Source organism: Cherax quadricarinatus, chromosome 32 (assembly GCF_038502225.1).
Source record: "Cherax quadricarinatus isolate ZL_2023a chromosome 32, ASM3850222v1, whole genome shotgun sequence".
Lineage (NCBI taxonomy): Eukaryota > Metazoa > Arthropoda > Malacostraca > Decapoda > Parastacidae > Cherax > Cherax quadricarinatus.
The window spans coordinates 30,613,802-30,757,980 of NC_091323.1; the positions used below are offsets into that span (position 1 = coordinate 30,613,802).

Here is a 144,179-nt window from a genome sequence, read left to right on the forward strand (position 1 = left end):
TTATGTAATAAAATATTCCTATTGGTAAAAAAAAAATAGTTTAAAAGATGGGGTGGTAGGGGAAGTGGAATATTCAAACGGTTTCAGGAAGAAATCCAAATATTCTTCCTTGAAGCCTTTTTATCCACTTCTCCGAGGCTATGGGTCCCACAATTTACACCAGAGGTGGACCCCATCCGTTATATATATATATATATATATATATATATATATATATATATATATATATATATATATATATATATATATATATATATATATATATATATATATATATGTCGTGCCGAATAGGCAGAACTTGCGATCTTGGCTTAAATAGCAACGTTCATCTTGCCATATAAGACAAGTGAAAATTTGTGTATGCAATAATTTCGCCAAAATCATTCTGAACCTAACAAAAAAAAAATATATTTCACTGTGTTTGTTTAGTATTAAATTTTTGTAAACAAATCTAAAATATATTTAGTTGGGTTAGGCTAAAATAAATTGTTCTTGTTATAATTAGGTTAGGTAAGTTTTCTAAGACTCTTTTGGAGAAAAATTAAATATATTTTAGATTTGTTTACAATAATTTAATACTAAACAAACACAGTGAAATATATTTTTTTCGTTAGGTTCAGAATGATTTTTGCGAAATTATTACATACACAAATTTTCACTTGTCCTATATAGCAAGATGAGCGTTGCTATTTAAGCCAGATGTCTATACCATTCCTGGTGTCAATTTCACAAATGGTTATAAATGACCATAATTTTTAAAGGGGTGGACCGGTAAGCCAGCGGAAGGCCTCGGTCAGATGACCAAAAGCTCCAAAGGCGGGTCATCATCTGACTAAGACCCGCGTCAGGAAACATTTGTCCTGTTTCCTGACGAACCTTACCTAACCTAACCTAACCATTCCTGGTTACACAGCCATACACAACTGTAGGCCAGACCAACAAGGGGGTGGCACAGCTATATACTACTCAGACCAACTTGAATGTATCACTAATACTTGCACAAGGGATGAACATGGGGAATATATAATAGCTAAATTCAAATCCAAATACCTACAAAAACCTCTCACAGTGATAAACATCTACAGAGTTCCACAATCAAACATTAGCCAATTTAGTCAAAACCTAGGAAGTATGATAACTGATGCACGCATGAACAAAGATCACTTACTACTCTCAGGTGACTTCAATATAAATCTCCTGCAAGACCAGGACCCACACGTTACTGAATTCACAAACACAATGAGTAACTGCATGTTGCTACCAACAGTAACAAAACCTACAAGAGTTACGGAGACTAGTGTTTCCCTACTTGACCACATCTGGACCAACACCATATCCCCTTTAAAATCAGGCATAATTACAGATAATACCACAGACCACTACCCTACTTTCCTCATAACAACTCTTGGTAAAATACCCCAAGACACTACTAAAGTCACCTTCAGACTTCACAATGAGTCAGCCATTAATAACTTCACAACAGCAGTAACAAACATTGACTGGCACACTGAGCTAGAAATCTATACAGATATTGACGAATGTTTTAATAATTATCTAAAAAAAGACCCAATATCTCTATAACAAGCACTGCCCTAAAAAAAACTAAACAGATGACAGCTAAGAGACTGAACAGTCCCTGGCTAACACCCAGCATTCTCAAATCCATAAATACAAAACACCGATATGAAAAACAGTACAGAATGGGTCACATAACCAGAGACCAAACAAAACGTTACTCGTCAATCCTAACCAGCCTGATAAGAAGGGCAAAAAAATTGTATTATGAGAACAGATTATCCAACTTACGAGGTGATATAAAAAAGACCTGGAAGACCCTATAAGAAATTCTGGGAACAAAAAAGATATCACGAAATAGCGAAATAAAATTAGCAAAATCAGATGAACCCCAACTCCCACCAACAGAAACAGCAGACTCAATGATTTCTTCTCCACTATAGGACAAAACCTTGCCAATAAAATCCCAAGCTCAGATACCCCACCAAATGACTACCTCACTGGCAACTACCCGAACACACTGTTCCTAGCTCCGACTAACCCATACGAAGTCTCCCTTATTATCAACGCACTAAAAAACAAGGCAGGAGATTTAAATACCTTACCACCCTTTATATACAAAAAAGTGTCACAAGTACTATCACCAATCATTGCAACACTCTTTAACAAATCAATTGAATCCTCCACCTTCCCTACAGCTCTCAAAATAGCAAGGGTCACCCCGATCCATAAAGGAGGAGACCACACAGAGTTGAATAACTATAGGCCAATATCCAATTTACACCCTCTCTCAAAAATCTTCGAAAAATTATTTCATAAACGAATCTACTCCTACCTCATCTCCCAAAACATTCTCAACCCCTGCCAATTTGGATTCAGGCCTAATAAAAATACTAATGATGCTATTATACACATGCTAGAACATATATACACTGCAATAGAGAAAAAAGAAGTCCCACTGGGGATCTTCATTGACTTACGTAAAGCTTTTGATACAGTTGACCATGACTTGCTCCACGTAAAATTGTCACACTATGGTATTAGAGGGCACTCCCTCAACTACCTCAAGTCATACCTCAGCTACAGAAGCCAATATGTGTACGCAAATGGGGCAAGCTCTTCCGCTCAACCAATTACAGTTGGTGTCCCACAGGGAAGTGTCCTTGGCCCTCTTCTCTTTCTCCTATACATAAATGACCTACCAAATGCTTCGCAATTACTCAAACCCACACTTTTTGCAGATGACACTACATACGTCTTCTCTCACCCGAGCCCAGTCACGCTAGCCAATACTGTTAACACCGAATTACAGAAAATATCTACCTGGATGAGGACTAACAAACTTACACTAAACATTGACAAAACCTACTTCATTCAGTTTGGTAACAGAGCTACAGATGTACCTCTTAACATAACGATAAACAGATCACCTATCACAAAGCTAACATAGGGAAAATTCTTAGGAATCCACCTTGATAATAGACTCAAATTTCATACACATATACAACAAATTTCTAAGAAAATTTCCAAGACTGTAGGCATACTATCGAAGATACGGTACTAGGTTCCACAGTCAGCCCTCCTGGCCCTTTATCACTCTCTTATTTACCCCTATCTCACCTATGGAATTTGTGCATGGGGCTCAACAACAATTAACCATCTCAGATCACTAATTACCCAACAAAAGGCTGCAGTTAGAATGATAACAAATTCTCACTACAGGCAGCACACTCCACCAATATTCAAAACACTCAACCTACTCACCATACAAAACATCCATACTTATTACTGCACCTATTACATACATAGAACACTTAACTCTGATATTAACCCTCCCCTCAAACATCTCCTTGCCAACCTCAACAGAACACATGACCATAACACAAGGCACAGATCACTCTTTGATGTTCCTCGTGTCCATCTCACGCTATGCAAAAACTCAATGCACATAAAAGGCCCTAAAATCTGGAGTTCATTACCTGTAAATATAAAAGAAACACTACCTGTTTATAAATTCAAGTCTCTTCTCAAAGATCACTTACTCACTCAAAACCAAATAAATACTGAATAACTGAACCTTATAAATTGTATATCCTATATGTTACTCACAATTATATCACACAAATGTTAAACCTAGGACCCAATCTAACTTTATTATTTTTTTAAATACACTACCTAACAGAATACTCCATTCGACTGAATGTACAGCAATGCATGCAACCATATGACCTGTCTTTGTAATACTCATTTGTGCTTTATAGTTATCTGTTTACAATAATGTTTTATCACTGATTTCATCATTGCTTAGTTAATCTTAAGTTAATTTTAAGCCAGCCCGTAATGCTATGCATATAAGTGGCTTTGGCATGCTGCTCTTACCTGTATTTTTTGTACCTCTGTATGTATGCTAAAATTACTAAATAAATAAATAAATAAACAAGATGGCAAGTTCTGCCTATTCGGCTCGACATATATATATATACATATATATATATATATATATATATATATATATATACATACATATATATATACATATATATTATATATATATATATATATATATATATTATGTCTCATAAACACGCTAAGATAACAGGGATATCTTGCTACTCCTACTTACACTTTGGTCACACTTCACAGACACGCACATGCATATATATATATACATACATCTAGGTTTTTCTCCTTTTTCTAAATAGCTCTTGTTCTTTTTTATTTCTTCTATTGTCCATGGGGAAGTGGAAAGGAATCTTTCCTCCGTAAGCCATGCGTGTCGTATGAGGCGACTAAAATGCCGGGAGCAATGGGCTAGTAACCCCTTCTCCTGTATACATTTACTAAAAAAGAGAAGAAGAAAAACTTTATAAAACTGGGTTGCTTAAATGTGCGTGGATGTAGTGCGGATGACAAGAAACAGATGATTGCTGATGTTATGAATGAAAAGAAGTTGGATGTCCTGGCCCTAAGCGAAACAAAGCTGAAGGGGGTAGGAGAGTTTCAGTGGGGGGAAATAAATGGGATTAAATCTGGAGTATCTGAGAGAGTTAGAGCAAAGGAAGGGGTAGCAGTAATGTTAAATGATCAGTTATGGAAGGAGAAAAGAGAATATGAATGTGTAAATTCAAGAATTATGTGGATTAAAGTAAAGGTTGGATGCGAGAAGTGGGTCATAATAAGCGTGTATGCACCTGGAGAAGAGAGAAATGCAGAGGAGAGAGAGAGATTTTGGGAGATGTTAAGTGAATGTATAGGAGCCTTTGAACCAAATGAGAGAGTAATTGTGGTAGGGGACCTGAATGCTAAAGTAGGAGAAACCTTTAGAGAGGGTGTGGTAGGTAAGTTTGGGGTGCCAGGTGTAAATGATAATGGGAGCCCTTTGATTGAACTTTGTATAGAAAGGGGTTTAGTTATAGGTAATACATATTTTAAGAAAAAGAGGATAAATAAGTATACACGATATGATGTAGGGCGAAATGACAGTAGTTTGTTGGATTATGTATTGGTAGATAAAAGACTGTTGAGTAGACTTCAGGATGTACATGTTTATAGAGGGGCCACAGATATATCAGATCACTTTCTAGTTGTAGCTACACTGAGAGTAAAAGGTAGATGGGATACAAGGAGAATAGAAGCATCAGGGAAGAGAGAGGTGAAGGTTTATAAACTAAAAGAGGAGGCAGTTAGGGTAAGATATAAACAGCTATTGGAGGATAGATGGGCTAATGAGAGCATAGGCAATGGGGTCGAAGAGGTATGGGCTAGGTTTAAAAATGTAGTGTTAGAGTGTTCAGCAGAAGTTTGTGGTTACAGGAAAGTGGGTGCAGGAGGGAAGAGGAGCGATTGGTGGAATGATGATGTAAAGAGAGTAGTAAGGGAGAAAAAGTTAGCATATGAGAAGTTTTTACAAAGTAGAAGTGATGCAAGGAGGGAAGAGTATATGGAGAAAAAGAGAGAAGTTAAGAGAGTGATGAAGCAATGTAAAAAGAGAGCAAATGAGAGAGTGGGTGAGATGTTATCAACAAATTTTGTTGAAAATAAGAAAAAGTTTTGGAGTGAGATTAACAAGTTAAGAAAGCCTAGAGAACAAATGGATTTGTCAGTTAAAAATAGGAGAGGAGAGTTATTAAATGGACAGTTAGAGGTATTGGGAAGATGGAGGGAATATTTTGAGGAATTGTTAAATGTTGATGAAGATAGGGAAGCTGTGATTTCGTGTATAGGGCAAGGAGGAATAACATCTTGTAGGAGTGAGGAAGAGCCAGTTGTGAGTGTGGGGAAAGTTCGTGAGGCAGTAGGTAAAATGAAAGGGGGTAAGGCAGCCGGGATTGATGGGATAAAGATAGAAATGTTAAAAGCAGGTGGGGATATAGTTTTGGAGTGGTTGGTGCAATTATTTAATAAATGTATGGAAGAGGGTAAGGTACCTAGGGATTGGCAGAGAGCATGCATAGTTCCTTTGTATAAAGGCAAAGGGGATAAAAGAGAGTGCAAAAATTATAGGGGGATAAGTCTGTTGAGTGTACCTGGTAAGGTGTATGGTAGAGTTATAATTGAAAGAATTAAGAGTAAGACGGAGAATAGGATAGCAGATGAACAAGGAGGCTTTAGGAAAGGTAGGGGGTGTGCGGACCAGGTGTTTACAGTGAAACATATAAGTGAACAGTATTTAGATAAGGCTAAAGAGGTCTTTGTGGCATTTATGGATTTGGAAAAGGCGTATGACAGGGTGGATAGGGGGGCAATGTGGCAGATGTTGCAAGTGTATGGTGTAGGAGGTAGGTTACTGAAAGCAGTGAAGAGTTTTTACGAGGATAGTGAGGCTCAAGTTAGAGTATGTAGGAAAGAGGGAAATTTTTTCCCAGTAAAGGTAGGCCTTAGACAAGGATGTGTGATGTCACCGTGGTTGTTTAATATATTTATAGATGGGGTTGTAAGAGAAGTAAATGCGAGGGTCTTGGCAAGAGGCGTGGAGTTAAAAGATAAAGAATCACACACAAAATGGGAGTTGTCACAGCTGCTCTTTGCTGATGACACTGTGCTCTTGGGAGATTCTGAAGAGAAGTTGCAGAGATTGGTGGATGAATTTGGTAGGGTGTGCAAAAGAAGAAAATTAAAGGTGAATACAGGAAAGAGTAAGGTTATGAGGATAACAAAAAGATTAGGTGATGAAAGATTGAATATCAGATTGGAGGGAGAGAGTATGGAGGAGGTGAACGTATTCAGATATTTGGGAGTGGACGTGTCAGCGGATGGGTCTATGAAAGATGAGGTGAATCATAGAATTGATGAGGGAAAAAGAGTGAGTGGTGCACTTAGGAGTCTGTGGAGACAAAGAACTTTGTCCTTGGAGGCAAAGAGGGGAATGTATGAGAGTATAGTTTTACCAACGCTCTTATATGGGTGTGAAGCGTGGGTGATGAATGTTGCAGCGAGGAGAAGGCTGGAGGCAGTGGAGATGTCATGTCTGAGGGCTATGTGTGGTGTGAATATAATGCAGAGAATTCGTAGTTTGGAAGTTAGGAGGAGGTGCGGGATTACCAAAACTGTTGTCCAGAGGGCTGAGGAAGGGTTGTTGAGGTGGTTCGGACATGTAGAGAGAATGGAGCGAAACAGAATGACTTCAAGAGTGTATCAGTCTGTAGTGGAAGGAAGGCGGGGTAGGGGTCGGCCTAGGAAGGGTTGGAGGGAGGGGGTAAAGGAGGTTTTGTGTGCGAGGGGCTTGGACTTCCAGCAGGCATGCGTGAGCGTGTTTGATAGGAGTGAATGGAGACAAATGGTTTTTAATACTTGACGTGCTGTTGGAGTGTGAGCAAAGTAACATTTATGAAGGGATTCAGGGAAACCGGCAGGCCGGACTTGAGTCCTGGAGATGGGAAGTACAGTGCCTGCACTCTGAAGGAGGGGTGTTAATGTTGCAGTTTAAAAACTGTAGTGTAAAGCACCCTTCTGGCAAGACAGTGATGGAGTGAATGATGGTGAAAGTTTTTCTTTTTCGGGCCACCCTGCCTTGGTGGGAATCGGCCAGTGTGATAATAAAATAAAATAAAATATATATATATATATATATATATATATATATACATATATATATATATATACATATATATATATATATATATATATATATATATATATATACACGAAGAAAGCAAGACAATGGGAGCAATGCATATCAGAATAATGACAAGTGACGACACAATTGCTCCCCGAGATGATGCCACACTAGAAGCACTGAGATACAAGCTCCTACCCAGGGAAGCCTGAAGTATACCTGGAGGGTGTTTCGAGAGTCAACGCTCCTGCGGCCTGGGCCACGACGAGGCCTGATCAACCAGGCTGTTACTGTTGGCCGCATGCAAACCGATGTACGAACCACATCCCGGCTGGTCAGGTACTGGAGAGTTTACCTGGAGAGAGTTTCGGGGGTCAACGCCCCCGCGGCCCGGTCTGTGACCAGGCCTCCTGGTGGATCAGCCCCTGATCAACCAGGCTGTTGCTGCTGGCTGCACGCAAACCAACGTACGAGCCACAGCCCGGCTGATCAGGAACTGACTTTAGGTGCTTGTCCAGTGCCAGCTTGAAGACTGCCAGGGGTCTGTTGGTAATCCCCCTTATGTGTGCTCGGAGGCAGTTGAACAGTCTCGGGCCCCTGACACTTATTGTATGGTCTCTTAACGTGCTAGTGACACCCCTGCTTTTCATTGGGGGGATGGTGCATCGTCTGCCAAGTCTTTTGCTTTCGTAGTGAGTGATTTTCGTGTGCAAGTTCGGTACTAGTCCCTCTAGGATTTTCCAGGTGTATATAATCATGTATCTCTCCCTCCTGCGTTCCAGGGAATACAGGTTTAGAAACCTCAAGCGCTCCCAGTAATTGAGGTGTTTTATCTCCGTTATGCGCGCCGTGAAGGTTTTCTGTACATTTTCTAGGTCGGCAATTTCACCTGCCTTGAAAGGTGCTGTTAGAGTGCAGCAATATTCCAGCCTAGATAGAACAAGTGACCTGAAGAGTGTCATCATGGGCTTGGCCTCCCTAGTTTTGAAGGTTCTCATTATCCATCCTGTCATTTTTCTAGCAGATGCGATTGATACAATGTTATGGTCCTTGAAGGTGAGATCCTCCGACAGCTCCTTCTTGAAGACAGCCAGGAGTCTATTGATAATCCCCTTTATGTATGCTGGGAGGAAGTTAAACATTCTTGGGCCCCTGACATTTATTGTGCTGTCTCCTAGCCTCCTAGCGCACTCATAGCGCCGCTGATTGTCACTGATGTGATGTTACAAGGTCTGACGAGTTTATTACCAACAACAGCCCTACTAATTACCTCATCACTGGACCTGTAACTTTGCCACAATGTGAACATTAAAAAAAATTATTTTCCAACAGGGTCTGCAGAGTTACACTAAAATACTACAAAGAGCTGGTGAATCCAGTGCTTTACACAGCTGCAGTGATCCTCCTTGAGGGTTAATAACTTTCGCCAACAACTTGTCTTGTAGGGCGGATTCCTGAAGAAAACCTTTTTTATCGGGGCCTCTTTTTGAGCAATGATAAAGACGGTTGGGGGAATTAGGCCCATCGTTGTTGGTAACACTCTTAGCCGTCTCAATACCCAAGCAGCAGTGAGAAGCCCTCAGCTTATTTCAGCCAAATCAACTTGGCTCTGGAGTCTCAAGGAAGTGAAGTAGCAGCTCATGAAACAAGGTGGCCTGGTGGCTAAAGCTCCCGCTTCACACTCGGAGGGCCCGGGTTCGATTCCCGGCGGGTGGAAACATTTCGACACGTTTCCTTACACCTGTTGTCCTGTTCACCTAGCAGCAAATAGATACCTGGGTGTTAGTCGACTGGTGTGGTTCACATCCTGGGGGACAAGATTTGAGGACCCCAAAGGAAATAAGAGACAGTCCTCGATGACGCACTGACTTTCTTGGGTTATCCTGGGTGGCTAACCCTCTGGGGTTAAAAATCCGGACGAAATCTTATCTTATGTTACCAGAGGATAAGGTCTTAGTCAAACTAGACTTCAGCAAAGCTTTTAACCATGTGAAAAGAGATACGGTCTTGGCAGCCGTCCGAAAGAAATTCCCTAGTCTTTTTCTTTTTATTACAGCTGGTTACAGCAAAAATTCAATTCTTTTATTCGGCGAGCATGAAATTACCTCATCAGAGTAAGTTCAGCAGGGAGACCCACTTGATCTATTTCTCCTCTGTATAGCGGTAACAAAAATCACATAAAGCTGACCCTGTGCCTTCACCTTCGACAGCTGAAGCCGCTTCCTTTGGTTATAATAATAATAATAATAATAATAATAATAATAATAATAATAATAATAATAATAATAATAATAATAATAATAATAATAATAAACAATTTAATAAATATTAGTATACCTTGAGTTCTTTTGAAAAACATTATAATATCATGTGTACAATACTAGAACGTAGGGAACACAGTATTGCTGGAACACAATTCATTGTGATGGACAATGGATTTGACAATTCCTCTTTGTACTGTTCTGCTTCCTTCAAGCTCGCCTGCTAGTTCTTCTATGACATTGTTTCGTAAGCTTACGTTTGAAAAAAAAAATTATCACCGACATTTTAACAACAATCCCCATATACCGTGAGAAACATTTCACAGACTTCATCAACAGTTACCACAGCGTCGGTAGCTCGACAACACTTTGAGAAACACATATTAATACTGTTAACCACATTACATTTACCTTCAGATCAACAGCAGTTGATCTGAAGGTAAATGTTGCATGTCACTTATGTCAACCAACAAAGGAACGTTTGCATTTTCTCGACGCCGGTGAAGGCCTCTTGATCTCCCGTTCCTTGGATCGAACCTGGTAGGCTGCTATTACCCATAATCGCTGTGTGATTCCTACTGGTTTTAGCGTGTCCCCATTAACGTGATAATTGCAGTCCAAATATCAAAATGAAGCCGAAGCTAAGTTTTTATGTTTACATTATTTGTAGGATTCGACGAGTGAGTTTTATGACTCTAAATAACAAAAAAAAAAAAAAGGCACAATACCGTGACTGGAGCGATACACAAATAACCCGTACATAGAAGAGAGGAGCTTACGACGACGTTTCGGTCCGACTTGGACCATTTGCAAAGTCACACTAACAAGAAGTAGAGCAGGACGGGTATATATAGGCTCTACTTCAACGTAGAGCCTATATATACCCTTCTCTTTAGTGTGACTGTAAATGGTCCAAGTTGGACCGAAACGTCGTCGTAAGCTCCCCTCTTCTATGTGCGGGTTATTTGTGTTTATGATTCTCTGATCGCGGGTTCTAACCCCACCCGTAGTGTGGTTTGGCTCTAATTTAGAGACAAGTCAAGAGCGTCAGTCAAAGCCAAAGTGTGAAGAATGGAGATCTGAGCGGGTTTAAGTGTAGCAAACCATTTAGCTTGGGGAGTGGAAGCCCAATTATTTATGCGGGCGTCACTGGGTGGTGTTAGGTCATTGCTCATTACGTAGTCATCACAGCCTGACCACAGAAGCAGACGTGCCGTTACACTCGTCTCCCTTCAAGATAGGTGCCTTGTTCCTGGTGAAAGGCTCCCATTCCTCGGATCAGACCTGATTATACGTTTACCCTTCCATTCCTCAGGCGCCGTATGATCGTAACAGATTTCCCATGGATACTTGTAATGCCCTCACCAGCCTCACCACACTCAAGAGGAAGTGGAAATAAGTCACTGACTTTTATGGATTATCCTAGGTAATTTACACATAAGTTACTATGTATGATAATGTGTGTAACTGTATTTATGTGCACTTGTACCTAAATAAACTAGTTACTTTTCGTTTATTTAACCCAGGTTAATTCATTTGGATAACCAATTAAAATAAATTGGTGTAGCTTATTTCCATTTGGTCCTCCCCAGGATGCGATCAACACCATCCCACTAACTTTTACTTACCTATTTACTGCTAAGGTGAATATAGAGAACAAGTATAAGGAGACTTGCCCATTAATCTTAACCGTCTGGGAATCGAACCCAGGACCTTATGGTTGTATGAGATATGCTCTACCACAGAGATATAAGTCACCCATGGAAGTCCCATGGATGAAAAAAACTATCCGCCAGAGAGATTTAAAAACAATCTAAGTGGCCACCACCTTATGAAAATATGTCTAATATAATGATGAAAACTCGTACTTATCTAGTGCTTCAGTTGGCCTCCAGGATCATGACAAAGTTTATAAATTAGCTCCCTTGTCGGTTTAGCGCTTTCTTTGATTATAATAGTAACATGAATTTGCTAAACAAGCATTAAATGAAGAGATTAGATTTTGCCACCGAAGTGGCTAGTTTATTGTGCACCCCATATCCATCCTGTGGACGGTAGCGCGAGAGCATGTGGATACACAAAAGGCCTAGGAACTAGGCCCCAAAGGGTTAACAGGAATACATATGGATTTATATCTACATATCTATAGTTCACTTATCTGTTACAAGCAAATTTAGGAAATTTGCTTAGTATATCTGGTATCTTATTTTCATTAATAAGATATCTTGACATGTCACATAGGTTATTATACTGTCTGTCTCTGTATTCCTCAATAAGTGGACAATTAAGCACATAGTGTTCAAGACAGTGACCATATGCCTGTTCACATAATTTACATTTAGTTTGATCATCATCTGTGTGTCTCCCAAACTGCCAGAAGTACTTGTAACCAAGCCTAAGTCTGGCCACTACAACATCAGTCAGTCTGTTCACATTGCAAGTTGCTCCATAAACATACTTATCTACGTTCATGTTATCATAGTGGGTTATAGATCTACTCAGGCTTCTAACTGCATTCCTATAACAATCATCTTCATTATTTACTTCTCTCCTAATATTATTCCTAATGCTAGACACAGTTATACCAAAGTTATATTCTACGTTCTCCTTCTGGATACTCTTCTTGGCTAACATATCAACTTTATCATGAAGGAGTAATCCAATGTGTGATGGGATCCATAGCAATTGTACATTAATTCCTTTGTCCCTAATTTTTGAGTATCTATACCTGGCTTCCCCAATGAGCATGTTGTTGGAGTCATTATATGAGCCAAGAGCCTTCAATGATGACATAGAATCAGTAATGATGATTGAGTCAAGCTCAGTGTCATAGGTTAGCTTTAGCGCCATTAGGATTGCAAACAATTCAGTTTGCAGTGTAGACGCCCAGTTGTTAATTCTTATGCCTAACTCAACAATTTTATTATCGTTCTTAACTAGGGAGGTGGCAACAAGAGCAGATGCAGCCCTGCCAGAAGACTCCTGTTTAGATCCATCAGTGTATATAACTTGTGATAACTTATTACTACCAGCTAGGCGAAAAATTTCTTCTTGAGCAGTTGCTCTAACAAGAGATTTAAGGAAGGGATTACTAGCAATGAGCTTCTTGGGAGGGACTTGTAGGTATGTGATATTAAATGAACACATCTTCCATGGAGGGGTGAAATGCTCTTGTTGCCTACAGTGATACAGTTCATGCAGGTTATAAAACTTAATGCAATTGCACGTTTTCACAATCCATTTAGATCTGTGTGTATTTACCTCTAGACACTTGGTAAGATTCACTGTGACAGTGTCTGGTTCGTTTCTCAACATTCTAATACCGAGTACAGTGTTAATTTCAACAATCCTATCACTGATACTAGAAATACCAAGCTCCTTCCTCATGTTAAGAACTTTTGTAGATCTGGGACAGCCAAGAATAGTCCTGAGAGCTTCATTTTGCATTAACTCCAAGGGTCGGAGGGAACTTTCTCTAGCTAATATCAACATGGGAGCAGCATAATCAATTAAGGACCTAACATAGGCTATGTACATCATTCTCACGATTCTCACATTAGCACCATAGTTGGGATTGTAACCAGCAACAGCTTTGAGAGCATTTAGCCTAGCTTTACATTTCTTGTTTAGTTGTGGTTAGGTATAGTTGATTTGTTAAAGGGTACATCTACACCAAGATATCTGTAAGTTTTAACGTAGCTAATGATTTCACCCTGCAAATAGATGGGTGGGGGATGTCGTTTGCTTGTTAATATCTTTGTTTTAGAGGAAGATATTATGAGGCCTAGTCGATTACAAATTGCTTGAACTTCATTAAGAATGGTATTCATCTTCTTATGCCCTGTTGTATGGATCATGATATCATCAGCATAGCTTATAGCTATATGTTTAGGTGAGGCAAGTAGAGCATTTAGGAGAGCATTAATCAGAATATTAAATAGCATGGGACTAAGAACTCCTCCCTGCGGTGTACCTAAAGACATTTCTTTAGAATCACTTCTGAAGCCTTGGTAAAGGACAGAGGATACTCTATTTGACAGGTATCCTATTATCCAGCAGAGTAAGCTACCACCAATATTCATTTTGACTAGTTCATGTAGTATAATGGTTCTGTTTGCAATATCAAATGCAGATTTTAGATCAAGAAAAGTGGTAAAACTAGTAGAGGTGTGTGCAGTGAGAAAGGTGGAAATACAGTTCTGCACACTTTTACCTTTCATGAACCCATAGAGGTAGGGGGAAAGTTGATGTCTGATTCTGTAGTACAATCTGTTAAGCATCATTCTTTCAAAAGTTTTGCAAAGACAACTAGTTAAGGAGATCGGCCTAAATGTATCAGGCTGTTGGGGCTTAGGGATAGGCACAATGAGACTATTGGTCCAGGAAGTAGGAAGAACGCCCTCAATGTAACTGAGATTATACAGTGCCAACAAAGGGTTATCAGGCACGTGCCTTAGAGTTCTGAGAATATCATAGGTTATACCATCCTCTCCAGGAGCAGTTGATCGACCTTTGGTTAATGCATTATCTAATTCATACTCGGTAAAGAGGCAATCACTCTCATCAATATTTTGGCTCATAAAATTAATCAGTTTCAACATTTCTTCAGAAGTACTCTCTAAATTTTTTCTAATATGAGATGGAAGGCTTTCATGCCTGGATGTTTTGGACCAGTCATTTATGAGGTCATTTGCTTTTTCAAGAGGAAAGGGATGAGCAACATTGCCAGTCTTTTTCCTGGTTATTTTATTTATACCTTTCCAAGCCAAACTCAAAGGGGTGGACCTATTTAATCCACTAACAAACTGTTCCCATTCCTGTTGCCTAAGTTCTTCCTTTCTATTCCTTGCATTTGTTAGTGCAGCTTGGAACGTTCTGAGCAGGTCTGGGGTTCTACATTCACGGTATGCTTTACCAATCCTCCTAGCTGCATGTGTTAGATTGCGCAGCTGTGGATCATTATAGTATTTACATTGGTTTTTATTGTTATTTATAGTGGAGGGTCTTTGTTTCCTATTCCTGCCCACTTGATCTGTGAGAACACTCTCAATAGTGGTAATTAAATCATCATTAAATTTTTGTGTGCCAGTGGGCTCGTAATTCTTATACCATTGATCCAAGTGGTTAATAAAGTTGTCTCTGTGTTCTGGTTTGAGAATAAGTTTCCTCCTTCTGTATTTAGCTCCTTGATTGCTGGAGATGTGATCAAGATTGACAGTTGTTAGTCTTGGGAAGTGATCAGATAGAAGATCATCAACTATGACAGAGTCATGCATCGTATATGATGTATTAAATCCAAGACACAGATCTAGTATGCCACCATATATGTGAGTAGGCTCAGTAGTGCCCACAATTCGAACATTATCATGCTCATTCAGCAATCTCACTAGTTTAGTTCCATTGGTGTTTGTAATAGACCCACCAATATTCTTATGTCTGGCATTAAAATCTCCAAGAATGATGGTAGGTTCACTATTGATGCGATCTGGTAAAGCATCAGGTCGAAGCTGGTTCGCTGGGGCATAGAGATTAAAAATGTTTATGGAAAAATCGCCTGCATATACTTTGACACCATGATACTGCATGTTAACTCGACTCTGCAAGGAAAGGAGTGAATGTGGCAAGTTCTTTCTGACATACATCACACAACAGTTGGTTGACCTTAGGTTATAAGCTGCATATCCAGGCAAGTTTGGTGGAGGTGCTCCATCTTTCAGTCTACATTCCTGCAAACAGATGACATCAATATTCTTGGTTGCACTAATATGATGTAAGTCAGGCAACCGCTTCCTGATGGAAGCAATGTTCCATGAAAAGATTTGTAATGTATCCATTGTAGTGAGTTATTACAATCTCTTGCTCATTATTATTATTATAATCAAAAAGAAGCGCTAAGCCACAAGGACTATACAGCGCTGCAATCTCTTGCTCATAAGATGGTAAAACTATTATGCTTTGACTGCAGTGTGCAGACACTTAAGAGTAAATGAAGAGACTGTTGAATATAACCTTGGTTTTTTCAAACAGCAAGTGACGAAACATTGTCAGAAAGGAACTAACTAGTAAGCGAACTTTAAAAAAAGTAGATTATTATTATTATAATCAAGGGGGAAGCGCTAAACCCGGAGGATTATACAGCGCCTGGGGGGGGGGATGTGGAAGGCATTCAGACTTAATTCGGGGAACTGGAGCACAGATCCAATTCCCTAAATCAAGAGCCCCTCACCAACATCAAGGAACCTTCCTTGAGGAAAAAAAAAAAAAAAAAGTAGAGCCTGATGAAATTGTGAACTTTTAGTGTTTTTGTTTACAAAGGAAAGCCTGTTTTTTAGTTTGCCTATTTTTTGGGTTATATTTCTTCCCTGGACACCGGGAAGCAAGGCTCGATACATCGACAATTGTCAATGGCTCTTTAAACTTCCAACAAGATCCTTTGGACTTTTATCGCATCTCCTACAGGAGGTTACTACAACCCTCTACTATCCTCCCTTGATTAATTTTTTATTCAGTTTTCCTTACTGAGCAGCTAATTTATTGAGACTGAGAATGTTCTTTATCCCCGGGAGCCGGAGGTAGAGCTCACTACAGCTCATATCATGGTGGCTCTTTATAACCCAACAACAACAACATAGATTAGGTTATTGTCAGGGACTTCTTCGCCAGCCTTTAAGGATTATGGAGCATCGATGTTTTGCTCTCTCCTGGTCATCAGTAACAAATTTTCCTCGGTCTATCTGGGCCGCTTGTCTGCATCTGCTTTGTCGGACGCCTTTCATGGGTTTAATTTTAGTCTTCCATTTTTCCGCTTTGCGGATAATTCTTCAACGGTTTTATTGAAAAGCCGGTTACTAAACTCAGGTGAAGGTTTGGGCGTCCCTCTCTGCAAGTGTTAGTCAAGAAGGTTCACCTGATCTAATGGGGAACTTCAAGTTTGTATTTCTATTTACAAAGGGACGTCTGTTCCCTTTCTTTCATAGCTTAGTTGTGTGCAGTATATCTCCTCCGTATACCTGGAAGTAGGACTCGATACCGAGTAAGTTGTCAGTGGCTCTTACAAACCCAACAAGAAGATTAGGGAATTACACTATCATTAATGTAAGTTTATTCAGGTATACACAAATACAGTTACATAGAATTATCGTACATAGCAGCATATGTGTAGAGAACCTAGGATAACCCAAAAAAGTCAGACAGAGTGACTTATTTCCATTGGGGTCCTTACTGACTTATTGAAAGCCACTGTCACGCCGGGTTGTATGATAATTGTGTTCGTGTGTACCTGTTTACCTAAATTATTTACCAGTCTCCCAGGTACCTACTTCTTCCTTGCTGAGGAGGAGCATGAGTAAAAAACATACCTGTTTCTGGTCATTCTGGGAATTGAAGCTCGGTCCTTCAGTGTGCGAGCTGAGGCGGCTATCAGCTGAGCCACTAAAACAGTTGACATCAGCGGTTAACTGTGCTCCTGTTGAGGAGGCAGGTTGCTTCTGTCTGTGATTGGGTTTCACCTGGAGTTTACTTGGAGAGGGTTTCGGGGGTCAGTGCCCACGCGGCTTGGTCTGAGACCAGGCCTCCTGGTGGATCAGGGTCTGACCAACCAGGCTGTTACTGCTGGCCGCAAAAAAAAAACTGACATACGAACCAAAGCCTGGTTGGTCAGGTACTGACTTCAGGTGCCTGTCCAATGCCTTCTTGAAGACAGACAGGCGTCTAATGGTAATCCCCCTTATGTATGTTGGGAGGCAGTTGAACAGTCTTGGGCCCCGGACACTTATTGTGTTGTCTCTCGGTGAACTCGTGGTGCCCCTGCTTTTCATTGGGGGAATGTTGCATCTCCTGCCAAATCATTTGCTTTCATAGGGAGTGATTTTCGTGTGCAGGTTTGGTACTAATCCCTCTAGGATTTTCCAAGTGTATATTATCATGTATCCCTCTCGCCTGCATTCCAGGGAATAAAAATCAAGGGACTTCAACCATTCCCAGTAATTTAGGTGCCTTATTGTATTTGTGTGTGCCATGAAAGTTCTTTGTACACCTCCAGGTCAGCAATTTTGCCTGTCTTGAAGGGGGCAGTTAGTGTACAGCAGTATTCCAGCCAAGAGAGAACAAGTGATTTGAAGGGAATCATCATGGGTTTGGCGTCCCTTGTTTTGAAGGTTCTCATTATCCGTCCTATCATTTTCCTAGCAGATGCGGTATACATTGTTGTGGTCTTTGAGGGCGAGATCCTCTGACATTATCACTCCCAGGTCCTTCACATTACTTTCTCACTGTATTGTATGGTTAGAATTTGTCATATAGTACTCTGATACAATTTTAATTTCCTCAAGTTTTCCATATCTGAGCACATAGTTGAAATTTCTCTTCATTGAACTTCATATTGTTTTGAGTTACCCATTTGAAGATTTGGTTTATGTCTGCTTGGAGTCTTGCAGCGTCTTTGATGGAGGTCACTGCTGTGGCAGTCTGGGTGTCATCCGCAGAGGAAGACACGGAACTGTGGCTCGCATCTCTATGTCAGATATGAGGATGAGGAATAGAATGGGAGCGAGTACTGTGCCTTGTGGAACAGAGCTTTTCAGTGTAGCTGCCTCAGACTATACTGTGTTGGCATTCTTTTTCTGCTGGGTTATAGATGCTGCTTAAAAAGATAAAAGATAAATATTTTATTTCTTTGCAAAGGTTTCAGTGAGTAATTATAATTTTGATTTGTTAAGTACAAAGAAAGCCACTATCATGCCAGGGCATTTCAGGAAGGCTACTCCTAATACCAAGATGAGGCTCTTGATCCAAAGAGCTGGACTTGACTCCCCCCTCTCCCTCTTTCCTGGACTGAACATGAATGCCTTTCAGTCCCCAGGTTTTATATAATCCCTACAAGCTTTGCACTTCCCCCAGGTTAAAATAAATTTGATGGGAGTCCACCTAACCCAAATGAAATAGAATTGTTAGCCTCTCATTTAGGGATGCTTGTAGTATTTTCATTTCATTCTAGGATCCTAGATTGGGCAGTTTTTTTCCTCTCAGGGAGAGGGAAGTTAAATCCTTAAAGGTGCAAACCATGTGTCTCCCCAAAATTAAAAAATAACAAAGGTGTGCATAACCACTACAAACATAAATTGTTAAAAAATAATCCAAGTGTCATAATCATAAGCCAAATTATTGGTTAATGTCAAAGATCCTCCCGTAGTTATAAGCTAATTTTAAGGCTGCTCAAAATGCTCTGCATAACCAGGGGCTTTCTATGAAATGTGTCAATAATGTCAACTAATCCTATATCAATTGTACATATAATGTACTTTTTAGAAATTAATGCATATTATAATATGCAATGAGAATATACCTTAATAACTGTTTTCACAATCATGCTGTAGGTAGATACTTAAACTAATGAAGTAAATTAGTATCAATGTCTGGCTCTGGTTTAATTGTTATAAATGTTCCTGTTCTTTTTTTTTCATGGGAAGCTATAGGGTAAACTGTACTGCATGCTATCTTCAGGCATCCAGGGCTGAAGTCTCTCCTAAATCTTGCCAGAAAAAAAAAAACTTGGAATAGCAAATGTGAACCTAGCCACTTAAATCTAGTGGGAGTAACACACACATGTGCAACAATCTAGTAATTTTACTGATTGGATCTAAATCCTCTACTTGTTGGTATTGTACATGTATCATTAATAAAATGATGTTGAAGTCTCAGGCTGAACAGTTTGCCCACTCACTACCAGGCTCAGGGACTGGCTTCTCCCAAATGCAATGAATATTTTGTATTAAGCACAATTTGCAACCTACACATGCAACGAAGAAGAATCTAAAATCAAAAGAATAGGATGTAAACTGTATGTGTATAAGAATAAGATGTTGATTGGTTTACATCAGGCCATACCTTATCCCTCTCATAGTGAACTTTGATGCTGGTATAGGGTTGTTGATCCTCAGAATTTAAGCTACTCTCCCTTCCTCATATCCAGTCTGATTACCACCCAGTCTCATTTGTATGTTAAACTTTGGCAGATGACTATACGTATTTAGATTATTAATATCTGAGGGTCAGTAACCTAGGGTAAAACAAAAAATCCATGCAGTATGGGCCTATTTCCATTAGGTGCCTTTTGGGTCCTTCCCTAAAATGTGGCCTACTACAGTTGACTAACTCCTAGGTGTCTATTTACTATGAAGTAACAGGCAGCAGGTGTTAAACTTGTCCACATATCCTACTGTATATGGGGTTCAAACCCAGGTTCTCTCAGTTGTGAGCCAAGCATGCTAGCCACTGCTCTATGAGGTGTCTGTAATGATTTAAACCAAAATAAAAATGATATTCTAGTATGCAGGTATTTTTTGTAAAGGATAACTATTATGTAAATTGAAAAATTGTTTTCATTCCCTCAGTAATATGTATTTTCTCTATATTTTATAAGTTAAAAATATACTTTTGGAAGAAAACAGCATTAAAACATCCTATTTTTGTACTTGCAAAAAAAGACATAATGTGTAAATATTAATGTAAATGTGATAGCTGAGCTGTTTTAACTGAAAATGTTGGTTTCCCATGAATTTCATAATTTTGTGTTACTGTATATTTGTTTTTGCACATTTAAATATTGCAGGGTGGGACATTGTTTAAACTTATGGAATAATTAAGTGAAGAGTTGTGCTTCAAGATGACAAAGCTTGTTGAAGAGAAGGACATGGCAGGCAGCCGCGAGGGTGCTTGGGCAGCTGCAGGCTTTGCAGCTGTCTTGGTGTTAGTTGGGTTACCTGTGTGGTGGTATACGACCACTGTCTACCGTGCTCACCTGCCCTATTCCACCATCGTTAATCTATCTGGTCAGCCACTTTATCATGCTACTGGAATGACTCTTGTAGGTGAAACTACGGCAACACTTTCAGTGGAGTTGGAGAAGAATCTTAGATCCATGCGTAAGAATTTTGTGGAGCTTTATACATATGTTGAGCAATTATATACTATATTTGATATGCAGTACTGTATTGCATTGCTGATTTTGATCTATATATTAAGAAAAGTTACACAGGTACAGCATGTCTTGTAAATATTATATACAGTGTACAAAAATATTAAAATATTTACAAGATGGAGTTCTCTTAAGTTGTTTATAGATAATTTTAAATAAGGGAGACTTTAAGGGTTAAGCTAAAAGTTTTGGCATTTATTTTTATTATGTGTAAATTTTTCAGTCTGTTAAGATCTTTAATTGTCAGATTGAAACATTGCCAGAATAAAAACTCGTTCAGCAAAGTTTTTCTCTGTTGTTGGCAGTACAAAATTTAGTTCCAGTACATTTTGTATTTAACTACTGTAGATCAAAGGTATACATGTACATGTATAATACTGACAAGATGGTGAATAAGAGACACATGCCTACCAGAGGCTTTATCAGTAATAAGGCATACATTAGACGGTATACTTGTATAGGAAGCAGAGAGGTAGTGGTGTGAAGGATTAGTACTGTAGTAGAAGTCACATAAGTGTGGGCAGGACTTGCTAGCAGAGATGCATTTTAATTTGATAGTTACAGTATAGGCAAACCTGACCACTACTTTCATCTCTTACTTCAGTATACCTTTCTTCTATCAACTTTCATTACGATTATTAATGGTTATCATAATTTTAAGCATAGTAGACATGTGATATCTGTATGGTTTCATAATTTTTTATTGTGCCCCCATTTTCCAAATTTTTTCCATGCATGCTCACAAATATGTACCACATAAGTTTACTCAGTATATTTACTTAAGAATTCATTTACAGAGGGTATCAAGTTCCAGATATCAAAAAGAAAACCAAGAAAAGAAGAAATAGCAATGATAAAGTCAGCTGTCTCATTATCTGACCTTGATAACAAATTGACGCAAATAATGCATGTTGCTGCTGGAACCTTGGCTGTATTTGTTGTCCACGAGCCTGACTTTTTTGAGAGTAATGTCAGCATAATTGTTGGAAGACATCGACTTACATATGTAAAACCTGGTGTGGGTAAGTTCCCATAATTTTGTTTACCCATCCACATACATTAGTAGGTTGGTAAACAGCAACCACCCAGGGAGGTATGTACTACTGTCCTGCCAAGTGAGTGTAAAACGAAAGCCTGTAATTGTTTTGCACGATGGTAGGATTGCTGGTGTCTTTTGTCTGTCTCATAAACATGCAAGATTTCAGGTACATCTTGCTACTTCTACTTACACTTAGGTCACACTACACATACATATACAAGCATATATACACACCCCTCTGGGTTTTCTTCTATTTTTTTTCTAGTTCTTGTTCTTGTTTATTTCCTCTTATCTCCATGGGGAATTGGAACAGAATTCGTCCTCTGTAAGCCATGCGTGTTGTAAGAGGCGACTAAAATGCCGGGAGCAAGGGGCTAGTAACCCCTTCTCCTGTATAAATTACTAAATTTACAAAGAAAAACTTTCGTTTTTCTTTTTGGGCCACCCTGCCTTGGTGGGATATGGCTGGTTTGTTGAAAGAAGATTTATAGAAATCAATTAATGAAATATTACATTTATTGTTTTATAACTCTTGATTTATCTTATCATTAAGGAATGTTCCATGCTTGAAGGAGTGATCTTACTGTATATTCTCAAATATATACGATACAGTGTATTTATGTTGTTTGTTAAATTACAATATCTGGGTATTCATTGAGTTGACAAATACACACCTAGAGTTCCAAGAATTAATACAGTTTATCACTATGAAGCACAGTGTAAAATTTTGCATACAGCATTGAGAAATTATGGTTTGTAAGTGTTAGAGTGTTCAGCAGAAGTTTGTGGTTACAGGAAAGTGGGTGCGGGAGGGAAGAGGAGCGATTGGTGGAATGATGATGTAAAGAGTAGTAAGGGAGAAAAAGTTAGCATATGAGAAGTTTTTACAAAGTAGAAGTGATGCAAGGAGGGAAGAGTATATGGAGAAAAAGAGAGAGGTTAAGAGAGTGGTGAAGCAATGTAAAAAGAGAGCAAATGAGAGAGTGGGTGAGATGTTGAAAATAAGAAAAAGTTTTGGAGTGAGATTAACAAGTTAAGGAAGCCTAGAGAACATATGGATTTGTCAGTTAAAAATAGGAGAGGAGAGTTATTAAATGGAGAGTTAGAGGTATTGGGAAGATGGAGGGAATATTTTGAGGAATTGTTAAGTGTTGATGAAGTTAGGGAAGCTGTGATTTCGTGTATAGGGCAAGGAGGAATAACATCTTGTAGGAGTGAGGAAGAGCCAGTTGTGAGTGTGGGGGAAGTTCGTGAGGCAGTAGGTAAAACGAAAGGGGGTAAGGCAGCCGGGATTGATGGGATAAAGATAGAAATGTTAAAAGCAGGTGGGGATATAGTTTTGGAGTGGTTGGTGCAATTATTTAATAAATGTATGGAAGAGGGTAAGGTACCTAGGGATTGGCAGAGAGCATGCATAGTTCCTTTGTATAAAGGCAAAGGGGACAAAAGAGAGTGCAAAAATTATAGGGGGATAAGTCTGTTGAGTATACCTGGTAAAGTGCATGGTAGAGTTATTATTGAAAGAATTAAGAGTAAGACGGAAAATAGGATAGCAGATGAACAAGGAGGCTTTAGGAAAGGTAGGGGGTGTGTGGACCAGGTGTTTACAGTGAAACATATAAGTGAACAGTATTTAGATAAGGCTAAACAGGTCTTTGTGGCATTTATGGATTTGGAAAAGGCGTATGACAGGGTGGATAGGGGGGCAATGTGGCAGATGTTGCAGGTGTATGGTTTAAGAGGTAGGTTACTGAAAGCAGTGAAGAGTTTTTATGAGGATAGTGAGGCTCAAGTTAGAGTATGTAGGAAAGAGGGAAATTATTTCCCAGTAAAAGTAGGCCTTAGACAAGGATGTGTGATGTCTCCGTGGTTGTTTAATATATTTATAGATGGGGTTGTAAGAGAAGTAAATGCGAGGGTCTTGGCAAGAGGCGTGGAGTTAAAAGATAAAGAATCACACAAAGTGGGAGTTGTCACAGTTGCTCTTTGCTGATGACACTGTGCTCTTGGGAGATTATGAAGAGAAGTTGCAGAGATTGGTGGATGAATTTGGTAGGGTATGCAAAAGAAAAAAATTAAAAGTGAATACAGGAAAGAGTAAGGTTATGAGGATAACAAAAAGATTAGGTGATGAAAGATTGGATATCAGATTGGAGGGAGAGAGTATGGAGGAGGTGAACGTATTCAGATATTTGGGAGTGGACGTGTCAGCGGATGGGTCTATGAAAGATGAGGTGAATCATAGAATTGATGAGGGGAAAAGGGTGAGTGGTGCACTTAGGAGTCTGTGGAGACAAAGAACTTTGTCCTTGGAGGCAAAGAGGGGAATGTATGAGAGTATAGTTTTACCAACGCTCTTATATGGGTGTGAAGCATGGGTGATGAATGTTGCAGCGAGGAGAAGGCTGGAGGCAGTGGAGATGTCGTGTCTGAGGGCAATGTGTGGTGTGAATATAATGCAGAGAATTCGTAGTTTGGAAGTTAGGAGGAGGTGCGGGATTACCAAAACTGTTGTTCAGAGGGCTGAGGAAGGGTTGTTGAGGTGGTTCGGACATGTAGAGAGAATGGAGCGAAACAGAATGACTTCAAGAGTGTATCAGTCTGTAGTGGAAGGAAGGCGGGGTAGGGGTCGGCCTAGGAAAGGTGGGAGGGAGGGGGTAAAGGAGGTTTTGTGTGCGAGGGGCTTGGACTTCCAGCAGGCATGCATGAGCGTGTTTGATAGGAGTGAATGGAGACAAATGGTTTTTAATACTTGACGTGCTGTTGGAGTGTGAGCAAAGTAACATTTATGAAGGGGTTCAGGGAAACCGGCAGGCCGGACTTGAGTCCTGGAGATGGGAAGTACAGTGCCTGCACTCTGAAGGAGGGGTGTTAATGTTGCAGTTTAAAAACTGTAGTGTAAAGCACCCTTCTGGCAAGACAGTGATGGAGTGAATGATGGTGAAAGTTTTTCTTTTTCGGGCCACCCTGTCTTGGTGGGAATCGGCCAGTGTGATAATAAAAAATTGTTCTGAGTGCAGAATAACTTACAGATGTGCAGCTGTTGTCAACAGTGATCAAGAGTATGGTGATAGATCCACTTGCCAATAAAAGGGCTCAAGGAAGCAAGCTTTTGCACCAGCTACCAGGCATGCATAAAAGAGAAGCAATGAGACAGGTAAGCTACATTACCAAACACTAAAGAGACTGTCAGAAACTTTACTAATGAGAAAGTTTAACCTTTTAATTGTTTACTACATTGATCTAAAGTCACATTTATTGATGTACATATTATGTTTCATTGAAAATGGTGTCAAAATTTTAAGTTTTCCACCAAAACTAAGACATCTTGGCTAAACTTGCTACAATGAGAGGCATTTAATTTTGCCTTATCTCACTAAACTTATCATAGGTCAACATAAATTTATTGTTGCTTTCCATGTAGGTTGATGGTTTAACTTCAAAGGTCATAAGTTAAACGAGATGATGTAATTTATATCGGGTAAACATTGTGCATGTTAGTAATCTTGGTGTCATCCTTCAGTGAGATGGTAATGTTGGTGGCATTCTGCCCTTTAGTGGGATAGTAATCTTGGTGTTATCCTTCAGTTGGATAGCCGTCTTAATATCATCTCTAATCTTTGATGAAATTTTTTAAGCAGTTTCACTACTTTTGATTTCATATTTCTTTAACATTTATCATGCATACTGGTGAGTCTAGTATTATATCTCCATCAGTAACACCTGATCATCATCTTTCAACAAAATGGCCATATCCCACCAAGGCAGGGTGGCCCAAAAAGAAAAACAAAAATTTCTCTTAACTTTAGTAATTTATACAGGAGAAGGGGTTACTAGCCCCTTGCTCTCGAGTAATACCTAATATCATGTGGAAACTCTTTGTGATTTTGGGATACAGTACTCTGTCCAAAAAATTTAAAAAAAAAAAAAAAATGTTGTCTTATGAAATGATAGAGAATCTTTTCTCAATGGTTATCACACCAAAAGTATGAAATTTGATAAAAAATTTACGAAATTACACTCTAGGGAAGTCAGCAATCTTGATGATATTTATGCATCAGCAATTTCATCCACTTTGAGCACTATTTTTCGCCAATTCCATTGTTCCAGTCGACTAAAATCATAGCTATTTCGCTAGAACCCCATTTGTTCTATCGCTTAAGAAACCTCCCATTTCACACAAATTTCAAAAGATGCCAGTTTCAAAATAAGGTCCAGAATAAACAAGGCAGACATTCTTGGCACTAAAAATAACATTTTCTCTGTTCAGTAGTCACGTCTCCAGGCCCCTCTTATATTACTCTTGCTTTCCATTTTGAATTTTTATTCTCTCAAAAAATAGAAGATTTACTGTTATGCAGTCTACTGCATTATTATAATACATGTAATTGTATAAATAATGTCAACCCATTCGTGACTGCGTATTAGACTGGCCACTTGGACATGTATTGGACAGTGACGTCACTTGTATACTCTTGAACATTGGCAGAAATCGAACATTTCCGCTAATTTGAGCTCAATTTCAAGGTACTTTTCATTGTAAAACCAAACAAAGTCATCTCTATTTCTGTAACATATCTTCCATTCTATCAAATGAGACCAAGAAAACGAGAATACACCCATAAATACCATATGAAAATGCACCGCAAAGTCGCTTTTTTAAACCAAAAACACAGTCAGAGTTTTTTCTTATTATGCACTGTGTGCTGCAGGATTTTTTTTATACTGAGCACACTGGCCACGCAGACCCATTCTTTCATATGTAGGCCTACCAGCTTTCTTCCACCAGATTTGAAAGAGCTAGAATTTTGGCGTAGTATTGCGGGACCGACACTGGCTCTCAAGCCTTAATATTACGATACCAACACTGGCTCTCAAGCCGTAATATTATGGGACTGACTCTGAAAGCGTTAAGATTTAAGAGCTGCTGTACTTGAATCGTGGCTGTATTTCAATATAAAGTTTTTCCTAAAGCAATGAGAGAGCAGGAAAATATATGATGCTGTCATTAGAATGTTTTGTAAATTAGTTATAATACAAAGAAAGAGGGGAAGGTGCCTAGGGATTGGCAGAGAGCATGTATAGTTCCTTTATATAAAGGGAAGGGGGACAAAAGAGATTGTAAAAATTATAGAGGAATTAGTTTACCAAGTATACCAGGATAAGTGTATGGTAGGGTAATTATTGAAAGAATTAGAGGCTGGACAGAATGTAGGATTGCGGATGAGCAAGGAGGTTTTAGAGTGGGTAGGGGATGTGTAGATCAAGTGTTTACATTGAAGTACATATATATGTGAACAGCATTTAGATAAAGGTAGGGAAGTTTTCATTGCATTTATGGATTTAGAAAAAGCATATGATAGAGTGGATAGGGGAGCAATGTGGCAGATGTTGCAAATTTATGGAATTGATGAAGGAAAAAAGGTGAGTGGTGCATTGAGGTATATGTGGAGGCAAAAAACATTATCTATGGATTCAAAGAAGGGAATGTATGAAAGTATAGTGGTACCAACACTCTCATATGGGTGTGAAGCTTGGGTTGTAAATGCTGCAGCGAGGTGGCGGTTGGAGGCAGTGGAGATGTCCTGTCTAAGGGCAATGTGTGGTGTAAATATGCAGAAAATTCGGAGTGTGGAAATTAGGAGGTGTGGAGTTAATAAAAGTATTAGTCAGAGGGCTGAATAGGGGTTGTTGAGGTGGTTTGGTCATTTAGAGAGAATGGATCAAAGTAGAATGACATGGAGAGTGTATAAACCTGTAGGGGAAGGAAGGCGGGGTAGGGGTCGTCCTCGAAAGGGTTGGAGGGAGGTGGTAAAGGAGGTTTTGTGGGCGAGGGACTTCCAGCAAGCGTGCGTGAGCGTGTTAGATAGGAGTTAATGGTATTTGGGACCTGATGAGCTGTTGGAGTGTGAGCAAGGTAATATTTAGTGAAGGGATTCAGGGAAACCGGTTATTTTTGTAGAGCCAGACTTGAGTCCTGGAAATGGGAAGTACAATGCCTGCACTTTAAAGGAGGGGTTTGGGATATTGGCAGTTTGGAGGGATATGTTGTGTATCTTTATACATATATGATTCTAAACTGTTGTATTTTGAGCACCTCTGCCAAAACAGTGATTATGTGTGAGTGAGGTGAAAGTGTTGAATGAGGATGAAAGTATTTTCTTTTTGGGGATTTTCTTTCTTTTTGGGTCACCCTGCCTTGGTGGGAGACAACTGACTTGTTAAAAAAAAAATAAAAAAAGAAAGAACAGATGTCAGCAGTAACTTGTTTGTTGAGTGGCATGAGTGAGTGTACAGGAAAGACCTAGAGTAAAGTTGAAAAATGTATGGGTGATTGATGGGAAGTATTTGTAGTTTTGAGAAATGTGTTTTAATAGGGACAGTATTTTGTCCTTTAGTGTATTGTGCTGTATGTACAGAGATGAATAAGTATATATTAATGCAGTACACATATACATATACACTGTACATATAAGGGAGAAAGGGGCTAGTTAACCCCTTCTCCTGTATTAACCCTTTGAGGGTTTTGGCTGTACTAGTACGGCTTACGACCCAGGTTTTTTGATGTACTAGTACGCCTAAATTCTAGCGCCCTAAAATCTAGTAGGAGAAAGCTGGTAGGCCTACATATGAAAGAATGGTTCTATGTGGTCAGTGTTTACCTGGAGTTTACCTGGAGAGAGTTCCGGGGGTCAACGCCCCCGCGGCCCGGTCTGTGACCAGGCCTCCTGGTGGATCAGAGCCTGATTAACCAGGCTGTTACTGCTGGCTGCACACAAACCAACGTACGAGCCACAGCCCGGCTGGTCAGGAACCGGCTCTAGGTGCTTGTCCAGTGCCAGCTTGAAGACTGCCAGGGGTCTGTTGGTAATCCCCCTTATGTATGCTGGGAGGCAGTTGAACAGTCTCGGGCCCCTGACACTTATTGTATGGTCTCTTAACGTGCTAGTGACACCCCTGCTTTTCATTGGGGGGATGTTGCATCATCTGCCAAGTCTTTTGCTTTCGTAGTGAGTGATTTTCGTGTGCAAGTTCGGTACTAGTCTCTTTAGGATTTTCCAGGTGTATATAATCATGTATCTCTCCCACCTGCATTCCAGCGAATACAGGTTTAGGAACCTCAAGCGCTCCCAGTAATTGAGGTGTTTTATCTCCGTTATGCGCGCCGTGAAGGTTCTCTGTACATTTTCTAGGTCAGCAATTTCACCTGCCTTGAAAGGTGCTGCACAGTATAAAAAAAATCCTGCAGCACGCAGTGCATAATGAGAAAAAAAACTTTGACTGTGTTTTTGGAATAAAACAGCGACTTTGCACTGTGTTTTCGTAAGGTATTTATTGTTGTATTCTAATTTTCTTGGCCTCATTTTATAGAATGGAAGACATATTACAGAAATTGAGATGATTTTGACTGGTTTTACAATGAAAAGTGCTTGAAATTGAGCTCAAAGTAGCAGAAATGTTTGATTTTTACCAAAGTTCAAAAGTAAACAAATCATGCTACGCGTCCAATACACGTCAACTGTTGAGTCTAATATTCTTTCACAAGTGCGCTGATATTATTTATACCATTTCTACACTAATGCAGTAGTCTGCATAACAGTAAATCTTCTATTTTTTGTAAGAATAAAAATTGTAAGTGGAAAGCCAAGGAAATATAAGAGGGGCCTGGGGATGTGACTAACGAACAGAGAACTTGTTATTTTAGTGCCAGGAATGTCTTTCTTGTTTATTCTGGACCCTATTCGGAAATTGGCATGTTTTGAAATTTGTGTGAAATTGGCAAAATTGCTAAATTCTGACCACTTTATTAGATAGTTGAAATAGGTAAATGGGTGGTTACTTGTACTCATTCGATACAAAAAATAGAGTTCTAGCGAAATAGTTATGATTTTTGTCGACTAGTACATCGTAATTGGCCAAAAACAGAGCTCAAAGTGGGCAAAATTGCCGATGCGTCAACATCGTCAAGACCGCTAACTTGGCGAGAGCATAATTCCATAAGTTTTTCATCAAATTTCATACTTTTAGTGTCATTATGATTGGGAAAAGATTCTTTATCTTTTCATAAGAAAAATAATTTTTTTTTTTTTTTTTTGAAATTTGGCCGACCCTGAGAACAAGTCTCGGAGAGGGCCTGTCGACCCTCAAATGGTTAATTACAGGTGGGTCTCGCTTATATAGCAGGTTAGGTTCTGGGTTACTGCTGTAAAGTGAAAATCACTGTAAAATGAAACATTCCCTTTTTTCACTTTCAAATGCATATAAAAGCCTGATAACATATTTACATGATCATATATTAAGTGAGCAATATAGCTGGGCCTAATAAATGCATATACATTACAGACATTACTTACCTAAAAATATTTTCATCCTGAGCTTATAGCGAGTGGTGAATATATTTACTGTAGGAAATCTAAATAATTGAAGAATGGGTATAAGTGAAAAACGCTGTATTAGCGAAACACAAAAAGACAAAAAACTTTATAGTGTGTTTCTTCTTTTGTGGATCACCCCATCTCAGTGTTGAAAATATATATATATATATATACTGTATAATTAAATCTAAAAGGCTGTATATATTAAGTTTGTAATTATAAAATTAGGTTGTAATTTGCACCTGCAGGTACCAACAGAACCAGGATATGATGTAACCTTAACATTGATGGTACCTGAACCTCACCGCACTGAAATAGACTGGGATGCCAAAGCTGCTGTTAATGGTAACTACTTAAGATAATGTAGGGCACTGTACCACCTAACAATTTAGGGGATAGTAGTGGGTTCTTTAGTACACATTTGTTCCATGTACTATATAGTCTGCACTTTTATTGCTACTGCGTATCTCGTACATCACTCTGTATATACAGGGTCAGTTCTAAGTACAATTGAAGATATATGGATGTTGAGGTTTGGTACATACAAATACAGATATGGCAATACTTTGGCATAAAATTTGGTAATAGATACCAACAAATTGGCTTAAAATGGCATGTGAGCAAACACTAGGACATATTTATTAGAGAACATTTCAGTCCTACCTAGGTAGTAGGTTGGTAGACAGCAACTGCCCAGAGAGGTACTACCGTCCTGCCAAGTGAGTACAAAATGAAAGCCTGTAATTGTTTTACATGATGGTAGGATTGCTGGTGTCTTTCTGTCTCATAAACATACAAGATTTCAGGTACGTCTTGCTACTTCTACTTACACTTAGGTCACACTACACATGCATGTACATGCATATATATTCACACCCTTCTGGGTTTTCTTCTGTTTTCTTACTGTTCTTGTTCTTGTTTATTTCCTCTTATCTCCATGGGGAAATGGAACAGAATTCTTTCTCCATAAGCCATGTATGTCATAAGAGGCAACTAAAATGCCGGGAGCAAGGGGCTAGTAACCCCTTCTCATGTATGCATACTAAAGTTAAAAAGAGAAACTTTTTGTGTATGTTAGAAGTTATCATGGTCCCAGGACTGAAACATTTTCTAATAAGTCCTAGTGTTTACTCATGTGTCCGGTTAAATCATGGCAATACTGAACTTACATACACTGGATTAAAAATAAAGATAACACGTAGGACATTTAATTAGGCAACACTTTCCCCCTTGGATTAAGAAAGCCCCCATTGGGAAAAATGTTTCAATTAAATGTCGTAAGTGCTGTATTTAAATTGTGATATCTGTACATTACTGAAAAGACTGATGCAGAATGAGTAATGGTGAATGTGTTTTCTTCTCACCATTGTGTTCAAAACAGAAGGTGCAAGTTTTTTTTAAATGTGTCAATAATGTAGGTACAGTATATAGTTTAGAGGGTTTCCCTATCGCTTTTTTTTTTCTTTTTTTTTTTTTTTAAATCAGCAGTGTCTGCCATTTTGTACCTGCATGTCAGTTTGTTTTTTTATGTTTTTTGTAATAAACCCGAACATAAAACCAACACTCCGTAGGAGGGGTGAGGATGTTGCAGTTTGGAGAGTCATCTGATATGTAATGTCATCATACTTCTGGCAAGACAGCAATTGAATGAATGATAATGAATTTGTTTCATCTATCTTGGGTCAACCTACCTTAGTAGGAGATTGCCAATATGTTAAGAAAAACAACCCCATCTATGGAATGGGATTCATGCTTTCCACTTTGTGATTTTCTACTTATGTATTATGTTAAAGCATATAGCATGGATATGGATCGGTTATGGGGAACATGGTAGTATGTATCCCCCACAGTGCTGTGTTATATTGATTTCAGTCACTGAAATAGCTGCTTATGCATTTTTCAGGAACACATTCCCTTCAAGGAGCTTATAGTCTTGGAATATGTCATCCACCCATCCTTGTGCCCTGTGTTAGAGTGAATCTTTATGGTGTATTTTTTAATATTCATGTATTTCACATCTTACAGAATACCTGAAGCCAGTGGTGAATCAGCTTGAGAGTGTAACTAAGCTGATTGTTAGATCTCAAGTTTTATATATGTCTGGGCTGAATGTTTCTCCGAAGTGGTCTACAGACCATGAACATTTTGCCCTGCCCCAGGACCAGTTGCCTCTCACTATAAATGCTATAGAAGCCAAATTAGGTAGGTAAATTTTGAGAGAGTTCTTTGTATAGCAAACTGATCATTACTGGTACAGTGGAACTCTGGTTTTCGTACTTAATCCATTCCAGAAGGTCATTCTAAATCCGAAATGTACGAAAACCGAATTAATATGTAAATACAACTAATCCTTTCCAGACACCCAAAAATATTAACAAAAAATACATTTTTTAAAGAATAACAATAATTTTACATACAAAAAACGATGAGAAATAAATATAAATGACTAATTTTAATGATAAATGAACATTACATACCTTTATTGAAGACTTTTGTTGGTGTATGGAAGAAGGTGAGGAGGAGAGAGGGAGTCAAGGTTATTATTTGTAAGGGGAATCCCCCTCCATAAAGACTTCAGGTATCAAAGCCCTCTCTGGGGTTACTTCCCTTATTTGTCTTTTACTGGTACTGGACTCCTGTCTCACTAAAAATCTGTCCAGAGAGCTCTGTCTCTGGCATCTCTTTAAGATTTGCTTAAAATGGGACAAGGTATTGTCACTGAACATGTTGCAGATACGGCTTGTATGAGCTTGGTCAGGGTGATATTTTTCAACAAAAGTTTGCAACTGTATTCCACTCATTCCACTTTGCACACATCTCCTTAATCACTGAAGAAGGCACCTTCTCCCCTCTCTCTTCCTCCTCCTCTGAAGCAATTTCCTCAGCTTTCATATTTTTCTACACTCTCTTTTTTGAATTCTATTGTGTTTCTCACCTTCTTTACCATAGGGCTGGCACTAGGAACTTTCTTTGGGCCCATGGTGGCTTATTTCGCAGTCACAATCAATAAACAAGCACAAAAATTGCAAAATGTTTCGGATGAATGCTCACTCAACCAGTGACAGAGCCAGACTGACTGCGTCCCGGGCAGGCGGACGCATCAGATATGTACGATTTCCGGATTGAGGTACGAAATCCGGACCAAAATGTTGCCCAAAAAAGGTGTTCTAAATTTGAATAGTACAATATGCGGACCATACGAAAACCAGAGTCCCACTGTATTATACAGTATGTGTTCTAAATTTTTAAAGGCAATATATATGGGAAACATCAATTTTCATTATATCACTCATAACAATATAAATGTACAGTAAATTATTGTTAAACCATGACAATGTGAATTCATTCTGTTGCTTATCTTCTTAGAAACTGTGTACATATTTTCCTTTTTTACTAAGCTGTTCTATTTCTAAAGATTCCACAAATATGAATCCTGCAAGATTTGCTTCAGCTAAGAAGCAAACATTAGTAAAATATGTAATACGTTTACTGGATGCATCGTAAGAAATGTTTTGGATTACTGCCTTACTGTTTTGGCTTTTTTTGGTCATTTCTGTGCAGTAATTACTTATTTGAGTTTGCTGTGAAAGGGGATGAAATGTCAGCTCCTGGTCTTGCCTCTCTGCTTTTCATTGACTGATGTATGGACATACAAATTTTAGAGATAGAAATAGAAACTAGCTTGGCTCTCTCAGTAAATGTTTGAACACTGAACTTCTAAATGTTAACCTAATATGCTGATCACTCTGCCATCATGCGATATTTCTTTTTCTTTTAGGATCATTTGTCTGGACTAGGCCATCATTACACTTTGTCATATATATTCCACGGAAGAAACAAATGCCCCTTCATATCCACTCCTCAGATGGTGAACCCACTGAAACAAACAGGTAATTTATATGTTATCTTGAATTCAGTATGTAATGAAATTGATATGCACCATCTCTTCCCACCAGCACTGTAGTAAGTAAAGGAGGGATTACTAGAGTCTCTTATTGTTTTACTCTGCTTCATAGAGCAGTCTTTTCCATATTAACACTTCTCTTCTCTCTTATTCAGCTCTGTCCCTCTACCTTGCCTTTATGTTCAATCTTCACTTACTAACTCCAATTATTAACTTATTTTTTTTTTTTTTTTTTTTGCTATCTCCTATAACTACTTTCAGATAATTGCACAGATCCTATAAACATTTTGCCACCATTATATTTAATGTGTTTTTTTACATCCTCTGTATTAAATTCATATTTCTTTTCTATCAATTGGGATGGCTTAATGTGCTTATATTAGCTTACATTATCAGTTTCCAATTCCAAGTGAAAACTTGGGAAATTTTCCCCCCCATTTCCTGATCAGCCAAGATTTAGTACATATATTGGAAAGCAGGCAGATAGCATCAACAGCCTGAGTAACCAGGCCATCAACCAAGAGGCCTAGTCTAAGACTAGTCTAAGACTAGGCCATGGGGAACAATGATCCCTGGAACCATTTAAGGGTAAGTAGTCTATGAAGTAATAGTCATCAGACAAAATTATCCCTCAAGAAAAGTATAACTTATGAAAGTCTCAGGATTGTAAATTTGAACTCAGTGTACTGGGATATGATCTAAATTTTGACCTCGTATGTACAAGTTGAAAGCTATGCCTTCGACTACATTACAAGGTTTGATAAATTAATATCAAAGCATGCCTCAGAGGTCAAAGTGTTTCCAAATTTTATATTGCTAACATAATACAATTAAAAGTAAACTAGGAAATCACTAACTTAATCTGACAAATGTGGTAAAATAGTGATACTCATAGAAATTGGCTGTCTTCATTTGTCATGGCCATAAGTTAGATTTTTAATAAGTAAGCAGGAAATTTATTTTTTATTTTTTATTTTTTTTTTTATTATCACACTGGCCGATTCCCACCAAGGCAGGGTGGCCTGAAAAAGAAAAACTTTCACCATCATTCACTCCATCACTGTCTTGCCAGAAGGGTGCTTTACACTACAGTTTTTAAACTGCAACATTAACACCCCTCCTTCAGAGTGCAGGCACTGTACTTCCCATCTCCAGGACTCGAGTCCGGCCTGCCGGTTTCCCTGAATCCCTTCATAAATGTTACTTTGCTCACACTCCAACAGCACGTCAAGTATTAAAAACCATTTGTCTCCATTCACTCCTATCAAATACGCTCACGCATGCCTTCCCAAAAATAATTGAGGTGGGAAAGCACATCAGTTATCAGTCAGCAGATTCATTTTGTTAATGTATGCTTGTATGTTGCAGCTTCTTAGTCCCACGTTGGGGTGGGGTGATGATTCACAACATACCACTGGCTAAAGGAAATGCATCATTTCCTCATTATGTGACACTAGACTCCCACTGGATCATGAGCACTGTCCTTACGCATCTTCACAGATTATTGCCTATACCATCTCTGGTAAGTAGTTCACTGTATGTATCACTCTGTTAGTGTGTATGTGTGAGCCTTAACCTAAGACTCCAATTCATGTAAGATAATGGTAATGGAATGGGAAGTACAATTCCTACATTCTGAAGGATGGGTGGAGATATTGCTGTTCCGAGGGTCACTTTAACTGTGATGAACATGCATGTCTGGGAAGAGCTATTGAGTGAATGATTGTGAATGTGTTTTGTTCTGTGAGAGGGCCACTGTACCTTGATTTTGTGGTAAAAAAAAAAAAGACTTGTAAGTCAAAGAGAAAGTTAACATTGAACTTTATTTCCTAGCATCCTCATCTACTTTAAATTTGTTGGTACATTTGTATTTGTGATCCTTTGACAGTTAACTTGTTATAGTGTCTTGGTATAAGATACCTATTTCTTGATTCTTTCTCCACTAACTATTGAACATAGTAGGCAATATTTTGGTATATGCTGTACATCATTTATCTACACAGAAATATTCCTCAGTGTCAATAAAAAACTTAATCACCTTTTATCACATTTGTTGTCTTTTCAGAAAGAAACAGAAGGTTTAAAGATTTTGCCTTCACTGGACACTTGCCTATTGACTGAATGGCAGCTTGATGGTTTAGCTCGGGCCAGAGTGTCTTACTACTTGTCCAACATTCACATTACATTGCAGGTAACACGTTACATCAATTTAAGCTGCAGAACATTTTAGAATGTGTTTCTGTAATCTAGTTAAAGGAAACTAATGTAATAATGTATATAGACATCATGTGATTGCCTTGTATCATTGTGATATACTGTATATATAACCGCTATGCAGACTTTACTGGGTTAGGCAGTAATATGTTCTATCATTGTCTTCTACAGTCCTTGTGCGAGTTAGTTGGAGAGATCAGCAACATGGTAATAAGCGATGAGGTGGGTGGGTGGGTGTGGGGAGCAGTGGAGGAATGGAGTGAATGTGGTCAAGCAGCTCGAGAAGGAAGGCTACAAGAAGCAACTCTCTATTGCAGTCGATCCTTCACCCAAGCTGATGCTGCATTCTTCCATCCTTCCATGTTGGCACTACTTTACTTTCCTGACAACCAGAAGTAAGTAAATTTGTGCTCAACTTGGTAAAAAAAAAAAAAAAAAAATTATTACTATTTCTCATTAAATATTATTTTATTAAGAAATTATTTTGGTAAAACAAAAACACTTACAAGTTTGAGATTTCATTGAATGACATTTTACTCAAGTGCAAGCAAAATGTCACCCAACACTCAAATTGTTGGGCATTACCTCAACTTTATATTTTCCATTTTTCACTTTGCTGTTCTTTGTAAAAGTTGTGTTACTGATATGTTGTTTAGCATTTGAGTGCAGTTAGCAAAATAAAATTTCTTACAGAAAATAAATAAGAGTGAACGACAGATAAGCCGTATAATTTAAGAATAATTAATATATACATGTACATTAATAGAAATGATGGCTCATATTTGAACAAATTTTATTGGTAATGAGATTCTTTTTACCTCTGGACAGGTATGCAATATACGTTCCTTTGTTCCTGCCCGTGAGCATCCCTGTCATTCTCTCCCTCAAAATGGTACTGGGACTGTACTGGAAACCCTCACCCAGAAAGGAGAAGGTGGAATAATGCATGTATTATCTATGCTTTCTTGGAATACATATTATATCTTGTAAAAGTTGTATTTATGAAGAAGAAATTCACATTACAGTAACTGAAACAATTTATAATTAACCCACCACTTGAAGAGGAAACTTTAAACACAATTTTGGTCTGCCTAAGGCCTTCATCAGGTCACAACTTTATAATAACATATGAAGGAATTCAAGGAAACTGATTAGCTGGACTTGAGTCCTGGAGGTGGGAAGTACACTACCTGCACTGAAGGAGGGGGTGAGGATATTTGCAATTTGGAGGGGCATCTGAACTGTAGTATCTGTGTGCCTCTGCAAAAGTTATAGAGTGAATGATGGTGAAAGCATTTCTTTTTTTGGTCACCCTACCTTGGTTATAGACAGCCAATGTGGTAAAAAAAAAATGATAGTCTGGGATAAACTGAAACTTTATCTGTTTTCTTCCAAATTGTGGATTAATCATGAATTTTCCATAATTTTATTTCACCATTGACAAATATGTCTTGATTTACAATCCTCAAGGGAATATTTTTATGGTAAGTTTGTAGATCTATTTTGAAGTTTAAAGATATTAGAATTCTTATGGTATGTCAAGTGTGTGTGAATGCCTGTATATATGTGGGTCAAGTGTTGTACATACCTGCAGGAAGGGTAAGTTCATGCAGAGTTACATCTCTGTTTCATCTAGTTCATATTTTACAATAATATTATATAGTATACTGTACTGTATTCATTCTATATCCTGTATTATAATGAAACTTTAATTTTCAATAATCTGTTTGTTGATCATTTCTTTGGTAGTTTGAAAAACTAATGGATGGAATTTAGCTGAATTTTGTAGGCATGCAAAATGATAATCATTTTAGTAAATAAGTTTAGTGAATGTAAATGTAGGGTCAAGATTACCTCTTGGCTATTCGTTTCAACATAACAGTTGCTGTGCTGCTAGGCTGCATGTATACTGTAGCTTGGGTATCATAAATCTCATTCTCAGAGTTTTTTGGGTGTATATTCAGTAGAATACGTAAAGTGATGTACAAGAGGCCTCTAGCTTACAAACACCCCAAGGTACATACATTCACACTTAAATGGTAGAAATTTAATAACCATTTAAAGTATATAACCTTTGAACTACAGTACAGGCATATGCGAAATATAACCTTCTTTCATACTATTTGTTTTCAGTATGAACAAAGCATTTCTAATTTGAGAATGCAACTCATTAGTAGTTATAAACTTCCTGTATAGTTACTGTTGCAGAATAGGAACTTGATGCATTAAGTATTTCAAAATGTAATACATACAGCATTACTGACCCATTAGCGCCATTTTCAAATTGTGGCAGGTGTATTGGATTTCGACGCAGCATTCAGTGATTTTTGTAGCATCCACCTCTACATGTTGTAACTATAGTGTTAGTAATCATGCTGTATTTCCTAGGGAACACTTCAGAGAAACTTCTGACAGTAGGAGAGACTTCAGGCAGCTTTGTCTAATGGAAAATACACTTTTATTGTTTCATCCTCAGTAAGTTCATTGAATCTTTATCATATATTCCTTCACTTTTTCATTCCATAATGTTATTCATCTTATCACACAGTTCCCAGTGCATCATTCTCATGAACTGCATTTCTGTCACCCCTCGCATCTCTTATCTTTTATTTTTTCCAGCATCCCTCAGCTCTACTTAACCCTAAGTTGCTGTTTATTCTTTTGTGCCTACTATTATCATATACAGTTCCTGAAGAACTGAATTCTAGGTTTCATTCTGCCTTCCATAAATTTAGGTCGAGAGACACACAATGTCACAAAATCTCCTCTTCACATCTAGTTATGTTTCTCCTTTTTATATAATCCTGGGAACTTTTCTCTTTTGCACAAATTGTTTTGCCCACTTATCATTCCACTGTGCCATATTGGCACAGTAACATACTCAAAACATAAATTTCTGAGCTTAAGTGACCATGTACAAGACTACTATACTTTGCAATTTACCTTTATTTTAAGGGAAAGCAGAGCCCACTAGACCACCTTATAAGAACCACCTTATTTAAAGCTTTATCTTGTTTCTATCTAATCTTACTTTACTTTTATATTGCCTTGTATATTGTGTAAACTTTTTTACTTTGAGTGTTTATGATTATTTTTCTCTTGTTATTATTAATAACCAGTAGTTTATAAATCTTTCTTTCTTCTTTCAATGTACCAGCCATATCCCACCGAGGTGGGGTGGCCCAAAAGGAAAAACAGAAGTTTCTCCTTTCAAATTTAGTAATATACTATACAGGAGAAGGGGTTACTAGCCCCTTGCTCCTGGCATTTTAGTCGCCTCTTACGACACGCATGGCTTATGGAGGAAGAATTCTGGTCCACTTCCCCATGGAGATAAGAGGAAATAAACAAGAACAAGAACTAGAAAGAAAATACAAGAAAACCCATAGGGGTATGTATATATATGCTTGTACATGTATGTGTAGTGTGACCTAAGTGCAAGTACAAGGAGCAAGACGTACCTGAAATCTTGCATGTTTACGAGACAGAAAAATGGACACCAGCAATCCTACCATCATGTCAAACAATTACAGGCTTTCGTTTTACACTCACTTGGCAGGACGGTAGTACCTCCCTGGGCGGCTGCTGTCTACCAGCCTACTACCTAGGTAGTTTATAAATGCTTGTAGAATTAGTTTTTCTGTCAGCAGAGAAATCTGATCTTTGTCATATCAACCATTCTTCCATTTCATGTTAAAATTATAGCCTTGAAATAGTCTCTATCAAAGGAGTGTATTTGAAGGCCTAACAGATTTCAGTCACCAGGTTGGAGTTAGAACTGTATAGATGATGATCAACAATCATCTTACATAAGCTACCCTTGCTATACTTCAAGAGCTGTTGTTTTCCCCTTCCTGTCCTCTATCTCTTTCGCACATTTAGTGAATTTAATAATAATAATTTACTCTGCCGTGCAGCATCATATGATCCTTATAGGTTTAGCACTCTGTAAATATAATACAATACTTTAATAATAATGCAGTTTTATTGAATTATCCTTAGTTAAAGATTAAATAACTGTTTACTAATAACAATATAATAATATTTCTACAAGTACATGTACAGTACAAGGTGTACAGGCCTAACTGACATTAGTGATGTACTACTATATAGAAAGTCCCTGGTTATGCAGAGCATTTTGGGCAAATTAGGTAAATTTTGTCCCCAGGATGTGACCCACACCAGTCAACTAACACCCAGGTACTTATTTTACTGATAGGTGAATATAGACAGCAGGTGTCTTAAGGAAACACATCCTGTTTCCATCCATACCGGGAATCACTCCCGGACCTCAGTGTGTGAGCTAAGTGCACTACCGATTTAGCTACAGGACGCCATCAGTAATTGGTATTTCAACCAGCTGTACCATTCAAAAACAAAAGGAAAGTTCCTTGATACTTAAGGGCTCTTGATCCAAGGAATTGGAGCTATCCTCTCCTTGCAAACTTGATTACCACCCATTCATTTGGTGCTGTATGAGCCCAATGGGTTTGTTGCTTTCTCACAATTTTAATCATTATCCTCTTCCTTAGATGATGATGATTATTATTATTATTATTATTATTATTATTATTATAATCAACACTAAGCACTAAACCACCAAGGTCATATAGTGTTCCTTAGATTAAACCTGATTACCTCGTATTTTCCAGGGGTTGAATGTCCCCTATCGGTTTACTACTTCCCTATGAATTTTCCTTCAGAGGGGGGGAGGGTCCCTGATACTATTGAATGACTTCAAGAAATTGGAGCTACCCTTTCTTTTTCTTAGATCACAGTGGCAGGTACCACTGTGATCCCGCCTCCTCCTGCATCGACTCCCCTGACTGCAGTATATAAGCCACCTCTCTGACCCTATGCTGTCCTCATCTCGCTCCTGGTCTGTCCGATCACACAGTTGCTCTACACTCAAGAAGCCTCCCTTCGACCCCGCCGGGTTGGGAAATTGATATTCTATAAACGTCACAACCTTTTCACAATGCTGTTGCATCGTGTGAAAGTCAAGCCTGTGAATGGTGCAATAAATGACTCCTTGAAGTTAGCTTTAGCTACCGTCGTTAGGACCTGCCTGCAGGTCAAATTTACGGCAATCCACTCTGAAGGACTCCTTCATTGTCGTCTGCACAGACGACACAGAAGCATCAAAACTAATGGAAGACTCCTTAGTCAGGACCCTACAAACACCACAATTTACTCTATCCCCATCTCCATTCTTGAAGTCGAAACGTTCGGTCTTTGTGAAAAGACTGGACAATATCGTCACCTCTCTCTCTACTGAAGCACTGAAGACATCTATTGAGGAACAAAACACCAGGGCCTCGGTAGACAGTGTCTCCAAGATCCCTAACTCCTCATCTATGCTAAAGATTACATTCTCAGACATCTCCATGGCTGCCCAAGCTCTCTCTGACGGTCTGGCCATCTCATATTACCACATTCACCCTAGTCATATAGAACAAGAACGTTTCACATACATCTCCCACTGCTGGACCCCCTGCTACTATAAACACAAGGACTGCCCCATCAAGGATAAGAAGTTTTGCTCAAAATGTGGGAATGATGGACATGATTTCAGATCCTGCACCATTACTACAGCACCAACATGTCTTCACTGCAAGGGTAATCATCGCACCCTTACAGCTAAGTGCCCACTCAGGAAAGAAACATAATGAAGAAAACTAAAGTTCTGAAGAACACCTCCAATTTACCGACATACGCTGCAATAACCAAACCACAAACCGACACCACCAAGACTACACGCTAATCTACAGGCACCATCGCCCAGCAACTCCCTCTCTCCACTCCCCGACGGTGCTCCCTCCAAGGTGCTGTACTGGAAATATAAACACATATGCAGTATAATGTGATCCTTTATTGACAACGTTTCACTCACACAGTGGGCTTTTTCAAGTCACACACAGATCTGTGTGACTTGAAAAAGCCCACCGTGTGGGTGAAACGTTGTCAATAAAGGATCACATTATACTGCATATGTGTTTATATTTCCACTGTGTCGGTATTTGATACCATTTATTTCCAAGGTGCTGTACTGCATGGTGTATGCACACCTTGCAAACGCAGCAAACCCCGGCACTTTCAACACCACTATTAACGAACTATTCCGTCTGAACAACATTCCTGCCTAAAATTTTCCGGACTCCACACCTTCAGCAGACATCCTCAAGATCCTTCCCAACTCCCTGAACTTTACTGCACCTGCAGACCTTTCTCCTGCCCTAGCAACTGCTCCTGTAACTTCTATAACCACTTCCCCCCCTCAAGGAAGGTTCCTTGATGTTGGTGAGGGGCTCTTGATTTAGGGAATTGGATCTGTGCTCCAGTTCCCCGAATTAAGCCTGAATGCCTTCCACATCCCCCCACCCAGGCGCTGTATAATCCTCCGGGTTTAGCGCTTCCCCTTGATTATAATAATAATAATATAACCACTTCCACCGCTGACAACGTTGATCATGCTGCCTCAACCACCGTCTCCCACCTCTCCCAGCCTGCTGTTACACAACCATTACACCTCTCCACTGCTCCTGTGGACCCTCAGTCGCCTGCTACCACCATTGTAGATTCGCCCAATGAATCCACTCCAGAAGAGGAAGTTAGCGACGACTCCAGTAAACCCTCATGGGAAAACCTTACGTTCTACACCACTTCTTCAAATACTGACACCATGACCTGTACTGAACTCTACAAAAGCCTCGGTGCTGGAACAGTCTAAGTATGCATGTGAATCACCGCTTCATTTCACACTCACCCAAGTTCTTGAGTTCATCAAGCCTCTACGTTTCACCTTCAGTAACAAGGCTAAATTATACCTCCTATCTAGGAGCAGCTTCGAAAAGTTCGAAAATGGCTCCATTGCTAACCTGCCTCCTCAGTTACTCCTATAACTTCCATATGTTCTACCCTCTGATGTGACCTAGCCTGCTGCCAGCTACTCAAGATTCAAGACTTCAACTACCACAAGTTCGATGCAACAGTCCCTGCTATTCCTGTTCTCAAGTCTGCCCCACAATCGCCTTAGCTGCTGGGTTAAACCCTGGCTCTATTTCTCTGACTAAGAACACTCCTCTCCAGAGCTGTTCTTCATCTGTCCCGTCTTCCCCGCTCATCCCATTGGGATCTTACCTGTACTTGTTTGCTTTGCTTGCCTGTACTGTACTTCCTACAATAGTGATGGACTGAACACATCGATTCCAGGCTGAGACTGATTACCTGAAACTCCTCTCCTAACCCATTTCTACTTTACATTGGACTGATGAAGCCACCGTGTGGCGAAACGTTTCTTCAATAAAGATTCCCATATGTTGCAAAAGTGTCTCAATTCTTCAACTTGTCGGTTTTCAAAACTATTCATCACACAATGCTTCTGTCTTTAAGATTCATATGATCCTCAGGCCGTCATTACCTTTCAACTTAACAACACTTCGTAACTACTCAACAACCTGGAATCCAAAGCCGGGCTTTGTAATTTTCGATCCTGTTATTCTGCCCCGGGTATTTGTGGCAATTTTCCATATTTTTCTTTTGGATGGTGGTAAAGTATTCTTTTCCCTTTTCTTTCTCTACAGTTCAGAACAGCGGTCGAGGCTCGAGAGACCACTTCATTTTTTTAGCAACACGGATTTGTACGGCTTGGTGTTGGAGCCGGTCATATCTTGTTGGTGGAACCGGTCATGTCTTGGTGGTGGAACCGATCATGGCTTGTTGGTGGAACCGATCATGTCTTGGTGGAACCGGTCATGTCTTGGTGGTGGAACCGATCATGTCTTTTTGGAATCGGTCATGTCTTGGTGGAACCGGTCATGTATTGGTGGAACCGGTCATGGCTTGTTGGTGGAGCCGGTCATAAACTCAGGAACGGGCAGTGGTTTTCTTCGCTCTTCTGGTTATAGACTGAGAAATCTTAGAACAGTTTTTTCCCCGCCAAGATTTTGGTAATACAATATTTTCTCCCAAAACGAAAAAAATATTTATAACATTTTTGGGAATTTTCTATGTTAGATATGCCCAAATGAGATAAATCTGTGGACTAAAATCTTACATTACTAATAGGTATCAGTACGTCACCATTAAAGACACAGCATCAGCAACACGGCCACTTGATACTGGAGTTCCGCAGGGAAGTGTCCTTGGTCCCCTGCTCTTCCTCATGTACATCAATGACCTTCCAAACGTATCCCAACACCTGAAACCCATTCTCTTTGCTGATGACACGACTTATGTCATCTCTCACCCTAATCTTGCCACCCTCAATACCATTGTGAATGAGGAGCTGATTAAAATATCGACTTGGATGACAGCCAATAAACTTACGCTTAACACTGACAAAACTTACTATATCATGTTTGGTAGCAGAGCAGGAGATGCACAAATTAACATTAAGATTGACAACACTCTAATTACCAGAAATAATGGGGGAAAATTCCTAGGCTTATACCTTGACAACAACCTGAATTTCAGCACCCATATCCAGCATATAGCCAAAAAAGTATCCAAAACGGTTGGGATCCTCTCCAAGATACGATACTACGTGCCGCAAAATGCCCTTCTCACACTATACCACTCACTTATTTATCCATACCTCACCTATGCTATTTGTGCTTGGGGATCAACTGCAGCAACACACCTAAAGCCAATAATAACCCAACAAAAAGCTGCAGTAAGAATAATCACTAAATCCCATCCCTGGCAGCACACCCCCCCCCCACTCTTCAAAGATCTAAACTTACTCCCAGTTCAGTACATCCACACTTACTACTGTGCAATCTATATCTACAGGGCCTTAAACTCTAATATCAACCTTGACCTAAAACGCTTTCTTGATAGTTGTGACAGAACCCACAGGCATAACACCAGAAACAAACATCTCTACGACATTCCCCGTGTCCGACTAAACCTTTACAAAAATTCAATGTATGTCAAAGGCCCTAAAATCTGGAATACCCTACCTGAGAACTCTAGAACTGCAGACACATTCATCACCTTCAAAACTACCATTAGAAAACATCTTATCTCCCTGATACACCCCGTCAACTAACTACACGAATACCACCTGGTGGTTCACACTTACACTCGCTCACTCATTTGACCATAAACAGAAATATTAATCTCAGTCTTAAAATAATGAATCCTGTGATACTCCAATACTGAAACTATATACTGTGCCAAAACAAAAGCATTCACATTGCTAAACTCACAAACTAGTATTTAGTCACTTAGCCATAATACCAACTTACCTCATAATTTGTAATATTTTACAATTAAGAATAAAACTAAGTATGCCCGAAATGCCTAGCCATGCTAAGCGTTCTAGTGGTACACTCTGTAATCACAATTTTACTACATGTAAACCAAACAATAACCAAATTTCTGTAAACTCAGCATTGTAATCCTTATAGAGAATAAACTTTGAATTGAAAGGGTATTAAAAGAGGACAACATCAAAGCTGCTTTCATAGAAAACCTGGAAGCTTTCTACAACAGATGGGAACATAAAAAGTCTGGGCTGAATGGTACTGCCCTTGATACTGGCCATGTAGTCACAAACTGTAAGGCTGGAGGCGATGTCCTGGTAGTCAGTAAATGTGGGGCTGATAGTGCTGTCCTGGGAGACAGTAATGGTGAAGCTGGAGGTGCTGTCCTGGGAGACAGAAATGGTGAAGCTGGAGGTGCTGTCCTGGGAGACAGTAATGGTGAAGCTGGAGATGCTGTCCTGGGAGACAGTAATGGTGAAGCTGGAGGTTCTGTCCTGGGAGACAGTAATGGTGAAGCTGGAGATGCTGTCCTGGGAGACAGTAATGGTGAAGCTGGAGATTTTGTCCAGGTAGTCGGGAATTATACGCAGGAAGGAATACATATAAATGACCTCATAGGGGACAGGAGCCATAGTAGGGAAACAAGTGTAGTCAAAGATAAGATAAAACCAATATTGCGAACTAGAAATACCGCAGGAAATAGCAAACAAGAGGACTCCACTAGCAATAGTGAGGATATATTACCAAAAACAACTGGTGGGAGCTCCATTGTTGGTGCTAGGGAGGATAGGAATAAGACAGGGAAACATGCACCAATAGGGAATACAGTCACAGAAACCCAAGGCAAACGGAAACCAAGCCTGTGCACATACTATGCACTTGGTATCTGCTGGCATGGGAAATCTGGAAAAACAGATGGGACGTGCAACTATGACAACCTTAGAAAATGCCATGCCCATATGACAACAGGAAAATGCAAACTCCCTTCCTGTAAGCTTTTTCACCCTGAACTGTGTACCTCTTCAGTACAGGAAAGACTGTGCTATAACTTAAATTGCCAGGCATACTATCTAAAGGGGACAAAAAGATACAAAACATCCAGGCCATGGGAAAACCTGGGTAGCCACAGCCACTCAAGAGGGAGAGGTTTTTTAGTGCCAGGAAGGAAAAAAAACTGGCAGGAAATGGCAGAAATCGTACACCAAATCCAGTCATTCCTGGAGTGGAACCACAGTCGATGGCCTCCACTCCAAACCAACAGATACAGATACTAATGTTGATAAATTAGACACATATACAACTCTTGGGAATCTTCATTGAGGAAACGTTTCGCCACACGGTGGCTTCATCAGTCCATACGAAGGAGAAACTTGAAGAACAGGATGAGAATGAGGTAATCAGTCCCTCAACCTTGAGTCGATGTGTTCAGTCCATCAATCTTGAATATTCTATTCAAGATTGATGGACTGAACACATCGACTCAAGGTTGAGGGACTGATTACCTCATTCTCATCCTGTTCTTCAAGTTTCTCCTTCGTATGGACTGATGAAGCCACTGTGTGGCGAAACGTTTCCTCAATGAAGATTCCCAAGAGTTGTATATGTGTCTAATTTATCAACATGTCGGTTCTCTGAAGCATTCATCTACAAACAGATACTAATGCCGGAAAAAAAATCCCCCCCCCAGTACCAACAATACCACCAGTCCGATAACATTCTTCTTTGCAAATATACAGGGTCTAAAGCCAACAACAAACAACAAAATACCTTTCATCCGTGGACTGCTTGCAGAGGCAAAGGCAATGTTCGCGGCTTTCACTGAGACCCACATAAAGGATCACTTGGACAACGAAATATGGATCCCAGGTTACAACCTATACAGATGTGACAGAGTGAACAGGCAAAAGGGGGGGTTGGCCTGTACATTGCAGAGTCACTTGTTTGCACAGAACTGCTTAATGCCTCAAATGATGTAGTGGAAGTTTTAGCAGTAAACGTCGAGAACCAAAACCTAGTCATTGTGGTAGTCTACAAGCCTCCGGATGCAACATCCCAGCAATTCCAGGAACAGCTGTTAAAAATTGACCACTGTCTGGAAAATCTTCCAGCTCCTGCACCCAACATCTTGCTCCTGGGGGATTTCAACTTAAGGCACCTAAAATGGAGGAATATAGCAAATAATATTGTTGCAGTAATAACACCAGGAGGCAGCTCTGATGAAAACTCACACTCACACGAGCTTTTAAATCTCTGCACAAAATTCAATTTAAACCAGCAAATAATAGAGCCTACTAGACTGGAGAATACACTAGACCTCATCTTCACTAACAATGATGATCTGATAAGAAATGTCACCATATCAAAAACAATATACTCAGATCACAACATAATTGAGGTTCAGACATGTATGCGTGGAGCGCCAGACCGACATAATGAGACTAGTCACGAGGGAGCATTTACCAAATTCAACTTCAATAACAAAAACATAAAGTGGGACCAAGTGAACCAAGTCCTAACCGATATAAGCTGGGAAGATATACTAAGCAACACAGACCCCAACTTATGCCTATAACAGATTAACTCGGTGGCACTCGATGTATGCACAAGGCTTATTCCTCTAAGAAAAAGGAGGAGTAGATGTAAAATAGAAAGAGACAGGCGCTCCCTTTACAGGCGACGGAAAAGAATAACAGAGCGGCTAAAAGAGGTCAATATATCTGAAATGCGTAGGGAGACACTGGTCAGAGAAATAGCAAGCATCGAACTTAAGCTAAAAGAATCCTTTAGGAGTCAGGAATCGCGGGAAGAACTAAAAGCCATAAATGAAATCGAAAGAAACCCAAAGTATTTCTTCTCCTATGCCAAATCAAAATCGAGAACAACGTCCAGTATTGGGCCCCTACTTAAACAAGATGGGTCCTACACAGATGACAGCAAGGAAATGAGTGAGCTACTCAAGTTCCAATATGACTCAGTTTTTAGCAAGCCGCTAACCAGACTGAGAGTCGAAGATCAAAATGAATTTTTTATGAGAGAGCCACAAAATTTGATTAACACAAGCCTATCCGATGTTATCCTGACGCCAAATGACTTCGAACAGGCGATAAATGACATGCCCATGCACTCTGCCCCAGGGCCAGACTCATGGAACTCTGTGTTCATCAAGAACTGCAAGAAGCCCCTATCATGAGCCTTTTCCATCCTATGGAGAGGGAGCATGGACACGGGGGTCGTCCCACAGTTACTAAAAACAACAGACATAGCCCCACTCCACAAAGGGGGCAGTAAAGCAACAGCAAAGAACTACAGACCAATAGCACTAACATCCCATATCATAAAAATCTTTGAAAGGGTCCTAAGAAGCAAGATCACCACCCATCTAGAAACCCATCAGTTACACAACCCAGAACAACATGGGTTTAGAACAGGTCGCTCCTGTCTGTCTCAACTATTGGATCACTACGACAAGGTCCTAAATGCACTAGAAGACAAAAAGAATGCAGATGTAATATATACAGACTTTGCAAAAGCCTTCGACAAGTGTGACCATGGTGTAATAGCGCACAAAATGCGTGCTAAAGGAATAACAGGAAAAGTCGGTCGATGGATCTATAATTTCCTCACTAACAGAACACAGAGAGTAGTCGTCAACAGAGTAAAGTCCAAGGCAGCTACGGTGAAAAGCTCTGTTCCACAAGGCACAGTACTCGCTCCCATCTTGTTCCTCATCCTCATATCCGACATAGACAAGGATGTCAGCCACAGCACCGTGTCTTCCTTTGCAGATGACACCCGAATCTGCATGACAGTGTCTTCCATTGCAGACACTGCAAGGCTCCAGGCGGACATCAACCAAATCTTTCAGTGGGCTGCAGAAAACAATATGAAGTTCAACGATGAGAAATTTCAATTACTCAGATATGGTAAACATGAGGAAATTAAATCTTCATCAGAGTACAGAGTACAAAACAAATTCTGGCCACAAAATAGAGCGAAACACCAACGTCAAAGACCTGGGAGTGATTATGTCGGAGGATCTCACCTTCAAGGACCATAACATTGTATCAATCACATCTGCTAGAAAAATGATAGGATGGATAATGAGAACCTTCAAAACTAGGGAGGCCAAGCCCATGATGACACTCTTCAGGTCACTTGTTCTATCTAGGCTGGAATATTGCTGCACACTAACAGCACCTTTCAAGGCAGGTGAAATTGCCGACCTAGAAAATGTACAGAGAACTTTCACGGCGCGCATAATGGAGATAAAACACCTCCATTACTGGGAGCGCTTGAGGTTCCTAAACCTGTATTCCCTGGAATGCAGGAGGGAGAGATACATGATTATATACACCTGGAAAATCCTAGAGGGACTAGTACCGAACTTGCACACGAAAATCACTCACTACGAAAGCAGAAGACTTGGCAGACGATGCACCATCCCCCCAATGAAAAGCAGGGGTGTCACTAGCACGTTAAGAGACCATACAATAAGTGTCAGGGGCCCGAGACTGTTCAACTGCCTCCGAGCACACATAAGGGGGATTACCAACAGACCCCTGGCAGTCTTCAAGCTGGCACTGGACAAGCACCTAAAGTCAGTTCCTGATCAGCCGGGCTGTGGCTCGTACGTTGGTTTGCGTGCAGCCAGCAGCAACAGCCTGGTTGATCAGGCTCTGATCCACCAGGAGGCCTGGTCAAAGACCGGGCCGCGGGGGCGTTGACCCCTGGAACTCTCTCCAGGTAAACTCCAGGTAATATATACCTGTAACAAATGTATTAAATACAAGGATTAAACTCAAGGAAAGTCAGGTTGTAGGTGACGTTACTCCCCTCAGTGTTTTAAAAATGGCTGAGTCAGCAGAACAGGTGAGGAGACAACAACACGACACAACCCCCGATAAATGGAATTGAGGGGGATTTGGAAGGATAAAACCATGGGTTAAACCTTTCTGATCTACCATTTTAGATTTTAGATTTTGCCACCGAAGTGGCTAGTTTACCAGAATGGAAAGGAGTTAGAAGTTAATTGGTGAAGCCAGACTGTGAAGTGAGATGGGAAGGGGAGTGTGTAATAAGGGGTTAACTGTAAGGGTTTTGTGAAGTTAAGGGAAAAGTGAGCAGTGAAGAGGGTTTTGAAGAGGAAATTTTACTAGTAATTCAGTGGTGATTGCTAAAGCAGATACTAAGTGTACTAGGGTACTAGGGACTGGAAAAGAGAAATAAATATTATTGTATATGAGTAAAAGAGCGAAGAGTGAAAATGGCAGGCATTAGGGGGTACAGGCTGCCATAATTATATTTATATTTCTTCTTCAATTCCATGAAGAAAGAAATCAGTCATGGGGGCTGGAAAAGGTGAATGGAGTAACAGCGCCCTGGACAGTAAAAGGCCAACAGTTGCCATCCTACCAGAAAAGTAAATGTCACTATCGCCACAAGGTATGGCAACACCGCATACCCAAACAAAAATTAGTGGCACACAGCTCTTATTGTAGCGCTCTTAAGTAAGTAAGTAAGTAAGTTTATTCAGGTATACACAAATACAGTTACATAGAATTATCATACATAGCAGCATATGTGTAGAGAACATAAGTGGTGATATCCAAATTAATCCAGGACCTCAAACTATTGTGCAGACGCAAAACAGACAGACAAATGACGGCGATAATGACGGTCTAGTAGCTAGGAATGATAACTTTAACTCCATATGTAATGCATACATAGGTCAATGTGAGACAATACAGCCATTATTATCTCAAACACTACCAAACAGGTGCATACACTGTACTAAAGTACGCATGAAAAACAGAAAAGGCACCTTATGTAAAATGTGTAAGGGGTGGGTGCATGATGGATGTATGTACAATTATAGCAACGGTGCCAGAATTCATTTTGTGTGTAACAAATGCACTTTGGCACAGTTACCCTTTAGCAGTGATGACATTGATTTACCTAATTTTAATACAAATGACCCATTGCCATATATTGATGATTATGATTGTTTTATGAAAACAGGCCTTCACTTTATTCAGGTCAATGCAAGATCACTTCTTCCTAAATTGGCAGAGATTAGGATTCTAGCTAACAAAATTAGGGCGGCAGTTATAACCCTCTCTGAATCTTCGTTGGATGATACGGTGACTGACGACGAGGTCAAAATAGATGGTTACATAGGAACAGAAAGGGTGGTGGAGTATGTGCCTACATTAGAAATGACTTAGCTTACAACCCAAGACCTGATTTAAATAACAATAAACTGGAGATTCTATGGTTTGAAGTGCTGCTTCCTAAGACCAAACCCATCTTAGTAGGAACTAGTTACCGCCCTCCTACCCAGGACCAGTTCTTAGAAGACTTTTCCAGAGTCTTGTCCGGATTTGAAAACAATTGCGAGACAATAATACTGGGCGACTTCAATATCTGTTTTCAGCAACAAAATAACGGGCTATGCAAAAGGTATAAGCAAATTCTAGGATTAAATAGTTACACTCAACTAATTAATACTCGAACCCGGATCACACAGTTCTCAGCCACCCTAATTGACCACATACTTTGTAACCGCTCTGAGAACATAAGTCAGTCAGGCGTCATTACCACAGGTCTTAGTGATCATTTCATCATTTACTGCACCAGGAAAATCACTAGGGATAGGATAGGCCTACACAGGACAATAAAAATGAAGTCAACTAGAAACTACAGTAAAGAAACACTGGTAAATAGGCTACACAATTGTGACTGGTCAGAGATAACAAGTTGCACGGACGTAAACGATGCCTGGGAAAAATTCAAAACAATGTTCACTACCATCCTTGATAATATTGCACCAGTTAAAGAGGTTAGGATTAAACGAAGAACTGAACCCTGGATGAATACTGAGATATTAGATAATATGAAATTCAGAGACCAGCTGCTAAAAAGATTTAAAGCAAACAGACAGGATATTGCAGCACTAAATGAATTCCAAAGGGTGAGGAACAGAGTACAGAGGCTTATAAAAGGAGCAAAGGCAAAGCACTACTGCTCAAAAATTGAAGAGTATAAGCATAACCCCAGAAAGCTCTGGCAACAACTAAAACAGTTGGGGTATAGCCATAAGCCAGTAGATAGGTCTAACATAGTACTCACTATCGATAATGAGGTATGCCACGAAACATCTAAGGTGGCAAATTGCTTTAATTCCTACTACACATCTGTTGCATCAACACTAGTAAGTAAACTACCAGCTGCATCAAATACCACCCCTCAAGGAAGGTTCCTTGATGTTGGTGAGGGGCTCTTGATTTAGGGAATTGGATCTGTGCTCCAGTTCCCCGAATTAAGCCTGAATGCCTTCCACATCCCCCCCCCCCAGGCGCTGTATAATCCTCCGGGTTTAGCGCTTCCCCCTTGATTATAATAATAATAATAATAATAATAATGCATCAAATACCTTTAACACAGACTCTGATAAGTTTCAAACATACTATACCAATAAAGGGGTAACCCCAAACAGTTGTCAACTAGTAAGTGTATCTCATGACTTTATTCAAAAAGAACTAAGCAGGTTAAACCCAACTAAGAGCACAGGCCCTGATAACATCCCGTGTAAGTTCCTAAAAGATGGTGCTTCTGAACTGTCAATCCCTATTGCTCACATAATAAATCTATCAATCACCATTAATACCGTACCGGAGGGGTTCAAGGAGGCCAGAGTTACTCCTATCTTCAAGAAAAATAGTAGGTCTGATGTAAGCAACTATAGGCCTGTTAGTATACTCAGTATAATATCTAAAATTCTAGAGAGGGCGGTGTATTCTCAAGTAGTTAAGTACCTTTATGACAACAACATTCTCCATAGCTATCAATCGGGCTTTAGAAGATCCTACTCAACCGACACCTCCCTTATTAATCTGATGGATTACCTGAGAACTGAAATGTCAAAGGGGAACCTCATAGGTATGGTAACCTTAGACCTGCAAAAGGCCTTCGATACTGTCAACCACAATATATTATGTAATAAACTTCAAGCTATCGGTATAGGTTCTGTAGACTGGTTTAAGTCCTACCTTAGCAACAGGAGACAAATAGTCAAAATCAACAAAACAGAATCAGAACCCCTGCCGATAACATGTGGAGTTCCCCAAGGTAGTATTCTGGGTCCCTTATTATTCTTATGTTATGTCAATGATATGCCTATCAGTGTCAAGTGCAAACTCCTACTGTATGCAGATGACAGTGCTCTGTTAGTGTCAGGTAAAGACCCACAAGATATTGCTAATGTTTTAACACTGGAACTGGAGTCCTGCAGCAAATGGTTAGTAGACAATAAACTATCATTACACCTAGGGAAAACTGAAGCCATTCGCTTTGGCACGAAACATAAACAGAGAAGGGTAAATAATTTTAATGTTCAATGTAATGGGGAGCCCATCACTTTGGTTTCATCAGTAAAATATTTGGGAATCCCCTTTGACCCATGCATGTCAGGAGAATTGATAGGGAACAGTGTAGTAAAGAAAGCGAATGCCAGACTGAAGTTCCTGTATAGACAAGCACAGTCTACCTACTGAGGCTCGCAGGACCCTATGTCTAGCCCTTAAGATAAGATAAGATAAGATTTCGTTCGGATTTTTAACCCCGGAGGGGTTAATCCAAGAAAGTCAGTGCGTCATCGAGGACTGTCTAACTTATTTCCATTGGGGTCCTTAATCTTGTCCCCCAGGATGCGACCCACACCAGTCGACTAACACCCAGGTACCTATTTGCTGCTAGGTGAACAGGACAACAGGTGTAAGGAAACGTGTCGAAATGTTTCCACCCGCCGGGAATCGAACCCTTATACAATGCCATATGGGTTACGCTTGCTCTTCTTGGTACTCTGCCTTGACAAAAAAACTGAAAGATAGACTGCAAATCACCCAGAACAAAATTGTAAGATTCATCCTGGGGCTGGGACCAAGAGAACATATAGGCCAGGATGAATTACAGCAGTTGGATATGCTGAATGTTGAAGACAGAGTAAAACAACTGAAGCTAAATCATGTTTATAAAATTGCTCACAAACAATATCCAGAATATCTTGCTGTCAATTTTGTCAAGGTTGGGAACCAAAGCAATCATAGTACTAGGGGGAGAGAGCACAACTTTGTAGTACCCACAGTCAGTGGCCAGGCTTCAAACACCTTTTATTTACAGCAATAAAGGAATGGAACAGACTGCCCACACATGTCAAAGCCAGTCATAGCATGAACCAGTTCAAGAAGACTGCCAAAAGGTGTCTGATGAATGTAGCTACAGAAAGGGAGGGGAATGATTTTCTATTTTTTAGCTAACATACGTGTAAATTTTACCTTATTCCTAGTAATGACCCTCGTATTGTATATAGTCTTAATGACCTTGGTGTAGTAGATAGTCTTTTTAGTATGATAATAAGATGTTATCTTCATTGTAGAATAATAAGAAAATATTATAACCTTTATATTATAATAATAAGGTAAAAGGACCCCAATGGAAATAAGTCACTCTGTCTGACTTTTTTGGGTTATCCTAGGTTCTCTACACACATGCTGCTATGTATGATAATTCTATGTAACTGTATTTGTGTATACCTGAATAAACTTACTTACTTACTTACTTACAACTATAAGTGTAGAGTAAGTTACAAAATGATACGTAGTGAAGCTAATATTATTCAGGTATACACAAATACAGTTACATAGGAACCAGGAGCTGAGTCTCGACCCCTGTAACCACAATTAGGTGACATTATCATACATAGCAGTATGTGTGTAAAGAACCTAGGATAACCTAAAAAGTTAGAAAGTGACTTAGTTTATGTTTAGGTTTGTGTATATATTTTACTATTTTTTACAGTGTTTTAGACATGTTATGGTCACATAATAAATACAAATAATTATAATTTTTCTAGAGTACACTGGTAATGTAGTTTACATGTAACAAAATTGTTAGGCTGAACAGTCACTGTATTTCGGGAAAGATAAGTCGAAATGCTCTGAATAACTACTTTCAGTTATAAATTATACGCTATAGAAATAGCCAGTGATTTATAAGTGTTATTTGTATTGATGTATGTTAGAGTGTAAGTTATGAGTGAAGCAGCGAGTGAGTCAACTCTGGTGTGGTGGTCACCTGATGCACGAACATCTTCCTAATATTGATCTCACTTCTCCTGGTGTAAATAACTAACTTTATTTAGGTACAGGTACATATAAATACAGTTACATCAATTTTCATACATAGCAGCATATGTGCAGATTATTTATTTATTTATTTAATTATTTAGTAATTTAAGCATACATACAGAGGTACAAAAAATACAGGTAAGAGCAGCATGCCAAAGCCACTTATATGCATAGCATTATGGGCTGGCTTAAAATTAACTTAAGATTAACTAAGCAATGATGAAATCAGTGATAAAACATTATTGTAAACAGATAACTATAAAGCACAAATGAGTATTACAAAGACAGGTCATATGGTAGCTTGCATTGCTGTACATTCAGTTGGATGGAGTATTCTGTTAGGTAGTGTATTTAAAAAAATAATAAAGTTAGATTGGGTCCTAGGTTTAACATTTGTGTGATATAATTGTGAGTAACATATAGGATATACAATTTATAAGGTTCAGTTATTCAGTATTTATTTAGTTTTGAGTGAGTAAGTGATCTTTGAGAAGAGACTTGAATTTATAAACAGGTAGTGTTTTTTTTATATTTACAGGTAATGAATTCCAGATTTTAGGGCCTTTTATGTGCATTGAGTTTTTGCATAGCGTGAGATGGACACGAGGAACATCAAAGAGTGATCTGTGCCTTGTGTTATGGTCATGTGTTCTGTTGAGGTTGGCAAGGAGATGTTTGAGGGGAGGGTTAATATCAGAGTTAAGTGTTCTATGTATGTAATAGGTGCAATAATAAGTATGGATGTTTTGTATGGTGAGTAGGTTGAGTGTTTTGAATATTGGTGGAGTGTGTTGCCTGTAGTGAGAATTTGTTATCATTCTAACTGCAGCCTTTTGTTGGGTAATTAGTGGTCTGAGATGGTTAATTGTTGTTGAGCCCCATGCACAAATTCCATAGGTGAGATAGGGGTAAATAAGAGAGTGATAAAGGGCCAGGAGGGCTGACTGTGGAACATAGTACCGTATCTTCGATAGTATGCCTACAGTCTTGGAAATTTTCTTAGAAATTTGTTGTATATGTGTATGAAATTTGAGTCTATTATCGAGGTGGATTCCTAAGAATTTTCCCTCTGTTAGCTTTGTGATAGGTGATCCATTTATTGTTATGTTAAGAGGTACATCTGTAGCTCTGTTACCAAACTGAATGAAGTAGGTTTTGTCAATGTTTAGTGTAAGTTTGTTAGTCCTCATCCAGGTAGATATTTTCTGTAATTCGGTGTTTACAGTATTGGCTAGCGTGACTGGGCTCGGGTGAGAGAAGACATATGTAGTGTCATCTGCAAAAAGTGTGGGTTTGAGTAATTGCGAAGCATTTGGTAGGTCATTTATGTATAGGAGAAAGAGAAGAGGGCCAAGGACACTTCCCTGTGGGACACCAACTGTAATTTGTTGTGCGGAAGAGCTTGCCCCATTTGCGTACACATATTGGCTTCTGTTGCTGAGGTAAGACTTGAGGTATCTAGGATAACCCAAAAAAGTCAGCGATGTATTTCCATTGGGGTGAATATTATACGTACAACAGTATGACCCTAATGGGTTTAGCGCTTGGTTTTGATTATAATAATATACATGCAGCAGCTACTAGTGTAGAGTAGACTTCTCTGAGGTGCTGGGACAGTAGTACTCATTTGTAAGATAGTATCTTCATATATTAGTCTCAACTTTCTTGGGTTATCCTGGATGGCTAACCCTCCGGGTTAAAAATCCAAACAAATCCTCAATCTTAAGTGTGAGCTCCATAATGAAGTGCTGTCATGTGACACATTCCTCATTCAACCCACTGGGCTTATCCTCATTTTCCTTGGATCGAACATTAATTTACCCTCTTCCCCAATTGTTATGTGACCCCTACAGGTTTATTACTTCCCCCGATTAAAAGAAAAAAATGTGTGATTCGAATTTGCTCTTTTTGATTGATTAAAGATGTTACTCTAATATATTTTGAAATCATAATGAATATGACACTATCACAGCAACGATGTTTGAACTTTTGATACAAGTTTTTTGCAAGTGCTTTCTTGCTATGGTAATTACTACAAGGTAAACCCAAGTAAACCCCTAAACTAAGAAATACTGTATAATTCAAATACAAATATAAATCTTTATTTCAGTGGAAATAAGTCACTTTGACTCTTGGGTTATCGTAGGTAATTTACACATGTTACTATGTTTACTGTGCTGCTTTATACCTGGAGAGGGTTTCGGGGGTCAATGCCCCCATAGCCCGGTCTGAGACCAGGCCTTGTGATGGATCAGGGTCTGATCAACCAGGCTGTTACTGCTGGCTGCATGCAGACCTACGTATGAACCACAGCCCAGCTAGTCGGGTACTGACTTAGGTGTTTGTCCAGCTCCTTGAAGATAGCCAGAGGTCTGTTGGTAATCCCCTTCATGTATGCTGGGCCCCTGACACTTACTGTGTTGTCTCTTAGTGTACATGTGACACCCCTGCTTTTCATTGGGGGATGTTCCATCTCCTGCTGAGTCTTTTGCTTTCGTTGGGAGTGATTTTCATGTGCAAGTTTGGTATTAATCCCTCTAGGATTTTCCAAGTCTATATTATCATGTATCTTTCTTGCCTACATTCCGGGGAATATAAATCAAGGGACTTCAACCGTTCTTAGTATCCCAGCATCCAGGTATCTTAGTAATTTAGGTGCTTATCGTACTTATGTGTGCCGTGAAAGTACTCTGTACACTCCAGGTGAGTGATTGTGCCTGTCTTGAAGGGGGCAGTTAGTGTACAGCAGTATTCCAGCCTAGAGAGAGCAAGCGATTTGAAGGGAATCATTATGGGTTTGGTGTCCCTATTTTGAAAGTTCTCATTATCCATCCTGTTATTTTTCTAGCAGATAAGATAGATACATTGTTATGGTCTTTGAAGGTGAAACCCTCTGACATTATCACTCCTGGGTCCTTCACATTAGTTTTTCACTCTATTGTGTGGTTAGAATTTGTTGTACTGTTTACCCTCGTACAGTTTTAATAACCTCAAGTTTTCCATATATGAGTAGTTGAAATTTCTCTTCATTGAACTTCATGTTTTCTGTGGCCCATTTAAAGATTTGGTTGATATTCGTTTGGGGTCTTGTGGTGTTTTCCTTGGAGGACACTGTCATGGCAATTTACTGTCATCCGCAAAAGAAGACATGGAGCTTTATTTATATATTTATTTATTTATTTATTAATTTGAACATGATACAGTGAAGTACAAAGGAATACAGTTATTACAGTGCAACATGCCAAAGCCGCTTGTATGCAGAGCATTATGGGCAGGCTTAAAATTAACTTAAAATTAACTAAGCAATGATATATTCAGTGGTAAAAACATTATTGTAAACAGATAACAATTTAGCACAAATGAGTATTACAAAGACAGGTCATATGGTCATTTACTGTGTTGCTGAACATTCAGTAGAATGGAGTATTCTGTTAGGTAATGTAATTAAAAAGTAAAGTTTGATTGGGTCACAGGTTAGACATTTATGAGATACAATAATGAGAAACATTTACGAGATACAATTATTCAGCTTACAATTATTTAGCTTACATCTCTTTCTATGTCAGATATGAGGAACAGGATGGGAGCAAGTACACGTACTGTGCCTTGTGGAAAAGAGCTTTTCACTGTAGTGGCCTCAGACTTTACTCTGTTTATTATCACTCTTTGTGTTCTATTTGTTAGGAAGTTATAGGTCCATCTACCAACATTTCCTGTTATTCCATTATCACGCATATTGTGCACTATTGCACTATAGTCACACTTGTCAAAGGCTTTCGCAAAGTCTGTGTATACTACGTCTGCATTTTGTTTATGGTCCAGTACCTGGGACAGGCAGGAGCGACCTGCTCTAAACCTTTGTTGCTCTCTGTAGTACATGTATTATGAGCCTCTAGTTAGCCAGACAGAATATCTGCCATGTTTTGCATTCAGTATTGCAACTATGTAGTAATAGCTGATGGGAAGTATTAAAAAGAGACACAAGCACTGAATTTGATAAAAGATGATTTCTTGTATTTAACATTCATATACAATGGACCCCTGAGTTTCGTGATTAATCCGTTCCGGAGAGTCTGCCTAATGATGAAATTGCCGAATGGCGAAACCATTTTCCCCATAAGAAATAATGGATATAAAATTAGTGAGGCTCAGGTTAGGGCGTGTAGAAAAGAGGGAGACTACTTCCCGGTAAAAGTAGGTCTTAGACAGGGATGTGTAATGTCACCATGGTTGTTTAATATATTTATAGATGGGGTTGTAAAAGAAGTAAATGCTAGGGTGTTCGGGAGAGGGGTGGGATTAAATTATGGGGAATTAAATACAAAATGGGAAGTGACAGTTACTTTTTGCTGATGATACTGTGCTTATGGGAGATTCTAAAGAAAAATTGCAAAGGTTAGTGGACGAATTTGGGAATGTGTGTAAAGGTAGAAAGTTGAAAGTGAACATAGAAAAGAGTAAGGTGATGAGAGTATCAAATTATTTAGATAAAGAAAAATTGGATATCAAATTGGGGAGGAGGAATATGGAAGAAGTGAATGTTATCAGATATTTGGGAGTTGATGTGTCAGCGGATGGATATATGAAGGATGAGGTTAATCATAGAATTGATGAAGGAAAAAAGGTGAGTGGTGCATTGAGGTATATGTGGAGGCAAAAAATGTTATCTATGGAAGCAAAGAAGGGAATGTATGAAAGTATAGTAGTACCAACACTCTTATATGGGTGTGAAGCTTGGGTTGTAAATGCTGCAGCAAGGAGGCAGTTGGAGGCAGTGGAGATGTCCTGTCTAAGAGCAATGTGTGGTGTAAATATTATGCAGAAAATTCGGAGTGTGGAAATTAGGAGAAAGTGTGGAGTTAATAAAAGTATTAGTCAGAGGGCAGAAGAGGGTTTGTTGAGGTGGTTTGGTCATTTAGAGAGAATGGATCAAAGTAGAATGACATGGAGACGGTATAAATCTGTAGGGGAAGGAAGGCAGGGTAGGGGTCGTCCTCGAAAAGGTTGGAGGGAGGGGGTAAAGGAGGTGTTGTGGGCATGGGGTTTGGACTTCCAGCAAGCGTGCATGAGCGTGTTAGATAGGAGTGAATAGAGATAAATGGTATTTGGAACCTGAGGATATGTTGGGGTGTGAGCAGGGTAATATTTAGTGAAGGGATTCAGGGAAACCGGTTATTTTATATAACCGGACTTGAGTCCTGGAAATGGGAAGTACAATGCCTGCACTCTAAAGGAGGGGTTTGAGATATTGGCAGTTTGGAGAGATATATTGTGTATTTTTATACTTATATACTTCTAAACTGTTGTATTCTGGGCACCTCTGCAAAAACAGTGATTATGTGTGAGTGTGGTGAAAGTGTTGAATGATGATGAAAGTATTTTCTTTTTGGGAATTTTCTTTCTCTTTGGGTCACCCTGCCTCGTTGGGAGATGGCTGACTTGTTGAAAAAAAAAAAATTAATCCGTTCCAGACACCCAAAAATATTAAAAAAAAAAAAATTATTTTTTCAAATTAAATAAAGATTTACGTACAGAAAACAATGAGAAATCAAGTACATATATATATATAATGATGATAACATTACACTTACCTTTACTGAAGACTTCTGGGTGGATGGAAGATGGGAGGAGGGGATAGGAGGAAGGTGTACACTATTGTTTGGAAGGGGAATCACCTTCCATAAAGACTTCAGGTACCAAATCCTTATCTGGGGTTACTTTCCTACTTTGTTTTTTAATGACACTGGGAACAACTTGAGTCACTGGACCCCTGTTGCACAAAATATCTGTCCAGAGAGCTCTGTTTCTGGTGTTTCTTTAAGATTTTTCTGAAGTGGGACACAACACTGTCATTGTACATGTTGCCAATATGGCCTGCAACAGCTTTGTCATGGTGAAGTTCATCTATAAATAATTGCACTTCAGTCCACTTTGCACAAATGTCCTTAATCTTTGAAGAAGGCACCTTCCTCCATCTCTCTTCCTCCTCCTCCTCCTCCTCCTCTGCAGCAGTTTCCTGAGCTGTTTTCTGTTGGTGTTGCAGATGAAGCTTTCCAGATCTGCAGCGGTTAGCTTTTCATCATGGTCCTCCACCAACTCTTCCACATCATTGAAACTCACATCTAACCCCATGGAATTCCCAGTGACACATTACTTTCCACAACTGGCATAGGCTCCTTAGGGTCATCCCCAAACCCTTCAAAATCCCTCTCTTGTACACATTGTGGCCACAATTTTCTCCAAGCAGAATTTAAAGTTTTGCAAGTCACTCCTTTCCAAGCCTTACCTATAAGGTGTATGCAAGTGAGGATATTGAAGTGATCTTTCCAGAACTCTCTTAGGGTCAGTTCAATGTCTGACGTCACTTCAAAGCACTTTTGAAACACTGCTTTGGTGTAGAGTTTTTTGAAGTTTGAAATGACCTGCTGGTCCATGGGATGGAGGAGAGGAGTTGTATTATGGGGCAAGAACTTCACAGTGATGAAAGTAAAGTCCTCCACCATTTGCTCTTCCAAATCTGGAGGATGAGCAGGAGCATTGTCCATTACCAGAAGGCACTTGAGTGGCAATTTATTTTCTAGGAGGTACAGTATTTCTTCACACTGGGGCCAAACACGTCATTAAACCAGTCAAGGAAAATTTCCCTTGTGACCCATGCCTTACTATTAGCCTTCCACATCACACACAAATTACTCTTGGCAACACTGTTTTTCTTGAACACTCTGGGATTTTCAGAGTGATACACCAGTAAAGGCTTCACTTTGCAATCCCCACTAGCATTACTACAAAACATGAGAGGTAGCCTGTCTTTCATAGGCTTGTGTCCTGGGAGTGCTGTTTCCTCCTGTGTGATGTAGGTCCTGTTTGGCATTTTCTTCCAAAAGAGGCCTGTTTCATCACAATTGAACACTTGTTGGGGTTTGAATTCTCCAGTGTTTGCATGCTCCTTAAACTCCTGTACAAACTACTCAGCCACTTTTTTTTTGTCAGAACTGGCAGGCTCACCATGCCTTACCACACTGTGTATGCCACTGAGCTTCTTAAATCTCTCAAACCAACCTTTGCTGGCCTTAAAATCACAAGCATCACCACTTGTTGCAGGCATTTTCTTCACGAGATCATTATGCCTTTTTACATATTATCGATTGCATAATACTATCTCCTGCTAACTGTTTTTGGGTAATCCACACCAACAATACCCTTTCCACTTCTTCGAGGGTTTACGATCTCTTTTTTGTCAGCATATCTACCCCTTTTGCAACAACAGCACACTATATTCCCTTTCCCTTCGCCATGATCGAAGTGATGATTGAATGGGGTTTGCCATACATCCTGGCAAGTTCTGTAACATGCACTCCTCTCTCATATTTTTCAATGATTTCCTTCTTGAATTTGATCGTATTCCTCACTTTCTTTACCGAAGGGCTGGCACTAGCTTTCCTTGGGGCCCATGGTGACTTATTTAGCAGTTGCAAGCACAAAAAAACAATGGATTATTATGAAATGTATTGTATGAACCCACAGGGTGATGGTCATGCACTGGTAAACAATGGCACACTAAGTGTGAATGGTGCGGGAGAGTGGCTTTGTGTGCGCGGTGATGGGCAGACATGTACTGGATGGTTGCCGAATCATGAGTCCAATCACGAACCACGAAGCTAAATTTTGGTGAAAAAACTTGCCAAAAGTCGAATTTCATGAAAGTCATGGCCGCTGAACAGCGGGGGTCTGCTGTACATAAATGTTAACTTTGGTTGATATTTTATCTCTTCAATGCTCACACTTTTTTTTTTTTTTTTATTAACACACCGCCAATTCCCTCCAAGGCAGGGTGGCCCGAAAAAGAAAAACTTTCATAATCATTCACTCCATCACTGTCTTCCCAGAGGGGTGCTTTACACAACAGTTTATAAAACTGCAACATTAACACCCCTCCTTCATAGTGCAGACACTGTACTTCCCATCTCCATTACTCAAGTCCGCCCTGCCGGTTTCCCTGAATCCCTTCATAAATGTTACTTTGCTCACACTCCAACAGCACATCAAGTATTAAAAACCACTTGTCTCCATTCACTTCTATCAAATACGCTCACACATGCTTGCTGGAAGTCCAAGTCCTTTACACACAAAACCTCCTTTCCCCCCTCCCTCCAACCTTTCCTAGGCTGACCCCTACCCCGCCTTCCCTCCACTACAGATTTATACACTCTCGAAGTCATTCTGTTTCGTTCCATTCTCTCTACATGTCCGAACCACCTTAACAACCCTTCCTCAGCCCTCTGGACAACAGTTTTGGCAATCCCACACCTTCTCCTAACTTCCAAACTGTGAATTCTCTGCATTATATTCACACCACACATGTCCCTCAGACATGACATCTCCACTGCCTCCAGCCTTCTCCTCGGTGCAACATTCATAACCCATGCTTCACACCCATATAAGAGCATTGGTATAACTATACTCTCATACATTCCCCTCTTTGCTTCAAAGGACAAAGTTCTTTGTCTCCACAGACTCCTAAGTGCACTGCTCACCCTTTTCCCCTCATCAGTTCTATGATTCACCTCATCTTTCTTAGACCCATCTGCTGACACATCCACTCCCAAATATCTGAATACATTCACTTCCTCCACACACTCTCCCTCCAATCTGATATCCAATCTTTCATCACCTAATCTTTTTGTTATCCTCATAACCTTACTCTTTCCTATAGTATTCACTTTTAATTTTCTTCTTTTACATACTCTACCAAATTCATCCACCAACCTCTGCAACTTCTCTTCAGAATCTCCCAAAAGCACAGTATCATCAGCAAAAAGCAACTGTGACAACTCTCACTTTGTGTTTGATTCTTTATCTTTTAACTCCACACCTCTTGCCAAGACCCCATCTATAAATATATTGAACAAGCATGGTGACATCACACATCCTTGTCTAAGGCCTACTTTTACTGGGAAATAATCTCCCTCTTTCCTACATACTCTAACCTGAGTCTCACTATCCTCGTAAAAACTCTTCACTGCTATCAGTAACCTACCTCCTATACCATACACCTGCAACATCTGCCACATTGCCCTCCTATCCACCCTGTCATATGCCTTTTCCAAATCCATAAATGCCACCAAAACCTCTTTACCCTTATCTAAATACTGTTCACCTATATGTTTCACTGTAAACACTTGCTCTACACACCCCCTACCTTTCCTAATCCCTCCTTGTTCATCTGTTATCCTACTCTCCGTCTTATTCTTAATTTTTTCAATAACAACTCTACCATACACTTTACCAGGTATACTCAACAGACTTTTTTTTTTTTTTATTTTTATTATCACACCGGCCGATTCCCACCAAGGCAGGGTGGCCCGAAAAAGAAAAACTTTCACCATCATTCACTCCATCACTGTCTTGCCAGAAGGGTGCTTTACACTACAGTTTTTAAACTGCAACATTAACACCCCTCCTTCAGAGTGCAGGCACTGTACTTCCCATCTCCAGGACTCAAGTCCGGCCTGCCGGTTTCCCTGAATCCCTTCATAAATGTTACTTTGCTCACACTCCAACAGCACGTCAAGTATTAAAAACCATTTGTCTCCATTCACTCCTATCAAACACGCTCACGCATGCCTGCTGGAAGTCCAAGCCCCTCGCACACAAAACCTCCTTTACCCCCTCCCTCCAACCCTTCCTAGGCCGACCCCTACCCCGCCTTCCTTCCACTACAGACTGATACACTCTTGAAGTCATTCTGTTTCGCTCCATTCTCTCTACATGTCCGAACCACCTCAACAACCCTTCCTCAGCCCTCTGGACAACAGTTTTGGTAATCCCGCACCTCCTCCTAACTTCCAAACTACGAATTCTCTGCATTATATTCACACCACACATTGCCCTCAGACATGACATCTCCACTGCCTCCAGCCTTCTCCTCGCTGCAACATTCATCACCCACGCTTCACACCCATATAAGAGCGTTGGTAAAACTATACTCTCATACATTCCCCTCTTTGCCTCCAAGGACAAAGTTCTTTGTCTCCACAGACTCCTAAGTGCACCACTCACTCTTTTTCCCTCATCAATTCTATGATTCACCTCATCTTTCATAAACCCATCCGCTGACACGTCCACTCCCAAATATCTGAATACGTTCACCTCCTCCATACTCTCTCCCTCCAATCTGATATTCAATCTTTCATCACCTAATCTTTTTGTTATCCTCATAACCTTACTCTTTCCTGTATTCACCTTTAATTTTCTTCTTTTGCACACCCTACCAAATTCATCCACCAATCTCTGCAACTTCTCTTCAGAATCTCCCAAGAGCACAGTGTCATCAGCAAAGAGCAGCTGTGACAACTCCCACTTTGTGTGTGATTCTTTATCTTTTAACTCCACGCCTCTTGCCAAGACCCTCGCATTTACTTCTCTTACAACCCCATCTATAAATATATTAAACAACCACGGTGACATCACACATCCTTGTCTAAGGCCTACTTTTACTGGGAAAAAATTTCCCTCTTTCCTACATACTCTAACTTGAGCCTCACTATCCTCGTAAAAACTCTTCACTGCTTTCAGTAACCTACCTCCTACACCATACACTTGCAACATCTGCCACATTGCCCCCCTATCCACCCTGTCATACGCCTTTTCCAAATCCATAAATGCCACAAAGACCTCTTTAACCTTATCTAAATACTGTTCACTTATATGTTTCACTGTAAACACCTGGTCCACACACCCCCTACCTTTCCTAAAGCCTCCTTGTTCATCTGCTATCCTATTCTCCGTCTTACTCTTAATTCTTTCAATTATAACTCTACCATACACTTTACCAGGTACACTCAACAGACTTATTCCCCTATTATTTTCGCACTCTCTTTTGTCCCCTTTGCCTTTATACACAGGAACTATGCACGCTCTCTGTCAATCCCTAGGTACCTTGCCCTCTTCCATACATTTATTAAATAATGGCACCAACCACTCCAAAACTATATCCCCACCTGCTTTTAACATTTCTATCTTTATCCCATCAGTCCCAGCTGCCTTACCCCCTTTCATTTTACCTACTGCCTCACGAACTTCCCCCACACTCACAACTGGCTCTTCCTCATTCCTACAAGATGTTATTCCTCCTTGCCCTATACATGAAATCACAGCTTCCCTATCTTCATCAACATTTAACAATTCCTCAAAATATTCCCTCCATCTTCCAGATACCTCTAACTCTCCATTTAATAACTCTCCTCTCCTACTTTTAACTGACACATCCATTTGTTCTCTAGGCTTCCTCAACTTGTTGATCTCACTCCAAAGCTTTTTCTTATTTTCAACAAAATTTGTTGATAACATCTCACCCACTCTCTCACTTGCTCTTTTTTTACATTGCTTCACCACTCTCTTAACCTCTCTTTTTCTCTCCATATACTCTTCCCTCCTTGCATCACTTCTATTTTTTAAAAATCTCTCATATGCTAACTTTTTCTCTCTTACTACTCTCTTTACATTATCATTCCACCAATTGCTCTTCTTCCTTCCTTCACCCACTTTCCTGTAACCACAAACTTCTGCTGAAAACACTAACACTACATTTTTAAACTTGCCCCATACATCTTTGACCCCATTGCCTATACTCTCACTAGCTCATCTATCCTCCAATAGTTGTTTATATTTTACCCTAACTCCCTCCTCTTTTAGTTTATAAACCTTCACCTCTCTTTTACTTGCTGCTTCTATTTTCCTTGTATCTCATCTACCTTTACTTTCACTGTAGCTACAACTACATGTATTTTATTAATTTTATTATTGTAATTCAGGTTCATGCTTTTGGTTTATTAAGCATATTTTATTTTGGGCATAATTCTATTCAAAGATGGTGTAATTTTATGTGAATAAACTTACTAATGATAATTTAATGACCCTAGTATTCTTAAAAAGTCCATTATGTGATAGTTGAAATTCCCTTGACCTGACAGTTTTAATATTTGTTTCCCTATTTTCGTTGATTTTAACATTTAAGACCATTTCATGATATAGTATGCTTGACTTCATGACAGGCATGTAAATACGTATGTAATATGTAATGTACCGTATGTATTGTGTTCAGTTGCCTTATCATTTTTATAATTTCCTTTACAGTGGTAAAGATGTTTAGGCTTTTGGTTGTGGTAGCCTATTTGACTGTTAGTGCAGTTGGTGCCCCTGTTGCTGATGAGATAACAGATTTACCAGGACTCAACCACAACATATCTTTCCGTCACTACAGTGGATTTTTATCTGGGGACGAGGGAAAGAACCTTCACTATTGGTATGTATTTTTTATTTCTCAGTTATTTAGACATTGTACACTAGTGTATTTGAATCAATATTTTTCTTATTTTGAATTGTATATTTTTTTTTTAACACACTGGCCGTCCCCCACCAAGGCAGGGTGGCCCGAAAAAGAAAAACCTTCTTCATCATTCACTCCATCACTGTCTTGCCAGAGGTGTGCTTTTACTACAATTATAAAATTGAAACATTAACACCCCTCCTTCAGAGTGCAGATACTGTACTTCTCATCTCCCGGACTCAAGTCCGGCCTGCCGGTTTCCCTGAATCCCTTCATAAATGTTACCTTGCTCACACTCCAACAGCAGGCCAAGTATTAAAAACCATTTGTCTCCATTTGCTCCTATCTAACACACTCATGCACGCTTGCTGGAAATCCAAGCCCCTCGCACACAAAACCTCCTTTACCCTCCCTCCAACCTTTCCTAGGCTGACCCCTACCCGACCTTCCTTCCACTACAGATTTACACACTCTCTAAGTCATTCTATTTCGTTCCAGCCTCTCTACATGTCCAAACCATCTCGATAACCCCTCCTCATCCCTCTGGATAATAGTTTTGGTAATCCCGCACCTCCTCCTAATTTCCAAAGTACGGATTCTCTACATTATATTCACACCATACATTGCCCTCAGACATGACATCTCCACTGCCTCAAGCCTTTTCCTTGTTGCAACATTCACCGCCCATGCCTCACGCCCATACAAGAGCGTTGGTATAACTATACTCTAATACATTCCCCTCTTTACTTTCATGGATAAAGTTCTTTGTCCCCACAGACTCCTCAGTGCACCACTCACCTTTTTCCCCTAGTCAGTTCTATGATTCACATTAGCTTTCATAGACCCATCTGCTGACACATCCACCCCCAAGTATCTGAATACATTTACCTCCTCCATACTCTCTCCCTCCAATCTGTATATAACATATCCCCTAGATAAAAACTGATTTAATCAGAATATTCCCTAATTATTTGTTAAAGGTTAACCACTCTATTAATCTAATGAATGAAGGATGCTTTTACCATCACTTCTAATTCCTCAATTATTGCACCAGTTCAGGTTCTCTTTCAGAGGTTGGGTATATAATGTCTCCTTTCTTAATAATAATAACAATAATAATTTATTTGTACAAGTACATGTACAAAGTATACAGGCCTAGCTGACATCAATGATATACTACTCCATAGAGAGAGCATTTTGTTATTCAGAGCATTTTGGCCAAATTAGGTTAGGTTTGCCCCAGGATGCAACCCACTCCAGTCGACTAATACCCAGGCACCCTTTTTACTGATGGTTGAACTTTGGACAACAGGTGTCTTAAGGAAATACATCCTAGTGTCTCCAGCCATACCGGGAATCATCCCCTGGACCTCAGCATATGAGCCGAGTGTTTATTTTTTATATATTTATTTAACTTTATAGGTAGTAGGTTGGTAGACAGCAACCGCCCAGGGAGGTACTACCGTCCTGCCAAGTGAGTGTAAAACGAAAGCCTGTAATTGTTTTACATGATGGTAGGATTGCTGGTGTCCTTTTTTCTGTCTCATGAACATGCAAGATTTCAGGTACGTCTTGCTACTTCTACTCACACTTAGGTCACACTACACATACATGTACAAGCACATATATACACACCCCTCTGGGTTTTCTTCTATTTTCTTTCTAGTTCTTATTCTTGTTTATTTCCTCTTATCTCCATGGGGAAGTGGAACAGAATTCTTCCTCCGTAAGCCATGCGTGTTGTAAGAGGCGACTAAAATGCCAGGAGCAAGGGGCTAGTAACCTCTTCTCCTGTATATATTACTAAATGTAAAAGGAGAAACTTTCGTTTTTCCTTTTGGGCCACCCCGCCTCGGTGGGATACGGCCGGTGTGTTGAAAGAAAGAAAGATTTATTTAACTTAATTTATTTTAGATGTGGACACATGCTGCATATCAAAACATTCTGCTCTTGACTCTCGCCCAGGCAGGTCATAGCAGCTCTCCTTACTTTGTCTCCCTACGATCCCCGTTGGGGAGGGGAACCTTTACCAGCGTTGTCATCACCTTGACTTACACGATGAACTACGCAAATCGTGTAAAGATCAAACCAAGAAATGGTACCGTTGATGATTCAACGAAGATTGCTCTTGCAACTGTTGTTCAGGGAGCACTGGAAGTAAAATTCAACACCATATTGTCACTGAAAGAAGCATTCATTGTTGTGTGTCACGATGATGCTGAAGCAGAGAAGCTACTCACTACAGAAGCCATCACTACTCTTACTACTCGAGGGTTTACTGTTATGTCATCTCCTGCCCTCAGGGCAAGGAAATCAGTATTCCTAAAAAAACTGGACAAGATTCTGATGTCTCAAACACCTGCTGAACTCAAGTCATCCATCGAGACGCAAAATACTTGGGCTACTGTTAACAGCATTACAAAAATCCCAAATGCAACGTCCATGATCAAGGTCACCTTCACCGACGTGAACATGGCTGCCACTGCACTGAACAAAGGTCTTGCTGTCTACTACTACTACATCAGCCCTACCTACATTGAAGCAGAGAGATATCACTACATCCAACATTGCTGGAACTGTTATTCATACCATCACACCACCAAAGCATGTCCAGTAAAAGACAAGAAGTTCTGCACTACATGTGGTAGTGAGGGACACGCCTTCAGTTCCTGCACCGCTGCTGCTCCAACACAATCAGCGTGCTTAAACTGCAAGAGTAATGATCACCATACACTGGCAGCAAAATGTCCTACAAGAAAGGATATTATGAAGAAAACACAAGATGCAGGAAAGAAAAAACCTACTAGCAACACTCCAACGTATGCAGCAATTGCAAAAATACAAGCAGATACTACAAAATTACTTCAAGCATCTACTCAGCCCACCTCCACCACCACCACTACCATCACTCCTCCAACATGTGACGTAACGAAGATTCACTACTGTCTACTATACGCTCATATGCAAAACATGGCTGTACCTGGATCATTTAACTCTACCATCAACGAGTTATTTGCATTAAATAACATGCCTTCATTTACATTTCCAGCATCTCCACCTTCTGAAGAAATTCTCAAATTCACCAAAAACTTAATCGCCAACTCTTCTGCAGAAGTTCCATCAACACCACCAACTAGTGACGTCAATCCAACAACGACCAATGAGAAGCCTCCACCGCCACCACCTCTCACTGAATCCAACCAATCAGAAGCCTTACCACCAGAAACATCTTCTAATTTGTCTACTGAAGTTGAAAACGAAGCAACACCACCTTCCTCTACTCCACCACCGCCTTCTCTACTTAGCTCACGTCGATTACCTGGAACACCATGGGTTAAACACAAAGGACTCATATTCTACACCACGAGGCTGTACCCTGCAAGCATGACTCGCCTAGAACTCATCCAACATCTCCAAGACAACACTGTATCGTACCAAAGTGAAGAAAGACCATTCCCTACCTACAACCAGATACTCCACCAACTCCAAACCAACGAATACTACTACAGCTCTCCCATAAGTGTGATACAACTCTCTCGAAAACAATTTACCGCACTGATAAACGGTTTAAGACCATAACCAACTCATCCTGCTTGCTGCCTTCTGACACTCCCAGCTCCTACCACTGCCTTCGCCATCCTCTCCTAGTGAGCCAAGCAATGACATCAGTCAAGCCTCTCTATCTACGTCTCCAGTACTTTTGTACCACATATCCCAAAGTGGTTGGGCCACTTGCCTTGATTCCTCCTCTTCCCCTCCTCCCCATCCTTTTCCAGTTATTTTCATCCTTCCTTATCCTTCTTCCTTCCCATCTTACGACAGCTCTCGTCGTCCTCGATTCGATTCGATTCACTGCATATTTTCATTTTTGTCTAGTGCAAGTTCTAAATAATAATTTTAGCATTTTCACTAACATTTATGGTATAATTATAATCTGTCATTTTCATATATAATAAGTTCACTTGTATTCTCTATGTGATCTGTTTGACTTTATTCCATTTCCATTGGTCTTCTGAACATGACACTTATTGATGTAGCATTAAATTTTGTCATTAAATTATCACTCCACATGGTCAGCTTGTGTAAGTCTTCATGCAGTTATTAGCACAACAAAAAAAATAAAAGGCACAATACCATGACTGGAACAATACAGAGATAACCCTAACGTAGGAGAGAATAACTTATGACAACATTTCTGTCCGACTTGAGCCAAAACATCATTTTGAGTCTCTCTCTCCTATGTGCAGGTTATTTGTTTATAGTTATTAACAGTTACAGTATTTTGATGTTTGATGCATTGGACTTTTGCATGTACAGTAGTCCCCCTGTAACTGTGGGGGATAAGTTCCAAGCCCTACTGTGGATACCGAAACTACAGATGGTAGTGAACCCTATACATATATAACTAGTTTTTCATTTACATACATACCTATGAGAAAGTTTAATTAATAAATTACACACCATAAGTCAAGAAGTAGCACTTTCACTGATGGGAAGCACTTCACAGCTTTTCTGAGGCTTTGAAGAACTACCACCCTCACTATTTTTGTGCTTTGTGGCCATTATTAAGCAAAATTAAGGGTTATTTTCGGGTCACGGTAAACCATGGATAATTGAAACCAAGAAAACCAGACCCGCGGATATGAGGCGCTTGCTGTATACATATATAAATTTTAAAAAAATTGAGCCAGTACATTTAAAAAACAGTATTGTGTTTTCAGATAAATATATTTTATATCTGTGATGTTTTTTCTTCAAATACTTTGTAGAACAATGCATTAGTTGTGAATGTGAATGGGTAAAATGTTTTCAGGTTTGTGGAGTCTTCACACAACCCTGCAGATGATCCTGTGTTGCTTTGGATGAATGGTGGGCCTGGATGCTCTTCAATGGAAGGCCTCTTGGCTGAACTTGGACCATATCTTGTTAATCCTGATGGAAAAACATTGAAGGAAAATATTTATTCATGGAACACTGTAAGTTGACTGATGCAATTATTGCACAACTCATTTAAATATCATTCTTTAGAATTAATTTTTATTTACAAAATAGTTTTAAAACTATTCTGTTTAAATATAGATAAATTAATATAAAATCTTATGGTACCAAAGGTTTTGCAGGATTTTTACACAACGAAAAAAAAAAATCAGGAATAAGTAAAATAAGTAGTTTGGTATTTTCCAACTGGGAAAATGCCAAACTACTATACTATTTGTATGTGCTCTCTAAGATACGTATGGCTGCAGGTAATATAGATTGACTGGCATATGTTGCTGCCAGTTTGCAAAGTCTTTATTCTGATGACTTGATAAATAAAAATGTTAGTATAAAGCTTTGCTCAGCAGACTCATTTTATCACAAAAATCTTTTGTTGAGAAATGTTTTATACAAGAATTAATTATGGCTTTGGTTTTGTCAGGTGGCTAATGTGTTATTCCTGGAAGCTCCTGCTTGTGTCGGGTTCTCATACGACTCAAACAATGACTGTGTCACTGGAGATAATGAGACTTCGCTCTCAAACTATCTCGCACTTAAAGACTTCTTCACAAACAAAGTAAGTTTTCTTTTGCAGTGTTAGTGTTGGATAACTTTTTAGTTGTAAAAGTGTTACATAATATGTTACAAATTAAATGGAAACAAGTGATTAATACAAGTTTTAATAATGTAAGGTGCTGTATCTGAAAAAGTAGTAGAGAGAGAAAGCTCACAAAAATTCTTGAGCTTTAAAATAAAATTTTATTTCTTTGCTAAGGTTACAATGTGTGTTTACATTTCATAATTTGATTGATACAAAGAAAGTCACTATCATGCCAAGGCATTTTGGGCAGACTTAGCCTAATACTTATAGACTACTTAAGTCTAGACAGGTGAAGAGTGGTAGAATACAAATATTCAATATTTTACTCTATTATTATTATGAGGTAGTACAATTTATGATACAGTACAAACATACATTTGTAATTAAGATTGTTTATTATTAATATGAGGTAGTACAATTAATGATACAAACATACATTTTTAAGTTTGTAATAATTACTTAATAGCTAATAGTTAATAAAATATTTGGGAGAGTTGCTTTAAATTTGGTTAGAGTTTAGCATAGTGTGGGTATGGTTGTTATTGAGAGATACGACTTTTGAGTGTAGTCCCAAATTGATTTGTGGGCAGGGGACTTCTTGCTGTTTCAGGCAAAGAGTTCCAGATCTTTAGGTCCTTCATGTGCATTGCATTTTTGCATATTGTGAGATGGACATGAGGGATGTCAAAAAGTGTTTTGTGCCTCATGTTATGCCTGTGTGTTCTGATGAAGCTGTCTAGAAGTTTAAGGGAAGAGTTGACATTAGAGTTTAATGTTATGTATATATAGTAGGCACAGTAATAAGTGCATATTTTGTAAATTCCTAGGTAGTAGGTTAGTAGACAGATCGCCCAGGGAGGTACTACAGTCCTGCTAAGTGAACGTAAAACGAAAGCCTGTAATTGTTTTACATTATGATAGGATTACTGGTGTTATTTTTTTCTATCTCTTAAAAGTGCAAGATTTCAGGTATGTCTTGCTACTTCTACTTACACTTAGGTCACACTACACATGCATGTACATGCATATATATACACACCCCTCTGGGTTTTCTTCTATTTTCTTACTAGTTCTTGTTCTTCTTTATTTCCTCTTATCTCCATGGGGAAGTGGAATAGAATTCTTCCTCTGTAAGCCATGCGTGTCGTAAGAGGCGACTGAAATGCCGGGAGCAAGGGGCTAGTAACTCCTTCTCCTGTATACATTACTAAAATTAAAAAGAGAACTTTTTGGGCCATCCTGCTTCTGTGGGATATGGCCAGTTTGTTGAAAGAAAGAAAGAACATGACAAAGATCACAACATTAAGGAAGATGACGGGGTGGGTATTGAGAACTTTCAAAAAAAAGGGAAATACAGTAATGCCGATGGTGACACTTCTTAAATCGCTAGTGCTCTTTCATTTAGAATATTGCTCAGTGCTGATGGCCCCATTCAAAGCAGGAGAAATATCAGAGCTGGAACAAATATAGAGATCATTTACAGCTCACATTGAGCCAGTAAAACACCTAAATTACTGGGAGCACCTTCAAGTCTTGAACATGTACTCATTGGAGTGTAGGAGAGAGGGAGATACATGATAATATATACCTGGAAAGTACTCGAGGGCCTGGTCCCAAATCTGCACACTGCCATAACATACTGGAGTGAGAGATATGGGAGGAAGTGTAAAATAAACCCAGTGAGGAGCAGGGGTGCGGTGGGGACATTAAGGGTACACTGTATCAACATCTGGGGTTCCAGACTATTCACATCTTGCCAGAAGATATCAGAAACGTGGCTGGAGCAAGTGTAGAAGCCTTCAAGAGGAAACTGGATAAGTATCTTCACCAGGTGCCAAATCAACCAGGCTGTGATGGATATGTGGGGCAACGGACCTCCAGCAGCAACAGCCTGGTTGACCAGGGAAGCACCAGACGAGCCTGGCCCATGGCCAGGCTCCGAGAGTAGTCAAACCCTCGAAGCTTCAGAGGTATAAAGGTATATTGAAGGTATATGCATGTCACAAGGGGCATCTAAAATGCCAGGAGCAAGGGGATAGTAACCCCTTCTGTATATATTACTAAAGTTAAAAAGAGAAACTTTTGTTTTTCTTTTTGGGTCACCCTGCCTCGGTGGGATATGGCTGGTTTGTTGAAAGAAGAAGATTTTATATATTAAGTGAAAGTGGTGGGGTGTGTTGTCTGATGCTGGAGTTTGTAATCATCCGCAGTGCCGCTTTTGTTGGTTATTAAAGGTTTAAGCTGATTGGCCATGGTAGATCTCCAAGCACAAATACCATAGATGAGGTAAGGGCATACAGTGGTACCCTGAGTTTTGAATAGTTCTCAACTTGACCAATTATGTAAGTGTATTATTGTAAGTGCTTCGGTAAGTGTATTTTTAGGGGTCTGAAACGGACAAATCTAATTTACATTATTCCTTATGGGAACAAATTCGTTCGGTAACTTCACTTGAAGAGCCTTCTGGAACAAAGAAAGTTTGAAACTCGGGGTACCACTGTATTAGAGAGTGATATAAAGTAAGGAGTGTCCTTTGGGGCACATAGTATCATATCTTGGAAAGGATGCCTATTGTATTAGAGAGTGATATAAAGTAAGGAGTGTCCTTTGGGGCACATAGTATCATATCTTGGAAAGGATATCTATTGCTGGATGCGGGTCTGAAATTTAAGATTACAGTCAAGGTGGAGACCTAGAAATTTGCCCTCAGTGCGTCTTATAATGGGTCAACCGTTTATCAATATGTTTAGCTGGATATTTAAAGCTCTCATTTCTAAAAAGCATGAAGTAGGTTTTGTCTATATTGAGAGTAAGTTTGTTGATTGACATCCAGTTTGAAATTTTATGTAGCTCACTCCTTACGGTGTTACTAAGTACTGTATTACAATATTACAATCTGGATGATTAAAGCTTGAACTAGCCTGTTAATTACGATATTATTCTTAGCCCATCATCCAAACTGTAATAAGAGTATTTGTCCAGGAGTACAAAAATAGGCATAATATTTTTAATCTTTACTAGTAAATTATAAAATAAGAGCATTATAAAAGACAACATAAAAGTGTATTCTTTGGTTTCATTATCACATTACAATATCAGATACATGACTAGAATTGTCACATTACAAAGCACCATATCACAAACATGACTATCCATTACTGACATCACATTACTACAATATCACCCATGTCACAACTGACACATAATTGAGTACAATATCACAAACACCCTTGTCAACTATGACACACGACACCATTGTAACAGTGTCACACGACACCTTTCTCAGCGTTATAACACACCATCTCAACTGTGTCCACATGACACCCTTGGCTCAGTGTAAATCTTCAAACCTCTACAGTGTCCACATGACACCCTTGTCTCCGTGCACATCTACACACTTTCGCTACCGTGTCCACATGACACCCTTGTCTCCATGTAAATCTACACACTTTCGCTACCGTGTCCACAAGACACCCTTATCTCCATGTAAATCTACACACTTTTGCTACTGTGTCTACACGACACCCTTATCTCCACGTTATAACACACCGTGTCCACATGACACCCTACAGTGTCCGATATTAACACCGTCATGGGGCCAGCCGACTAAGTCCAGTCGCTGCCATCAGGAAACTGTCCAGTCGTAGTCAACAGGAAACTAAGCTATTCGATGCCATCAGGAACAAAGTCCAATCGTTGCCACCAGCAAACTAAGTCCAGTCACTGCCATCAGGAAACTAAGTCCACGTTCCCAGCAGGAAACTTTCGTTGTCAGCCGGAGACGTTACCAGCAAAGTCAAGCAGTGAAGCCATGCTAAACTCACTATGTATGAGGTCTTTACTCTCAGTGAGTAGTGCAGAACACACTATGATGTGAGTACACTGAATGAGGCCGTCAGGTAACTGAGGCCGTCAGACTCAGTGAGCTGTTGTAGACACACTCCTTCTAAGGCCAGTAGATATACACCGTAAGATGGTCAGGTGAATACTCTCTACTACCAGTAGATGTATACCATAAGGTGGTCTGGTGAATACTGCTAAGGCTGGCTCAGCAGTCCCAACATTGGGTTTGATGATGTACCCGTGGTACTGCAGGCCTACATGTAAACAATCTAACTGCTAGTTTGGCAGAAGGCCGCCTCACTAAGTATAGCCAGGTTTGGGTGGGAGAAGATGTAAGTGGTGTCATCTGCGAATAGAACTGGTTTAAGGAGTCACGATGCATTTGGGAGGTCATTGATATAAATACGAAAGAGTAGAGGACCTAGGACACTTCCCTGTGGCACTCCAGCAACTACAGGCTGAGTATTGGAGGTCATGCCATTTGTGTACACATACTATTGTCTACCACTAAGATAAGATTTTAGGTAATTGAGAGAGTGTCCTCTGACCCCATAATGCTTTAGTTTTGGGTGCCAGATATTGTGGTTTACCGTATCAAATGCTTTCCGTAGGATATTAATTTTTTTCAGTTACTGTGTATAGTAATTCAAGCATCTGAATAATTGCATCATTCATGCTTTTTTTTCAGCCTAAACCCAAATTGGCAGGGGTTCAGTATATTATGGGATAGGAGGTAGGAGTAGATTTGTTTATGTATTATTTTTTTGAAGATTTTAGATAGCAGAGGCAAGTTAGATATTGGTCTGTAGTTATTTAGTTCTGTAGGATCACCTCCTTTGAGGATTGGGGTAACAGAATTGTTAAATAGTGTTGCGATAATGGGGGACAACATATGAGCTGCTTTACCAATGTTGAGTGCAAAACTATTTTGAAAAGCAATAAACTGCTTGAAATGGTTATATAGTAATTTGTACAGGTTTGTATACAAAAGATGTTTTAACCTTTTAAATATTTATTTGAATTTCTGTACTATGAAAAGTTTCCCGAGTATCGCAAGAATGAATTCTTCATCACTGGAGAATCTTATGCTGGTGTGTACGTACCAACTCTGGCTGTACGGGTACTACAGGGTCAAGAAGATTTCAGCATAAATCTTCAAGGGTATGCTATTGGCAATGGGCTATCCAGTTATAAGCTCAACGATGATTCCATCATCTTCTTCGGATACTACCATGGTCTCTTTGGTGATGAGTAAGTATTTTTTTTCTTTTACATGGTGTTAGTGCAGGGGTTAGAGACAGAGCATAAACTGATATACTCTGTTTGCTGTTGCTTATGAAAAGATTCTCCTCTAAGAGTACTGTAATGATTTAATCATAAAAGGCCTTATTTTGTGCTATTTTGAGAAGGGCATGGGTGGTGAACAGTATTCAGTTTTGAATTTATAGGTAAATTTAGAGCAGTAAGAAGTGTGTATGTATTTTTTTTTTGTTTTTTAGTTTGTGGATGCGCCTTGTGACACATTGCTGCAAGGGGGGACGTCCTTCAAAAGATGCATGCAACTTCTATAAGACATACTGGCCTTTGTGTACTCAAGCTGTAAGTGAAAACACTTATAAACTGTTTGCATTAAAATACTGGTTTATAGACTTAGTTTATTCAAGGTATTCTTGGTAAGGGTAACTATTAGTTTTATCAGATAAACTAAAACGATTTAATGAATTTATTTCAAACTTGAAATATTAAGACATGTGCATAATTTAATTTTGCATAATTTAAAAAAACTTGTCTTGTGGTAGAAATCTTTATTTCTTGATATCTCACCATTACTTTTCATCTGTATATTTATGTTCATACTTTAGTATGAACAGTATTAAGTATTTAATTATTCTAGCCATAAAAGGTAATAATCAATAAAACATGTGTTGGCAGGTTAGTAAAGCATCGGACATTATCTATAATGAGGGTCTCAACATGTACAACTTGTATGATAATTGTCCCACTGCAACAGCAGGAAATTTTTCTCGATATGAAGCTGATCTCTCCAACATTTTGAGAGCACATAAATCCCATCCTGGAATGATGCTGAAAGCAAAGAAGAGGTGAGATGTTTGGTTTTAATTAAGGTGTTCATAAAATTTAAAAGAATAACTGTAATTGAAATATGCAAGTCAAAGAAACTCAGGTTAAAATACTGTATTATACTTTTGATAAATCATGGTAGTCATTGGTAGTTTATATATTTATATATATTTATATATATATATATTATATATATATATATATATATATATATATATATATATATATATATATATATATATATATATATATATATATATATATATATATATATATATATATATATATTTTTTTCAACAAGTCGGCCGTCTCCCACCGAGGCAGGGTGACCCAAAAAAGAAAGAAAATCCCCAAAAAGAAAATACTTTCATCATCATTCAACACTTTCACCACACTCGCACATTATCACTGTTTTTGCAGAGGTGCCCAGAATACAACAGTTTAGAAGCATACACATATAAAGATACACAACATATCCCTCCAAACTGCCAATATCCCAAACCCCTCCTTTAAAGTGCAGGCATTGTACTTCCCATTTCCAGGACTCAAGTCCGACTATATGAAAATAACCGGTTTCCCTGAATCCCTTCACTAAATATTACCCTGCTCAAACTCCAACAGATCGTCAGGTCCCAAGTACCATTCGTCTCCATTCACTCCTATCTAACACGCTCACGCACGCTTGCTGGAAGTCCCAGCCCCTTGCCCACAAAACCTCCTTTACCCCCTCTCTCCAACCCTTTCGAGGACGACCCCTACCCCGCCTTCCTTCCCCTATAGATTTATATGCTTTCCATGTCATTCTACTTTGATCCATTCTCTCTAAATGACCAAACCACCTCAACAACCCCTCTTCTGCCCTCTGACTAATACTTTTATTAACTCCACACCTTTTCCTAATTTCCACACTCCAAATTTTCTGCATAATATTTACACCACACATTGCCCTTAAACAGGACATCTCCACTGCCTCCAACCGTCTCCTCGCTGCTGCATTTACCACCCAAGCTTCACACCCATATAAGAGTGTTGGTACTACTATACTTTCATACATTCCCTTCTTTGCCTCCATAGATAACGTTTTTTGACTCCACATATACCTCAACGCACCACTCACCTTTTTTCCCTCATCAATTCTATGGTTAACCTCATCCTTCATAAATCCATCCGCCGACACGTCAACTCCCAAGTATCTGAAAACATTCACTTCTTCCATACTCCTCCTCCCCAGTTTGATATCCATTTTTTCTTTATCTAAATCATTTGACACCCTCATCACCTTACTCTTTTCTATGTTCACTTTCAACTTTCTACCTTTACACACATTCCCAAACTCGTCCACTAACCTTTGCAATTTTTCTTTAGAATCTCCCATAAGCACAGTATCATCAGCAAAAAGTAACTGTGTCAATTCCCATTTTGAATTTGATTCCCCAAAATTATTGGGTTATTCACATATTGGCTCAATGTGGGTCTTCTTTATATGGTGAATCACTCCTCAGTGGAGCTTTTAGTCCTATTAACTGAGGCCTGGTTCCCAATCCACTTGGTAAATGGCAACTCTTTATGATGCAAGTAGGAGGGCTGTGTGGGGATGAAAAAGGAGAAGAAAGATAGCAAGAGGAAGAGGAGAGGGTATTGTTTTTTATGATTCTTTCATCAAATTACTCATCACTGGATAATAAATCGATATGCCATACAAGCTGAGCATTCTACAGCACTCCTGAACTTGTGCAGGTACATATCCAGCATAGGCTTCTTTTTCATTTATTTAGATTTTTTTTAACATGTCAGCCATTTCCCACTGTGGCAGGGTGACCCAAAAAGAAAGAAAAAACTTTCATCATCATTCAACACATTCACCATCACTCATACATAATCACTGTCTTTGCAGAGGCACTCATATAAGACAGCTTCGATGTCCCTCCAAACTGCCAATATCCCAAACTCCTCCATTAAAGTGCAGGCATTGTACTTCCCATTTCCAAGACTCAAGTCTGGCTAACCAGTTTCCCCTGAATCCCTTCACAAAATATTACCCTGTTCACACTCCAACAGCTCATCAGGTCCCAAAAACCATTCGTCTCCATTCACTCCTGTCTAACACGCTCACATACGCTTGCTGGAAGTCCAAGCCCCTCACCCAAAAAAACCTCCATTACCCCTTCCCTCCAACCTTTTCGAGGACAACCACTACTCTGCCTTCCTTCCTCTACAGATTCATATGCTCTCCAAGTCATTCTGCTTTGTTTCATTCTCTCTATATGTCCAAACCACCTTGACAACCCCTCTTCAGCCCTCTGGCTGATACTTTTGGTAACTCCACACCCCCTCCTAATTTCCACACTACAAATTGTCTGTAAAATATTTACACCACACATTGCCCTTAGGACATCTCCACTGCCTCCAGCTGCCTCCTTGCTGCAGCATTTACAACCCATGCTTCACACCCATATAAGAGTGTTGGTACCACTATACTCATATACATTCCCTTCTTGGCCTCCATGGATAACGTTTTTTGTTCCACAGATACCTCAACACACCACTCACCTTTTTTCCTTCATCAGTTCTGCCATTAACCTCATCCTTCATAAATATATCCGCTGACAAGTCAACTCCCAAATATCTGAAAAGATTCACTTCTTCCATACTCCCTCCCTCAAGTGTGATATCCAGTTTTCTTTATCTAAATTATTTGATAACCTCATCACCTTACTCTTATCTGTGTTCACTTTCAACTTTCTACCTTTACATGCCCTCCCAAACTTGTCCACTAAGCTTTGCAACTTATCTTTATAGGAAGGAACTCTACACACATTCTGCCAATCCCTAGGTACCTTCCTCTCTTTCACACATTTATTAAACATTTCTACACATCCCCTACCCATTCTAAAAGCCTCCTTGCTCAACTGCAGTCCTGCTGCCTGTCTTACCTCTAATTCTTTTGAAAATAACCCTACCATACACTTTACCTGGTATACTTAGTAAACTTATTCCCCAATAATTTTTCCAGTCTCTTTTGTCTCCTTTATAGGAAGGAACTCTACACACATTCTGCCAATCCCTAGGTACCTTCCTCTCTTTCACACATTTATTAAACAAAAATGCCAACCACTCCATCACATTACCCCCTTCCCCTTGCTTTTAACATTTCTGTCATGATCCCATCAGTTCCAGCTGCTTTACCCCCTTTCATTCTAGGTAATGAATTTTTTTTTTTTAACAAGTCGGCCATCTCCCACCAAAGCAGGGTGACCCAAAAAGAAAGAAAATCCCCAAAAAGAAAATACTTTCATCATCATTCAACACTTTCACCTCACTCACACATAAATACTCTTTTTGCAGAGGTACTCAGAATACAACAGTTTAGAAGCATATACATGTACGTATAAAGATATAAAACATATTCCTCCAAACTGCCAATATCCCAAATCCCTCCTTTAAAGTGCAGGCATTGTACTTCCCATTCCCAGGACTCAAGTCTGGCTATATAAAAATAATCGGTTTCCCTGAATCCCTTCACTAAATATTACCCTGCTCACACTCCAACAGCTCGTCAGGTCCCAAATACCATTCACTCCTATCTAACACGCTCATGCACGCTTGCTGGAAGTCCAAACCCCTCGCCCACAAAACCCCCTTTAACCCTACCCTCCAACCTTTTTGAAGACGACCCCTACCCCGCCTTCCTTCCCCTACAGATTTATGCACTCTCCATGTCATTCTACTTTGATCCATTCTCTCTAAATGACCAAACCACCTCAACAACCCCTCTTCAGCCCTCTGACTAATACTTTTATTAACTCCGCACCTTCTCCTAATTTCCACACTCCGAATTTTCTGCATAATATTTACACCACACATTGCCCTTAGACAAGACATCTCCAATGCCTCCAACCGTCTCCTCGCTGCAGCATTTACAACCCAAGCTTCAGACCCATATGAGAGTGTTGGTACCACTATACTTTCATACATTCCCTTCTTTGCCTCCATAGATAATGCTTTTTGTCTCCACACATACCTCAATGCACCACTCACCTTTTTTCCTTCATTAATTCTATGATTAACCTCATCCTTCATAAATCCATCTGCTGACACATCAACTCCCAAATATCTGAAAACATTCACTTCTTCCATACTCCTCCTCTCCAATTTGATATCCAAGTTTTCTTTATCTAAATCACTTGATGCCCTCATCACTTTACTCTTTTCTATGTTCACTTTCAACTTTCTACCTTTAAACACTCTCCCAAACTCGTCCACTAACCTTTGCAATTTTTCTTTAGAATCTCCCATCAGCACAGTATCATCAGCAAAAAGCAACTGTGTCAATTCCCATTTTGTATTTGATTCCCCATAATTTAATCTCACCCCTCTCCTGAACACCCTAGCATTTACTTCTTTTACAACCCCATCTATAAATGTATTAAACAACCATGGTGACATTACACATCGCCGTATAAGACCCACCTTTACCAGGAAGTAGTCTCCCTCTCTTCTACACACCCTAACCTGAGCCTCTCTATACTCATAAAAACTCTTTACAGCATTTAGTAACTTACTACCTATTCCATATACATGTACATGCAACATCTGCCACATTGATCCCCTATCGACTCTATCATATGCCTTTTCTAAATCCATAATTGCAATGAAAACTTCCCTACCTTTATCTAAATACTGTTCACATATATGCTTCAATGTAAACACATTCCCTACCCACTCTGCAGTCCTACATTCTATCTTACCTCTAATTCTTTCAATAATTACCCTACCGTACACTTTTCCTGGTATAGTCGGTAAACTAATTCCTCTATAATTTTTACAATCTCTTTTGTCCCCCTTCCCATTATATAAAGGAACTATACATCTCTGCCATACCCTAGGTACCTTCCCCTCTTTCATACATTTATTAACCCTTTGAGGGTTTCGGCCGTACTAGTACGGCTTACGACACAGGGTTTTTGACGTACTAGTATGCCTAAATTCTAGCGCCCTCAAATCTAGTGGGAGAAAGCTGGTAGGCCTACATATGAAAGAATGGGTCTATGTGGTCAATGTGCACAGTATAAAAAAAATCCTGCAGCACACAGTGCATAATGAGAAAAAAAAACTTAGTTTTTTTGGAATAAAACAGCGACTTTGCACTGTATTTTCGTATGGTATTTATTGTTGTACAGTGGACCCCCGCATAATAATATTAACCCTTTCAGGGTCCAAGGCCCAAATCTGAAGTGGTGCCCCAGTGTCCAAGAATTTTCAAAAAAAAAAATTTTTATTTTTTCTTATGAAATGGTAGAGAATCTTTTTGTGAAGGTAATAAAACAAAAAGTACAAAATTTGATGGAAAATTGACGAAATTATGCTCTCGCGAATTTTGACGTGTCAGTGATATTTACAAATCGGCGATTTTGCCGACTTTGACTCCCATTTTAGGCCAATTATATTATTCCAGTCGACCAAATTCTTAGCTATTTCACTAGTATTACTTAGTATTATTTTGAGGAATTGTTAAATGTTGATGAAGATAGGGAAGCTGTGATTTCGTGTATAGGGCAAGGAGGAATAACATCTTGTAGGAGTGAGGAAGAGCCAGTTGTGAGTGTGGGGAAAGTTCGTGAGGCAGTAGGTAAAATGAAAGGGGGTAAGGCAGCCGGGATTGATGGGATAAAGATAGAAATGTTAAAAGCAGGTGGGGATATAGTTTTGGAGTGGTTGGTGCAATTATTTAATAAATGTATGGAAGAGGGTAAGGTACCTAGGGATTGGCAGAGAGCATGCATAGTTCCTTTGTATAAAGGCAAAGGGGATAAAAGAGAGTGCAAAAATTATAGGGGGATAAGTCTGTTGAGTGTACCTGGTAAAGTGTATGGTAGAGTTATAATTGAAAGAATTAAGAGTAAGACGGAGAATAGGATAGCAGATGAACGAGGAGGCTTTAGGAAAGGTAGGGGGTGTGTGGACCAGGTGTTTACAGTGAAACATATAAGTGAACAGTATTTAGATAAGGCTAAACAGGTCTTTGTGGCATTTATGGATTTGGAAAAGGCGTATGACAGGGTGGATAGGGGGGGCAATGTGGCAGATGTTGCAAGTGTATGGTGTAGGAGGTAGGTTACTGAAAGCAGTGAAGAGTTTTTACGAGGATAGTGAGGCTCAAGTTAGAGTATGTAGGAAAGAGGGAAATTTTTTCCCAGTAAAAGTAGGCCTTAGACAAGGATGTGTGATGTCACCGTGGTTGTTTAATATATTTATAGATGGGGTTGTAAGAGAAGTAAATGCGAGGGTCTTGGCAAGAGGCGTGGAGTTAAAAGATAAAGAATCACACACAAAGTGGGAGTTGTCACAGCTGCTCTTTGCTGATGACACTGTGCTCTTGGGAGATTCGAAGAGAAGTTGCAGAGATTGGTGGATGAATTTGGTAGGGTGTGCAAAAGAAGAAAATTAAAGGTGAATACAGGAAAGAGTAAGGTTATGAGGATAACAAAAAGATTAGGTGATGAAAGATTGAATATCAGATTGGAGGGAGAGAGTATGGAGGAGGTGAACGTATTCAGATATTTGGGAGTGGACGTGTCAGCGGATGGGTCTATGAAAGATGAGGTGAATCATAGAATTGATGAGGGAAAAAGAGTGAGTGGTGCACTTAGGAGTCTGTGGAGACAAAGAACTTTGTCCTTGGAGGCAAAGAGGGGAATGTATGAGAGTATAGTTTTACCAACGCTCTTATATGGGTGTGAAGCGTGGGTGATGAATGTTGCAGCGAGGAGAAGGCTGGAGGCAGTGGAGATGTCATGTCTGAGGGCAATGTGTGGTGTGAATATAATGCAGAGAATTCGTAGTTTGGAAGTTAGGAGGAGGTGCGGGATTACCAAAACTGTTGTCCAGAGGGCTGAGGAAGGGTTGTTGAGGTGGTTCGGACATGTAGAGAGAATGGAGCGAAACAGAATGACTTCAAGAGTGTATCAGTCTGTAGTGGAAGGAAGGCGGGGTAGGGGTCGGCCTAGGAAGGGTTGGAGGGAGGGGGTAAAGGAGGTTTTGTGTGCGAGGGGCTTGGACTTCCAGCAGGCATGCGTGAGCGTGTTTGATAGGAGTGAATGGAGACAAATGGTTTTTAATACTTGACGTGCTGTTGGAGTGTGAGCAAAGTAACATTTATGAAGGGATTCAGGGAAACCGGCAGGCCGGACTTGAGTCCTGGAGATGGGAAGTACAGTGCCTGCACTCTGAAGGAGGGGTGTTAATGTTGCAGTTTAAAAACTGTAGTGTAAAGCACCCTTCTGGCAAGACAGTGATGGAGTGAATGATGGTGAAAGTTTTTCTTTTTCGGGCCACCCTGCCTTGGTGGGAATCGGCCGGTGTGATAATAAAAAAAAAATACTTCTATTCTATCGATTGAGCACAAGAATTCACCAAGTCAACTGTTTCAACTACAAATTAAAGTGATTGGAAATTGTTAATTTGGCCAATTTAACACAAAGTTCAAAATATTCCAATTTCAAAATAGGGTCCAGAATAAACAATGTAGGTATTCCTGGAACTAAACTAACATTTCCTCTGTTCATTAGTTACGTTTTGAGGCTTTACAAATAAATTTCATTTTGATTTTTTATTCACATAATGAATATTCACACCAAAAAATAGAAGATTTACTGTTATGCAATACTGTAATAATTGTATAAATATCATCACCATATTTGTGAATGCATATTAGACCCACCAGCTGGTGTGTATTAGACGTGTGAGGTCGTTTGTTTACTCTTGAATATCGGCAAAAATTTAACATTTCTGCTAATTTGAGCTCAGTTTCAAGCCATTTCCAGTGCTAAAACCAATCAAAATCATCTCTGTTTCTGTAATATGTCTTCCATTCTATCAAATGAGACCAAAAAATCGCAAATACAACTATAAAAAACATACGAAAAAACACTGCAAAGTCGCTTTTTTAATCGAAAAATCATGATTTCAGTTTTTTTTCTCTTATTATACACAGTGTGCTGCAGGATCTGTTTTATGTGGTGCACACATACCACATAGATGTATTCTCTCATATCTAGGCCCAAATGTACCACTCACAGTTTATCAGAGTGAGCTGAGCTCATGACGTAGATCTACGGTTTGGACCCTGAACGTAAAGCCGTAGATCTACGGGACGGACCCTGAAAGGGTTAATCCGTTCATGAGAGCTCATTGTTATACGAAATTATCATTATGCGAATGAATTTTCCCCATAAGAAATAATGGAAATCAAATTAATCCGTGCAAGACACCCCAAAGTATGAAAAAAAAACATTTTTACCACATGAAATATTAATTTTAATACACACAAACTGAAAAAGGCATGCACAATTACATGACACTTACCTTTATTGAAGATCTGGTGATGATTGATGGGATGGGAGGAGGAGAGAGTCTTAGTGTTTAGAAGGGGAATTCCCTTCCATTAAGACTTGAGGTGTCAAGTTCTTTTCTGGGGTTACTTCCCTTCTTCTTTTAATGCCACTAGGACCAGCTTCAGAGTCACTGGACTTCTGTCGCACAACATATCTGTCCATAGTGGCCTGTACCTCTCGTTCCTTTATGACTTCCCTAAAGTGTTTCACAACATTGTCAGTGTAATAGTCACCAGCACGGCTTGCAATAGCTGTGTGAGGGTGATTTTCATCCATAAAGGTTTGCACTTTCAGCCACATTGCACAGATTTCCTTAATCTTTGTAGTAGGCAACTTCCTCAATTTCTCTCTCCCCTCCTCCGAACCAGTTTCCTCAGGTCTGGCCTCTTGCTGTTGAAGTTGATCTAGCAGCTCATCAGTGGTTAGTTCTTCATTGTCCTCCTCCACCAACTCTTCCACATCATCCCCACTAACCTCCAACCCCAAGGACTTCCCCAATGCCACAGTGGTTTCCTCAACTGGCATAGGATTCCTAGGGTTAGCCTCAAACCCTTCAAAATCCCTTTGGTCTACACATTCTGGCCACAGTTTCTTCCAAGCAGAGTTCAAGGTCCTCTTGGTCACTTCCTCCCAAGCCTTACCTATAAGGTTTACACAATTGAGGATATTAAAGTGCTCTCTCCAAAACTCTCTTAGAGTCAGTTGAGTTTCTGAGGTCACTACAAAGCACCTTTCAAACAGAGCTTTTGTGTACAGTTTTTTGAAGTTTGCAATAACCTGCTGGTCCATGGGCTGCAGGAGAGGAGTGGTATTAGGAGGCAAAAACTTCACCTTAATGAACCTCATGTCCCCATAAAGTCGCTCTGCCACGTCTGTAGGATGACCAGGGGCATTGTCTAACACCAGGAGGCACTTAAGGTCTAATTTCTTTTCAGTTAGGTAATCTTTCACATTGAGGGCAAATGCATGGTGTAACCAGTCATAGAAAAAGTCCCTAGTGACCCATGCCTTACTGTTTGCCCTCCACAGCACACACAAATTAGCCTTGAGGATATTCTTTTGCCTGAACGCTCTGGGAGTTTCTGAGTGATACACTAATAAAGGCTTCACTTTGCAATCACCACTAGCATTGGAACACATCAACAGAGTAAGCCTGTCTTTCATAGGCTTATGTCCTGGGAGTGCCTTTTCCTCCTGAGTAATGTACGTCCTGCTTGGCATTTTCTTCCAAAACAGGCCTGTTTCATCACAATTAAACACTTGTTCAGGTTTCAGTCCTTCACTGTCTATGTACTCCTTAAATTCCTGCACATATTTTTCAGCTGCTTTGTGGTCCAATCTGGCAGCCTCACCATGCCTTATCACACTATGTATGCCACTACGCTTCTTAAATCTCTCAAACCAACCTTTGCTGGCCTTAAATTCACTCGCATCATCACTAGTTGCAGGCATTTTTTTAATTAAATCCTGATGCAACTTCCTAGCCTTTTCACTTATGATCACTTGAGAGATGCTATCTCCTGCTATCTGTTTTTCATTTATCCACACCAATAAGAGTCTCTCAACATCTTCCATCACTTGCGATCTCTGTTTCGAAAACACAGTTGAACCTTTGGCAAGAACAGCTTCCTTGATTGCCTTTTTGTTGCCCACAATAGTAGCGATGGTTGATTGGGGTTTATTATACAACCTGGCCAGCTCGGAGACACACACTCCACTTTCATACTTATCAATGATCTCTTTCTTCATCTCTATAGTAATTCTCACCCTTATTCCTGTAGGGTTGGCACTAGAAGCTTTCTTGGGGCCCATGGTCACTTATTTTGCAGATAAATTCACCAAAAACACTGTAATAATACGAAATGTTCCGATTGTATGCTTGGATGTTACCGCGGAGGCTGGCTGGTAAACAATGCCACCGGCGGAACATGTGAGGCTGGCTAAGGCCGCACATTAGACGCGTCTCGGACGAATAGCGTTGAGTGGGTTTTTTAGCGGTATGCGAGGCAAAATCTTAGCGATAAAATGTATCGGTATGCGGATTTAACGTTATGTAAGGCCAACGGTATGCGGGGGTCCACTGTATTCTAGTTTTCTTGGTCTCATTTTATAGAATGGAAGACATATTACAGAAATTGAGATGATTTTGACTGGTTTTACAATGAAAAGTACCTTGAAATTGAGCTCAAAGTAGCAGAAATGTTCAATTTTTACCAAAGTTCAAAAGTAAATAAATCATGCCAAGCGTCCAATACACGTCAACTGGTGAGTCTAATATTCTTTCACAAGTGGCCCAATATTATTTATACCATTTTTTACACTAATGCAGTAGTCTGCATAACAGTAAATCTTCTATTTTTTTGTGAGAATAAAAATTCAAAGTGGAAAGCAAAAGAATGTAAGAGGGGTCTTGAGACGTGACTAATGAACAGAGGAAATGTCATTTTAGTGCCAGGAATGTCTTTCTTGTTTATTCTGGACCCTATTCGGAAATTGGCGTCTTTTGAAATTTGTGTGAAATTGGCAAAATTGCTAAATTCTGACCACTGTACTGGATAGTTGAAACCAGTAAATGGGTGGTTTCTTCGCTCATTCGATAGAAAAAATGGAGTTCTAGCGAAATATTCATGTTTTTTGCCGACTAGTACAGTGGAATTGGCCGAAAATGGGGCTCAAAATGGGCAAAATCGCTGATGCGTAAACATCGCCGAGACCGCTAACTTTGCGAGAGCATAATTCCGTAAGTTTTCCATCAAATTTCATACTTTTGGTGTCATTATGATCAGGAAAAGATTCTCTATCTTTTCATAAGAAAAATTTTTTTTTTTTTTAATTTGGCCGACCCTGAGAACGAGTCTCGGAGAGGGCCTGTCGACCCTCAAAGGGTTAAACAAAAATACCAACCACTCTAACACTACATCCTCCCCTGCTTTAAACATTTCTGTCATGATCCCGTCAGTTCCAGCTGCTTTACCCCCTTTCATTCTACGTACCTCCCCCACATTCGCATCCTGCTCTTCTTCACTCCTAAAAGATGGTGTACCTCCCTGACCAATGCATGAAATTACCGCCTCCCTTTCTTCTTCGACATTTAAAAGTTCCTCAAAATATTCCCGCCATCTACCCAATGCCTCCATCTTCCCATCTACTAACTCCCCTACTCTGTTTTTAACTGACAAATCCATTCATTCCCTAGGCTTTCTTAACTTGTTTAACTCCAAATTTTTTTCTTATTTTCATTAAAATTTCTTGGCAGTACCTCTCCCACTCTATCATCTGCTCTCCTTTTGCACTCTCACCACTCTCTTCACCTTTCTTTTACTCTCCATATACTCTGCTCTTCTTATAACACTTCTGCTTTGTAAAAACCTCTCATAAGCTACCTTTTTCTCTTTTATCCCACCCTTTACTTCATCATTCCACCAATCACTCCTCTTTCCTCCTGCACCCACCCTCCTATAACCACAAACTTCTGCCCCACATTCTAATACTGCATTTGTAAAACTATTCTAACCATCTTCAACCCCCCCCCACTACTCACACTTGCACTAGCCCACCTTTCTGTCAATAACTGCTTACATCTCACCCTAACTTCCTCCTCCCTTAGTTTAAACACTTTCACCTCTCTCTTACTTGTTGTTGCCATTTTCCTCTTGTCCCATCTACCTCTTACTCTAACTGTAGCTACAACTAAATAATGATCTGATATATCAGTTGCCCCTCTGTTAACATGTACATCCTGGAGCCTACCCATCAACCTTTTATCCACCAATACATAATCTAACAAACTACTTTCATTACGTGCTATATCATACCTTGTATATTTATTTATTCTCTTTTTCATAATATATGTATTACTTATTACCAAACCTCTTTCTACATATAGCTCAATTAAAGGCTCCCCATTTTCATTTACCCCTGGCACCCAAAATTTACCTACTACTCCCTCCACAACATTTTTACCCACTTAGCATTGAAATCCCCAACCACAAGTACTCTCACACTTAGGTCCAAAAGAAATACGGTAAATAATTTGCCAAATTGTGTTCATAATTCACTTTTTTTGATAATATGGATTAGAAAAACTTACTTTTTACACAGTTTTCTTCTTTGACTTTTAGTAATTGAATACAGAGGAAGGGGTGATTAGCCCCTTCTGGCATTTTAGTTACTGGTAAGGGGGAAGAATTCTAGCCCACTATCCCCATGGGATTGAATAAAAAAGTTATTGTGTGAAGTGCTGGAGGATATGTGTCTCCGTAGAATATTTCAACCCTTTAAGGTCCCAGATGAGCCTGATAAGTAAAGAAAGTTTAGCAGGGTAACTTTTATGAAGGTATTTAGGGAAACTGGTTAACCAGCTTAGAGTCCTAGAGGTGGGAAGGGCAGTTCCTTCACTTGGAAGGAGGGATGTGGATGTTGTAGTCAGAGGGGTAATCTGATCTGTGATGCTAGCACACTTTTGGCAAGACAGCAGTTGAATGCATGATGGTGAATGCGTTTTCATTGGATTACACTAATCGGCTGTGATAGCCCAGTCAGTAGAGCATCGGACTGTAAATTTACAGACCGTGGTTCGATCTCCTAGTAAACCCTTCAAGTATCTTTGTTGCTGAAGGTTTACCTCCTCTCAAGAGAAGAAAGATAAAGTCCAGAATGGCCTTTAAACACTCTTTATTAATTGGGTTACACTTCTTTGGCAGGAGACTACTGTTGAGATAAAAAAATCATCAAACCCAAATCCTAGGGTGAATGCACATATTATTTTCATTTTTGTGATGAATAATTTTGAAAACCAACAAGTTGAAGAATTGACGACTCCACCCACCACCATCACTACTCCACCCACCACTATCAGTATTCCACCCACCACTATCAGTACTCCACCGACCACCATCACTACTCCACCCACCACTATCAGTACTCCACCCACCACTATCAATACTCCACCCACCACTATCTGTAGTCCACCCACGACTATCAGTACTCCACCCACCACTATCAGTACTCCACCCACCACTATCAGCAGAGGCGTCACTAGAGATGGTGTCACCCAGGGCGGCATCTCTGGTGTCACCCGGGACGGAATCTCTGGTGTCACCCCCATGAAATTCAAGGGCGGGGGTATGGGGGGGTAAACTCCAGTAACGTCACTACTGCATGACCAATGACAAATGTTTAGCAATGAGAACATTTAAGGACCATAAACTGAACAGGAGAATACTTCTCAACTTTATTAATGATAAAGTAAATAAACGTAATAATACAGTGGACCCCCGGTTAACGATATTTTTTCACTCCAGAAGTATGTTCAGGTGCCAGTACTGACCGAATTTGTTCCCATAAGGAATATTGTGAAGTAGATTAGTCCATTTCAGACCCCCAAACATACACGTACAAATGCACTTACATAAATACACTTACATAATTGGTCGCATTCGGAGGTGATCGTTATGCGGGGGTCCACTGTATTGAGGAAACATAAACTCAAATACCACTTTGAGTACAGGCAACAGATCCTACATTTATTATTCTTCAACAATGCCAAAAAAAAAAAAAAGAACTTGAAAAATAAAGAAAAACATTGCAATATCTGAGAAACACAAATTTCGATATGACCTTGAGTACAGGTAACATCTCAGTGAATCTGATCTTGCATTTCCTTGCCTTCAATTATGCAAAATCACCTATCTCAATATCAAAATCAATGATTTTCCCTATATAGGCTTATTTGTACCTTGTTAATATATAATAGGCTATACAGAAATGAAGGATTCTTCTCTTATGTTGGTGAGGCACTGTTTTGGGCATTAGTGTCACCTTCTTTAGAGGCTCTATGGTGTCACCCTCTAAATGGTGTCACCCGGGGCAGCCCCCCCCTGCCCCCCTTACAACGCCTCTGACTATCAGTACTCCACCCACCTTAATTAATGTTTCTGGAAAACTCTGAGTGCTGAAATGGAGGTTACCTCTTCCCCGGATTTATACATGAACCAAACAAGGGATGAGGTGCCTCACTACAATCTGGGATTAGTGTGGGAGTATTATCCTTCCAGTTATATCATGGAAGAGAATGTGGGATGAGAGGAAGTACCTGCATACAGAGTTGGATTTGACTTCAGATACTTCGCCAATTAGTGGCTGCATATCTGAAGCTCGCTCATAACACGGATTTTGGCTTGCAACTCAAAGCAAAAAGTTGACAAAGTGTTGGCTCATAACTTGGAAAACTCATAAGTTGGGCACTCGTAGTCAAGGTACCACTGTGCTTGTATATAAACCACCAGATGCAACTTCCCAATAGTTTAAAGAACAGCTATCAAAAATTGACTCCTGTCTGGAAAATCTTCCAGCCCCATCTCCAAACATCTTACTGCTTGGTGACTTCAATCTAAGACATACAAAATGGAAGAATATAGCAAATAATGTTGGAGCAGAAATAATCCCTGGAGGCAGGTCAGATGAAAAGTCACACACACAGGGGCTGCTGAATTTCTGCAATAAACACACCCTAAGTCAGCAGATAGTGGAGCCAAGAAGACTAGAGAACACACTAGACCTTATTTTCACAAATAATGAGTACCTGGTAAGAAATTAAACAATATAAAAAACAACTAATTCTGATCACAATCTAATTGATGTCCAAACTTACATGCACAGGCATCCTGATCAGCAAAATGCATACAGCTATGAGGGTACTTTTACCAAATTTAACTTCAGCAACAAGAACATCAACTGGGATCAGGTAAACTATGCCCTAACTGAAACATGTTGGGAAGATATCTTAAATTACATGGACCCTAACCCATTCCTTGAAAAGATCAACCTCCTGGTAGCTGAAGTATGTGCAAGGCATATTTCCCTAAGAAAAAAGAAGAGAAGAAGTAATCTGGAGAGAGAAGCTCCCTCTACAGAAGAAGGTGAAGAAGCACCGAGTTCCTCAAGAATGCCAGATTATCTGAAACACGGAAGGAAGCACTAACCTGGAAAGTGGAAAATATTGAGCTAAAGTTAAAGGACTCATACAGGATCCAGGAGAGAGAAGAGGAGCTAAAAGGGATTAGTGAAATAGAAAGAAATTCAAAATATTTCTTTACATGTGCCAAAAACAAGGCAAAAACCACTTCTAGTATAGGGCCCCTGCTCAGACAAGACGGATCCTACACAGATGACAACAAAGAAATGAGTGAGATACTGAAATCCCAATATGACTTTGTGTTCAGCGAGCCACTAATCAGTCTAAAGATAGACAGTCCAAACATTTTTTTTTCATGAATGAGCCTCAGAACCCTACCAGTGTATGCCAAATTTCTGACATGACCCTAACTCCCCTAGACTTTGAGAAAGCCATCAATGACATGGCCATGCGCTCAGCCCCAGACCCAGACTTGTGGAACTCTGTGTTCATTAAGAACTGCAAGAAACCCCTCTCCCAAGTCCTAAGTATGCTATGGAGAAGGAGCATAGACACAGGTGGGATTGAGATTCCACAGTCACTGAAAACAACGGATATAGCCCCACTCCATAGAGGTGGCAGCAAAGCAGTAGCTAAAAACTATGGACCAATTGCTTTGACATCCCACATCATAAAAATCTTTGAAAGAGTTCTAAGAAGCAGGATAGCAAACCACTTGGACTCCCAGAAATTGCATAATCTGGGGCAACATGGTTTCAGAGCAGGTCGCTCCTGCCTCTTGCAACTATTGGACCACTGTGATATGGTCTTAGATGCACTGGAAAACAAACAGAATGCAGATGTAGTATACACAGATTTTGCAAAAGCCTTTGACAAGTGTGATCATGGTGTAATAGCACACAAAATGCATGCTAAAGGGATAACTGGCAAAGTAGGCAGATGGATCTTCAACTTTCTAACCAATCGAACACAAAGAGTAGTGGTAAACAGAGTTAAATCAGAAGCTGCCATAGTGAAGAGCTCTGTTCCACAAGGCACAGTACTTGTCCCTATCCTGTTCCTCATTCTCATATCAGACATAGAGATGTAAACCATAGCACTGTATCATCCTTTGCAGACGATAATAGGATCTGCACGAGGTCATCCATTGAGGACACGGCAAATCTCCAAGAAGATAGAAACCAAGTTCTCCAATGGGCAATGGAGAACAATATGATGTTCAATGAAGACAAATTCCAACTACTCCATTATGGAAAACTGAAGGAAATAATAGCTAGGACTGCATATACTACAAACTCTACTCACACAATAGAGCAGAAAAGTATTGTGAAGGACCTGGGTGTGGTAATGTCCGAAGATCTCACTTTCAAGGACCACACCAATGCCACTATCACATCTGCGAGGAAAAAAATAGGATGGATAATGAGAACATTCAAGACGAGATGCTAAGCCAGTGATGATCCTTTTTAAATCACTTGTTATCTCTAGGCTGGAATACTGCTGTACATTAACATCCCCATTCAAGGCAGGTGAAATTGCAGATCTAGAGAATGTACAGAGAACCTTTACTGCACGTATAAGTTCCATCAAACACCTTAACTACTGGGAACGCTTGGAAGCACTGGACTTGTACTCACTGTAGCGCAGGTGAGAGGGGTATATCATAATCTACACCCAGAAGATTCTAGAGGGACTGATTCCTAATTTGCACACAGAAATCACTCCCCACGAAAACAAAAGACTTGGCAGGCGATGCAACATACCCCCAGTGAAAAGTGGGGGTGTCACTGGTACAATAAGAGAAAACACAATAAGTGTCCGGGGCCCAAAACTGTTTAATAGCCTCCCACCAGCCATAAGGGGCATTACCAATAGACCCCTGGTTGTCTTCAAGAGGGAGCTGAACAGATACTTAAAGTCAGTGCCAGATCAGCTGGGGTGTGGTTCGTACGTTGGACTACGTGCGGCCTGCAGTAACAGCCTCGTTGATCAGGCTCTGATCTACCAGGAGGCTTGGTTGTGGACCGGGCCACAGGGGTGTTGTTCCCTGGAATGCCCTCCAAGTAGATATAATCATATAATAATGCAGTAGTCTGCTTAACATTAAGTCTTCTATTTTTTTGTGTGAATAAAAATTCAAAATGGAAAGCAAAAGTAATATAAGAGGGGCCTGAAGATGTGACTAATGAACAGAGAAAATGTTATTTTAGTGCCAGGAATGTCTGCATTATTTATTCTGGACCCTATTTTGAAATTGGCATCTTTTGAAATTTGTGTGAAATTTGCCAATTTCTGCCCACTTTATTGGGTAGTTGAAATCGGTAAATGGGTGGTTTCTTGTACTCCCTTGACAGAACTAATGGAGTTCTAAAGAAATAGCTGTGAGGTTGGTCGACTGGAACAATGGAATTAGCCAAAAATAGGGCGCAGAGTGGGCAAAATTGCTGATGCGTATATATTGCCGAGACTGCTAACCTCGTGAGAGCGTAATTCCATACGTTTTCTATCAATTTCTTACTTTTGGCGTCATTACCATTGAGAAAAGATTCTCTATCATTTCAATAGAAAAAATATATATATATTTTTTAAATTCTTCAATACTGAGAGTGAGTTCAGGATCAGGGGTCTCAACAGTGAAAGGGTTAAAGATAACCAAGTGTTGCACATGTGTCTTAATTTATCATTATTTGTTTTACTTAGATGATAAATCATTATTGAAGATTTTTTTTTCAGGATTAGTACCTTGACATTGGATCCTCCTTGCACAAATGGCACCGACCTCTTGATGTATCTCAATAACCCAATCGTCCGTAAAGCTCTCCACATTCCAGAAAATGTTCAGAAATTTGAACTCTGCAGGTAAGTAAAAAAAAAAAAAAAGTCATCCAAAAAATATTATACAGTATGCAGTTAAATGTCTTTATACAAGCCAACTTATGGTATGACACTGTCTATTAATTTCTGTGAAATCTCAGTTTTCTAAAATTTTATCGAGGAATGCCGAAACTTTTTACCCCACACACCTCTGTGGTAAAAAGTTTCGGCATTTCATCCTATTGTAACACTCATGTACTGTGCAGTGTTCTTAACTCTTAAACGATCCAAATGTATATATACGTCCTCTTGCCCAGTGCCCTGAATATTTTGAAAAATAAAAAAATAGCTTTTTTTTTTTTCATTGAAAAAAATATGAGAAAATTTTTCTGTTATAGGATTAAAATAAAAAAATTAGGGTCAGTACTTACTGAGATATGAGGCTGCAAAGTTGGCACTTAAAGCTCACCTGATGGCAACATCGAGTCCTGCTGCTTGAAGTGTTGCCGATATACCATTTTTTCTTATTTTTATATTTTATATAATTTTGTTCTGATAGTTACAATTTATTGTAGTTCTTGTCATTTCATAACCAATCTTTACACCTGCCTTGGTCATTTACTATTGTCTAGGAATATATACAAAGTATTTATAGGTCCCAGCAATGTTTTGGATACACGGGAGTATAGAAGAAGATGGAAGGAGGAGGAGGAAGAAGGAAGAAGTTCCCTTGAAGTGATGTGTAAGATAAGTGTCAATGACAAGCATCCGGGAGGGCAGTGATAAGATGAAATAAGGGATGACATTTGATGGGCGCCAGCGAGGGTGCAGAGATAAAGGGTGACATTTGATGAGCTCATATCTCTGTCTCTGATTATCTGTTTCTCTGTCTTGTGTGTCTGTCTGCTTGTCTCTTTCTCTCTCTCTGCTTGTCTCTTTCTCTCTCTCTCTGCTTGTCTCTTTCTCTCTCTCTCTGCTTGTCTCTCTCTCTCTCTCTGTCTCAGACAGAGGCACTGTGAACCAACAGGTATTCTTATGCATTATATCTACAAGCACAGTATAGCACTTCAGATTTTTTAGGTTATCCTAGGTAATTTACACTATGTATAATTGTAGTTGTGTGTACCTGTGAGGCAGATAAGAGACAGAGACAGATAGACAGAGACAGATAGACAGAGACAGACAGACAGAGACAGACAGACCCTAAACTTGGGGATAACATCACTTTCCTCTTAAAAGGGGAGTGTTAATATGACATTACATCAGTGAATCCTTGGTGTTTGCTGCACTGTTTGCTCTAGCTGGTGCTCAGTTTAACTGGCACTCCAACAAGGTACTAAGTGGTCTCAAATTTTTTTAATATGGTGCACATCGAGTGTTAAGACCCATTCTATGCTGACTTGGCATCTCAGGCCAATCATGCCAAATTTGGAGGCAGGAAAAATAAAACATATACAGTGGACCCTCGTCTAACGATATTAATCCGTTCCTGAGAGCTCAACGATAGGCGAAATTATCGTTAAGCGAATTAATTTTCCCCCATAAGAAATAATGGAAATCAAATTAATCCGTGCAAGACACCCCAAAGTATGAAAAAAAAATTTTTTTACCACATGAAATATTAATTTCAATACACACAAACTGAAGAAGAGATGTACAATACATGACACTTACCTTTATTGAAGATCTGGTGATGACTGATGGGATGGGAGGAGGAGAGAGTGTGGATGGTCTTAGTGTTTAGAAGGGGAATCCCCTTCCATTAGGACTTGAGGTGTCAAGTCCTTTTCCGGGGTTACTTCCCTTCTTCTTTTAATGCCACTAGGACCAGCTTGAGAGTCACTGGACCTCTGTCGCACAATATATCTGTCCATAGAGGTCTGTACCTCTCGTTCCTTTATGACTTTCCTAAAGTGGTTCACAACATTGTTAGTGTAATAGTCACCAGCACGGCTTGCAATAGCTGTGTGAGGGTGATTTTCATCAAAAAAGGTTTGCACTTCAAGCCACATTGCACACATTTCCTTAATCTTTGAAGTAGGCAACTTCTTCAATTTCTCTCTCCCCTCCTCCGAAGCAGTTTCCTCAGGTGTGGCCTCATGCTGATGAAGATGATCTAGCAGCTCATCAGTTAGTTCGTCATTGTCCTCCTCCACTAACTCTTCCACATCCTCCCCACTAACCTCACCAATATGAGCACTAGTTCCAGGCATTTTTTCCTGTTCACCTGGGTGTTAGTCAACTGTTGTGGGTCGCATCCTGGGGGACAAGCTTAAGGACCCCAGTGGAAATAAGTTAGACAGTCCTCGATGATGCACTGACTTTCTTGGGTTATCCTGGGTGGCTAAGCCTCTGGGGTTAATCGTTTCTCGGTAATTGTTTCATGTTAAGCCATACCAACAACACACTCTCCACATCTTCGAGTAATACAGCTGATGGTGGTGCAGCAACAGCAACAGCTGACTGTGGTGCAGCAACAGCTGACAGTGGTGCAGCAGCAGCTTTGGTGCAGCAGCAGCTGTGGTGCAGCAGCAGCTGACTGTAGTGCAGCAACAGCTGACTGTAGTGCAGCAACAGCTGACCGAGGTGCAGCAGCAGCTGACTGTGGTGCAGCAGCAGCTGTGGTGCAGCAACAGCTGACTGGTCCAGCAACAGCTGACGGTGGTGCAGCAGCAGCTGACTGTGGTACGATAGTATTTCTCACCCTTTTTACTACAGGGTTGGCACTAGAAGCTTTCTTGGGGCCCATGGTCACTTATTTTGCAGGTGAAATCACTAAAAACGCTGTGATAATATGAAACGTTCCTATTGTATGCTTGGATGTGACCGCGGAGGCTGGCTTGTAAACACTGCCACCCACGGAACAAGTGAGGCTGGTTCAGGCCGCACGTGGACTCGTCTCGGACGAATCGCCTTAGCGAGTTTTTTAGCGCTAGGAGAGGCAAAATTTTTGCGTTAAAATGTATCGCTAGGCGGATTTAATGTTATGCGATGCCATTGTTAGGCGAGGGTCCACTGTATATACATTTGGTGCGCTAGCGGTAAGAACGTATATATAGGTTTGGACCGTTTAGGGGTTAATGAGACATGATTTCCTTTCCCTGAACATGTATTGTTAGTCTTCGATAACCATGATAAGGTATATCTTGTTCAGTTTCTGGGTTACCTTCAAAGTGTTTCTATAGAATACCTTCCAGGAAGACATAAACAGGGTTTTTCATTGGGCAGTGGAGAACAACATGATGTTCATTGGTGATAAGTTCCATCTGCTTAGGTATGGAAAGAATGAAGAACTCAAAAGGAACACTATATACAAAACTCAAGAGGGTCACCAAATAGAACGTAAGGAACACGCAAAAGACCTGGGAATAATTATGTCAGCGGACCTTTCTTTTAAAGACCATAACAAGACAAAGATCACGACAGCCAGGAAGATGACGGGGTGGGTATTGAGAACTTTCAAAATAAGGGAAATAATGCCAATGGTGACACTCTTCAAATTGCTAGTGCTCCCTTGCTTAGAATATTGCTCAGTGCTGATGGCCCCATTCAAAGCAGGAGAAATATCAGAACTGGAACAAATACAGAGATCGTTTACAGCTCACATTGAGCTTGTAAAGCACTTAAATTACTGGGAGCACCTTCAAGTCTTGAACATGTACTCATTGGAGTGTAGGAGAGAGGGAGATACATGATAATATATACCTGGAAAGTACTCGAGGGCCTGGTCCCAAATCTGCACACTGCCATAACATACTGGAGTGAGAGATATGGGAGGAAGTGTAAAATAAACCCAGTGAGGAGCAGGGGTGCGGTGGGGACATTAAGGGTACACTGTATCAACATCTGGGGTTCCAGACTATTCACATCTTGCCAGAAGATATCAGAAACATGGCTGGAGCAAGTGTAGAAGCCTTCAAGAGGAAACTGGATAAGTATCTTCACCAGGTGCCAAATCAACCAGGCTGTGATGGATATGTGGGGCAACGGACCTCCAGCAGCAACAGCCTGGTTGACCAGGGAAGCACCAGACGAGCCTGGCCCATGGCCGGGCTCCGAGAGTAGTCAAACCCTCGAAGCTTTGAGGTATAAAGGTATATTGAAGGTATATGTATGTCACAAGGGGGATCTAAAATGCCAGGAGCAAGGGGACAGTAACCCCTTCTGTATATATTACTAAAGTTAAAAAGAGAAACTTTTGTTTTTCTTTTTGGGTCACCCTGCCTCGGTGGGATATGGCTGGTTTGTTGAAAGAAGATTTTATATATTAAGTGAAAGTGGTGGGGTGTGTTGTCTGATGCTGGAGTTTGTAATCATCCGCAGTGCCGCTTTTGTTGGTTATTAAAGGTTTAAGCTGATTGGCCATGGTAGATCTCCAAGCACAAATACCATAGATGAGATAAGGGCATACAGTGGTACCCTGAGTTTTGAATAGTTCTCAACTTGACCAATTATGTAAGTGTATTATTGTAAGTGCTTCGGTAAGTGTATTTTTAGGGGTCTGAAACGGACAAATCTAATTTACATTATTCCTTATGGGAACAAATTCGTTCGGTAACTTCACTTGAAGAGCCTTCTGGAACAAAGAAAGTTTGAAACTCGGGGTACCACTGTATTAGAGAGTGATATAAAGTAAGGAGTGTCCTTTGGGGCACATAGTATCATATCTTGGAAAGGATGCCTATTGCTGGATGCGGGTCTGAAATTTAAGATTACAGTCAAGGTGGAGACCTAGAAATTTGCCCTCAGTGCGTCTTATAATGGGTCAACCATTTATCAATATGTTTAGCTGAATATTTAATGCTCTCATTTCTAAAAAGCATGAAGTAGGTTTTGTCTATATTGAGAGTAAGTTTGTTGATTGACATCCAGTTTGAAATTTTATGTAGCTCACTCCTTACGGTGTTACTAAGTACTGTATTACAATATTACAATCTGGATGATTAAAGCTTGAACTAGCCTGTTAATTACGATATTATTCTTAGCCCATCATCCAAACTGTAATAGAGTATTTGTCCAGGAGTACAAAAATACGCATAATATTTTTAATCTTTACTAGTAAATTATAAAATAAGAGCATTATAAAAGACAACATAAAAGTGTATTCTTTGGTTTCATTATCACATTACAATATCAGATACATGACTAGAATTGTCACATTACAAAGCACCATATCACAAACATGACTATCCATTACTGACATCACATTACTACAATATCACCCATGTCACAACTGACACATAATTGAGTACAATATCACAAACACCCTTGTCAACTATGACACACGACACCATTGTAACAGTGTCGCACGACACCTTTCTCAGCATTATAACACACCATCTCAACTGTGTCCACATGACACCCTTGGCTCAGTGTAAATCTTCAAACCTTCTCTACAGTGTCCACATGACACCCTTGTCTCCGTGTACATCTACACACTTTCGCTACCGTGTCCACATGACACCCTTATCTCCATGTAAATCTACACACTTTCGCTACCATGTCCACAAGACACCCTTATCTCCATGTAAATCTACACACTTTTGCTACTGTGTCTACACGACACCCTTATCTCCACGTTATAACACACCGTGTCCACATGACACCCTACAGTGTCCGATATTAACACCGTCATGGGGCCAGCCGACTAAGTCCAGTCGCTGCCATCAGGAAACTGTCCAGTCGAAGTCAACAGGAAACTAAGCTATTCGATGCCATCAGGAACAAAGTCCAATCGTTGCCACCAGCAAACTAAGTCCAGTCACTGCCATCAGGAAACTAAGTCCACGTCCCCAGCAGGAAACTTTCGTTGTCAGCCGGAGACGTTACCAGCAAAGTCAAGCAGTGAAGCCATGCTAAACTCACTATGTATGAGGTCTTTACTCTCAGTGAGTAGTGCAGAACACACTATGATGTGAGTACACTGAATGAGGCCGTCAGGTAACTGAGGCCGTCAGACTCGGTGAGCTGTTGTAGACACACTCCTTCTAAGGCCAGTAGATATACACCATAAGATGGTCAGGTGAATACTCTCTACTACCAGTAGATGTATACCATAAGGTGGTCTGGTGAATACTGCTAAGGCCGGCTCAGCAGTCCCAACATTGGGTTTGATGACGTACCCGTGGTACTGCAGGCCTACATGTAAACAATCTAACTGCTAGTTTGGCAGGAGGCCGCCTCAGTAAGTATAGCCAGGTTTGGGTGGGAGATGTAAGTGGTGTCATCTGCGAATAGAACTGGTTTAAGGAGTCACGATGCATTTGGGAGGTCATTGATATAAATACGAAAGAGTAGAGGACCTAGGACACTTCCCTGTGGCACTCCAGCAACTACAGGCTGAGTATTGGAGGTCATGCCATTTGTGTACACATACTATTGTCTACCACTAAGATAAGATTTTAGGTAATTGAGAGAGTGTCCTCTGACCCCATAATGCTTTAGTTTTGGGTGCCAGATATTGTGGTTTACCGTATCAAATGCTTTCCGTAGGATATTCATTTTTTTCAGTTGCTGTGTATAGTAATTCAAGCATCTGAATAATTGCATCATTCATGCTTTTTTTTCAGCCTAAACCCAAACTGGCAGGGGTTCAGTATATTATGGGATAGGAGGTTGGAGTAGATTTGTTTATGTATTATTTTTTTGAAGATTTTAGATAGCAGAGGCAAGTTAGATATTGGTCTGTAGTTATTTAGTTCTGTAGGATCACCTCCTTTGAGGATCGGGGTAACAGAATTGTTAAATAGTGTTGCGATAATGGGGGACAACATATGAGCTGCTTTACCAATGTTGAGTGCAAAACTATTTTGAAAAGCAATAAACTGCTTGAAATGGTTATATAGTAATTTGTACAGGTTTGTATACAAAAGATGTTTTAACCTTTTAAATATTTATTTGAATTTCTGTACTATGAAAAGTTTCCCGAGTATCGCAAGAATGAATTCTTCATCACTGGAGAATCTTATGCTGGTGTGTACGTACCAACTCTGGCTGTACGGGTACTACAGAGTCAAGAAGATTTCAGCATAAATCTTCAAGGGTATGCTATTGGCAATGGGCTAGCCAGGAAGATGACGGGGGTGGGTATTGAGAACTTTCAAAATAAGGGAAATAATGCCAATGGTGACACTCTTCAAATTGCTAGTGCTCCCTCGCTTAGAATATTGCTCAGTGCTGATGGCCCCATTCAAAGCAGGAGAAATATCAGAGCTGGAACAAATACAGAGATCATTTACGGCTCACATTGAGCTTGTAAAGCACCTAAATTACTGGTAATGCCAACAAGTGTTGAACATGTATTCACTGGAGTGGAGGAGAGAAAAATAAATGATAATATATACCTGGAAAATACTCGAGGGCCTGGTCCCAAATCTGCACATGGCCATAACTACGTAATGGAGTGAGAGATATGGGAGGAAGTGTAAAATAAACCCGGGAGGAGCAGGGGTGTGGTGGGGACAATAAGGGAACACTGTATCAATATCTGGGGTCCCAGACTATTCAACATCTTACCAGAAGATATCAGAAACACGGCTGGGACAAGCGTAGAAGCCTTCAAGAGGAAACTGGACATGTATCTTCACCAGGTGCCAGATCAACCAGGCTATGATGGATATGTGGGGCAGTGGGCCTCCAGCAGCAACAGTCTGGTTGACCAAGCAAGCACCAGATGAGCCTGGCCCATGGCCAGACTCAGAGAGTAGATTAGCTCTTGAAACTCTTCAAAGGTATATCAAATGTATATGTTTCCATATAGTACCTTCCAACTGTTTGCATACAATCTCCACACTTTTCATGGTAAAAATATCAGGGATACTGATCTCAAGTTCATAGTTTTCTTCAATATTGGTACAGTACTATCTTTGCATTTTTGCTGCTGTCTAGTATTGCTATTTTAAGTACGATATTGTATTTTGTAGATCTATGATAGTGGTATGTGAAGCTATACTAGCTTCCCTAGCCAGCTAAGGAATTATTCTGTGCTGACAAGTTAGCTCTCAGGTGGAGAGTGGCATTGCAGTTGGGAGAATTTGGTACCAAGAATTAAGAATTTTTTTTTTTTTATCTTAATTTTTATTTCATGGAGGGGGAGCATTAAACCCATAGGGGCTCATACAGTATCTTATTATTATTATTATTATTACAATCTGAACTAAGCACTAAACCCACAAGGTTCATACAGATACAGTAACTTGGGAGTGGTAGGCACTCAGATTCGATCTGTAGAATTGTAGTGTAGCTCCAGTTGTTTAGATCAAGTGTCATTCTCCGACTTCAAGGGACCTTCTTTGAAGGGAGATTTTTTATCAACAGTTTTTTATGATTCATACATATGTGATGTGTTCATATATTTTTTTTTTCCAAAATTTAGTCACAAAGTGTTAGTACCTGGTATTTGTATTTTCACAGCTATGCTATTTAATTAGGTCTCCAGAAATCTAGGAAATCCAGTAGTCTAACTGTAATGCATTTGTGGTGTCCCACTGTACAGTGGTACCTTGATTTAAGAGTGCCCCAACTTATGAGTTTTCGAAGTTACGAGCCATTGCTTGGCCAATTTTTTGCTTCGAGTTGCGAGCCAAAGTCTGAGTTACGAGCGAGCTTCAGATATTAAAGCAGAAGGAATCAATAAAGGCTATAATGCCAGCCAAGGGCTAGCGTTATATTAGGTCCTGCTAACTTCTCAGGAGAGTAATTCCATAAGTTTTCGATCAAATTTCGTATTTTTGGTATCATTACCACCGGGAAAAGCTTCTCTATCATTTCATAAATTTTTTTTTTTTTCAAAAAAATTTTGACACCAGGAGACTCTTCAGGATTTGGGGTTGTGACAGTCAAAGGGTTAACCCTTTCAGGGTTGAGAGGCCCTCTCCTAAACTTGTTCTCAGGGTCAGTAATAATAAAAAAAAAAAAAACTTCTTACGAAATGATAGAGAATCTTTTCCCAATCATAATGACACCAAAAGTATGAAATTTGATGGAAAACTTATGGAATTATGTTCTCGCGAAGTTAGCAGTTTCGATGATGTTTACACATCGGCGAGTTTGCTGAATTTGAGCCCTATTTTTGGCCAATTGCAATGGACCAGTCGACAAAACTCATAGCTATTTCATTAGAACTCCGTTTGTTCCATTGAATGAATACAAGAAACCATCCAATTACCAATTTCAACTATCCAGTAAAGTGGTCAGGAATTGGCAATTTTGCCAATTTCACACAAATTTCAAAAGATGCCAATTTCAGAATAGGGTCCAGAATAAACAAGACAGACATTCCTGGCACTAAAATAACATTTTCTCTGTTCATTAGTCATGTCCCCAGGCCCCTCTTACATTTCTTTTGCTTTCCACTTTGAACTTTTATTCTCACAAAAAAATAGAAAATTTACTGTTATGCAGACTACTGCATTAGTGTAAAAATGGTATAAATAATATCAGCACACTTATGAAAGAATATTACACTCGCCAATTGATGTCTATTGGACGCATGGCATGATTTGTTTACTCTTGAATGTTGGCAAAAGTCGAACATTTCTGCTACTTTGAGCTCAATTTCAAGGTACTTTTCATTGTGAAACCAATCAAAATCATCTCAATTTCTGTAATATGTACATGTATGTCTTCCATTCTATAAAATGACACCAAGAAAATGAGAATACAACCATAAATACCATACGAAAATACACTGCAAAGTTGCTGTTTTAAACAAGAAACCTGGTCGGAGTTTTTTTTTCTCATTATGCACTGTGTGCTACAGGAATTTTTTTTGTACTGTGCACACTGACCACGCAGACCCATTCTTTCATATGTAGACCTACCAGCTTTCTCTCGCTAGATTTGAAGGCGCTAGAATTAACGCGTACTAGTACGGTACCAACCCTGGTGTGCAAGCCATACTAGTACGACACCAACCCTGAAAGGGTTAAGCATCAGCGATTTTGCCCACTTTGAGTCTTATTTTAAGCCAACCAGTCAACCAAATTAGCTATTTCACTAATATGTCTCCCATTTTATCAACTGGGCACAAGAAATAGCCCAATCAACTATTTTAACTACTCAGTAAAGTGATCAGAAATTGGTAATTTGACCAAGTTCATACAAATTTCAAAATAGGGTTTAGAATTAACAATGTAGGCATTCCTGACACTAAAATAACATTTATTCTGTTCATTAGTTATGTTCCCAGGCATTGCACACAAATTCCATTTTGACTTTTTATTCACACAAAAAATAGATTTTCTGTTATACAATACAGTGGACCCCCGCATAACGATATTAATCCGTTCCTGAGAGCTCAATGTTATGCGAAATTATCGTTATGCGAATGAATTTTCCCCATAAGAAATAATGGAAATCAAATTAATCCGTTCCTGACACCCAAAAGTATGAAAAAAAAAAATTTTACCACATGAAATATTAATTTTAATACACACAAACTGAAGAAGACATGCACAGTTACATAACACTTACCTTTATTGAAGACCTGGTGATAATTGATGGGATGGGAGGAGGAGAGAGTCTTAGTGTTTAGAAGGGGAATTCCCTTCTATTAAGACTTGAGGTGTCAAGTCCTTTTCTGGGGTTACTTCCCTTCTTCTTTTAATGCCACTAGGACCAGCTTCAGTCACTGGACTTCTGTCGCACAACATATCTGTCCATAGAGGTCTGTACCTCTCGTTCCTTTATGACTTTCCTAAAGTGGTTCACAACATTGTCAGTGTAATAGTCACCAGCATGGCTTGCAACAGCTGTCTGAGGGTGATTTTCATCCATGAAGGGTTGCACTTTAAGCCACATTGCACAGATTTCCTTAATCTTTGAAGTAGGCAACTTCTTCAATTTCTCTCTCCCCTCCTCCGAAGCAGTTTCCTCAGGTGTGGCCTCATGCTGATGAAGATGATCTAGCAGCTCCTCAGTGGTTAGTTCTTCATTGTCCTCCTCCACCAACTCTTCCACATCCCCAGTAACCTCCAACCCTAAGAACTTTCCAGGGTTAGCCTCAAACCCTTCAAAATCCCTTTGGTCTACACATTCTGGCCACAGTTTCTTCCAGAGTTCAAGGTCCTCTTAGCCACTCCCTCCCAAGCCTTACCTATAAGGTTTACACAATTGAGGATATTAAAGTGCTCTCTCCAAAACTCTCTTAGAGTCAATTGAGTTTCTGAGGTCACTACAAAGCACCTTTCAAACAGAGCTTTTGTGTATAGTTTTTTGAAGTTTGCAATAACCTGCTGGTCCATGGGCTGCAGGAGACGAGTGGTATTAGGAGGCAAAAACTTTACCTTAATGAAGTTCATGTCCCCACAAAGTCGCTCTGCCAAGTCTGTAGGATGACCAGGGGCATTGTCTAACACCAGGAGGCATTTAAGGTCTAATTTCTTTTCAGTTAGGTAATTTTTCACATTGGGGGCAAATGCTTGGTGTAACCAGTCATAGAAAAAGTCCCTAGTGACCCATGCCTTACTGTTTGCCCTCCACAGCACACACAAATTAGCCTTGAGGATATTCTTTTGCTTGAATGCTCTGGGAGTTTCAGAGTGATACACTAATAAAGGCTTCACTTTGCAATCACCACTAGCATTGGCACACATGAGAAGAGTAACCCTGTCTTTCATAGGCTTATGTCCTGGGAGTGCCTTTTCCTCCTGAGTAATGTAGGTCCTGCTTGGCATTTTCTTCCAAAACAGGCCTGTTTCGTCACAAACACTTGTTCAGGTTTCAGTCCTTCACTATCTATGTACTCCTTGAATTCCTGCACATATTTTTCAGCTGCTTTGTGGTCTGAACTGGCAGTCTCACCATGCCTTATCACACTATGTATGCCACTACGCTTCTTAAATCTCTCAAACCAACCTTTGCTGGCCTTAAATTCACTCACATCATCACTAGTTGCAGGCATTTTTTTAATTAAATCCTGATGCAACTTCCTAGCCTTTTCACTTATTATCGCTTGAGAGATGCTATCTCCTGGTATCTGTTTTTCGTTTATCCACACCAATAAGAGTCTCTCAACATCTTCTATCACTTGCGATCTCTGTTTCGAAAACACAGTTGAACCTTTGGCAAGAACAACTTCCTTGATTGCCGTTTTCTTGGACACAATAGTAGCGATGGTTGATTGGGGTTTACTATACAACCTGGCCAGCTCAGAGACACGTACTCCACTTTCATACTTAGCAATGATCTCTTTCTTCATCTCTATAGTAATTTTCACCCTTATTCCTGTAGGGTTGGCACTAGAAGCTTTCTTGGGGCCCATGGTCACTTATTTTGCAGATAAAATCACCAAAAACGCTTTAATAATACGAAATGTTCCGATTGTATGCTTGGATGTTACCGCGGAGGCTGGCTGGTAAACAATGCCACCCGCGAAACGTGAGGCTGGCTCAGGCCACACATTAGACGCGTCTCGGACGAATAGCGCTGAGCGGGTCTTTTAGAGGTATGCGAGGCAAAATCTTATCGGTATGTGGATTTAACGTTATGTGATGCCAACGGTATGCGGGGGTCCACTGTATTGTAATAATTGTATAAATAATATCAGCGCATTCGTGAACGCACATTAGACCCACCAGCTGACATGTATTGGATGTGTGATGTGATTTTTTTACTCAAACATAGGCAAAATCGAGCATTATCGTTATTTTGAGCTCAGTTTCAAGCTACTTTCTGTCCTAAAACCAATCAAAATCATCTTATTTCTGTAATATATCTTCCATTCTATCAAATGGGACCAAGAAATTGAGAATACAACTTTAAAAAACAATACAAAAATACACTGCAAAGTCACTGTTTTCAACCAAAAATATGGTCGCAGTTTTTTCTGATGCACTGCATGCTGCAGGATTTTTTTTAGTATATGGTGCACACATATCATAGATCCATTCTCTCATACCTAGGCCCAAAGTTACTGCTCACAGTTTATGAGTGAGCTGAGCACATGGCATAGTACTACGGCACTGACAGCAACCTTAAAGCCGCAGTACTACAGCACAGTCAGTGAAACGATTGAAGACTTGGTTAATGTCTGCTTGAAGATTTGCAGTGTCCTCGAATTCTGGTATCATCAGCAAAGGAGGACATTGTGCTGTGGCTCACATCTCTTTCTGTGTGTCAGATATGAGGAAAAGGATGCTATCCCAATAATGTTATGAAAAAAACAACTCTTAAATACCACTGATGCAGCAAAATTTGCAAAAGCATAATTTTGTCAATTTTCCACCAAATTTCTTACTTTTTGTTTTATTACCTTCAGAAAAATATTCTCTACTATTTCATAAGAAAAAAAAATTGAAAATTCTTGGACATTGCGGGTCTGGGCAATGAAAGGGTTAAATGGGTGTCAGAAAACAATATGAAGTTCAGTGAAGACAAACTTCAGTTACTCCACAATGGAAAACTTGAGGAAATAAAAACAGGATATGTGTACAGAATAAATTTCAACCACACAATAGAGCAAAACCACTAATGTGAAGGACATGGGAGTAGTAATGTCAGAGAATCTCACTTTCAAAGAACACAATAATGTGTCTACTACATCTGCTTGGGAAAATTATAGGATGGATAATGAGAACCTTCAGAACTAGGGATACCAAGCCAGTGATGATTCTCTTCAAAGCACTTGTTCTCTCTCTGCTGGAATATTGCTGTACAGTAATGGCCCCTTTCAAAGCAGGCCAAATTGTAGACCTGGAAAATATACAGTGAACTTTCATCGCACATATAAGTACCATAAGGCACCAAAATTACTGGGAACATTCGAAATCCCCTGGAATGCAGGCGAGAGAGACATGATAATATACACTTGGAAAATCATAAGAGAGACTAGTCCCAAATCTGCACATGGAAATCACTCCCTATGAAAGTAAAAGATTCAGCAGGTGATGTAACATCCACTAAGTGAAAAGCAGGGATGCCAGGAGTGTGCTAAGAGACAACACAATAAATGTCAGAGGTTCAAGACTGTTCAACTGCCTCCCAGCATAAATAAGGGAGGTAACTGGACAGACACCTAAAGTCAGTACCTGACCAGCTGGGCTGTGGTTTGTATGTTGGTTTGAGTGTGGCCAGCAGTAACAGCCTGGTTGATCAGGCCAATCCACTGTGAGGTCTGGTCATGGACCGGGCCACAGGGGCGTCGACTCTCGGAATACCCTTCAGGTATATTCCAGGTAACCAGTGCCTTTTTTAATTCACTAGATCTTATAAACTGGATACAGCATATTCCTTCCATAGAAAGTGGGAAGCATGAGCATGAATGACCCTCACAACCACCACCACCACTCACATCATATATTTATTGAGTTGCACATTCTTGTTTGAAATAGTGACAAGAAAGAGTTTTATCATACCTTGCTCCCTGTCACAACATTAATGTGGGGATACAGCTCATGTGGTTCTTATCGGCCAAAATGGCTGACTTTGGCCTTCACCTATGACCTTTGTCTTTGCTACATCATAAGTACTATACAATTTTATTTTTAATAACATTTCTACACTTTATTATCAATTGCCAACATATTCAACAGTTATATAAATGCAATTTCACATGCTGAGGGTCCAGGTTCGATTCCTGGCAGGAGTGGAAACACTGGATGTGTTTCCTTACACCTGTTGTCCTGTTCACCTAGCAACTAGGTACCTGGGTGTTAGTTGACTGGTGTGGGTTGCATCCTGGGGACAAGATTGAGGACCCCAATGGCAATAAGACAGACAGTCCTTCAATGATGCACTGCCTTTCTTGGGTTATCCTGGGTGGGTAACCCTCCAGGGTTAGAAATCTGAGCAAAATCTTATCTTAGAATGTGTAACTAGTGTAAATGTGTGTACACCTATATGTGGTTGCAGGGGTTGAGTCCTAGCTTCTGGCCCTGCCTCTCAACTTGCCACTTGCCAGATTCACACTCTTGTGGGTCCTGTTGTGCCTATTCTTAACACTGTATGGAGTCTGCCCTCACCACTCCATTGAGGTCATTCCACTTGACCACCCCGAGACTGAAGAAATACTTCCTGACATCCCTGACTCGTCTGTAGATGTTTTCAACTTCCATGTGTTAAACTAGCCATGTGAGTAACCTAACAGCCATAACCACCACTACCTCCCACTTTTAACAATTCTCTTAGAAATTATGTTTCATGCCTAATTGTGTTCTTGGCACCTCCAGCATCACTTTTATTTCTTTTGGGTGCTGTGATTAATATCCAGAGATGAAGTAAAATGATATTAATGAAAAGTAAAGGATAAACACACACAGACTATTGTATGGTATATGTATAAAGACTATCAACTAGTTTGTTTACCAGCAGTGATGCTATTGTGCCTTCCTTACAGCAAAACAACAGCTTTGCCCAAGGGGTGGAGGGATGCACTGTAAGGTAATGTGATCCATTAATTCCAACCCAGGGAGCATTAATGGTCATGGTTAGCTACTATTGAAAACGAAAAACTAAATTTAAATCACTGAATGGTGAAAATATAAGCTATGATATGCGATTTATGATTGTCTACTGTACATTATTGATCTATATTTGTCTTTTTTGTTTGGTTTAATAGATGAATAGTAAAATCTTATTAAAACTAATTCAAGTACCTTCAAATTCTAAGTTATTCTGAATAGATTGGGTATCTAATACAGTGCTATATTATGTACCAGATATGATTATGATGTAGCTTATTAAGTATGTGACTGTAGAAGATATATTACAATTAGATTGCTTTATATCTTTTAGTGATGAAGTGAATGCCAACTACAAGCGTGATTATGACACAATGAGGCCCCAGTATGAGTTTTTGACACCACAAGTGCGTGGTCTTATTTACAATGGAGATATTGATATGGCCTGCAATTTCTTGGGGGATGAATGGTTTGTGGAGAGTCTTGGATTAAAGGTAAGTTGACTTATTACTTCATATCTGTCATATCATATCACATAATGTGAGGGTCTTGGCAAGAAGTGTGGAGTTAAAAGATAAAGAATCAAACACAAAGTGGGAGTTGTCTCAGTTGCTCTTTGCTGATGACACTGCTTTTGGGAGATTCTGAAGAGAAGTTGCAGAGGTTGGTGGATGAATTTGGTAGGGTATGTAAAAGAAGGAAGTTAGAAGTGAATATAGAAAAGAGTAAGGCGATGAGGACAAAAAGATTAGGTGACGAAAGATTGGAAATCAGATTGGAAGGAGAGAGTATGGAGGTGGTGAATGTATTCAGATATTTGGGAGTGGATGTGTCAGCAGATGGGTCTATGAAGGATGAGGTGAATCATAGAATTGATGAGGAAAAAAGGGTGAGTGGTGCATTTAGGAATCTGTGGAGACAAAGAACTTTGTCCGTGGAAGCAAAGAGGGGAATGTGAGTATACAGTAGTTATACCAACACACTTATGTGGGTGTGAAGCATGGGTGATGAATGTTGCAACGAGGAGAAGGCTGGAGGCAGTGGAGATGTCATGTCTGAGGGCAGCGTGTGGTGTGAATATAATGCAGAGACTTCGAGTGTATAAATTTGTAGTGGAGGGAAGGCAGGGTAGGGGTCGGCCTAGGAAAGGTTGGAGGGAAGGGGTAAAGGAGGTTGTGTGTGCGAGGGGCTTGGACTTCCAGCAAGCATGCGTGAGGGTATTTGATAGGAGTGAATGGAGACAAATGGTTTTTAATACTTGATGTGCTGTTGGGGTTTGAGCAAAGTAACATTTATGAAGGGATTCAGGGAAACTGGCAGGCCAGACTCGAGTCCTGGAGATGGGAAATACAGTGTCTTCATTCTGAAGGAGGAGTGTTAATGTTGCAGTTTTATAACTGTAGTGTAAAGCACCCCTCTGGCAAGACAGTGATGGAGTGAATGATTATGTAAGTTTTTCTCTTTCGGGCCACCGTGCCTTGGTGGGAATTGGCCGATGTGTTAATAATTTAATAATCTGTTAGCTGGACTTGAGTCCCAGAGGTAGGAAGTACAGGGTTTTTTGTTTTTTGGTGACATATAAACTGTTGTATCTGTGTGCCTGTGGCAAGACAGTGACAATGTGAATTATGGCGAAAGTGTTTCTTTTTCGGGTCTCTCTGCCTCGGTGGGAGACAGCCAGTGTTTAGAAAAGAAAAATCTGTTAAAATTATTTAGAATTGAAGTGATTGTGTGCATTTTTTTCTCTATCCTCTCTAATTGTCACTACCTGAACAACCTCTCCTCAGCCCTCTGGATAATACTTTTTAGTAACTGCACTTTTTCCTAATCACAAAGCTTTGAATTCTCTACATAATACTCACACCACTCTCATAAATGGTTTTGAAAACCAACAGGTTGAAGATTGAAACACTTATGCAACATATGGGAATCTTTATGAAGGAAATGTTTCCTTAATAAAGATTCCCATATGTTGCATAAGTGTTTCAATCTTCAGCTTGTGGGTTTTGAAAACCATTTATCATGTGTGTCAAACACTGCAACATCATAGGATCTCCATACGAGGAATTCTTCAATACTTGTCCAACCTTTGGACAAAGGCCTACTTACACTAGTGGATGGTTCCACTGTGATCCCACCTCCTCTGGCAATATACTGTACTTTCTAAAAGAGTGATGGATTGAACACATTGATTCCAAACTGAGGGACTGATTACATCAAACTACTCCTCTCCTTGCCCCTTTCTGCTTGATGTTGGACTGATGAAGCCACTGTGGCAAAATGTTTCCTTAATAAAGATTCCCATATGTTGCATAAACATCTCAGTCCACACCATGCTGTACTGTTAGATATATCAGCCTCCTCTTTGCTGCAACATTCACAACTCAAGCTTCACACCCATATAAGTGTTGGTACCACTATACTCTCATACATTACCCTCTTTACCTCTATGGATAATGTTCTTTGTCTCCACAGATGCTTCATTGTACCACCCACCTATTTTTCTTCATCAGTTCTTTTGCAACTTCTCATCTGCTTTCAAGAAAGCAGTTTCTCCTGGAAGCTGCTTTCTTGAAAGAGTAACAGTATGCAGAATATTTCAGGATATCCTAATCACTTCCTGGTTTCAGACTACTGAAGGCATACTCTAAATGTTTTATTAAAAAAAAATCACCCTTTGATCACCCCTGCTTGCATTAAGAAGCAATGATGATTTGGGGGATGAAAGATTTCCTCAACATTGATGTCAATTACCCAAATGTTGCAATACCACATAAGTGTTAATCAAATGAATTTGCAACAACAGGCAAATTCAAACAGGAATTAGAGTACCAAGCAAAGTGAGATATTATCTCGTTTAAATTTGCTGTAGGAGTGGAAGTTGGGTAACATTTGAAAAAATCTTGATGAAAATATGTTCTCTCCATAGGTACTGGAAGGACGTAAGATGTGGCATCAAGGTGGACAAGTTGGAGGATTTGTGAAGCGTTTCCAAAACCTTGATTTATTGACTGTTCGAGGAGCTGGTCACATGGTTCCTGAAGACAAGCCAGCACCTGCTCTGAAGATGATCACTTCATTCATTTTCAAAAAGCCTTACTAGATATAATGAAAAAGAACATGTACTGGGAAATAAGCTGATAGAGCTATGTGATAAGAAGGATGTGGTATAATTACATGAATAAAAATTATATTTAGGCGTCTCAATGATGTAATAACACGGTATATGTCTAAATATACTTTATGCCATACAGTACAACCTCATTGACTCAAGATTGGTCAGGGTAAGGAGAAATTTGAGATGTGCATGTTTCTAATTATATTTTCAGCACTTAAAAAAAAAAAAAAAAAAAAAAATTACCCAACACTGTGGTCACTGCTCTCTTAAAATTAGTACATTGTATACATCTGAAGTTGAAGATAACTCTGCATCATCAGCTATCCTATATGCAAATGTTTGTCTTCATCACTGTGCTTTGAGGAGGTACTTTGAACTGGAGTGAATATTTAGCATACATCTGAGGTGGAGGTACTTCTGATCCATTGTGCTGTATAGCCCTTGTGGCTTAGCACTTCTTTTTTGATTATAATAATAATAATCTGATCCATTGAATATTTAGCATAACTTCATTAGAGTGGAGAATGTACATGGAACTGGCATGAATGTTTAGTCTACACATTTTTAAGCAACAGGAAATTGGTATCTTGACCATGTGCTAAGAGTACCAGTTATAACTTCTTCGGTACTGAAATCAGTGTAGTATTGGTTCAGTAAAGAATAATGGACTTCAGAATCCATAATATAATTAAAACTTTATGCTCTTACAAATATAAGATCAAAAATTGCATCTAATCTCTGCTGCTGGTAAACAAAAATGTGTTGGGTTAGAGAGGTTTGTGCATTTGTGGTCAATGTACATTTGACCAGAGTAGCTTTCTAGTCAATTTTAGTGCTGCTTTGTTATTATAATTTGCTAATCAAAGAATTTTTTTTTAACATGTCCTCCTCTCACCAAGGCAGGGTGACCCAAATAAGAAAAACTTTCAGTATCATTCACACAATCACTGTCTTTGCAGAGGCACGCAGATAGAACAGTTCATTATTATAATAATCAAAAAGAAGCGCTAAGCCACAAGGACTATACAGCATAGAACAGTTCAGATGTCACTCCAAGCAGAAAATGTACATGCCAAATTCTATCATCCTACATATGCCACCCACAATTTTATGATTAGAACACAATGGGAGAGCAACTTAGATAATTTTCAGGTTAAGAAATGCAGAGGTGATAGTTTGAAATAAGTAGCATGAGATAATCTTGAAGTTGTACTGTAGTTGCTGGTATTGTATGAGGTGCATTATGAAACAATGCCCATCAAAGTTTATATACATATTTTCTTGACCAAATATGACTTTTTTTTTATATATTCCAGTTTACATAAATAAATCTCACACACACACACAATATATATATATATATACCTACCTACCTACCATCCGACTTACGACCTGCTCGACTTACGACCATGTTTTTTATGCCAAATTTCTGGGAAATAAACAACTATTTGTGTTGTACACAGTGTTTATCCTAAACCTTACAGTATAAAATACAGTACTTACAGCATAAAAAGTAAAGTAAAACATGAAATACCAAAATAAAACAATAAAATAGTCATTACAAAAATGTCTTGTTGATATTCAGTAGTAAAGTTCGACTTACGACCATTTCGACTCATGACCGGTTTCTCGGAACCGAACTCGGTCGTAAGTTGGATGGTAGGTGTATATATATATTATATAAAATATATATATAAATGAAATTATGTACACATTTGTGCAATATTCATTTTTACTTGCTGAATTTATTACACTATTTGAAGTTTTTACTTGTTATAAATTCTTTTAATTGCTAATTCGTTTTTAACCCCTAACTTACTGGTACTGAGGTTTGCTTGAAAAACTAAACCTGCGATGATGCCAGTGAAAGGCTTTCGATCCAAGGAATTTGAGCCTGATTACTAGTTCCTCCCATTACATATGTTGTATGGCCCCTATGGGTTTAGTGTTTTATTAATATACAACCATGGTTCGTCTTTTATTCATACTACAGGTCTCCCTCCATATTCATGAGGGTTAGGGGATCAAGAACCTCGCGAATGTTGAAATATTGCGAATGTTTGGTGCCCAAATATATTGTAGGGAAATATAATAGCATTTACTTATAGATGAATGGTTCAGAGAACCGACATGTTGATAAATTAGACACATGTGCAACTCTTGGGTATCTTTATTGAGGAAACGTTTTGCCACACAGTGGCTTCATCAGTCCATACAAAGGAGAATCTTGAAGAACAGGAGGAGAATGAGGTAATCAGTCCCTCAACCTTGAGTCGATGTGGTCAGTCCATCAATCTTTAATAGATTGATGGACTGACCACATCGACTCAAGGTTGAGGGACTGATTACCTCATTCTCCTCCTGTTCTTCAAGATTCTCCTTGTATGGACTGATGAAGCCACTGTGTGGCAAAACGTTTCCTGAATAAAGATACCCAAGAGTTGCACATGTGTCTAATTTATCAGCATTTACTTAGCCTAACAATGCTGCTTCCTTAACCTATTGAACCATGAACAATCATAAAACATATGAAAACATCGTAAAATATTGTACTAGTGCTGGCCCTTAGGTAAAGAAGGTGAGAAAGACTATAGAAAGAATTTGTAGCAGAGTACCAAAGTGAAGGAGGGAGAGAGAGGGGAAAATGCACCACCTTCAGTGATTCTACAATATGTATGATACTAAAGCAGCATGAGTCGATAAAGGCTGTAGTGCCAGCCAGTGATAAAGTGTAGCATTAATAGTGTAGCAAGTAAGTTAAGCAATTATCGTTAGAAAAAGGACAGCACCAACCTGACTCCTCCAGTGTTGTTGGAGTTATATAGGGCGACTGACAACACCGCTGTCTCTACCACCTCCACTATGTAAGGCTTATGTCTCGGTGGCGCTTATACACCCAACGACACCAACACAGCAACACTTGTGACATAATGAGGTATTTTATTCATTCTCGAGTATATGTCATGTTTCTATGTTATTAATATTGTTTATTATGTCATATTAGATTTTTTTTTTTTTATTATTATTATAACACTGGCCGATTCCCACCAAGGCAGGGTGGCCCGAAAAAGAAAAACTTTCACCATCATTCACTCAATCACTGTCTTGCCAGAAGGGTGCTTTACACTACAGTTTTTAAACTGCAACATTAACGCCCCTCCTTCAGAGTGCAGGCACTGTACTTCCCATCTCCAGGACTCAAGTCCGGCCTGCCGATTTTCCTGAACCCCTTCATAAATGTTACTTTGCTCACACTCCAACAGCACGTCAAGTATTAAAAACCATTTGTCTCCATTCACTCCTATCAAACACGCTCACGCATGCCTGCTGGAAGTCCAAGCCCCTCGCACACAAAACCTCCTTTACCCCCTCCCTCCAACCTTTCCTAGGCCGACCCCTACCCCGCCTTCCTTCCACTACAGACTGATACACTCTTGAAGTCACTCTGTTTTGCTCCATTCTCTCTACATGTCCGAACCACCTCAACAACCCTTCCTCAGCCCTCTGGACAACAGTTTTGGTAATCCCGCACCTCCTCCTAACTTCCAAACTACGAATTCTCTGCATTATATTCACACCACACATTGCTCTCAGACATGACATCTCCACTGCCTCCAGCCTTCTCCTCACTGCAACATTCATCACCCATGCTTCACACCCATATAAAAGCGTTGGTAAAACTATACTCTCATACATTCCCCTCTTTGCCTCCAAGGACAAAGTTCTTTGTCTCCACAGACTCCTAAGTGCACCACTCACCCTTTTCCCCTCATTAATTCTATGATTCACCTCATCTTTCATAGACCCATCCGCTGACACGTCCACTCCCAAATATCTGAATACATTCACCTCCTCCATACTCTCTCCCTCCAATCTGATATCCAATCTTTCATCACCTAATCTTTTTGTTATCCTCATTACCTTCTCTTTCCTGTATTCACTTTTAATTTTCTTCTTTTGCACACCCTACCAAATTCATCCACCAATCTCTGCAACTTCTCTTCAGAATCTCCCAAGAGCACAGTGTCATCAGCAAAGAGCAACTGTGACAACTCCCACTTTATGTGTGATTCTTTATCTTTTAGCTCCACGCCTCTTGCCAAGACCCTCGCATTTACTTCTCTTACAACTCCATCTATAAATATATTAAACAACCACGGTGACATCACACATCCTTGTCTAAGGCCTACTTTTACTGGGAAATAATTTCCCTCTTTCCTACATACTCTAACTTGAGCCTCACTATCCTCGTAAAAACTCTTCACTGCTTTCAGTAACCTACCTCCTACACCATACACCTGCAACATCTGCCACATTGCCCCCCTATCCACCCTGTCATACGCCTTTTCCAAATCCATAAATGCCACAAAGACCTCTTTAGCCTTATCTAAATACTGTTCACTTACATGTTTCACTGTAAACACCTGGTTCACACACCCCCTACCTTTCCTAAAGCCTCCTTGTTCATCTGCTATCCTATTCTCCGTCTTACTCTTAATTCTTTCAATAATAACTCTACCATACACTTTACCAGGTATACTCAACAGACTTATCCCCCTATAATTTTTGCACTCTCTTCTGTCCCCTTTGCCTTTATACAAAGGAACTATGCATGCTCTCTGCCAATCCCTAGGTACCTTACCCTCTTCCATACATTTATTAAATAATTGCACCAACCACTCCAAAACTATATCCCCACCTGCTTTTAACATTTCTATCTTTATCCCATCAATCCCGGCTGCCTTACCCCCTTTCATTTTACCTACTGCCTCATGAACTTCCCCCACACTCACAACTGGCTCTTCCTCACTCCTACAAGATGTTATTCCTCCTTGCCCTATACACGAAATCACAGCTTCCCTATCTTCATCAACATTTAACAATTCTTCAAAATATTCCCTCCATCTTCCCAATACCTCTAACTCTCCATTTAATAACTCTCCTCTCCTATTTTTAACTGACAAATCCATTTGTTCTCTAGGCTTCCTTAACTTGTTAATCTCACTCCAAAACTTTTTCTTATTTTCAACAAAATTTGTTGATAACATCTCACCCATGCTCTCTTTTTACATTGCTTCACCACTCTCTTAACCTCTCTCTTTTTCTCCATATACTCTTCCCTCCTTGCATCACTTCTACTTTGTAAAAACTTCTCATATGCTAACTTTTTCTCCCTTACTACTCTCTTTACATCATCATTCCACCAATCGCTCCTCTTCCCTCCCGCACCCACTTTCCTGTAACCACAAACTTCTGCTGAACACTGTAACACTACATTTTTAAACCTACCCCATACCTCTTCGACCCCATTGCCTATGCTCTCATTAGCCCATCTATCCTCCAATAGCTGTTTATATCTTACCCTAGCTGCCTCCTCTTTTAGTTTATAAACATTCACCTCTCTCTTCCCTGATGCTTCTATTCTCCTTGTATCCCATCTACCTTTTACTCTCAGTGTAGCTACAACTAGAAAGTGATCTGATATATCTGTGGCCCCTCTATAAACATGTGCATCCTGATGTCTACTCAACAGTCTTTTATCTACCAATACATAATCCAACAAACTACTGTCATTTCGCCCTACATCATATCTTGTATACTTATTTATCCTCTTTTTCTTAATGTATTACCTATAACTAAACCCCTTTCTATACAAAGTTCAATCAAAGGGCTCCCATTATCATTTACACCTGGCACCCCAAACTGACCTACCACACCCTCTCTAAAAGTTTCTCCTACTTTAGCATTCAGGTCCCCTACCACAATTACTCTCTCACTTGGTTCAAAGGCTCCTATACATTCACTTAACATCTCCCAAAATCTCTCTCTCTCTACATTCCTCTCTTCTCCAGGTGCATACACGCTTATTATGACCCACTTTTCGCATCCAACCTTTACTTTAATCCACATAATTCTTTAATTTACACATTCATATTCTCTTTTCTCCTTCCATAACTGATCCTTCAATATTACTGCTACCCCTTCCTTTGCTCTAACTCTCTTAGATACTCCAGATTTAATCCCATTTATTTCCCCCCACCGAAACTCCCCTACCCCCTTCAGCTTTGTTTCACTTAGGGCCAGGACATCCAACTTCTTTTCATTCATAACATCAGCAATCATCTGTTTCTTGTCATCCGCACTGCATCCACGCACATTCAAGCATCCCAGTTTTATAAAGTTTTTCTTCTTCTTTTTTAATAAATGTGTACAGGAGAAGTTATTACTAGCCCATTGCTCCCGGCATTTTAGTCGCCTCATACGACAAGCATGGCTTATGGAGGAAAGATTCTTTTCCACTTCCCCATGGACAATAGAAGAAATAAAGAAGAACAAGAGCTATTTAGAAAAAGGAGAAAAACCTAGATGCATGTATATATATATGCATGTGCGTGTCTGTGAAGTGTGACCAAAGTGTAAGTAGGAGTAGCAAGATATCCCTGTTATCTAGCATGTTTATGAGACAGAATAGATAGATAAATGATAATTTTTTTTTTTTTTTTCAACAAGTCGGCCGTCTCCCACCGAGGCAGGGTGACCCAAAAAAGAAAGAAAATCCCCAAAAAGAAAATACTTTCATCATCATTCAACACTTTCACCTCACTCACACATTATCACTGTTTTTGCAGAGGTGCTCAGAATACAACAGTTTAGAAGCATACACATATAAAGATACACAACATATCCCTCCAAACTGCCAATATCCCAAACCCCTCCTTTAAAGTGCAGGCATTGTACTTCCCATTTCCAGGACTCAAGTCCGACTATATGTGATAGATAAATAAGCCGTAGTATTGATAGTGTCATATTGAAGGACTATTTTGTCCTATCTCCAAACAAACTGCCACCGCCACAATTCCTAACATATGTAATGACATATTTTAAGTATGATTGGGCGACTGGGAATTTGCGAATGTTCGAAGCCCACGAAAGTGGAAAATGCGAGTGTTGAGGGAGACCTGTATAATACTGTAGCTAAACCAGTAGGCTTGATGCCTTTTCACTATTTTTAAGCTTTTTTTCCAAGTAACTGGTCCTATCCTTCCTTTTCTTGGATCCAACCTTAATGCCTCCCAGTCTCAGGTGCTATATGACCCATATAGGTTTAGTACTTAACTTCTCCAATTAAATAAATAAAATGCTGTTTTCAGTCTTCAACATAAAAGAATGTGAAATGACTGAAAATGTACTTCTGGCATTCTGTAATATTTTTTCTTCAAAATGCTTTATATTATTATTGTTAGAATTATAGGGGAGTGCTAAACTCATAGGTCAAAATACTTTATAAATACATGAACAGCATTACAGGTCAACCATCACTAATCCGGCATCACTGGGACCTGAAGTCTTAGCAAGAATTATTCTCCCTAACCAACCTAGACACCAAGATCACCTAACCTTACCTACTTTGCTGGTTACTCATGTGCAACCTCTCTCACCTGCCTTTTTTTTTTTTTTCAACCTTGGAACCTCTTACCATATGCTATGTACACCCATATTGTGTTATTCTCTATAACTGAAACCTCATTAATAAAATTCTATAACACACACAGTATTACCTCATTATATGCCTCATACAAGTTAATGAATATAACATTCATTACACTTGGACGTATTTCCATTTTCGTGCTGAAATGTAAATTCAAGGCAGGTGAAATTGCTGACCTGGAAAATGTACAGAAAACTTGCACAGCACACACAAATACAGTGGACCCTCGCCTAACGCTATTAATCCATTCCTGAGCTCAACGTTAGGCGAAATTATCGTTAGCCGAATTAATTTTCCCCATAAGAAATAATGGAAATCAAATTAATCCATTCCTGACACTCCCAAAGTATGAAAAAAAAAAAATTTTACCACATGAAATATTAATTTTAATACACACAAACTGAAGAAGACATGCACAGTTACAAGACACTTACCTTTATTGAAGATCTGGTGATGATTGATGGGATGGGAGGAGGGGAGACTGTGGATGGTGTTAATGTTTAGAAGGGGAATCCCCTTCCATTAGGACTTGAGGTGGCAAGTCCTTTTCCGGGGTTACTTCCCTTCTTTTAATGTCACTAGGACCAGCTTGAGAGTCACTGGACCTCTGTCGCACAACATATCTGTTCATAGAGGCCTGTACCTCCCGTTCCTTTATGACATTCCTAAAGTGTTTCACAACATTGTCAGTGTAATAGTCACCAGCATAGCTTGCAATAGCTGTGTGAGGGTGATTTTCATCAAAAAAGGTTTGCACTTTAAGCCACACTGCACACATTTCCTTAACCTTTGAAGTAGACAACTTCTTCAATTTCTCTATCCCCTCCTCCTGAGCAGTTTCCTCAGGTCTGGCCTCTTGCTGTTGAAGATGATCCAGCAGCTCATTAGCACACATCAACAGAGTAAGCCTGTCTTTCATAGGCTTATGTCCTGGGAGTGCCTTTTCCTCCTGAGTAATGTAGGTCCTGCTTGGCATTTTCTTCCAAAACAGGCCTGTTTTGTCACAATTAAACACTTAGACAGTGAAGAACTGAAACCTGAACATGTACTCCTTGAATTCCTGCACATATTTTTCAGCCGCTTTGTGGTCCGAACTGGCAGCCTCACCATGCCTTATCACACTATGTATGCCACTACGATTCTTAAACCTCTCAAACCAACCTTTGCTGGCCTTAAATTCACTCACATCACCACTAGTAGCAGGCATTTTTCTAATTAAATCCTCATGCAACTTCTTAGCCTTTTCACATATGATCGCTTGAGAGATGCTATCTCCTGCTATCTGTTTTTCGTTTATCCACACCAAAGTCTCTCAACATCTTCTACCACTTGCGATCTCTGTTTCGAAAACAAAGTTGCACCTTTGGCAAGAACAGCTTCTTTGATTGCCGTTTTCTTGGCCACAATAGTAGCGATGGTTGATTGGGTTTTGTGTACAACCTGGCCAGCTCGGAGACACGCACTCCACTTTCATACTTAGCAATGATCTCTTTCTTCATATCCATACTAATTCTCACCCTTTTTGCTGTAGGGTTGGCACTAGAAGCTTTCTTGGGGCCCATGGTGACTTATTTTGCAGGTGCAATCACTAAAAAGGCTGTGATAATATGAAATGTTCCGATTGTATGCTTGGAAGCGACCGCGGTGGCTGGCTTGTAAACACTGGCACCCACAGAACAAGTGAGGCGGGCTCAGGCCGCACGTGGACGCGTCTCGAACGAATCACATTGAGCGAGTTTTTTAGCGCTAGCCGAGGCAAAATTTTTGTATTAAAATGTATTGCTAGGCGGATTTAACGTTATGCGATGCGTTCGTTAGGCGAGGGTCCACTGTACGATAAAGCACCTAAATTACTGTGAACGGTTGAAGTCCCTTGATTTGTATTCCCTGGAATGCAGGAAAAAAAGATACATGATAATATACACTTGGAAAATCCTAGAGGGATTAGTACCAAACTTGCACACGAAAATCACTCCCTGCGAAAGCAAAAGACTCGGCAGGAGATGCAACATTTTCCCAATGAAAAACAGGGATGCCACAAGTATACTAAGAGACAATACAATAAGTGTCAAGTTATGTCTTCAAGTTATGTCCTAGAATTTGTATTGATAAAGCCACTGGATGGCGAAACGTCTACAATAAAGATACCCAGATGTTGCACATGTGTCTTACTCTCATCTTGTCGGTATTATATACCATTTCGTACACAAGTGTCAGGGGCCCAAGACTGTTCAACTGCCTCCCAGCATACGTAAGGGGGATTAGCAATAGACCCCTGACTCGTCAAGAACGAGCTGGACGGATACCCAAAGTCAGTATCTGATCAGCTGGGCTGTGGTTCTTACATCGGTTTACGTGTGGCCAGCAGTACAGCCTGGTTGATCTGACCCTGATCCACCATGAGGCCTAGTTTCAGACCGGGCTGTGGAGGTGTTGAGCCCTGAAACCTGACTGTGTGGGGGTCTTAGACCTCTGAAACCCTCTCAAGGACCCTCCCCAGAGGGAGGATCCTTGAAGCTGGTGAAGGGTTTTTGATCCAAGGAATTAGACCTGTGCTCCCCTTCCTTGGATTAAACCTTAATGCCTCCCATTCCCCTCAGATGCTGTATGACCCCTACAAGTTTAGTGCTCCTCCCATGAATGTAATAATTAAATTCATCTTTCCCTACAATGTAGTGTACTATTATTACTTCATCTTGTATCTCATCTACCTCTGGTCCCACTGAATGACATCACCTATTGTCAGTTCTTTGAAATATAAATACATATATTTTTTTTTAACACGTCGGCTGTTTCTCACTGAGGCAGGGTGACCCAAAAAGTAAGAGAAAACTTTCATCATTCAACACTTTCACCATCACTCATACATAATCACTGTCTTTGCAGAGGTACTCAGATACAACAGTTTAGATGTCCCTCCAAACTGCCAATATCCCAAAGCCTTCCTTGAAAGTGCAGGCATTGTACTTCTCATTTCCAAGACTCAAGTCTGACTAACCGGTTTCCATGAATCCCTTCACAAAATTTTACCCTGCTCACACTCCAACAGCTCATTAGGTCCCAAAAACCATTCGTCGCCATTCACTATCTAACACATTCATGCACCCTTGCTGGAAGTCCAAGCCCCTCACCCACAAAACCTCTTTTACCCTCTCCCTCCAACCTTTTCCGGGAGGACCCCTACCCCAACTTCCTTCCCCTACAGATTTATACTCTCTCCAAGTCATTCTACTTTGTTCCATTCTCTCTAAATAACCAAACCACCTCAACAGCCCTCTGACTAATACTTTTAGTAACTCCACACCACCATCTAATTTCCACACTATGAATTCTCTGCATAATATTTACATCACACATTACCCTTAGGCAGGACATCTCCAATGCCTCCTCGCTGCAGCATTTACAACCCATGCTTCATACTCGTATAAGAGCACTGGTACCACTATACAGTAGTCCCCCCAAATTTGTGGGGGTCACGTTCCAAGATCACCCGCAAATTCTGGACGCAGTTAAAAAATGCCTATTTTTATAGTTTAAACCCTAAATATGCCCCCAAAACACTTTAATTTCAAACTCAGCTTTATACATCACCCTTAAAAAAAAAAATGTAAAGATAAACCCATATACAGTACTGTACTGCTATGTCTCCCACAGTGCTAGATTGTACAGTAATTTATGCAAGCCTGTTTTCTTTGGTATGTTGTAATTTGTTTAATCCCATTTTCTTTGGTATACGTACAGTAAATATACGGTAATAATTTAGTAAAAGTAGAGTTAACAGTACGGGTATTCACCAATAATGAATGATACCGAGTGATGATGATGATGAATTAGCTGTGCAGTACGAATTGCTGAATTTACATTAATAGGGTAGGGGTCGTCCTCGAAAAGGTTGGAAGGGGTAAGGGAGGTTTTGTGGGGGAGGGGCTTGGACTTCCAGCAGGCGTGCATGAGCATGTTCGATAGGAGTGAATGGAGACGAATGGTATTTGGGACCTGACGATCTGTTGGAGTGTGAGTAGGGTCATATTTAGTGAAGGGATTCAGGGAAACCGGTTATTTTTATATAGCCAGACTTGAGTCCTGTAAATGGGAAGTACAATGCCTGCACTCTAAAGGAGGGGCTCGGGATATTAGCAGTTTGGAGGGATATGTTGTGTATCTTTATACGTATATGCTTCTAAACTGTTGTGTTCTGAGCACCTCTGCAAAAACAGTGATTATGTGTGAAGTGAAAGTGTTGAATGATGATGAAAGTATTTTCTTTTTGGGGATTTTTCTCTCTTTTTGGGTCACCCTGCCTCGGTGGGAGACGGCCGACTTGTTAAAAAAAAAAAAATTATGTCACAAAATTATTAAATTATATTTTTCTTAATATTTAGCATTAACCCTTTCAGGGTCCAAGGCCCAAATCTGGAGTCATGCACCAGTGTCCAAGAATTTAAAAAAAAAAAATTTGTTATTTTTTCTTATGAAATCGTAGAGAATCTTTTTGTGAAGGTAATAAAACAAAAAGTACGAAATTTGGTGGAAAATTGACGAAATTATGCTCTCGCGAATTTTGATGTGTCAGCGATATTTACGAATCGGTGATTTTGCCGACTTTGACTCCCATTTTAGGCCAATTACATTATTCCAATCAACCAAATTCTTAGCTATTTCACTAGTATTACTTCTATTCTATCGATTGAGCACAAGAAATCGCCAAGTCAACTGTTTCAACTACAAAATAAAGTGATCGGAAATTGTTAATTTGGCCAATTTAACACAAAGTTCAAAATATTCCAATTTCAAAATAGGGTCCAGAATGAACAATGTAGGCATTCCTGGCACTAAACTAACATTTCCTCTGTTCATTAGTTATGTTTTGAGGCTTTACAAATAAATTCCATTTTGATTTTTTATTCACATAATGAATTTTTATTCACACCAAAAAATAGATGATTTACTGTTATGCAATACTGTAATAATTGTATAAATATCATCACCATATTTGTGAATGTATATTAGACCCACCAGCTGACGTGTATTAGACGTGTGAGGTCGTTTGTTTACTCTTGAATTTCGGCAAAAATTTAACATTTCTGCTACTTTGAGCTCAGTTTCAAGCCATTTCCAGTGCTAAAACCAATCAAAATCATCTCTATTTCTGTAATATGTCTTCCATTCTATCAAATGAGACCAAGAAATCGCAAATACAACTATAAAAAACATACGAAAAAACACTGCAAAGTTGCTGTTTTAATCGAAAAATCATGATTTCATTTTTTTCTCTTATTATACACAGTGTGCTGCAGGATCTGTTTTATGTGGTGCACACATACCACATAGATGTATTCTCTCATATCTAGGCCCAAATGTACCACTCACAGTTTATCAGAGTGAGCTGAGCTCATGGCGTAGATCTACGGTTTGGACCCTGAACGTAAAGCCGTAGATCTACGGGACGGACCCTGAAAGGGTTAAAACACATAAAAATTATATACTGCCATGAAAAAACAATTCAGCAAACTTGAGGGAATTTCCGCGAACAATTACTAGTTAGGTTCTAAGTAAAAATCTGTGAATTACTGAAGCCATGAATTCACGGGGGTCCGCTGTACTCTTGTATATTCCCTTCTTTGCCTCCATGGATAACATTCTTTGTCTCCACAGATACCTCAATGCACCACTTACCTTTTTTCCTTCATTAATTCTATGGTTAACCTCATCCTTCATAAACCCATTCACTGACAAGTCAATTCCCAAATATCTGAAAAGATTCACTTCTTCCAAACTCCCTCCCTGCAATGTAATATCCAATTTTTCTTTATCTAAATCATTTGATACCCTCATCACCTTACTCTTATCTATGCTCACTTTCAACTTTATAAATATGTTCATTTCTTCTAAGAAACTTTATTACTCTATACTTTAATTTATGCCTTCCCTAAAATCTGTAATGTGTTTAAATCTTGAATTGCTTATCATAATAATAATAATAATAAATTAAAATATGTATTAATGTTTTTCTCATCACCTTTACTATATAATATTCATCAGTTTCACATTAAATATTTGTAACAATCATACAAAATCAAGTAAAATATTGTAGGAATTTTTCAAAAATATTAAAAAATCTAAATACAGTACAGCATATTAACTACTGTCTGTGAAAACTGACATATAAGTAAGTACAGTACATGGATTACAAAGTATAGGATATACAATTTTTTTTTTTAATTTTTAAATAACTAAATACATCACAGGAGAACTCCATTAATTTTATATAAAAATATGTAGAATATTTTCTTTCAAAAATTAAAAGAATAAATATACTTTAATATCACCATACCCTAAACGTAAAGCAATACCTTTCTGGAAGAAGAAATACAATACATCCTGGAAATTAAAACTAAACCATGCATTAATTCATGTTGGACCATTATCAAGCTGTGGTAATTAGACAACAGATCAAAGCTACTTTGTCTCAAACAAGTAAATCTTTAAACTATGCTTTAAAGCAATCTGATACCGTACATTTCTTTTTCTCCCACCGGTAATTCAGGCATTCATCGTATATTGGTGAACCTGGGTGCTTCTTTTGACATAAAATACAAAGCTAATATCTTTTCTTTTAGGAACACTATGTGCAGGAGGGCCCTGCTTATTTGGCACCCTCTCTTCAGGGTTCCACATTTTTGTTGGTTTACAAGTGAGCCATTGTTCATTATATTCAGTGCCTTTTCTGCCATTTTTGCACAACAGGTGCATAAGGAAAGGGCAACCAGTGCCATATATTTAAGGTAAGTATTGTATGTACTGTGTATTTCTTTTAGTTTTGTATCTTTCTTGATGCCTAGTTGTAATGAGCACTTAATATATGACAGTGTAAAAATGTTATCAGACATTTTAGATGCATTCGACATTGAAAAAACCACTTTTCCACTTGCTGCAATTTTCACTTATTGCTGGGGTCAGGAACCTAACAGCCATAAAAACAGGGCCCTCTTGTATATGTACTTACTTATACGTGATTCCAGGGGTAAGTCCCAGGTCCTGGCCCTTCCTTTCAACTTGTATGTAAAGTAAATGTGTGTGTATAAAATGTGTGCTAGAAGTGACCTGATTAAATAGTATTAATGGATGTTTTGTTGGAGTGTGAGGAGGGTAGAGGCAGAATCTATAAATAGCTTAAAGGTTCTTATAGCCAGAAGAATGAACCTAGTAGTGACTAGTGAATTATTATTATTATAATCAAAAAGAAGCACTAAGCCACAAGGGCTATACAGCTGTGACTAGTGAAGAGGTGGGGCAAAGCTGTGACTCAACCCCTGCAACCACATATAGGTGAGTACACACACACACTCTACCCCTCAAGGGAGGTTCCTTATGCTGATGAAGGACTCTTGATCTAAATTGGAACTGTGCTCTAATTCCTTGAATCAAGTCTGAATGCCTTCCATTTCGTAAGGTGCTGTATAACCCCCTACGGATTTAGTGATCGCTCATGAATGCAGTAATAATATATAGAGTAGATGTCACCTATTGCTAGTGTGCTTTACAGTGTTTCTTGAGAATGATTAATGCACTGCAAAAATGTTCTGACCTGTTTCTTTTCAATGTGATAATTTTGCATAGTTTTACTGGAGTATGTTTAATTTCTGTCTCATAAACATGCAAGATTTCAGGTACATCTTGCTACTTCTACTTACACTTAGGTCACACTACACATGCATGTACAAGCATGTACACACCCCTCTGGGGTGTGGAATAGAGTTCTTCCTCCATGAGCTATGCGTGTCGTGGGAGGTGACTAAAATGCAGGGAGCAAGGGGCTAGTAACCCCTTCTCCTGTATACATTACTAAAGTTAAGAGAAACTTTTGTTTTTCTTTTTGGGCCACCCTGCCTCGGTGGGATACGGCCAATTTGTTGAAAGATGTTTAATTTGTCCTACAGTACTTAAAAATCTATATATATGTAGAGAACTCTGCTTGTCAGGAACATTGGTTTCTACTGTACAGTTAACCAATAGAAAATGGCTGATTTTACTTACCTTAAAAACTACTGAAAATAAGATAAATTATTTATTACAATGTAATTTAGTCCTATCATGTAGTAATATTTTTTCTGCTGTCAGTATGCAAAAACTGTTTTTGCATACCCTGATATTTCCTGATGCAGTATCCAGTGCATTGTGCTTAGGTAGTTCCTATTGTAATTATTGAAAATGTGGTCCATGATTTGTTTTCTTCCCAAATTAACAACCTTGTTATTTTATTTACAGTGGAACCTCATTTTTTGGCCGCTTTGTTTATTGGCCAATTCGTATTTAGGCTGGTTTTTCGGCAGAAATTTTGCTCCTTTTTCGGCCACTGCCTCATATATCAGCCGTATTAGACACGTCAGCCCAGGATGCTGTGCACAGGTGAGTCAGTCTCCCTTTGTCTGTCAGCAAGTTAGCACATATGTACTCCAAGCATTCACCCAAACATTTCCTTAAAATCCATTGTTTTTGGTGTTTTTTTATTAAGTGCAACTGTGAAATAGTAAGTCACCATGGGATGTATGGCAAAAACAAATCAACAATCACTTCTATCCTGGCAAAGAAAGAACAACTCAAGGAAGCTGATGTGGCTTGTTTATTAAGTGCAACTGTGAAATAAGCCATGGGCAGGGAGTGTAGCAGGCATGCAGGGAGTATAGCAGGCATGCAGGGAGTGTAGCATGGATTCAGGGAGTGTAGCATGGATTCAGGGAGTGTAGCAGGCAGGCAAGGAGTGTAGCATGGAGGGCGTGTAGCAGGAATGCAGGGAGTGTAGCAAGCAAACATGCAGGAAGTGTAGCAGGGAAACAGGGAGTGTAGCAGGGAAACAGGGAGTGTAGCAAGGAAACAGGGAGTGTGGAAGGGAGGCAGGGAGTGTAGCAGGCAGGGAGGGATGTACCCCCAGAGAGGGCATTGATACCTTAAGTCCTTATGAAGGGGGATTCCTCTTCTAAACAATAATCAGTCCTCCCTCTCTCCATAAGCCAACAAGTCTTCAATAAAGGTATGTAATACTGATTTAAATGTTTATTTCTTTATTTTATTTAATTCTCCTTGCTTTGTGTATGTAAAACTATAATTAATCTTTAAAAAATGTATTTTTTTGTGAATATTTTTGGGTGTCTGGAATGGATTTAATTGTTTTTTTTTTTTAACAAGTCGGCCGTCTCCCACCGAATTTAGGCCGACCTTCTGAAACAGATTACGGTTGAAAAACGAAGTTCCACTGTACTGACATTTAAAACCAGTTTTTAGGCAGACCTGGCATATGAGGTGAAAATTTTAAGCTGACACCTGCATGCTATCCAAAACATAAAACATTTCAGTACATACATAATGTACCAAAATTTTCTAGGTATTTTTTTTTTTTTTACAGGATTCTTCAATGGTACAAATTTGGAATTAATAAGGTTCACATGGAATGTAAGATTTATCAGCACCTGGTAATTTTTCAGTCAAGGCCTGATTAATTAAAGAAAGAATTGTCAGCATTAAGATTTCCCTCATTGTATGTGACTTCTCTATTAAGCAATGTCCTATTTCTATTGATAATTAATTTTGTACACCATGTATAGTACAGTTGCAATCAGTATAAATTGCAAAGCATATCAAAGACACTTGTTATTCACCATTAAATGTTTAAGGAGTTTAGTGCAGCTGCCATGATCTGGAACACACCTACAGCATAAAGTGAAGGACATCTGTATTTCAGTACATACAGTACTGAAAACCAAAATTCCTGAGGTAAATTTTCCTTAGAAATATTTGTGCAAAAATAATTTCTAGTTAAAGAAATTATACCTTGACCCAATGACCCTTGTTCATACACGACTGACACCAAAGACACAGGTGAATGCAGTGAATACAATTATAAAATACATTCATATACTGTACAGAGTAAATAGAATTTTAACTTACGGTATAAGATGACAATAATAGTGTCTATACTTTAAAGCTCATTACAAAAACAGTTACTTTAATAACAAATGATATTTTCTTAACAGGATTAAATTTTTAAAGGACTAAATAATAATCCTGTTGACTAAGTGATGAAACAAATATAATGACAAAAAACTCTTCCAAAATTATAATATAAATTAATTTACAATAAAATAGTAGAACAAGTCTGGTAAGAGGTGTAAAACTATCATGGGGAAATAAACTTGAGCTCCAGGTCCAAGTCATCATCTGTTGGAACTGCAATGTGGCCCTGCCTCCCTGGTCTTCGCAGAGATCCAAATATCCTGGAATACATAAGTGAGTTTTTAATGGCCGGCAGTGCTTATAAACCTTTATTGTGTAAAAGTGTAAATAGCCATTAGAAAAGAAAATTAATAGTTACTGTAAATTATTTTGCATTAGGATGATTAAAAGGCTTCTTATTAATTGTAAAAAGCAAAATATAAACATGATTAGAGCATTCTGAAGCGAGTTCAAAATCTATCATACTTGTGCAAAAAGATATTAGTTGCAGTGCAAAGAAGCATGCAAGGATAGTGCATCATGAAAAAGGAAGCGCATGCACTTACAAGAGTGCAAGTGGTAGAAGATCATTAAAGCTGCACCACTAGAGACTCTGATGGCACTATTGTGGGTCTGTCATTACCATCATCATCACCACCACCACCACCACCAATAGCATGCTCAAACATTCCCCCTACTTCTCCTTCAGATACATTCACTCTAGGTAAGAGCTCTTCCATCTCATCACTCTCACCGCCTAACTCCACACCTGTTATAGCGTTGAACCTGTAATGGTGCCATGTTTACTACAAATATTTTTCTGATAGTTAAAGTCAACCATATACAGTATCTGAAATTTGTCAGAGCCTGTTTAGTCAACAAATATTACTGAGTGGGTATGATACAAATGATACAAAATTCGACAGTGGTAAATCTAACATGGATGCAAAACATAATGGAGAATGGAAACGAGCTGTATATTTCTGTCTCAATCAGAGACTATTAATCATCTGAACTGGGTTACTGGATGAGGCCAAAATAAACAGACCCTCTCCACTTTGCCTTTTATTTTCCATCAATGTGGGATTTACCATTTCACTGATCAGTGTTTATGATATATCACGACAGAGTATGACCAATGAATGTCACTGCCTATTTCATCAACAACTACTGTTGAATGGATATAATAAATGACGCAAGGTATGATAATTCTAGATTAATCATAAATCATGAAACATTCTTGGACACTGTTATCTAATACACGGATTAAACATTTATATTACACTCACATAAGTTCTTTAATTTATACCAGGGCACAATGACAATAATATAAAGTTCAACATTTATAGATCAAATTTTTCTGTCATAACTCATTCTCCCTTGTTACATTAAAAACTATTCTGATCATAAAGAAAAAAAAAATTGAAAAAAAAAAAATAAATAAATAAATAATTATAAAAGCACATAAATATTAAAAAAACTTGGAAACCTGAGCAGTGAGCATGAATGTGTTATAATCACTATTTAGTTGTACAAAGTGGCATGGACAGAAATGTGGGTCAGCCAAATAGCTGAAATCTTTCCTAGCAAAGTAATTTAAAATATTTGCTTTCATTAAAATGGAAATGACTAAATTTTGGGAAAAGAAAACAATAATATACAAGGCCATGACTACATATTATACATTGATATAGAATGTATGATGATATTTTCCCTACATATCAATAGAAGTGTACCCATTTCCATTAAGACACACAGGAGTGGAATTCATTTCCAATGGTGGTGTGCATTTCCATTAACCCTTAAACGGTCCAAACGTATATATACGTTCACATGCGTAGCGCCCCAAACGTATATATACGTTTTCTTTGTCATTCATTCAACATTGCCACGATAAGCCTGAGTCACCTAGACATGAGAGAATGGGTGTGCGCCATATTAAAATAATTGGGGACGCCTGGGTACCATATGCTCTTTTTTCCTATTAAAAAAAAAGCAATTTTTTTTTCTCAAAAAATTTGGGGCGCTACGCAAGTGAACGTATACATATATACGTTTGGACCGTTTAGGGGTTAAGGAGTGCCAGAGCAGAATTTACTGCCATCAGTAGCAAGCATTTTCACTAAGGAGTACCAGGGTAGGCAGCCATGGCAGGTGTGAGGGTGATGAAGTATAAACAAACTGGCCTCCCACATGGGTCAGTATATCTGGATGCATACTGTATGATTTTACCTCAGTGCACATTGCTCAGTTTTTCCTTCTTTTCATTTCCCCATCTTATCTCCGGATATTTATATAACATGCTTCCAAATGATGTGCAGTGAAAGTGATGTGGTGGAGCAACAAAGAAGATTAAGACTGAAACTATGCCTCTTAGGAAACAGACTGGAGGTAACTGAGATGCTGAAAGGATGCATGCATCATGGAGACATCACAAGTGTTTGGTGTCAGCGAAGCAATGATTTAGTCAAATTGAGACAATGAGACAATGATGATGGCTTGTGCAATAAATAATCCTCAGTGAGACTGAAAAGAATGAGGAATAAGTCCAAAACCACTCTTTCCACTCACTTCAACTGTTAAACATCCTGAACTCAAAAGTAACAAATAATGCACGAAATTTATGTAACATTTTTCAGCTAATGTACTTTCTTTCATCTGTCTGAACCTCACTAGAGTTCAGGTATTTCACAGAGCGTTAACATCAACAAAGTCAGATAAGAAAAACTATTATTTCTTAAGAAGGGATGGGGATATTTGCAGTTTGGAGGGGCATCTGAACTGTAGTATCGGCATGCCTCTGGCAAGAGTGATGGTGAAAGTGATTTTTATTTTCAGGTCACTCTACCTGGGTGAGTGATGGATGGTATGTTTAAAAAACAAAAATGTAAAAGAAGGAAATTAAAAGTGAACATAGGAAAGAGCAAGGTGATGAGGGTAACAAAAAGTTTAGGTAATGAGAGACTGGATATCAGATTGGAAGGAGGGAGTATGAAGGAAGTGAATTTTTTTTTTTCAACAAGTCAGCCATCTCCCACTGAGGCAGGGTGACCCAAAAAGAAAGAAAATCCTTAAAAACAAAATACTTTCATCATCATTCAACACTTTCACCTCACTCATACATAATCACTGTCATTGCAGAGGCGCTCAGATATGAGTTTAGAAATCCCTCCAAACTGTTAATATCCCAGACCCCTCCTTTATAGTGCAGGCATTGTACTACCCATTTCCAGGACTCAAGTCCGGCTAAATCTATAATAAACAGAGGAAGAGGAAGTGAATGTGTTCAGATATTTGGGAGTGGACTTGTTGGCAGATGGGTCAAGGAATGACTAAATGAACCAAAGAACACGAGGGTTAAAAGGGTGGGTGGTGCATTTAAGACATCTGTGGAGATAAAGAATGATATCAAGGGAGGCAAAAGGGACAATGTATCAGATTACAGTGATACCAACACTCTTATTTGGGTGTGAAGCATGGATTGTGAATGTTGCAGCAAGGAGGAGGCTGAAGACAGTGGAGATGTCATGTCTGAGGGCAATGTGTTGGGAAATATTAAGCAGAATTCATAGTTTGGAGATTAGAATGAGGTGCACAGTTACTAACAGTATTATCCAGAGGACTGAGGAGTTGTCGAGGCAGTCTGGGCACTTAGAGAGGATGGAGCAAAATAGGATGATATGGAGGGTATATAAATTAGTACTGGAGGGAAGACGAGGAAGGGGTCGCCCAAGGAAAGGTTGGAGAAAGGGAGTAAAGAGGTTTTGTATGGACATCCAGCAGGCATGTGTGAGCACACTGGATACGAGTGGAGGCAAGTGGTTTTTAGGACAGTGTGCTGCTAGTGTGAGAGCAGGGTAACATTTATGAAGGGATTCAGGGAAACCAGTCAGCCAGATTTGAGTCCAGGAAGTGGGAAGTACAGTGCCTGCACTTTGAAGAAAGGGTGGGGGATATTTGTAGTTTGGAGGGGCAAATGAATTGTAGAACCAGTGAACCTCAGGCAAGGCAGTGATGAAACGAGTAAAGGTGAAAGTCTTTCTCCTTTTTCAGCTCACCCTGCCTTAGTGGGAGATAGCAGGTGTGTTAAGAAAAAAAAAAGTTCTATTTTTCCCATATACAGTGCTAGTCAAGGCATTATGCCAGGTGAGCGCCCCGGCATAATGCCATGATGAAAATCAAAGGCCTACCATACAGGGGGTCTTTTATCGTTAGTGCATTATGCCAGGTAGCGGCCGTTTGCATGACATCTCGACCTGCCGCCACATTCCACAGTGACTCCTCTGCTCATGTGGCTGCCATGATGAGAGGAAGTGTTGCACTTTTGTCTCTCATCTGCCCCATCTTTCGTCCAGTGTTCCCTTTGGTTTTGGGGCTATACATGTTTGATTATGGGTAAAAGGAACTCTTTAGCACCTGACACCATAGCTCAAATCATAGGGCTTCACAAAGCTGGGTACCAGATGAAAGAAATAATGGAGAATGTTGGTATGTGTGAGCGTTCAGTGAGGAACTGGGTGCAGCATTTCAAGGCTGGTGGCAGTGTCGAGTTACCGTCTGCCAAACCTCGGCCTGGCCCCTCGAAGAAATCTGTTCATACCTTAACTGTGTTAAAGAAGCAATTAGAGAGTACACCTAAGATAACTGCTAGAGAATTGAAAGAAAAGAACCCACATCTTCTCTCAGAGGTGTCTGAAAGAACTGGGCTACAGTAGTCACCACCAGGTTAAGAAACCGATCCTCTCCAAGCCACAGAAGAAACGTAAGCTTGATTATGCAAAGAAATATCTTCACTGGAATCTTCAACAGTGATCTGAAGTACTTTGGAGTGATGAAGCAACCTTCACCGTCACCTGTAACCATGAGGGACGTGTACCGGCCCAGAGGTAGTGACCCGCCAGACCCATGCTACACCTGTGGAACCACTAAATACCCAGACTCGCTGGTGGTTTGGGGGTGCTTCAGTGATCAGAGTGTTGGTGAAATTGTGCTTCCCAAAAACCAGTATATGAACCAGTATAATTACCTGGAGTTATTGTGTGACAATTTACCTGAGGTGTTTGAGAAGTGTGAGGGCTATGGTTTTTATGTAGGACGGTGCACTGTGTCATACCGCCAAATCTGTAGTTCAGTGGCTTAAGGACTGTGAAGTGAGGTTCTTTAATGACTGGCCAGGCAATTCCCCAGACCTAAACCCTACTGAGAACCTCTGGTCAATAGTGAAACGAAGTTTACTGGGCAAGGATATCAACTGCATCCCGTGGCTGGAGGCTGCTCTACATGAGGCATGGAATAATATACCTCCCCAAACCCTCAAGAATTTGTGAGTCTTCCTACATGGCTGAGAGACGTGATTAAGCATAAAGGATGCAGCACCAAGTATTAAAACCTCAGTAAGTGTGAAAATATATATATTATAATCTTTCATGGTATGTGTTTGTGTTTTGGTACATGTGTGGGGGAGGGGCAGCATAATGCCATGATTAGCACTGTATTCTTCAGCCCATAAGTTGCAGAAATCATTAATAATGGAGTTTTCAGGAATGTAACCTGTACAGATTATGATCGTCCACAGTATAATTTGTATTGTACAATTCTGCTTAATAAAACGGATACTAAAATTAAAGCATAAGAAATAAATATGAATAAACTATACCATGGGTGGGGTTAGAACTTGCGGGTTCTAACCCCCACCCGTGGAATGCTTTGTTTGCAAACATGTCATTACAATTTCGTGAGTCATATAGAATTGAATACTTGATGACATCTGCTGACTGATGAAACATGACAAGAAAATATAACTCCCACTATGTAACTACATTATCATATAGAATAGGTTAAAAGGACACTGCTAATGTGTCCAATTCTGATAAGAAAGAAAAAAAAATTCCATTACCAGCAAGTGTGTGCCTTCTGAAGAAAAAGCATGCTATAAAATTCTTCTGTATATAAAGTACTGTATACTGTATTTAGTTGTAACTTTACATTACTACTAAAATGTGCTCTTTTTACCCTAGTACAAACTTCCTTTTTTTTTTTTCCTAGGATAAGTTCATTAACAGCTTGTATAAAAATGATGAAGAAAGTCATAAAGGTAAGATGCCAAGGATGGACAAGAAATAAGTGATGTAATACCTGGAACATAAGGGAAACAAACTTATGCTTGACACGTGCATGCTCACTGCCCGGATTTTATTTATACTTTTATTTCTATTCTTAAAATTTATCCATACACCCTTATCTCGAGCATGAGAAAAATCATTGATGACAAGGATAATATATTCAGATAAAAACACAAAAATGACAAAATCCATTATATACAGTAATATTTATATTAATACTTCAATTAATCAAATGATCTGTTAATCACAAATGCAACAAACTTAATCTCATGTGGCATATGCTCACTTTTGTAAGCAAAACAGTGTAATATGTGTTAGGTACCTGGCTTTCAGGGTCTGAGTATAGCTGCATGAACACTTTCCACCATATCTCATGCCTGCACACTGGCATTCTGCTCTCCTTGACAAGTAAAGGCCCTGAAGATTTTTTCTGACTCTGAAGAGGCAAGAACACTCCAATATCACTAGTTGCGGTTACTGAATACATTACTCGATACTTCGTAGGTATGAACCATATAAAAGACGTTGTCAATATATACAAGCAAACCGAACACCCGAACTATAGCAAAAAATGCCTTAAAACAATACAATATGAAGAAACCTGAAAGTATAGCAGACACTTGCCAATGGATTGAGAAACCCCACATATACAGAGCAATACTGTGGAAAAAAAAAAAAAGAGACCATATTTTGACCTCTGTCCACTGATGAAGATCTCCAATGGAGATTGAAATATACAGTCTCTTTTCTTATATAATGCATATTTTTTTTTTTTTTTTTTTTTTTTTTTTTTAAAAAAGTCGGCCGTCTCCCACCGAGGCAGGGTGACCCAAAAAAGAAAGAAAATCCCCAAAAAGAAAATACTTTCATCATCATTCAACACTTTCACCACACTCGCACATTATCACTGTTTTTGCAGAGGTGCTCAGAATACAACAGTCTAGAAGCATAAACATATAAAGATACACAACATATCCCTCCAAACTGCCAATATCCCAAACCCCTCCTTTAAAGTGCAGGCATTGTACTTCCCATTTCCAGGACTCAAGTCCGACTATATGAAAATAACCGGTTTCCCTGAATCCCTTCACTAAATATTACCCTGCTCACACTCCAACAGATCGTCAGGTCCCAAGTACCATTCGTCTCCATTCACTCCTATCTAACACGCTCACGCACGCTTTCTGGAAGTCCAAGCCCCTTACCCACAAAACCTCCTTTACCCCCTCTCTCCAACCCTTTCGAGGACGACCCCTACCCCGCCTTCCTTCCCCTATAGATTTATATGCTTTCCATGTCATTCTACTGTGATCCATTCTCTCTAAATGACCAAACCACCTCAACAACCCCTCTTCTGCCCTCTGACTAATACTTTTATTAACTCCACACCTTCTCCTAATTTCCACACTCCGAATTTTCTGCATAATATTTACACCACACATTGCCCTTAAACAGGACATCTCCGCTGCCTCCAACCGTCTCCTCGCTGCTGCATTTACCACCCAAGCTTCACACCCATATAAGAGTGTTGGTACTACTATATAAGATAGAAACGTTTTTTTTATACCTCAACGCACCACTCACCTTTTTTCCCTCATCAATTCTATGATTAACAGTTGTATTTTTTCATAATTTTAATTGCATAAATACATGAGGTCCCCAACTTACAAACAAATTGCCTTTCTAATTTTTCAACTGACTAATGTTGTTGTACAGAAACCAAAAATTCAAAGGGTGATTTAATTTCACACATCTGTATGGAAGCTCAGCAGTTATAAAATTTCAACTAGTTCATAAATGCCCAATATGTAGGTTTGAATGTTTATAACTAGAGAAACCTGTAGTATTTTAAGACCTGTAGTATTTTAAGACTGTTTAGCAAAGTTCTGATGCTGAGTTGGGCCTCACCATCAGCAACAGTTCATATGAATTGTATACATTTCAGTGAAAATTAGGCAAGTTCAGATGCTGAGTTGGGCCTCACCATCAGCAATAGCTTATATGGACCATATACATTTCAATGAAAATTAAGCAAGTATACTTCTTGGATTCCAATAATTAAAATACTGCCAAAACCAGATGAGTAAAAGACAAAGCTAATACGACAGCTACTGCATCCCCAGGCAAACAGAAGAGGCACTTAAGAGATTTATCTTAGAATCTCCTCACACTTATACATGCTAAACCTACAATTATCTAATAATGAAACAAATCCCACTGAACATCAAGTGTTAATTCACACGAACTACTCAAACCAATTTTTCAAATCTATGCAATGATTTATCAACTTAAAAATAATTTAATACTGTATTTGTATTTACATTTAGTATGCTTTATGTAAAGAGTATAAATAATGTATTGTAGGTTGAACATGACACTCATTAATATTTGGTCAGAAACTGACCATTTCCTAGCAAGGTTTGGTAAAGAGGAAAACCTTCACTTTCACTCTCTGCCTAGCTGCCCATCCAGAGTGGCACAACTATTATGGTTCACTTATGACCAATTTAATTTTTAATATAATGCAGTTTGAAAGCTTCCATTTCCATTTTTATTATCTGTGGCCTCACCGAGAGTAATGACAAGCTCAGTGGACTGGTCATGCAAGTGATTCATCAAAGTAGTGACCAGCTCAGTAGACTGATCAAGCTACTGATTGGTCAAGAGTAATATCCAGCTCATTGGACTGATCAAGCTACTGACTGGTCAGAGTAATATCCAGCTCAGTGGACTGATCAAGCTACTGACTGGTCAGAGTAATATCCAACTCAGTGGACTGATCAAGCTACTGACTGGTCAGTGTAATATCCAGCTTAGTGGACTGGTTATGCTACTGTTTTACCAGTGTAATGACCAAGTTGATGAAGAAAAGAATAAAAGTAATAAGTGGCTCAAACAATTCACAAATAACCCACACTATGGAAGCTTTAACTTATGATGACATTTTGATCTGACTTGGAGCATTGAAAAGTCACACAGAGAAGCAAGAAGAGAAGGGGGTGAGAATATATATGATGCCCTTAACAATCTTGCTCTTTCCATCAAGTGCATGTTCATCACTTGGGAACAGGCTTTTCATTTTGTTTATCACTAGCCAATGCACAGTGGCATGTACATTCACTACTTTTCTTACCATACTCCTGAAGTCAAGAATTGTTCTTGTTTCTCTCTTTCTCCATGCCCTCCGCATTTGACTCAAAAAAAAACTTCTGTTCTCCTGTTCTTTGTCTTCCTCATATTCCTAGTTTCCTAAATCTTAACACTCTCCATCTTTTAGACATCAAACTTACTTTTTGCCAAACTAATACCCTTCATAGTAATCTGGTTAATACCTCTCCCCCTGCCACTGATGCTTCCAGTGTCTGCTCCATTTTATAACCCTCTTGTCCGCTCCAATACTTTGGAGTAACTGGCTGCTCTCTTTCTGACACAAAAGTGTTAGCCTTGCTGACACTAACAATGCTCTTTTCTGTCATGTTAAAGATCAAGGTCATCCTATATATTGGTCCTCTGCCGAAATTGTTCACTCTTCACAGACACCATCTTGTTTCAGAGCATCTCTTATACACAAAATTCTTAACGTGAATCTTGGTCCTGGGTTTGTTTCTGTAAATGCCTCCCTTTCTCATTACATCGTTAAATGCTCTAAACTTCAGAACATTCATGACCTGAACTGATCTTTACCTTCTCTCCTTACCTCTTCACCTTTTCCATATTTTTAACTGCCTTTCCTATCTTCTACTTCAGTGGGTTCTGACCTATGGGGGCTTTTGTCACAAGAGGAATTTCATCTTACCCACATGGGCCAGTAGCTCTTCTGCAGTGTTCTTTAGTTCTCCAGTTCTCAGTCTACCACCACTGTTACTACTACTACTATTTTGTCACTAATGTTACACTCTTGGCCATTTTTTTCATTACTAATCTTACTACTTCTTTCTTGTTTTTTACTCAACTAGTGCAGCACTACTACCACCACCACCACTACTACTCCTTCCTCCCATTCTACCATGCCCATCCCCACCCTTCTTTTGTACGTATTCTGGCCCCCGTCCCTTCTTGTTTCTCTGCATGACTTGTTAATAGTCCAAGTCAAACCAAAATGTCATCATGAGTTTTAGTCACCTAAGCAAAGGTTACTTCTATACAACTCACTGGCTGAACTATTGTTTGATCAGTGTAATAACCAACTCACTGGACTGGTTTAGCTACTATTTGATCAGTGTAATAGCCAACTCACTGGACTGGTTTAGCTACTGTTTGATCAGTGTAATAACCAACTCACTGGACTGGTTTAGCTACTGTTTGATCAGTGTAATA

General features: G+C 39.5%; 3 protein-coding genes across 25 annotated transcripts in view; 2 read left to right on the forward strand and 1 right to left on the reverse strand.

Moving 5' to 3' along the window:
* Positions 1-16,401: 16,401 nt before the first annotated feature.
* Positions 16,402-40,315, forward strand: PIG-S (phosphatidylinositol glycan anchor biosynthesis class S). 8 transcript variants are annotated; one of them, XM_070090606.1, is made up of 11 exons: positions 16,402-16,468; positions 20,441-20,753; positions 21,604-21,828; positions 24,878-25,002; positions 30,469-30,565; positions 32,246-32,422; positions 33,999-34,110; positions 35,493-35,646; positions 36,190-36,315; positions 36,510-36,733; positions 37,167-40,315. In XM_070090606.1, exons 2-11 carry the CDS (start codon positions 20,495-20,497, stop codon positions 37,279-37,281), a joined length of 1,614 nt encoding a protein of 537 aa, XP_069946707.1. In that variant the 5' UTR covers positions 16,402-16,468; positions 20,441-20,494; the 3' UTR covers positions 37,282-40,315. The 8 variants fall into 8 exon arrangements, with proteins under 8 accessions (XP_069946707.1, XP_069946706.1, XP_069946710.1 ...); XM_070090605.1 differs by lacking the exon at positions 16,402-16,468 and adding an exon at positions 16,472-16,542; XM_070090609.1 differs by lacking the exon at positions 16,402-16,468 and adding an exon at positions 16,486-16,535.
* Positions 40,316-53,402: 13,087 nt separating this feature from the next.
* On the forward strand, positions 53,403-118,057 carry LOC128690140 (lysosomal protective protein). 9 transcript variants are annotated; one of them, XM_070090594.1, is made up of 10 exons: positions 53,403-53,545; positions 67,927-68,095; positions 72,933-73,095; positions 73,539-73,673; positions 78,580-78,791; positions 79,040-79,139; positions 79,473-79,642; positions 97,665-97,790; positions 113,478-113,637; positions 116,073-118,057. In XM_070090594.1, exons 1-10 carry the CDS (start codon positions 53,503-53,505, stop codon positions 116,244-116,246), a joined length of 1,452 nt encoding a protein of 483 aa, XP_069946695.1. In that variant the 5' UTR covers positions 53,403-53,502; the 3' UTR covers positions 116,247-118,057. The 9 variants fall into 9 exon arrangements, with proteins under 9 accessions (XP_069946695.1, XP_069946703.1, XP_069946694.1 ...); XM_070090602.1 differs by lacking the exon at positions 53,403-53,545 and adding an exon at positions 53,616-53,734; XM_070090593.1 differs by lacking the exon at positions 53,403-53,545 and adding an exon at positions 53,736-53,842.
* A 12,440-nt stretch (positions 118,058-130,497) lies between these two features.
* ATP7 (copper-transporting ATPase 1) overlaps positions 130,498-144,179 on the reverse strand; it is a 121,936-nt gene continuing 108,254 nt past the window's right edge. For 6 of the 8 annotated variants that reach the window (XM_053778844.2, XM_053778845.2, XM_053778841.2 and 3 more), the window contains 3 exons: positions 140,185-140,298; positions 134,307-134,526; positions 130,498-134,021 (listed from right to left, as the gene is read on the reverse strand). In XM_053778844.2, the coding sequence (XP_053634819.1) occupies positions 134,331-134,526; positions 140,185-140,298 (310 nt within the window). In that variant the 3' untranslated portion in view covers positions 130,498-134,021; positions 134,307-134,330. The remainder of the gene's footprint in view (positions 134,022-134,306; positions 134,527-140,184; positions 140,299-144,179) is intronic. The other 2 variants (XM_053778849.2, XM_053778850.2) reach the window with 2 other exon arrangements.

Coding starts and splice junctions, on each gene's coding strand:
- PIG-S (XM_070090606.1), top strand. CDS start 20,495: ATGACAAAGCTTGTTGAAGAGAAGGACATGGCAGGCAGCCGCGAGGGT. Junction 35,647..36,189: donor TATTGCCTATACCATCTCTG/GTAAGTAGTTCA, acceptor TTGTCTTTTCAG/AAAGAAACAGAAGGTTTAAA. Junction 36,734..37,166: donor TACTTTCCTGACAACCAGAA/GTAAGTAAATTT, acceptor ACCTCTGGACAG/GTATGCAATATACGTTCCTT.
- LOC128690140 (XM_070090593.1), top strand. CDS start 53,779: ATGCCTATCAGTGTCAAGTGCAAACTCCTACTGTATGCAGATGACAGT. Junction 73,674..78,579: donor AAGACTTCTTCACAAACAAA/GTAAGTTTTCTT, acceptor TACTATGAAAAG/TTTCCCGAGTATCGCAAGAA. Junction 78,792..79,039: donor CATGGTCTCTTTGGTGATGA/GTAAGTATTTTT, acceptor TTTGTTTTTTAG/TTTGTGGATGCGCCTTGTGA.